Genomic DNA, 129,288 nt, shown 5'->3' with positions numbered 1-129,288 from the left:
AAATAAAACAACTTTCCGAACCGAGGAATTTTCTTAAATTTTAACACAACAGAGCAGACACATGTCTTAACTCAAATCCACTTTCATTTTTATGCAGCGCTTCAGGTATTTTCAACGAAATGGGTTTTCGTAGAACACTCGTTTAACTGCCATATACGGCCTATTGTGATTTGGCGAAGCGTATATTGGCGAGAAAGCAACGCAAAATAAAACAACTTTCCGAACCGAGAAATTTTCTTAAATTTTAACACAACAGAGCAGACACGTGTCTTAACTCTAATCCACTTTCATTTTTATGCAGCGCTTCAGGTATTTTCAACGAAATGGGTTTTTGTAGAAAACTCGTTTTACTGCCTGATACGGCCTATTGTGATAGGCGAAGCGTACATTGGCGAGAAAGTAACGCAAAATAAAACAACTTTCCGAACCGAGGAATTTTCTTAAATTTTAACACAACAGAGCAGACACGTGTCTTAACTCAAATCCACTTTCATTTTTATGCAGCGCTTCAGGTATTTTCAACGAAATGGGTTTTTGTAGAACACTCGTTTTACTGCCTGATACGGCCTATTGTGATTGGCGAAGCGTACATTGGCGAGAAAGTAACGCAAAATAAAACAACTTTCCGAACCGAGGAATTTTCTTAAATTTTAACACAACAGAGCAGACACATGTCTTAACTCAAATCCACTTTCATTTTTATGCAGCGCTTCAGGTATTTTCAACGAAATGGGTTTTCGTAGAACACTCGTCTAACTGCCATATACGGCCTATTGTGTTTGGCGAAGCGTACATTGGCGAGAAAGTAACGCAAAATGAAACAACTTTCCGAACCGAGGAATTTTCTTAAATTTTAACACAACAGAGTAGACACGTGTCTTAACTCAAATCCACTTCCATTTTTATGCAGCGCTTCAGGTATTTTCAACGAAATGGGTTTTCGTAGAATATACGTTTTACTGCCATATACGGCCTATTGTGATTGGCGAAGCGTACATTGGCGAGAAAGTAACGCAAAATGAAACAACTTTCCGAACCGAGGAATTTTCTTAAATTTTAACACAACAGAGTAGACACGTGTCTTAACTCAAATCCACTTCCATTTTTATGCAGCGCTTCAGGTATTTTCAACGAAATGGGTTTTCGTAGAACACTCGTCTAACTGCCATATACGGCCTATTGTGTTTGGCGAAGCGTACATTGGCGAGAAAGTAACGCAAAATAAAACAACTTTCCGAACCGAGGAATTTTATTAAATTTTAACACAACAGAGCAGACACGTGTCTTAACTCTAAATCTCCAAATGTTGGGTGGCCAATTAAAACACGTCCAATCCACAAGTCATTATGTTGAAAAGAGAAAAAAATTGAAAAACACAAAAGCATTTTAAACCAAGCTGATTATTACGTCAAAATTAAAACAAAGTATCTAAGATTCAATTCACATTGACCCGCAAATTTTATGGGAATAAGTGTTTCACCAAAAATGCCTCCTCGTTTCGGAAAGTTGTGAAAAATTCCTCGGTTCGGAAAGTTGTTTTATTTGGCGTTACTTTCTCGCCAATATACGCTTCGCCAAATCACAATAGGCCGTATATTGCAGTAAAACGAGTGTTCTACTAAAACCCATTTCGTTGAAAATACCTGAAGCGCTGCATAAAAATGAAAGTGGATTTAAGTTAAGACACGTGTCTGCTCAGTTGTGTAAAAATTTAAGAAAATTCCTCGGTTCGGAAAGTTGTTTTATTTTTCGTTACTTTCTCGCCAATGTACGCTTCGCCAATCACAATAGGCCGCATATGGCAGTAAAACGAGTGTTCTACGAAAACCCATTTCGTTGAAAATACCTGAAGCGCTGCATAAAAATGAAAGTGGATTTGAGTTAAGACACGTGTCTGCTCTGTTGTGTTAAAATTTAAGAAAATTCCTCGGTTCGGAAGTTGTTTTACTTGGCGTTGCTTTCTCGCCAATATACGCTTCGCCAAATCACAATAGGCCGTATATGGCAGTTAGACGAGTGTTCTACGAAAACCCATTTCGTTGAAAATACCTGAAGCGCTGAATAAAAATGAAAGTGGATTTGAGTTAAGACATGTGTCTGCTCTGTTGTGTTAAAATTTAAGAAAATTCCTCGGTTCGGAAAGTTGTTTTATTTTGCGTTACTTTCTCGCCAATCACAATAGGCCGTATATGGCAGTAAAACGAGTGTTCTACGAAAACCCATTTCGTTGAAATTACCTGAAGCGCTGCATAAAATTGAAAGTGGATTTAATTTAAGACACGTGTCTGCTCTGTTGTGTTAAAATTTAAGAAAATTCCTCGGTTCGGAAAGTTGTTTTATTTTACGTTACTTTCTCGCCAATATACGCTTCGCCAATCACAATAGGCCGTATATGGCAGTAAAACGAGTGTTCTACGAAAACCCATTTCGTTGAAAATACCTGAAACGCTGCATAAAAATGAAAGTGGATTTAAGTTAAGACACGTGTCTGCTCTGTTGTGTTAAAATTTAAGAAAATTCCTCGGTTCGGAAAGTTGTTTTATTTGGAGTTGCTTTCTCGCCAATATACGCTTCGCCAAATCACAATAGGCCGTATATGGCAGTTAAACGAGTGTTCTACGAAAACCCATTTCGTTGGAAATACCTGAAGCGCTGCATGAAAATGAAAGTGGATTTAATTTAAGACACGTGTCTGCTCTGTTGTGTTAAAATTTAAGAAAATTCCTCGGTTCGGAAAGTTGTTTTATTTGGAGTTGCTTTCTCGCCAATGTGCGCTTCGCCAATCATAATAGGCCGTATATGGCAGTAAAACGAGTTTTCTACGAAAACCCATTTCGTTGAAAATACCTGAAGCGCTGCATAAAAATGAAAGCGGATTAATGTTAAGGTATGTCCCTGTTATATTGTGTTAGAATTTAGAAATATTTCTCGGTTCGGAAAGTTGTTTATTTTGCCTTTCTTTGGCGCTAATAAAGGCGAAAGAAAATTGTGGTAAACGTGTTTTTAAATATAAAAAAAAAATAACAAAAATTATTTCGCCGAAATGACAATGGTATTAATTATGCTCAAATATTGAGCTTTGCGCGGGTTAATTTAGCACCGAGTTCCGATAAAAACCTACTCGCTGTAGCGAAAACGAAGGATGCAGTTAACACCCGATCCATTAGAAATTAGTGCATTTCTGAGCAAAAAGGTTGTGGGGCGCAGCCATAATGAAAGAATGTTTATTGCAAATAAACAAACGACAAACAGTACTTACAGGTACTTGCGATATAGGTACAATAATTACCTCCAACGTACGCGATATGGACTCCACAATTGAACAGCAGGGACTGCTAAATTAACGATTTACAACATTCTTATATAGCCTACATCGGACAGATGTTAGTAGTTACAGAGGCGTAGCTAGGGGGGTGCGGTGGGGGTACATATGTTCCCGGGCGCCAGGGTAGAGGGGCGCCAAAATGAGGCTTACAAATGCCAAAATAAGACTGCTTCTCCTTTAAACACAATGTTCTATTAAATTTGAATTGTTTTTTCCGTATAAAGTAAGGTATATTATGTTAATGTAATAGAAAATGCGATTAAACATCGAGGAGGGGCGCCAATTTTATAGTTTGTCCCCGGGCGCAAAATAGACTGGCTAGGCCTACGCCTCTGAGTAGTTACTAATTTGTTAGAAACATGACACAATAGCACGACTTAGGAAATCGACAATTCGACGAACGAATTTATACAATACGCGACGGGAAATTAAAGCGACAGCATGAGCGATTCAGCCGGCAGGCTGTTCACAGAACGGACAGAGTTTACGGGGTCACAGTTCCAAAGTCCAAAACCTCTGCAAGGTCTACGACAATTAGGGCATCCAAAGGCAGAAAAGTCGATTTTAGACCTTGACTTTTAGACCTTGAGGTCGTAGCAATGCACTAATTGGACCTTTAGGTAGACTCCTGGCGTAGATAAATTAAAAATATTCGTTAAAAATTAAAAAAAGATGACAAAATATGTGAGATATGATTGCTAACACTTGACCCACCTGAACCCAAACGCTAACCCGAATCCTAACCCAAATAATGTGCGTTAATTTAATAATTATCCGAACGCTGGGGAAAAAGTCCAAAGTGGACATAAGATAGTTTATCGTCCATTGTATAAAGGATTGTTACGTCACAAATTGAGGTATTGGGACCTGAAGGGTTGTAATTATTAAATTAACGCACATTATTTGGGTTGGGGTTCTGTTAGCGTTTGGGTTCGGGTTGGTCAAGTATTATTAAACTTAATCTTGTTACCCACATTTGTTAAGTCAAATTAGTGCATTGTCCAAGACCTCAAAGTCCAAAAGTTGAACTTTTTGATCCTTTGAATGTACTAATTTCTGGTGAATTATTCTAGGTATCAGGGTTGCCAGATGGCCAAAATAAAAAAAGCCAAACTTATCTAAAAAACCAACATCTACTTCAAACTCTAACAAGCCTATGTTTTTCCTGAAATAAATAAAAAGTGCAATAAATGGTCATGCTGGTACATTGAATTTATCTTTTTGTGCCAATTCTCTAAAAAAAAAAATTCTTTTCGTAAATTCTTCTTTGCAATTTTTCTCTTGTCGTGACTACTTTTTAGCAAGTTTTTTTCTTTTTGTAAAAAAAATTCTGAACAATTCACGAAACACGATCACTCAATCAGCCATATGCTGTCAGTTTAACCAACGTCATAGAAGTTTTATATGTCGTTGGTTTAACGAATACATACAGGCTGGTGTCATGACGTCATAACCGGCCAGAATGAATGGGCGATCCAACCAGACAAGCTGTTCATCGAAATAATGGTGAACAATGTCCGGAGAAATTCATCCTGGTCTTCTTCCTCATGGATGTCAAACATTGTTCATGGGATGATCATGTCCTCCTTCTTGATCGGCTTTTTGTAGTAGAAGTCAAGAGTGGTGGTGGGCCTTTAAGACTTAGATGACTGTTTTCCGGCGATGAAAAGCTCGCTTCGTTCAAAGCGCGTTGGTAGTCAAAATCTGAGGCTGAATAGCTCCATCGAGAAATGGATGAGCAGTTCCCTTTTAAGAAGTTGAGGATCCCTCCGTTATCGAGCTGGTTCGTTGTATAGCTGAACGGTCTGTGTAAAAATACTTACACCGGCGTTTAACAACTTGCGAATACAAGAAATGTATTGCCTACAATGCAGAATTAGAACCGTACAAATCGTAATTTGATGTAAAAAGGCAGTACCGTCAGTCAAATGCCTAGAATCTATCGTTCTAGAATACCAAGACAAAAAAGTCCCTGAAACTCGAAAACAAACTTAACGCCTATCCATATTTAAAATAATCCCTAAAATGACCGACATTTTAACCTTGGCGTAAGGGTTAAACTAAAAAGTTACACTATGCAAGCTTGTAACTCAAATGGACATGCGACGGTATCTCAGCAGTGTTGTAATGACTTAAGTCAATGACTTAAGTGCACTTAAGTCACTGTTTTCAAACGACTTGACATGACTTAAGTCATTTGGAAAAAATGACTTGGGTTAAAATGAAGCGTTTTTACAAGTATTTTTTTATAAAATTGAGCTATTTATCCAAATTTTAGCACATAAAACAAATTGCTTGCTATATGTTGCGTTTTTTCTTATTTTTTAGTTCAGTTATTGCTCATAATCATACAAATTTAAATATTTTAATAGTTTCAAATTTTATTTTTTAACAAGGACATGACTTGAAGTTGACTTGCTCTAATTATGACTTGACTGGGACTTGACTCGTGCAAAAAGACTTGTTTACAACACTGTATCTCAGGTGTCAGTAAGGCAAAAAAAGGCATCACGTGGCCTTTAAATCATCGGGATAACTGCCCGAAATACAAACAAAACGATGGCATTGGAAATGATTTTCTGAAAACTTGTGATTAGAGAATGGAAAAACAAGTATAGAAAAAGGGCCTATTTTCCTGTGACGTATAGCTTAGAAATGGAAAAGTACGAATTAACTCCCTTTGGTACTTACGATATACGTACAATAATTTACCTCCGTAACGTATGCAATCTGACTCCACGATGAACAGTGAGACTGCTAATTTCAGCTAGCGGTAATTAAATTTCGTGATAACACGCTTCGGCACGAATAATGAAAAACAGGACATTTTGGACAATTGCCGAAACGCTTCCAGCAATTTGCTGACAGTTTTGTACAACACGCACAGACAGGCCTTGGTTGACGTCACACCGGCCAGACGGTTTTAATTGAATGACCGGGATGTGACCCGATCGTATGGACCGTAATCCGCTACAACTGCATGACAATTGAAGGTGTGGCATGCCTGTGACCGACTGTTGTGGTACTGCTCATAAATGCTACAAAATAAATTATCAAGAGTAAAATATTTATAATTTTTTTTTTTTTTTTGGGGGGGGGGGGGGGGGCTGACTACGCCTATGCCTAGAACAATGTTTGGAGCGAACATGTCTAAATTTTGTTTTAACTTTTAAACCAGTTATGTTAGACTTATGGTAAACGTCATTAAAAATATTTATAAAAAATTTAAAAAAATATTTCGCCGAAATTACAATGGTACAAATTTTATTTTCAATGATTTTTCTGTTGTATGATGCTTTTTAAATATCTCTTTCCAGCAATAGTCTGCCATCATGTGACAGTCCTATCATCCTTGGTAGCGCTCTTCCATTTTTTAATGTCCGGGTCATTCCATGTCAATCCACCAGAAAAATCGAAAAATGTAACCCACCATTTCAGATTTCAAAGAAACTTTCAGGTGATGTAGAATGACTCTTCATTAACTTAAAACTGAAAAAAATTCCGAAATTCGCCAAGTACTTTTTGAGATATGATCATTTAACTGAGGGTATGTTTTGTTATTTTTTTGTTGCAAAAATTATAGCAAAAACAGTGATTATTTTTAGTATCACTACTATTGAGTTTTTAAGGGAGTTTTAAATTACTTACAACGATTTTCAACAATAGGAATCCTTTCTTTTCAACTTACGAATAACAAACAATGCCAAAGTTTATGTTTTCGCATTGTTTGACCCACTTTTAATCACCCAATTGAAGAAGTCATTCATGCGGAACGCAAATTTCAAACGCCTTTTTCTCTAAAACCTTAATTTCGATTTTGCCTTAAAGTATCTCATTTTAAAGATACAGTTTTACTAAACATTATATGCAAAAATAAAAATGTACTTTTTTGTATATTCTTTTTAATTGAGGAATTAAAAATCATACCGATTTTTCGTTTATGTTACTAAGTTTTGGTTCATTTATTTACAAAATCAAGCCATACAATGATCTGTACGCTTTTATTGTAATAAGTAAAGAACTCCACAGCAAAAAAAAATAAGTAAAAATAAAATACTCATAGCAGAATATTTTTACACCCATAGTTTTATATAAATTTAGTGGTACAACATTGATTAGTTAACAGATGACCATTTTTCATAATTAAAATTGACATTTGCATATTTAGTTTGCATTTTTTAGAGTCAGTGAGATGTGGTCCAAGTGCTGAAATCACACATAGAATGTGGTCAAATGGTACCCAATAAACATCTTTATACTCTGGCCAATAAAAATGCTCTTTTTGGCCTTTTGGGTGCATGAAATCCACTAACAAATCTTCTTGATCAAAGCTAAACTCTAGTATGGTAACCAAATATCATAAATTGTCATAAATAATGGCTACCTAGAAACCAGGGTGTATGTTTGTACGATCTTTTTTTGCCAAAACACTGACCGTCATCCAGCTAGTCAGCTTGGTCGTAAGGCATGTTTGTGAAAAAGGAATGAATTTATGCAAGCTTCTAGTTCCTTAAACTGCAGAAACTTCCGAAAACCATTGTTTTAAATTTTCCCTTGCTTGAATATTTCATTAGATTTTAGAAATATAAACTTGATTACAGCAATGTTAGTTTGACAGTAATGAAACATTTCCTCTGGAGTTGTAATTTGGTTGTTTACAGGTCTTTGCAAACTGGCTTTGGATGTCAATCTATTTATTGTACCCCCAATTCCATCACATGCTCCTTTTCACTGACTTCTTGCAAAAAAGACCATTGAGCATAGATGCCAAAATCATCTTTATGTTTGCACAGATTGTAAAAGCTTTTACAGTTATTGTATTGTGCAGCACATCACAACCATTAGTGATATATTCTACAGTGGTAATATTTGGCAGTATTTCTTCTTTAGGGCCATACATTTTTTTTGAATTACATATACCATGGAAACATCATTTTCCATATCATAGCTACTGGATGAATTGTACAAGAGTGGTATGTCCAATGACATCCTTGTGCTTCATCTTGGATATAAAAAGAACAGTTTTAACTGAAAAGCGCCATTATCAGTGATTTGTTTTTTAGATTTTCCTTTTCAGATTGAGATATTTTGATTGTGATTCAATACGATTAGTTTGCTGATCAATAACTCAAAAAATTCTGCAATTAAAAGTGACTGTGGTATTAATACTGTTCTCAATACTAAAAGTTACTATTTGCCCTCAATTGCAAGGTTTTCCATGTATAAACAAGTTTAAACAAATAATTTTTTGCTAGATCATATATTTATCCCTGTCTTACAGCACACTATAAAATCTTATTGGTAAAAAAACATCCTAAAATGTCAATACTTGCACTTTAGATGCAAAAGTTTTTACAAAATTCAAAAACCCCTAAAAACGTTTAATACAAAAAAGTACACTCCAATTTTTTTCTGATATATAAAATGTACAAATATCTTTCAAACAAGATAATTTGCAGAAAAATCGAAATTAAAGGTTTCCAATAAAAGCTAACTAAAGTATAGTTCCGCTTGAATGATTTCGTAAACAATAGACAATAAACAATGAGAACAATTGGATAAACAAGAAATTTCGCAGTAACTTCAAAGTGGCATGCCTGATGGTTCTTTAAAACTTATTTGAACCTTCTACAAAGTTGCATAACTGAGAAAATGCAAGAAACCAACACGCCTTCACATTTTAGGTTTTCAGTTACGCTTTAATGAACACAAAAGTGACCATACAAAAAAGGCCATATCTCCCGATATAGAAATAATCTGAGTGAAATAAGTATATTATTTTTCTTAGCAACGAATGCGCTACCAAGTTCAATAAAAAAATTCAAGATTCTGAATCCATGGGTTACATGGCACGTTCCTCCTACTCCGCACCGACGCTGCCAAAGTTTTCGGGTAATGTGTGGAAGATGAATAAAAACAGGAAATGGAACTTGATCACTATGAGCAATAGGTCGCAAGATACCATATCCATAGGTATTTTGAATGGTAGCTGCGCCCTTTTCCCTTCGATCAAACATCTTCAATTCGAATGCAAGAAACCGTATGACCTAATGCTAATAAAACAACTCATTTGGAATTAATGGGATTGCTCTAATCTGGCTTAATAGGTTGCTCTAAACTGGCGAAATTTCGTTCTATTTATTTTCTAAAACAAAAATGTCGAGCATTTAGAGAGCTCAAACACATACTATTAAGTCAAACCATTGAAGCATGCGGGTTTAATTGCAAGTCTCATTAAACTATAATTTGCCTCGACCAATCAACCACATTATACTTCAAGGTATTTGCTGTAGTCTGATTACAAATCCACACAGTTTTTGTTGGATGGTGTTGAGCTGGCCAGCCAGAAGCCGGCAAGCAACACAACCGCTTACTGTATTAACTAGACAAGACTGGTATATATTGATATAACGCGCTGCTTATAAAAGGTGATAATTTGCATGAACAAAAACAAAGGCGACACAGAAAAGCGGAAATGTTTCATATCCCGAAGCCTTTTTGTCAGCCGGGAACTGTTACAATAACGCGTTCACACAGGTGACATACTTTTATCTATAACGGAAATATGTGTCACGATATACATTATTCATGTGTGAAACAGCCGAATGCTTTGTTCTCAGAATGACAGCGAGTGTTTGGTAAAAGGCGTGAAAAAGTGACAAATCATAAATCGTAACATATTTGATAAATACATAATACAATAAATTCCAAATTATCCACTAATTATTATTTATAACGCTTCAGACACTCCAGCACAAAAGGAATTGCCGTCGTGAATATAACACGGCGGCTGCTTCGGAATTAAATTCTATTGATTTTTAACATTGAGAAACATCTCCTTATAAATTTGCATTTTTTTTTAGTTTGCACAATTCGTTCAATGGAAGTTTTAAAATAACGACGCATCACAAGAAAATACGCTTTGAAGTTGTTGCTTATTCACTATTGCTTTCAACAAAAGGCAGGAAATGGGTTGTTCCTAAAGTTGTGATTTGAAAACTAATGTTTCGCGTGTGGATAAATCATTATGCTTTTTGATACGAGGTATTTAAACTCGTGTGTAAACGCGGCTGCGTGATGAGAGAAAAACAGACAAAAACCCAAAACGTACCAAATGTTTAAAAGAATTCGGAAATTTAACACGAAACTATTTCGTGCACAACAAAATTAAGTCGTGATTCACAAGTTTAACGCGTTGATTTCAAACTATTGAGCTCCAAGAACAAAAATTAAGCTCGTTTAAAATTTATTAAAAGATCGTGCGATCGACGTTTAAGCTTAGACTTCATAGATATAGACTATATATAATTTGCGAAATGCGATACTTAATGGTTTAACAAAAAGTCACATAAAAGCAACTTACAGACCTTTCGGTCTATATTTTTACTTATTATATGTATATATATATATATTTTCAAAAGTATAATAGCTTTTCACCTGATAAACTAGGCAGAATCAGTTATTGGGAAATCCATAATTTCGTTTCGTTTTCCATGATTCTAAACGGTGGTGATGTCTTTATCGGCAACGCTTTTTTGTATTTCGTGTTTCGAATTCCAAGCAAATGCTTTGCTGACGCTATGGAGCGTCTTGCGACGTATCTTTCGACGAGATCAAATTCTTCCAACAGCTAGCTTCTTGCAGGTGCCAAACACAATAGATTTCAGGCGATCGTTTGTAGGTGGTCCGTACAGATTAAGGCACATCTTCTCTTGAGCTTCGTTCGTCACTCGGAGGGCATCATTTGACGCAGGCGGGGCTAATTCAAGTCTCATTAGTGTCTTTAGTCTCAATGATTCACTTCACTTGTTCGTGGTAAAGTCTTATTCAAATTGAATTGTTCATCTCCTGCTTCATACTTCTAATATGCTTCGTATTAAATCCTAGCTCAGAAAACAATCACTCGACCTTGCAGCAGCAACCATTCTGTTTATTAACTGGACAAGACTGGTCTGGTATATATTGATATAACGCGCTGCTTATAAAAGGTGATAATTTGCATGAACAAAAACATAGGCGACACAGAAAAGCGGAAATGTTTCATATCCCGAAACCTTTTTGTCAGCCGGGAACTGTTACAATAACGCGTTCACATAGGTGAAATACTTTTATCTATAACGGAAATATGTGTCACGATATAACATCATTCATGTGTGAAACAGCCGAATGCTTTGTTCTCAGAATGACAGCGAGTGTTTGGTAAAAGGCGTGAAAAAGTGACAAATCATAAATCGTAACATATTTGATAAATACACAATGCAATAAATTCCAAATTATCCACTAATTATTACTTATAACGCTACACCATAATGTTCACTTGTAAAATTAATAGTGTTTATTACTAAAAAAACTGACGTGACAGAGCAAATCTGAGTTTTTTCACTCACCCAAAATTGATTAACCGACCCAAAATTAGTTAGAATCAGTTAACAAAACCGGACGAAAAAAATATTGCAGACCAAAGGCAAGCAAGACAGGCTATAAAAACAAACAGCCTGCGCTGAGGTATGAACTATCGAACTCTGTTTATTACAAGACCGTCGCTCTATCAACTGAGCTACACAGGATCAGCGGGTTGCAAGTCGAGAAACAACCATAACACAATTGTTGCTGCAAGCTGTTGGTACAAACAACTCAACTTCATTCATCAAAACATCTCCTTTAGCAATTCTGTTATTTGGTTTGAAGTCGCCTTCTTAAAGGCTGGTTCACACGAGACGCGTTATCGCCAGCGTTAACGTCTGGCGTCCAACGCTAGTGTCGTCCAGTTCACAAATAACGGGTTGCCAGCGTTAACGGCAAATTTATTCGCTTCTCACCGAGAGCGTTTTTTAAAATCCTTTTACGTGGACGCTAGAGGCGTCTAGTGTTAACCAGCCTTAAGGGTGAATGACATCGAACGCTCGTGCAAACTTCCGAGCGATATTCGGCTTCAAAAAGAGGAAGTATGACAAAACACAAAAGTAAATGGTCGTTAGCTGCTTGAGAGCTTCACTATTTTGATTTGTTTTTCTTGTTCGTTTTTTTCGCTATCTATTTTATTAATAAAAAAAAAAAAAAAAAAAAAAAAGACATCGAACGCTCGTCGTCATTCCAAGTCTGGCGCTCGTGGAGTGCGGAGCGAAAAATGGCAAGCAGAGCAAGTTACGCTCAGGCAGTGAATAAAAATGCGGCCAGCTTTAAGAGGCCGAATTGCTTAAGTATGAGGACAGTTAATTTATTGAAAAGAGACGAAATTCTGAATCTTATAAAAAGTATGGATTATCCGCTGAAGAAATTAGTTGGGATTGCAGAAATGCGAGGCCAAAACGTCGACATAACTTGCACCAATAGACAAAATGTTTTGGAACTTTACACAAAGCTATGCGCAGCAGAATCAGTAAAATTTGTTAAACTATACGAAAATGACAAGATTAACATCGCAGTTGGCTGGGTGCCTATCCCTTTCCCCAGTGAACTCATAGCAGAGGAAATATAGGCAAAATATGGAAAAGTTGAAAAGGTGACACACAGGAAGGACAAGATTGGGTTGCTAACCGGAATGAGAATCTTGACAATGAATTCAACGGACGTGGAAGAAAACCCTTTCCCAAGTTATATTAGGATGGCGGACTGTGAATTTTACGTAACATATCATGGGCAAGTGTTCACTTGCAAGTATTGTGACGAGAAAGGTCACAAACAAGCAAACTGTCCCAAACGTCAAAAAGATTTTCCTCGGCTAGGAAAAAGACAAGAAGAGCACTAGCAGGCCAAAGCACACCGAGAGACAAACGATAACGCAGTTGCCCCCAACTTTAGCGCTGGCGTCAACAATGCTGATAATAATCCACACTCTACAACAGCCGTAAGCAGCATTCTAAACGATGCTGATAAGAACTCCCCGGACTTCAACTCTGAAAACAACGCCAACATGAAGTCAAGCACACCGAAGCTGTGGTTTCGGCTCAGTCAAAAACTTTCGTTTGCTGGAGTTGTTCCAACAAGTATTCCGTAGCAATGAAGTGCTGCACGGACGAGTTATTTCTGGTCGAAGAGGGTAAAGAAACATGTCAATGTCCTTCATGCGAAGGGACATTGAGACGTATGCCGTGCTGCGATGAGCTCCAGCCAGAATACAAGACGAAGGAAGATGTGCTTGAGTGCATACAGTGCGAAAGGTACTCTGTTGTCTGTAATTGTTTTACTGTTAACTCGCTACCTAAGGTTACCATGTGTAAAGCGTGTAGTAATACCCATAGCAAGTATAAGATAGTCAACTGTAGTTGCGGGAAAAAGCATTCCTGTCTTATGGGTCCCAATAAAGCGTTTAGATGTGATTGTGGCATGGAGTACGAGTGGGACATTGATATTGGTGTCGAACGCGTTTAAATACTATTTTTATGTCTTTAAATATTATTTCACACAACGTTCGAGGTTTAAACATTGCTATGAAAAGAAAATCGATTTTTAATTTTTTACGTCGTAAAAAGTGTCACGTTGCCCTTTTGCAGGAAACCCATGGTAGTGCTAAGCACGAAAAGTTATGGGGTATGGAATGGGGAGGGGAAGCGTTTTGGGCGCACGGCACCTCAAGCAGTAGAGGGGTGGCAATACTAATCGACAAAAACTTATCCTATTCCGTCTCAGGCATACGGGTAGACCAAGAAGGTCGATAGCCTACTTAATGGTTGAAATGACAATAAATGCAACCCCAATAGTAATTGGTAATGTTTACGCGCCGAATAAGGACGATCCAGAATTTTTCATCAATTTATTCGCCGTACTTGACAGCTTTTCCGATGCCCCAATAATCATGGGAGGGGACTTTAATCTAGTTCTGGACAATGTCCTAGATCAAAATGGAAGTAAAAAACATCGTAACCGAAGAGCAAGAGAAAGTCTTTTGCAATATATGACACATTACAAACTAACAGATATTTTTCGCCACAAATTTCCAACCGTTAAAAAGTTCTCAAGGCTTCAGAAACTACCAGCGGCATCATCGCGTTTAGATTTCTTTTTAATTGACGGATCTCTCGTCGAAAACGTTAAAAATGTAGACATTGTCCCCGGTATTATGTCCGACCATAATATGGCAACTCTAGGGGCTGACATTAACCCAGCACCACGCGGTAGAGGCTACTGGAAATTTAATACATCACTATTAAATGACCAGCGTTACAAGGATAAAATAAGAAAGGTAATCACTTATTATAAAGCAGAAAAACATATAGGCGAACAAATCGTGAAAACTGTCACAAACCCATGGAACAAAGTGGTCTTCCATGGCCATCAGGTACTATCAAATACTTAGGCGTTGAAATTCCCACTAGCTCGAGTAACGACGCCGAGCTAATTGAAAAAAATTTCACACCACTTCTGAAAAAAATTAAAATAGTAGCAAATATTTGGTCCGCGAGGGGTCTCTCTCTTCTCGGAAAAATAACAGTTATCAAGACCCTCATGATTCCAATCTTAACCTTAAAAATGAGTGTTGTCCCGGTTAATATACCCAAATGCTTTATCTCAAAAGTTAAACGAATCCTCTTTACATTCTTATGGGGGTCCAAATGGGAGAGGGTGAAAAGAGAGACTTTGAGTGCGAGTATTGCAAATGGGGGGGCAGGAATGATCAATATAGATAATTACTTGTTAGCCTTACATACGAAATGGATCTCTAAACTACTTGACGAAAACGCGGAAGCTGATTGGAAACAAATCGAAGGCCCCTTTATCCAAGGTAACAGATTAGAAGCGCTTCTTAATGGGAACATGGGAACAAAAAATGCAATCACAAGGCGTATACTTCCTATGCGAACGTTACGTTGCGCAATAACGGCGTGCAAACAACTCTTGGAAATTGTAGATCCAAAGTCAAACAGCCGTCCGCTTTGGCTAAACAAAAAAGTAAAATTCTGCTCAAATGTTTTTTTTATGCCATCACTTATAGATTCCAATATAATTTTTCACCAGGATTTATTGAATAGAAACGGCGAGTATCTACAATATGACACATTAGTAAATAAATTTAACTTTACACCTAACAACACAGATTTTGTCCAATTCATAAAATTAATATCGAGTCTCCCAGAAGAATGGGATTCGGGTAGCGCAACAACGTCCCATTCGTATAGAACCCCAACATTAAAATTATTTATCCAGCAGTATAACTCCACCAAACCGGTTTACGAAAAAATACAAACAACAATTCTCTTTCCTCCAAAAGCTCAATTAAAATGGCACTGGACCTTAAATTGCGGGAGGGCACGTTTGCCATGGGTGAAAATTTACCGCAACCTCTACAATTCAACAATCGAAAACAAACTAAGAAGCTTTCAGATAAAGTTTAACTTGGGCGCAATTGTTACAAATGACTCCCTTTATTCGTTTGGTAAAACCAAATCTAACCAATGTACTTTTTGCAAAAAGGCCACGGAAACCCTGTACCACTTGTTTTATTTGTGTCCTGTTACGTGTCTATACTGGGAAAACGTGAGTGCGTGGTTAAGTACTGAACTACGGATATCGTGTATTTTTTCCCGCGATCAATTACTTTTTGGAGTGCACAAAAACGAACCGTGCAAAACATTTGTGAATTGTGTCCTTTTATGCGCGCGATATGCTATTTATCAATTTAAATATGCCGACACTGTCCCGACCATGTTACGCTTTTTACTGTTGCTATCTTCTGTGCAAACTTCCGAGCGATATTCGGCTTTAAAAGAGGAAGTATGACAAAACACAAAAGTAAATGGTCGTTAGCTGCTTGAGAGCTTCACTATTTTGATTTGTTTTTCTTGTTCATTTTTTTCGCTATCTATTTTATTAATAAATAAAAAAAAACAAAAAAAACATCGAACGCTCGTACAAACTCAACTTCATATTGAGGCTGTGAGTTCGAAACTCACCGCAAGCTATTGTTTTTTCTAGCCTGCACTGCTTGCATAATTGATCGACTAATTCAGTTAGTCGATTGGAAGATCCCCGTTTAGTACTGATACTTAAGCCGTTATCGTTGATCAAAAAACGAATTCAGAAGGGCTAGTTGAAACTTTTTCTACAATCTACACGTATGAAAATAAATATAAATATATAAACAAGGGCGTAACTTAAGGAGACAAATGCGGAACCGACGAAGCAGACCACGGTATCGTGCACGCAAAGCAGACATTCGGACAAGGACAAGAAAATGCTAACAAAATGTAGGCCTACCTCCCCATTGAACACGTCTTAGCCAAAAAACGTTTTATTTTGTTGTAGGGCTGGAAATCACGTGTTCGGGTTAAACTTGACCCCTTTAAAACTTCTAAAGACGTCTTTAAAAATGGCAGAAAATTAATAATATTGCTTGGTGTCGAGAAGATGTCTACAAGTTGTATAATAGTCGTATATCTATAACCCGTTATTACGAAAAACGGTAAAGAATGAGTAGGCTACCTGTAGGCCTAATTGTAACCACAATAAAGAGGTTTCCATATTGCATGAAAAAAGGTTCAAATAGTTTGTAAAACAACTTCTCTTAAACGTTTTGTTTAGAACACTTCTAAAACGTATTTTTTCAATGGACATTGAGATGTATTGTCTTTTGCATTTAAAAAAATGTTGTTTTGTCGTTGTAAACACCAAGATTTCAAAAAGTCCAAGTCAATTCATAAGTATATCAAGTCAATTCCAAGTCAAGTCCTATTATTGTCATAGTAAATGAAATGTTAAATTAGTAAAATTGGTGAACTCGGCCGATTGCAAGCAATAATTCTACTAAAAAACACCAAATCCTAAAATTTAGCAAGAAAATTGTTTTATGTGTACAAAAACAAGATAAATTACCTAATTTTATAAAAAAAATGATTTAAAAACATTTATTTCAACCAAAGTCGATTGTTCTAAGGACTTAAAAGACAAGTTCAGTTATTTAAACAAAGTGACTTAAGTGCACTCAAGTCAAGTCATTGAGATATTACAACACTGCGACAAATACAATTCAAGCTACCCACCCTTGTTTATTATGGTTGGCTTGCGAGTTAGACACGGAATATAAATACTTGGAGTCAGAAAACAAGCGTGTACTAGAACGCCGCATAACCGAACAAACAAATAGGCCTATCAAGTAGGCTACAGCGAATTAAATCGATCCCCATCAGTATCGGTGACGATCTGATACCAAATTGATATAGGGATATGTCATCCAAGGTTTTGTGATCTAAAACAGTGCTCCGCAAACACTGATGTGACGCGAGACCACGCCAGGTGTGCCGCGACGTCCCGGAATTGTGGTACTTTTTAGGGGTACTTTTAACAATCAGCCGAATTGACGCGAAAAATGTATATCTCATCAATATCTTCTATCACCATAAATCAAAATTTTTTAACTGACTCAAACTACCAGGAGTATAAACAATAAACATACAACAATTGTTTTCAAACTCTACACCAAAGTGGAAAGGGATATTAACCATATGCTTGAAACCCATGAAATATGATTGTAAATATATTATTGGCATTTTGTGATTGAATAAATAGTCTTGTCAGCTTTTTCGAATAATAAATTAAACAAAAAATACAAAGCATCGATGTCAGGTTTCATTTTTCGAATGCAATCAAAAGCCCTCTGTTCTCCAATCTGCTATTGAAAAGGGTTACAATTTTTAGGATTTGACCGGCTTCAGAAAATTTAGGAAATCTTCAAACCACAAAATCAGCAAATAAATAGATGTCATTTTTTTTGCTTTTCATGACAAATCGCTCCTTTTCTCTTTGGCTGCCTAGGATATTTGCTGATATGCTGTCTATTGTCGATCGACAAATATTTTAGCTCTGTTGGTGTGCCGCAAGTAGAAATAGGTTGCGGAGCACTGATCTAACACGAATAGGCTACTCTACCTTTAACAAGTAAATTTAAAAACAATTGTAGTTTAACAAAAAGGGTAGGCCTAACTAAACTTTGACGGTAAAGCAATTTTTGCCTTTACCTGGAGAAGAATAGGCCTACCTTTAAACTTTTTCAATTCATCTACTTTGCTTGTTTGAGCATAGTAATGATTAATAACGTCATTTGGTATCGGATCGGATCGCGATATATAAATTTGGGAACGGCCTTTTGCCCAGTTTGTCGAAGAGGTAACGAGTCGTTACCAAAAAATATATACGCCTCGTACGCGCTGGAAAAACAAACTTTCGGCGTATGCTGTAAATCAGTGGGCACGGTCGTTCAGGTTCGTCGTTCTCGGATCAGAAGACCCTAAACACAGGCTAACGACACCAGTTGAATTATCTCCAACGCTTGTACAGTTGAACCAGGCAAAATTGGTTACAAAAAAGAATAACAATAAAAGAGGCTATAAAAATAATTGTCAACACTTTGGGTGGTAAACGCTCTACTTTTTTTTAAAAAAAAATTAAATTTGTTTAAAAAAAATGCTGTGGTCGTTCGATGACCATAAGTTGTCTTCGTACTGAAGATTTTGGCATGCCCTTGGTGCGAGTGTTAAAGATTTTCGGTCTTATCAATGGCTAATTATTATGGGTTCAACTCTGGAGCCAACCCCCAGCAATTTGGGTATTATATGTTTTTTTTGTAAATCACATGTGTTAGCATTTTTTGTATTAAGCTTAGATAAGTTTTGGATTTGATGGGATATTCGTTTTCATGCATTATGAACAATCATGACAATAATGCAGCATTGTAAATTTAATAATTTGCCTGATGACTGATGTTACAATCAACCAGTCGTGCAGACCCAAAATGGTTATTAACAAGCCAAATTGTGGTGTATTAATTAGGCGTTGACAATGAGACAGTTATTTATTAGGGTTCCTCTCCGGAAATGTTTCGACGGTAAATTCCCTGGATTTTCCGCGAATTAACAATCCCGAATCCCGGGAATTTTTTTTTTAACCCCGTTATTGCTGACTTTTTTAGGAGAAGGTCTTGTAAGATTGAAGAAACAAGACTACAGAACATAAATGAGCTTAATTAAATGTTTGGAGCTAATATTTTAAAATAATTTTAACCGTCATAATGATGTAATTTCAGGTATAATTTTTTCGTCAGGAATCCCGGGATTTCCTGGAATTTTCATTTTTTAATCCCGTTTCCCGGGAGTCGGCTTGTCCGTTTACCGAACTTCGAAATACGCACCACTGTAACCGGACTTGCAAAGCTACAGTGCGATTTATTGCTGAAGCAGTTTTCAGTGGTGCAAATTCTGAAGTACTGTATACGCTTTTAGCAATAAATATTGTAATTTTCATATTTGGTTATAGTAAATGCGAACTTCAAAGTTAGGTAAACAGGTGGAAAAACTTTGGCACTGGTCTAGAATCCTACCACAACGAACATTATTTGGGTTAGGGTGAGATTAGCATTTGAGTTTAGGTAGGTCAAGCAAGTACTATTAAATAATCAGTATAATTTAACCTGGATATGCCACTGCCACATGCTATGTACTTGTTTAATTTGTTGTTGCAGTTGCATGGGCAATTTAATACAATAATTGACCCTTAGTTGTTGAAGTTAAACACAACTTGACGCAGTTAAAAAATGAAGACACCAGTAGTTTTGATAACAACCAATCATAGGCGCCAATCAGTAGGTGCCAACCGTATGAAGCAAATTGTTCAAATTTCAACCTTGATTGTAGTTACTCACCAATTTGCTTTTTAGACCCACCAAGTACGAATCACTAACTAAAAAATATGTCTGGAGGTAAAATTTGCTAAAAATGGGATTTTATTGTATTCATTTGTATTTCAGTCTGGGAAACCCAGCATCATACAACAGTTCTGCATACACCATGCAGCAGCAACAAACTGGAGCCAGCCAGTTTATGTCACCAGCTTCTCAACCTGTTCAGCAACAAACAGCGTATATGACATATGCACATGTAGGAGTAAGTGCTTACAAAGAAAAATAAAAAATATACCTGTAATTAGTATCTCAAGTAACCAACAGTTTTAAGCATTCTCATAATTTACCATGTCTAATATTTTCTAAGTCAAATAATATAACAAATATTTCAGTTACTCAGATATGCTTGTCAATATCAAAAAAACTCTGCTATACCCCACAACTTGACTTTCTAGTTATTTAAATGTGGTATATATTTAATTAGTTAGAAATGTAACATTAGATTAAATATGCCTGATAACTACAATAAAAAATTTTATTTGTAAATTGGGTTCATATTATTGGTTTGTCCCATTCTATTTTTTTTTCGCTACAGACCTTGGCAAAATTGGATCCAAGTCCAATTTGGATTCAAATCTTTAGCCCTAACATAAAAAAGGTTTACCAAATGGTTTCCCAATGCTGCCAGGAAAGTTTTGCTCACTTTTCTGTGCCAAAATTGTGTTGCTTATAAATGGCATCTATTGTGCTAATTTAAAGTTTTCTCAGAAGCAGATTTAGTACACTAATGGTGCATATGACTTTGTCGAATTCCAGGGCTTTAAACGCCCTCTAAAAAATCCAGGTTGTAGGAAATTAACATACACATTACACACCCACATTCGGTGCCTATATTCACCTGGTTCCGGTTAGATGCTGGTCATCCAGGTTAACTATGAATTTAACTACCCAATTTTAGAATCGTGCAGTTACTGCTGGCTCTTCTCAATCTTATCAAAGTTCTTACAGTTATGGAACAAGTGGACCTTCAACTCCGCAACAGGTAAACAAATGATTCTTAGGTTTTAGGTTCAGTTAAAAGATAGTATGTCAGACGTTTAAGCTGAATTCCTAGGTGATTTATTTATGGGTACGAGCAGGGGCGTATCCAGAAAATCCAATGGGCGAGGTCCCGGACTTTCAACTTAGTGAATTCCACTATTTTCCGTCTATCGTTAATGAATAATGACATAGTGATTTGTAATGACGTCATAAAAACTAATCAGACACAGCCAATTACCATCCAGTAAAACGAACATGTGCATCGAAACCGCTTAGTGTGCAATTGTAAACTTCAGGCAAAAAACTAAACTCTGACAGTAAGTATGTGTGATTGATTTTGGTAAAATAATGTTTAGACTATCAGTAGCGCATTTTCTTAAGTTCCATGTAAGGGACCATGCTAAATTGCAAGCACATCTCTCGCCACCTGCAATACTATACAAAGATCTGTTTTCCTGGGTGTTATTAAGCCACGATTAGCGCAACAGTGTGCCAAGTCAGAGCAGTGTGCCAAGTCAGCTAAAATACAAGCTGCGGTTCAGGGAAAATATTTTGTGTAAATTACACACTAAACATGCGGAATAGTTTGAGGGTAACAATCATTACATAAAAAAGGACACTTTAAAGGTCACAGTTAACCACCTTTTAAATTTTAAAAAGACTCTGCTTAAGTTAAAAAAATGGCGTTGTTACACCAACATCAAATATTAGCTCGAACAGAACTCAACGTTTTTAACAATAAAAAAAGCTTGACTTTGCATTGTCAATTGTCGAATACACCCTTGCTAATCAGCCAACCTAAACGAAATGGAAAAAATCTCCTCTGTTTAATGTTGACCAAACATGAGACAAAAACAGCGTTTGCGTTTGTATTCGGTTCTGCATTAGCTTAAGACGCGTGATCTATTTACATTAAAAACATTGACGCTTAGGAACCCTAACAAAACGAACAAAAAACGAAAAAATTACTGAAGAAAAGGGTCCGGACCCAAACCCCAGCTGGATACGCCACTAGGTACGAACATTAAAACTACCCTTTTTAGATTTATTGGTGTTTTGTTTCAATAAAACCATTATTGGAATTAAAATTTTTGAGGAGGTTGATTAATTACTAGCAAATTATGACATTTGTCACCTATTCAGTGGACATTTACAAGTTGATAAAATGTCATTAGACAAGCAACTGGTGTTTAAATGCAAAATTTGCAAGTTATAAGGCTGTGTTTGTAACTTTATCCCTAATGGTTTATGTCAGTACCATTCTGCTGAAAAATAACCTAAGCCACTATTTATTCCGTATGTTCATGATCAAACTATTTGGTATCCAAGCGCACATGTTAAAAATCCTTGGCTTAATATATGATTCATGATGTAAATTGCTCTTGGTTTATACTATTCACTATATGATTATCTAATTTTTGTGTACCTTTGTACGATGGCAGTGTTAGGATTATGTTCTCTACCTTTTTATATGCAAGTAAGATATGTTAACAATTTTCTTAAGTTAAAATATTACACCGGTCTACAAAATTTTTTGGCACAAATTGCTATGAGTTGTTAGGATATCTCTCAAGATTGTGGTGTCAAAAGACTGGGAGGTCAAATTCGACTGAATGTCACACAAAGCAAAATACAGTCTCCGGGGGAAAAGGTGCCGCCAATTGGGCCAATACGTAATGGTAATGGCCAGTCTTAGGTAAAACCTGCCCATCACATCACAACCCCAACATAAACGAATTGAAAAACTAAATTTGTGACAGAATCTTAGTAAGTTTCAAGAATGAACTGTTTGGTATAAAAGAAAAAATAATTAAGAACCCAAAATTTCCAACAAAAAAGTGCCTAAATTGGATTGCAGAAGACCTTTTTGTAGACCTCCACTTTTTTTAGTCTGTTAAAATCCGCACTTTTTCGCCGAATTTACCCAACTTGCAAGTCCTACTTCCGTTTTTAGTAGCTCTTGAATATAATCTATATAAATATTTTTGCCTTGGTTTGTCCCTCGGACGAATGTTTTCGTTGCACTCAAGAGGCGGAGCAATATGCGCAGAAGAGCACAAGAGGCGAAGAAATAACTTTGATTAATTTCTCCCAAACAAGAAAATGGGACTCTGTGTTTGGAGAAATCCGATTGCTTGAGATGCGATTTTGCTTGGTAGTTTGTGTGGCAGACTTAGTCAAGCGTAGCGGGATTTAATCGCCCAATGGTCAAGCATTGGCATGTGTATTGCAGCGCTTTTAGCAGTAAGCATTGTTAACTTTTAAACAGGTTACTCATTTTTCTTATGTTGATAACTTTGATTAAAATAAGATTTCTTCTTTGCGTCTTTCCTGTTTATAATGACATAAATTCAAGCTACTCCTTTAGTTGAAACAACACGCAACATTGCTTTTTGGGGGTATATTATAATTTTTTATTGTACACTTGTTTTGTCAAAACAATGAGCCTAAAATTTTTATCTTTGGAAAGTCTTAACCTTTTAAGCATTATAAAACAGCATGAAACATTATTTTTCGCAAATAAAATCATATCGCAGATAATTGCATAACTTTGTTTGAATAAAACAAGTGCTTTCCTATAACACAAAACATACAGTGCTAAATACAGATACTTTGAGCTAAAATATATTTCCAAATTACGACAAAAGAAAGTTGTAAAACAAAAGATTCGCGCGTATCGAAAAAAAATTCGTGTACTTAGAACCATGGCCTGGTGTCTAACCTCTATGCACAACTTATATCCCGTCACCTGTACTACCTTGTTCAGACAAACTAAGCCCAAATGTGTCGTAAAAGATGCAAATATGAGTGAAATGAGCCTATAGACACTGAGAACTAATCAAAATTAGTAGCTTAAAAACTTGCAAATAACAAAATCACAAACCAAATTCAGCAGTTCCTAAACTACCACCCCTTCCTTCAGAAATTAGTGCAGTTCTAAGCTAAAAGTTCTACAGCAATTAGGTCATCCAACGGATTGAAAAGTCTGACTTTTAGACTTTGAAGTCTTTGACAATGCCTAATTTGTCTCAACAAATCTGTTTTAAGAAGATTAAATTTTAAAATACTTGACCCACCTGAACCCAAATGCTAACCAGCACCCTAATCTAAATAATGTGCGTTAATTTAATAATTACATAAGCGCTTTGGGCCCTAATAAACCAATGTGTGACGTAACAATCCTATATAACCTGGACAAGAAATTATCTTATGCCCACCCTAGTTTGGGCTTTTTCCCAGCGTTCAAATAATTATTATAAATCAACGCATTTTTTTGCAAGTGCCAAAAATTTTGCGCAAATGTGCAAAAAAATGCGCTTAGCGGGACCACTGATAACAACATCAAGTAAGAAGAGCTTCAAGGTCATCCAGATGTGCATGCAGGGTTTAGTTGAAAATAGTGTAAAATTTTTACTTTTTAGACTGCGCTTTGATTCTAAGCTTTTGCTTTCCAACACATCAATGTGCATAATTTACCAAAATAGTTTACCGATCTTCCTTTGGCATGAAGCTGGAAAATCAAGATACGTTCTGGGCCCCTTATAAAGTAGATAAATGTTCCAGTGATACCCTTTGTTTATGGATTCAAGGTAACTCACAAGCAATAAAGTTTAAAGTGTTCATGGTGTGAAGAGAGCCCCTGAGAAATACCCATGATGATGGCTGCTTCCACATGGTCCTCATAACAGAAGGAATTATCCAGACAACCAGGGGGACCAATGCATCTTTGCGCAGAAGTTGCCATTTCAGTTTTTTTTGCCAAATGTCATTTCAAGTTACTATTATAATATGTCTGCTGCAACTGTAAGTTTTAGTAAAGCCAGTTTGGTCAAAGCAAGCAGCTGAAGTCCTGGCTTCTCTGCTTGGTGAACATGGCATTGTTACTGAGAAGTTACAAGGTGTTTGTTTATTGATAATTACAAACAAAGTTTAAAGTGTGTCATGCTTTTAGGGATGTTCAAAGTAGAATTCCAAGGTATTCTAGAATAGTAGGTTTTGAATCAAGAATAACGAATCCAAAATATTGATTCCTTATGTAATATGTTTAGCAATTTTTACTATTTATGAATATTTAGCATTTGTATGACAACACAACAATTAAAAGAAAAATTTTTATTTGAAATAATTTAATATTATTGAAAAAGAAAAATAAAGAAAAAAACACCAGCAAAAACTTAACATAATAAACATAATACAAAAATATAAACAAAATCAAAATAGTATAAAATTCATTTAGAAAAATAATGCAATCTACAATAAAAATTGTTGCAATGCAAATCATTTAGTTCTTCTAAATGCTTTCCAGTAAGCCTTTTATGTAATCCTTTGACAATGGGAACCACACTGGCAATGGAGGCATACTTCTCTTTCTTCTTCGTCAAAATTATGTCTATGCTTCTCAACCGCAATTACAACAATGCGATACAAAATTCCTTAGCACCAATATCTGTCATACTGGTTAATCAACACTAAATAACTGTTTGTTTGCTTGCATTTCAAATTATCTATATCAAACAACCTTTTCATCTCTGAAAAACGTACCTGGGCTTACTTACTATGCCTATGTAATTTACAATGTGATTTTTATGTATTTGCAGTTGAAAAACTTAAAATATCTCCAAAATATAGCTAATTCAAACAAACTAAGTGCATTTTCTAAATCGTGTAAGAGGCCCTGAAATCAGGTAAACAACTCTTATATCTTGTCCCTTAAAAAAAATAAAAATGTTGACCAGTGATATTTATAAGAAGTTGAACTGTACTGAAAACATGTTATGCTATCAAATTTTCTGTAAAGTTAGGAATCGCAAAACACATTTTATCAGTGCTTGACATATACTGACAGTAAGCAATGGGGATCTGGTAATGAATCTCATTAAAACATCTATTTACATACTAAATTAACACATTCCATTTGTAATGTTTAATAGGAAAGCTTTGTTGTGAAAGTGGCAAGCTTAAGTATTTTTTTACTATATTTTTCTTTCAGACAAGTTTTGCAAAACCAGCCACCCAACCTCAGCAATATTTTCCAGCTGGCAATAGTGGATGGGCATCATCATCATCAAGTATGTTGACACTTTACTATTGCTAAATTCTTATGTAGTGCCTTTTTATATACAGTCTTGTGTTTCTCTTAATTTTTTGGGGTGGTGCTGAATTCTCTTTTGGTATTTCAAAAATGTGCAAACATAAGTGGATACATTGTATATCTCGGGTCAATTAACTCTACTAGTAATCACTGTAAAATAGTTCTACAATATTTCATCTGACTTGGGTGTTGCAGAAATCATGTTTTTTCGGGTGTTATTATGGAATGATTACTGATTAGCGCAACATCTGCGCCGAGCAGTGTGCCATGTCAGATAAAATACAAGCTGCGGTTGAGAGAAAATAATTTATGTCAATTGCACACTAAAAACTTGGTCTTAGGATATGCTTCTAGAGAATAATTTTAGGTAACATTACATAAAAAGGGGATTTTAACAGTCACATTAGACCACCTTGTAAGAGAATCTGTTTTAGTTAAAAAAATTTGTCCATTACTCCCTTGCTCAGCCAACTGAACGAATAACAAAAGGCGAAAGAGAAAAAATATCCTGCATATACATTCGACCAAACAAGAGACGCGTTTGATTTTGGTTTCACAGTAGCTTAACACATGTGACCCAATTATATTAATAACATTCCCGCTTCGGGCGGTCATGTAATCCTTTGGCAAAGGGGAACCACACTTGCATTGGAGACATACTTCTCTTTCTTCTTTGTCAAAATTATGTCTATGATTCTCAACTGCACTAACAACCATGCGATACAGAATTCCTTAGCACCAACGCGAAACGATACAAATTCAGCGTTTTTTTTAAACTACCATGAGTCCAAAGTCCAACCGCGCGATCAGTCCAAATACATTTCACACGGCCTTCTGAAAAACGCACTTAGGAATGACATTTATGTAGCACCAATGCAAAGCAAAGCGTTAAATTGCAAAGTCAGCGTATTTTACACTAGTGTGAGTCAAGTCCAGCCGCGCGGTTAGTCCGAATACGTCTCACACAAGTCCTTCTGAAAAGCGCTCTTTGAAATAAAATTTATATCGGTTCCAATTACCCAATATAAACAAAATTGGATTTGAATCCAAGAACATCCCTACTGTTTGAAAATGTTTCCAGGCACAAAACACACTGAGGAATTCAAGACCATCCTGAATGAGATATGTTAATCCAAAATTTAAATTTCAAAATGTGTATTAAACCTTTTTATCGTTACTAATTAGTAAAGCACCGAAAAACCGCTATCGCTAAACTTTCTAGGACTAAACTGCACAAGAGTTAAACTTAACACACACTGTCTGCTGGCAGACACGTTGCCTAAATCTATGCTGTAACTGCCGAAAAAGCTGATGAATTCATACAACAAATGAACTAGCATTGAAGTAACTAAGAGATAAGGATGTTGCCAATAAACTAAAAAAAGTATCAATTAGCGAAGCATTATGTTACAAACACTAGATGATAAAAAATCGTAAAGCTACTAGGATAAGCAGTTAGGGAGGTAGGCTACCAATACCTACAGCTTGCACAATTCTTCTATCCAGACAACTGATGTGGATGTTTTGATTAATAGATAATGATTTATTCACTAAAACTTGGAAATTTACCCCGTTGGGTAAATTTATCTCCGGCTAAGAAAAGGTGGTATAGAGACTCCAATAGTTAGGAGGTCGTGGTGTTTTTTGGTAATACCAGAACGAATAAAATGTCCTCATGAATATCATCTTCATGAAGAAATCAAAGAATTGCTTGCAGCACAGCTTTGTTTTCAATATCTGCGGACTCACCAACTAAATCGCCGATCAGGGTGACTTTATATTTTGCTCTTATGATTGAGCTTGATTGTCCTCTGCTATATCCTCAATTTGTCTTGCAACAGTGCAAGCCGAAAGAGGAACCTACCATATCTTTACAGCTGCTGATTTTCCTAAGACTTTATGGCAAATATCAGTACACGCAGGTAGGACCAAATTTTTTAGGTGATGGGCCCTTCCTCCTTAACATCAGATTCTTCAGATAGGGTTCACAACCCATCATACGGTGTTGACATCCCCCCAACATTTTTTAGATCTGTAATATTTTATCAAGTTTCAGCAATGACAATTCACAACTTATCAATTCAATCGACACACTGGTTAGTTCCCAATTACTTTTCTTAAGAAAGCATTCATCTTAAAGACGACCTGGGTAACCTTTATCGTTCGAGGGGTTACACAGACACGCCCGCTAAACAATTTAACCCAGCACATAACTTTGTCAAAAAGGATATAATTTGTATATATATTTCAGATAAACAAACTCCTCAGAAACATCTAAATCTCACTAAAAACAAACAATAACTTGGCTAAAGTAAAGGTTACCAGACACTTATATTAACAGATTGATGATCAAAATATTGTGTGTTTTAAAATTACATAAAGAGACAACACATATAGTTTGAGCATACAAAAATTTAAAATGATGACAATATGAAAAAGTACCAACCACAGACTGACGCCTAAAAAAGTCTTAAGTCTATACTATAGACACCTGTATAAGGCTTGCCTGGTTGTTTTATACCAAATTGTAAAAAGCTGATCTTTTTCGACATAGCTGACGATGTGCCTATTTTTTTCACCATTTCCAAAATTACTAATCAGAAGTTATGATTGTAAATTTTTCAATTTCTCTGTTTACTGTTGCAGTAAATTTGCTTGCTTAAGGTAAGTGTTTATTGATTTTAGAAATAAAAAACTAAGCCAATGGGGATTTGCTGGGTGATAAATACAAACAAATATACTTTGATTATTTTTCTTACAGTTTTTATCACCTGAAGAATTTATGCATTACTTTGCCAATAAGGGTCATATTGAGTATTTTTCATAATGGTCTAGTTAACAATAACTGTTACATATAAGTGTAGTACCTGGATGTAAAAAAACTAATAAATAGCCGACTTGTAATATTGAAAATCATAGTTTAGTTGCTTTTTATTTCACAAATACTTGACCGTTTTGTTTTTAAGATACTGTCAATATTAAAACCCAACAGCAAGCTCAGCAGCCACGGACAACTTTATATGCCAACAATGGATCATCAGGTTACAATCAAGCCGTGGGAAATGTTGTGACTCCTCAGGTAGAAAAGTCTTATAATTTTATTTGTCCCCTAATTATTTATTTACCAAAAACGTTTTCTAGGTCATTTTGGTCACAAAATCTGAAAATCTTGTTTTTTTAAATTAGTTTCAGTTACAGGTGCGTAGCGTGGCTGTTTCAAAGGGGGTTGTCCCGAATTTTCAACTTAGGGAATTTCCCTATTTTCCATCTGATGTAAATGAATAATGATGACATAAAATAGTAATTGTAATGACGTCCTAAAAAACTAATCAGAAAGAACTAACGTCCAGCAAATGCGAACATGTGTGTAGCAAATGCGAACATGTGCGAAAATCCGTTAACCAATATCGAATGTTAGAGCAGACAGCGAACAGCAAGGAACATTAGCTGCGTCTAAGTTCAGCGTTTTAGCAAAACAAAAGAAAGACGGTTTGTCTTAGCGTTGTTAATTGTTGAATTCGCACTTAATAATATACTCAGCCAACCTCAACAAATACCGAAAGAGAAAAAATATACTGCATTTTACGGTCGACCCAAAAAAGACAAAAACGGAGTTTTGCGTTAGATTTTGGTTACGCATTAGCTTAAGACTTGTGACCCAGTTACATTAAAAACATTGCCGCTTTGGACAGTTTGCTAAACCCTGACCAAAACACAATAAAATCACTCACAAAAAGGGGGGTCACAAACCCCAGTCCCACTGGATACACCACTGTGTCACATGATCAGTAACCCAAATCACCTAGGGGGTCTGGGGTGGGAACAACCCCTAGCAGATACGGACGGAGATAAAAACAGCGATTATTAGGAGCTTACAGCTATTTAAAGTCGTCTACTTGACGTTAGAAAAATAATTGCAAAACCTCTTATTCAAGTCCGATTGTCAAGTGATTTCAATTGCGCGTGAAACGCTATGGAATTGCGGTGTGAGATGACTGTAACGTATCAATCACAAATTGTTGCACTTTGTTGTCAGCAAAATTAACGATGCTTATCAACAAATTTGGTGATATTTGTAAATTTTGCCGATGGCATGAAGCATGGTTCAAAATCGCCCTTTTTGAACTCTGTACAATTACTAAATTATTCAGCTGAAACTCTGCAAGAAAAACACAAACATGCCTTATTATTGAAGTTAAGACGGCCATTTATTATCAGTTTAGCGGGAAGCTTTAGTTTGCCGATGTTTTAATCTATGTTTGAAAATGTGACAATCAAGCGCTCCTTTTTTAGATTGATGGTAATAAAAACTAGAGCGACCTGCGGTAAAGACGTTTGCTGTAGCTTACACGCCTGTTTTCTACGTGGTTGAGAATGTTCTTTTCAACAGTAAAATATATTTTTGTGTTCAGGCGTGTTTGAGATTACTTAAGTCCCTGACAGGCGACTGCTAAATGAAACAACGATAACGAGCGGTGATTAGGCGTTGGCGGCGTTAAGCACCGAAGTGTTTACAATGCCAGGTGCAATGTTACCGATGTTACATTGCAGCAATCACGGTTTTAGTTTTGTGATAATTGTTTACTGAGATTTCAAAGGGGGGTGTCAAGACTCCTAGACACACACTACGCCCCCCCACACTACGCCCCTGGAGTACACCGAAAAGCCATGCATAGCTCAGTTGGTAGAGCGACGGTCCCGGCTTGACCGGAGGTCGTGAGTTCGAACCTCACTGCAGGCCAGTTGTTTTTCTGGCTTGATCTGCTTGCATCATAGATTGACAGATTCGGCGAGTCTGCGGTGGCTTTTTGGTGTACTATAGATACGGAAGCCGTAATCGTTGGTCATAAAGCAGCTTCCGAGGGGCTAGATTACAGTTGTTATTAAACACATATGTGTGTGTGTCTTTCATTGATTGATACGGACTGATGATCCCCCAATGTGAAGTTGCTTGTACTAACAGAATGTGCAAGTATTGGCGTACGTTGTTTCTCAACTCGCTCCTCTCTGAGCCTGCATAGCTCAGTTGGTAGAGCGACGGTCCCGGCTTGACCGGAGGTCGTGAGTTCGAAACCTCACTGCAGGCCAGTTGTTTTTCTGGCTTGCTCTGCTTGCATCATAGACCGACAGATTCGGCGAGTCTGCGATGGCTTTTCGGTGTGCTATTGATACAGAAGCCGTAATCGTTGGTCATAAAGAAGCTTCCGAGGGGCTAGATCACAGTTGTTATTAAACACATATGTGTGTGTGTCTTTCATCTGTTTGAGGAGGTCATAATGGTAGTAGGTGCCAGTGTTCCCTCTAATTTTTTACCATGTGCGCAGGTGCCCAAAATTTTGCACAAAAGCTGAAAATAAGTGCCTAAGGTGGCCAAATTTTCCAACAAAAAAGTGCCCAAATTGGATACGAGGAAGACTTTTTTGGTCTTCACTATTTTGAGTCTGTTAATATCCGTCGCTTTTTCACGGAACTTGTAAGTCCAAATAATAGTTAGTTCAGAACTTCCATTTTATTAGCTCTTAAATATACTCTATATTATATACTTTTATTTTTGCTTTCTTTGTCCATCGGGCGGATGTTTTCGTTGCAATGGAGAGACGGAGATAGGCATCGCAATAATCTTAATTAATTTCTACCAGACATAAAAATAAGTCTTTTTATTCGGAGAATTGTGCTCACTTCAGACGCGATTTCGCTTGGTAGTTTGTGTCGCGGCTTAGTCAAGCGTAGCGCGGTATAACCGCTTAATGGTCAAGGTAATTATTGCACGTAGTGCAGCGGTTTTAGCAGTAAGCATTTTTAACTTTTAAATGAGTTACGCTTGTTGACAACTTCAATTAAAAAAAAGTTTGTCTTCTCTTCTTTCCTGTTTATATTGACATAAATGTAACCTGCTCCTTTAGTTGACAACACGCAACTTTGCTTTTTTGGGTATATTATAATTTGCATTGTACACTGTTTTACCAAAACAAAGAGCCTAAAAGGTTTTTTTTGTAAATAAAAGCATATCACAGATAATTGTAATAAATTAGTTTGAAAAAGTTTAAAGCTATTACGATGAGAGGTTTTTGTTATATATAGCAAGTACTTTCCTATAAAACAAAACATACAGTGCTAAACACAGACACCTTGAGCTAAAATATATCTCCAAATTAGGACAAAATAAAGTTGTAAAACAATAGATTCGCGCATATTGCAAAAAAATTCCAGATACTGAGAACCATGGCCTGGTGTTTAACCTCTATGCAAAAATTAGATCCTTGTCAACTGCACTACCTTGTTCAGACAAACTAAACCCGAATCCTTCGTAAAAGATTTAAATACGAGTTAAACTAGCCTATAGACACTGAGAACTAATCAAAATTAGTTCACAAAATCACAAACCAAATTTCGCAGTTACTAAACTACCATGCGATCTGTCAGAAGTTAGGGCAGTTCTAAGCAAAATAGTCCTTGACAATTAGGGCATCCAAAGAATGGAAAAGTCTTGACTTTTAGACTTTGAAGTTTTGGACAATGCACTGATTTGACTTTTTTTTCGGTTCTAATATATCGATGTGTGACATAACAATCCTATATAACTATATAACCTGGACAAGAAATTATCTTATGCCCACCTGAGTTTGGACTTTTTTCTAGCGTTTAAATAATTATTAAATTAACATACATTATTTGAATTAGGGTGCTGGTTATCGTTGGGTTCGGGTGGGTCAAGTATTACGCCGTTCCGCCAAATAAATTACAATCTTAAATCTCAACGACAAAATGCAAGATGCTGAATGCTTGTCCATGAGATTTAGAACTTCGCCAGCTTCGTAATTTGCAACATTGTGACGTAACATAGAGTTAATGGTCTACTTTGGACTTTATCGTACAACACAATGCAAGTGTTGTGACCAACTATTTAAAATTAGGCTACTGATCGTTTAAGTCTTAAATTTTAGGACCAGTTGTATGTGAAAAACTTTAATAGAATCACATATAACATGTATGATATCAAACACACAGCAGGAAATTGCTCAGTGAATTTAAGTTTCTATTCTTTGCTTTTAAGTTGCATACTTTTGTCATATTTGCATTTTGGGTTGATTTTGATTGCAAAGCATTTCTTGCTTTGATTCGTAAAAAGGTCCACCGGTCCGCAAAATTTGTTTTGAAATTTTGCCGGTCCGTAAGATAAAAAAGGTTGAGAACCACTGGTTTAAAAGTCAGACTCTCCTGCCCTTGGATGCCCTAATTGTTGTAGACAGACCTTTTTGCTTAGAACTGCACTAATTTCTGACGGATCAGGTGAAACTACACATGCGTGTCATTTCAAAGTAAAGCATAAGACACCGAATATAGACTGAAATCACACCAGGCGTAACATGTAACCATAAAAATTGCTCCACAAAATATAAAATACTTATAGCAGTACTTGCAACGCCCTAAGAATTTGCCGGCGCTAATTTTGGGCATTTTTTGATTTGAGCATTTTTTGTTCCGTGCTTAGCTCAAACAAAACTAATTTGGGCACTTTTTGGGTCGTACGTAGCTCAAAAAAAAAAACTGATTTGGGCACTTTTTGTTCCGTACAAAGGTTAAATAAAACTGATTTGAGCACTTTTTCAAAACTTTCGTGAAGTAAAAATGGGGTAAATAAGGTATGATATGTAATAATCTTTGCAAAATAGTAATAATGTGGACTTCAGGGGACGACTGGAGGTTGAATTTTAGTAAAAATGCAACTTTTAAGTTTTTTTTTGTTTGCCCACTTCAGTGAAAAAAAGTGACCAAGTGCCCAAAAAAATGCGCTTACCTGGAACACTGGTATGTGCTCTCAGCGACGTAGAAACAACAGCTGACACAGCTTCGTAGTAGCTTTGCTAAAAAAGAGAGCAATGAGTTTGAGTTAGTTGTGGCCGTATCCGTCATGGGCATTAGTGGACTCTAAATCTATTGACTTGGTAGCTTGTTGCAGTGAGGTCAAAACATTCCAAAGTGTTACTGCCTTGTTTCCCGAAGGCCCAAATAAACAGGAATTTTGTCACATTTTTACCCAGTTGGTAAAGATAGCTGAAATGTACAAAATTTATAATATAATAACCTTCATGAAGGGTAGCAAGGTCTGCAAGTGACAGCGTTGAAAATATGTTTGAAAATATTTTAGCCATTCAAGATACATTAAAACAGGAGATGAGTGATTTTATGCAGGACATCAAGTTATCAAAAAAAGTAGCAGAAATTTGGCATCATGACTTAGGCAAAAACTGTCTTGGGACAGGAGCTGCCATAACAATTTTTTTCGGGCACCAACCCCTTTAAAAAAATGTCAAGCTTACGAACCATTAATGTAGAACTAACCATACCAAACCGTTTAACTGTTGTCAGGTTTTCGGTAAAGCTACGCGCAAATTATGTTAATCGTTCAGATCATTTCTGTCTCTTAACTTTTACATTTAATTCAATGTGTAAAACTTAAATCAATAACTTCTTTGAAAGGATATTTTGTTAGGTTTAAGTCGATTGAAAAATGATTCTGAATCCATACTTCATGCTCAAAGCTATCCAAATTAAAATATCCAAGCTAGCAAGTTAAGCCTTTCAAAGACAACCGTGGAATATCTCATACAAAGAAATTCGTTTTTCATGGAAAAATGCCAAAGGGGAAATGTTTTCCTGTTAATTAGCGTTTAGGTCTTTGTTTAATTTTAGTGACTTCATGCTACTATTAGTGCTACAGTAAATCCCTTTAAAATGTATTCTTAATTATAGTTTTGTTTTTTACCTTCCATTACATTTGGTCCTTCTGCTAAAGGTAAAGTCTGATTCGTTGCTATTGCGTTGCATTAAGATAGGATTTATTGTGACATCATAATAAAGACTTAAGGTTCAACAAGTAATCTGAGTTATGGTAAACATGGCAATCAGCAAAAAAGTAAGCATTCACAATATGTACCAAATATAGTTCATACAATTTGCGGTTCTTTTTTATTTTAGTGCCCATCAAGTTATTGTCACATATTTAAAAAGCTCTGTCAGTTTTCAGTGTATTCGCTGCCCCCTTGGAACCTTTTCACTGACCCCTAGTTGGGTACCACTACAATAACATTAAAACGTTATTACAGAAACTGGATTATAACTCATTAATGTTAATCTGTGTAGACTTGAAAATGGTATTTTTTTGCTTTGCCAGCGATGCAGCTATACTAAAAATATGCATGTTTCATCTGCTTGTGGAACAGCCAAGCCTGTAGTGATCACTAGGTTAAAACAAGGTTGCCACCTAGAAACTTCATAAAGGGTGAAGCTAATATTATCAATGAAGCTGTAGTTGCCAGAAAGAGAATCTTCATTCCACTACTTCTGCTTTATATTTGCAAAGCATTTCTTGCTTTGATTCGTAAAAAGCTTAAAAACAATGAAACTCTAAAATTAGAGCTAAATCGTAAAAACCAAGGTCATTTTTTATTCAGCGGTATCAAAATAAAAACTTTCTTGGTAGTTGGCACCAAAATATATGTTGACCAGTGTTATGAAATAATAATTAATTATAAAACTGAAGCTGTTTTCCATTTTATAGACGTAAATTAGTTTTTAATAATTTGAACTTTTTATTTTTATTTAAGCAACAAGTTACAATGTCTGCAACGTCTGCCCAGGGTCTCCAGGATGCACCTGCCATTGCATATGTGCAAGGAAAACCAGCAGTATGTTTTATATAAAGTTTATTTGTTAAATATTGAAAGTATGGTAAATTAGGGGTGTTTGAAGTATCATATTAAATCCTTTACAGATTGGTTCAAATGGAATGTATATTTTCGTTCAAGATGTATATATTTTTGTTTATAATACATTTTGATATGTTTGTATTTATAAGAATGACATGTTTTTGTGTTGTTCTTTAAATTATCCCTGCATGGTGCTGTACTTGTAGTAAACTCTCGGAAATCCTAAAACCACCATTACAGTAAAATCCCAGTTAAGTTTGCAACATAAACCGGAATAGTTTGTGCGAACTTATGTGGTAGGTGCAAACCTAATGATTCTGCCTTATAAATACAGTTTAATGTATATCATTAGAAAATCCAAGCAAAAAAACAAACCAGTTGTTCCCCTCAAGGGACCAGTGGTTCCCCCAATCCACAAGTGCACTGTAAACTGACAGAACGTTTTAAATGTTTTCATTGCAACAGGGAGATAGAGCAATTGAGACGATGTTGCGGTCTTGCAACATCTTTAGCCATTAGTAATTACTTAAGGAATACTAAATTAACACATTCAGTATCCCAATGGGTTTTAAACATTCGTGCATTTCATAGGCGCCGGTTACTAGGGATGCTCAAAGTAGAATCCCAAGGTATTCTAGAATAATAGGTTTAGAATCTAGAATAACGAATCCAGAATAGCGAATCCTAGTATATTTTTATTAAATTATTTAACCTCGATTTTGTTTGGGGTAGGGATTAATCGTAATCTACCCTACAGGGCCCACAATCACAGCAATAAATCGCCCAAACAATTTGCTAACATGTGTACATTATAATAAAAAAAACTCCCATATGTTTAACATTCTGAACAAAGTTGTGTCATTTGAAGCAGTTGTGTAAACTGTAATATGTCAACTGTCCAGGTTGTTGCCTAAACTTATATTTTTGCCAATAGTGAGTACAATGCAACACTGCACACAGAAGTCTTAAGCAATTCGGTCCTGTTTTTTTAAGCATTGTTGGGTCTTGGGGCTTATTTTTTACTAACGTGATCTGTTATGCAGTCAAATAATGCACTGCAAAGAATACAAAGTTACTATTGACTTAACCAATTAAACTGCGCATAACTGCATAACCTCGCTGAATATTGTCCTAAAGTTGACCTTAAGTAACCCTATAGCGCATTTTGTGGACGGCCAGCACGTTTTGCAACGTAATGTTACTTTTGCAACTTAACGCATTTAGGGAAATTGCGAACTCCGCACCAGACATTACTCGTTAGTCGCTCGCCCAATAACGCTTGATTGACACTTAATTATTACACGAACGTTATCGCGAGACGCGGTAATTGGTCGCCCGAAAAAACGCTGACACTGCACTACCAGGTTACATTTAAAGCAAGCACTGTAAATTGGTCGCCGCAGCGAGAGGCCAACTTACCGCACGCGTTTGTTCAATTAGGCGCAACAATTGGCGGTAAAACATTAAATTATATCGGTTCCAATTACCCGAAATAAACGGCAGAATTGGATTCGAATCCCATCTGGATTCGAATCCAAGGATTCGATATTCTACTTTGAACATCCCTACCGGTTACCACGCTATTAACCTCGCCACTCTGCGTATGACTAGCATGTGATATCACTCGTTTATTGTGTAGATAATGTTGGATCATTAGGATGGCATATTTGTCGCTATGTATTGCTGCCGTTTTGAAGATATATTCTATGATAAGGGAAAATGTTATGTAAAAGTCTTTGATTATAGTTGTTGATTGTTAGTCCATAATGTATGTAATTTATTGTAATGCGCAAGCTCGTTTTTGTTGTCAATAATTAATAATGGTATTTACGTTTCTTGGTATTTTTGAGAATCAGGCAGATGGTCTTACTGCGGCAGAACATTAGCGCTAAGATATAAATAATCAGAACTCACGCTAAATTGTTATTTACGGTATATAAGGTCGTAAAATTGGTACCCGAGTATCGTAAAAGACGAAGCATATCAAGAGAGGCGTTGCAATAATTTTAAGTGCAAGTGAAGTGCGCCTCCTAAAGAGCCATTACAATTTTCTTACATGGAACTCCGTTAGGTGCCAGGATTCTGTGTTTAGGCATTATGGAACTTTAAAAGAATAATTTGATAGTGCCTTAGGCCATAGCTTGTTTAACCGTACAAAATTTAGGCAGAGTTTGGTAAGCAATTTTTTAATTTTTTATTTCAAGCGTGTTTTTTTTTTCGTTGGACGCAGGATTACTTGTTATCTTCTTGAATATCATGCATGGTAATTAGTCTGCAATGCTGGGACAATGCAATAAAATTCATTCAGGCACTTTTTTGTCCATGTATATGTTGTATTTTTTATTGTTGTATTTGTTTTTCATTGAAGGCTGCTTCTGGAAACAACAAAGCAAACTACAGTCAACAACCACCTATTCAAGCGCAAAGTGTGTCCAACTATGAAAAAGCTCTTATTAGTGCTGCCAACTCGATTTACTCTCAGCAACACAAAGGGGGTGGTGGTGGTGGACAGCAAAGCATTAAAAATCTTCCTTATTGGAAGCAAAAGAGGATTGAAGCACAGCAAAATCGTGATCCAAATAAACCAATTGTAGTATGTATACTGATTTGTTGAATATTGTAACACTGTTTAGATCAGGGGTGGGCAATTATTTTTAACCGCGGGCCACATGAGAAACTTAAAATGTTGTGGCGGGCCGGGTCAAAAAAGAGGATCTCAAATTCACGTAATATGACGTCATACTCTGACGCTAAAAAGACAAATAAGCTAACGAAGTTGTTATTACGTTAGGAGTTGTGCGTAAATTTGAGATTAACGTCGAATTTCACAGAAAGAAAAAAATGCGACTATATGACCTTATTAGAAAATGCAACTATACAGTATAACCTTATTACTGACTCGCAAATTGTTTCAAAATGCAAATTTAAAAAATTTAGACATAGAGGGGGACGTCCAGCACAAAATTGTACATTGCTTGATATATTGGCGTTTATCAAGTTGTGGGACAAGTTGAAATTAAGGTTAAATAGGCTACGTACAAATTTCTTACAAAATCTTACAATGTTTTTTTCGGCTTTTGAGGCTTTAAGTTACCGATGTGTTACTTGTAGTAAAATGGCCATTCTGCAAAGACGGTATTGTAAAAACGTGATTCTGTATGTTTCAGATTTTATAAAACCAGCGGTATTTTGTTCATATTTTAAAGAGGAATACATTCGACCGCAGCGCAAAAATATGTATATCCTAAGGTTAAGTTTGTTAAACTTTGGTTGGAGAGAGTGCCACAGTGCAGAGGACGCTTTTCGTCTGTAAAGATGCCCAAAATTAAAAAAATTAAAAAAAGATTCGCAAAAGCGCGAAAAAAAATTTCATTTTAGTCTTTGAAACAAAAATAGTGTTCACGATACAACGAAACATGTAGAAATTCCCCCTTGTTTTCTCTCGGCTTATGTATTCTAAGAAAACTAAGCCGCGGGCTGTATGTTGCCCAGGTCTGGTTTAGATGCTCATATGTTGTTTGTTAGGCTTCTGAAGTGAAAGCGTATTTGTATGCTTGGCTGGCGAAAGAACGAACAAGACCAGAATATAACATCACAGCACATGGAGTATCACCTTACCGACAAACATACGTTTGTGAAATCGTTGCTCCTGGCTACAGTTATGTTGGCAAGGGGTCTGCAGGCAATAAAAAAGATTCTCAAACGAGAGCTGCATGGGATTTCTGTGACTTCTTAGTTCGTGAAGGAAAAATGAAAGAATCTGACTTACCAATGAGGGAGGTAGATTATTTTGCTTTGTGTGGTGTTAATCTACAAATATTTCATTTTTCTTGATTTTGACCACCACCTTTTTTAAAGTCCAAGTTCCAAGCATCAAACAACAAGTTACCAGCTGGATATAAAAAGCGCTCTGATTCGGAGATCTTATCAGCAGCCACAAAGAAAAAAGTAACTTCGAACAAGATCAACTTTGTTGGTTGGTGTCAGTTTTATTTCTGTTTTTAAACTTTATTGGTGTTTGACAACTTTTGTGCCTGTTTTTCTTTTGGTTATAAGACGTTTTGCTCTAGGTTTGGCACAGACACTAACTTTTGGTATTTAAAACTTTCATTCTTTAAAAAATGTGAATCAAAAACTCAAAAGTTGCAGAATTCCCTTTCTAGGTTTGATCAGTTTTGTTTAAAAGTACTAGTCTAGATATGATATCATTGTAAATTTTCGTAATATGTAATCCAATACATTTAAAGATACTATTTTGTTTGCGTGGTAGGTATGTTGTTGTATTGCCAAGTCAAAGTTTGAAAAAAAACGAGGATAATAGTATTTGACCTAATTAGTATGGATGTAGAGTGTGTGTTTTAGCAATTTTCAACACAGCTTCTGCCATTTACATGCGAAAAAACTGATGTGTATTACCTTGAAGATAAAGTGACAAACACTTTCAACAGATCTGTTATTTACGTTATATAAGCTATGTTTATTTAAACCAGATTTTAGCTATTTAAAGACAATTTTATATGTTTTGCTGACTCAATTTTCTAAGGATGATAAATGTCATTCACCCTTAAAACAAAAACTACAACATTAAGTGGCCTCTTAAAACATAGGTGATTTACAAAATATTCCGCAATGTAACATGCAACTAAATTGCAGTGCTTTGTTTTTTTCTGAAATGATACGACTAAATACACGGCTATAGCACAAATCACTAAGCATAAAACCTTTTTACAGCAGAAATTTTAGCAGAATTTTTTGTCTTGCATGATATTCAACTCATAACATTATCCCATTTTAAACAGTTTTTTGGTTTATTTTAGCCCTATAACACATATGTTATGCTTTCTGTAACAGTACTACAGTACGTAATATACACTAGTGATAAAGGTGAATTCTTACGTTTTGTTTAAGCACTCCAAATTAAGGTAAATTTCCGTTTTTGGAGGTTATTGCAGCAATAATTACATTAGTCATTTACCAGTTAAAATTAAACTGGTTACTACTTTATGGTATTTAGTCTAGTATTATATAAATTTTGTTTGATTAACTTCAACTTTAAGAGCACTTTGATCACAGAGCACTTTGATCACAAAAAACATCTGATTTGTTTTAAGTATTAAACCTCCATATTGTAGAAGAGTATGTATATAACTTGAAGAGCAAAGGCTAAATATAGATTCCAGGTATACTGTTAGTTTACTAATTTGAAAAATTCAAACATATATTAAATTACAAAATATTTGTTATCATGTTTATGGGATAATAACAATGAATGTCATTTCATTAAAATTCCAAACAAGAGTGATTTCAATATTTAACTACCAGCAATCATGACAAACTGATCAAAAATAATGAAAAATAGAATGTGTTGCAAATTACTCTTCTAATAGTACCTTCTAATACAATAAACCAAGATTTTTTTGTTAGTACTGTTTTGTCAAGAAGTAAATTGTACTTAGTTTTAAACAAGTGTGTTTGTTATACGCAATGACGGCTGCTACTACTCCGCTATCATTGCTGTACGTAGTATTTGTAACCACGCTGGATATTGGAGTAAGGTTGTTGACTTTATCCTAAGAGTACATTTCTCTATGGCACACATATTGTAGATTTTTTTGTCACCCAGTGATTGTTTGCAATTCAAATTTATTCACAAACTATTCTTTACAGACCTCTTTGGCATAATTATATTGTTTTACAGATTTTGTTTCTAAAATGCATATTGTTTAAAAAATACTGTTTTTATAGGTGGCTCAACTCTTCATTTGTCTGACTCAACTGAATGTAATGTTGAAATAGGTCCTGTTGCGTACCCTCAACTCACTACAACAGTAAACGAAAAGCCAGTAGCAGTAGTTGTAGATTTGAAACCCGACAAGCAGGTTTCAGTGAAAACTTTACCAGTGTCACAAGCTGATGGTGGAGAAGCTGCTGCTTTAAAAAACGGTTGGTTTTATTTGGAATTAGTTGATTAAAATACGGCATTTGTAATGATTGCTACACGGAATAATGGTACAACTTAATCGTGAAGCGTAAAAAGTTTAAGAACACCTGTTTTAAAATAACCAGCATCTTGAAAGGGGCATTTTAAGAAGTTTTACATAAGCTTTTTAAGATTTTTTAAGTATTGAGATATACTACTATCTTGTAACACAAAGTATAGTAATGGCAACTACAACATCAAGGCACCATGTCCTGAGTTATCTTGGACCTTGAGCTATTAAATCCTTATTCAATTAAATAAGTTGTTATACACTGGGACTCAAATCCAAAACGTTTTGCCTAATTTATTGCAAAATTGAGAAGAGCACACCTGATTGCCTTTTCGGTTTCTAACTGACCTATATTTTTTTGACAAAGAACAACAAAACTAAAAATAGGTTTATCTTGTGTATCCAAAATTTAAGACAAGCCTGCTCTTTATATTATGTTTACTAATACTCCACAGTATGACAGCTCATTATAATCGGTAGGAAACCATTTTTTAAACAGCTTTTGCCTACTATTTTAAATCTGAAGTACCTTTATATAGTTATATTACTACCTTCCTTGGTTTTTAAAAGTATTTTTTTCTTGTTTAGAGCCCATTGGTGAGGATTATGTTGACCAAGTGTGGACAGATGGTAGAGTTATTCGATATCGATGCAAGCTGTGCGAATGTGAGTTTAATGATCCAAGTGCTCGAGAACTTCATATCCGTGGACGCCGACACAAACTATCTTACAAGGTTTGTTTGTCTTTATTCCTTCGAAATGAAGCGTCCAGAGAACAGGAAAAACAAATGGCCTGCTTACTCCTAAAGAGTTAAAACAGAATAATTCATCCCAGACCAACGGAAGAAGGACAAAATAGCCATCTCCCTTAGCAGTATTTGTTGCATACTTATCATGCTATAGCCAAGTATTTAGGCGATCCATCAGACACAATTACAAAACATTACCTCATGGTTAAATGTTAAACGAGAATCATTTTATTTTTTAAATCATCAACTGTAACACAAGGCTTCAATAAACCTACACGGAAAGGGTACAACAATTATTATTTTTTTTGAACTTGACGTTTTTTATTATTTTTTGTCAGGGTTTAAGTTATTGTCCGGGGCGGCCATGTTTTTAATGTGATTGGGTTGAGCATCTTAAAGTTACAAGTGTCTTCCGTTAATGCAGGATGTTTTTTTGTTTTTCGCCTTTTGTTCAGGTTGGCTGATTAGCAAGTGTATATTCGACAATTGACAACACTTAGTCAAGTCTTCTTTCTTTTTTTGCTTGAACGTCAAGTTAGGTGCAGCTAATGTTTCTCACTGTTCGCTTTCTGCGCTAATGTTGATAACAACGACATTTTTTTAACTGAAGAAGATTTTTATGTAATGATATAGTTACCGCAAAATTATTCTTTATATTCTAAGAACACATGCTTAGTGTTCAATTGACGCAACTGCAACTGGTATTTTAGCTGATTTGGCATACCGCTCGGAGCAGATGTTGCTCTAATCGTGGTATAATAACACCCAGGAAAAACAATTTTTAGTATTGCAGGTGGCGAAAGACTTGCTTGTAATTTAGCATAGCCGCGTACATGGAAATTAGGAATATGCGTGGCTGATAGTCGAACATGATTGAAAAATTAATCAACAAAGTTTTGCCTGATGTTAACGATAACACACTAAGCAGTTTCGCAGCTGGCACTATTTTTATGTCATTGTTCATTACAGTCAGACAAAAATAGTGGAATTTTCTAAGTGGAAAATCCAGACCCCCTCTTTTTTAATTTCTACATATGCCCCTGGCTATATGTAAAATGATTGCAATCATTTTGTTAAATCATAGGCTTTACCAAGTAGTTAAGCATCGTCTGACAAGCTTTAAATAAATGTATTTCCTCTCTCTTTCTTTCCAAATTTGTAAAAAATATACCACAATTGATAATCGAGGAAGTTCTGCATTACATATTATGTTGTATCATTCCTGTGCAGTGTCCCCAATATTTTATGCAAGTGCTGATCACTGTGCTTAAAGCCCAAATTATCAGATATAAAAGTACCCAAATGGACATTGTAGGAATTGACCTAACTTGCAAATTCTAAAAAAGTTGCCAAACACAAAAATATAGTAAAATAAAGTTATTTCTCAGTTGAATACACTGTGTTGCTTTAACTTGGGAGTGATAAAAAAATGCTTGGACTAGTTGTTGTCCAAAGTAATTTAAAGTAATTCTCATTACATTACCTCTAAATTGTCATATCTACCTGATCTTTGCAAGGTTAAAGAGACAATTGAACTGCTAAAGCATTAACACAATAAAATGACATAAGAAATGGGTCTTCGGGCCTCAGACTTTAGCCACCCCTGACGTACAAGCATACACAGATTATTATATAACTTTATTGGTTACTTCTGCTTGGTGAACTTAAACTGAATCTGTAGCCTAAGTTTTAATATAATTTGTTTTGTAATATAATGAAATTCTGAAAACTTCTGTACTTGGCTCCCCCAATCGAATCGATGCCCTTGCAACTCACCAATGCCCACAGGGGGCCAGTACCGCCCTAAAAAAACACTGGCTTAAAGGCTAAAAACATTTTTGCCAATAAATAGTTTTTTTGACAAACACATTATGTTTACAAAAAAATATATTTAAATTAACCAACATACAAGAGTTATACAATGTACTATTTAAAGGAATTTCACACAATCACATACAGTACATTATTATTCTACAGTCATTATACTTAAGTTTTAAAGAAACAATTAGCTTTATGCCAACTGTTAATAATGCTCCAATCTGTATTACTCTATACCAGCGCTTCTCAACCGGTGCGGCGCACTGGTGCGTCATGGAAGGCTGTCAGGTGCGCCGCGAGCAAAATAAAAAATAATTTAATATATATAAACATGTATTTTTTACTTTCCTATTAAGTTTAGCCCATCAATTCCACAGTACTTTCAAGTGGAAAACACAATAAGACCTACAAAGCAACAATCAACAGCGACCTAATACCGCCAAATTTCCATGACAGACTAAAATATAAAATAGTCTAGAATCTAGATAAAGCCTATACATGTCGTGACTACACTGGACAAAATAAGCCCTAGACCAGTGGTTCCCAAACTATGGTATGCGTACCACCGGTGGTACGCGAGAGTCTTTCAGGTGGTACGCGACTACGTATAAATTTTGCGAAAACTTTTTAAAGTATACCTATAAACTTGCGAAAACTTTCAACTTTTAAAACTTTCAGATTGGGTAATCTGCAATGTTGCGGTTTAATTACCTTCAATTTGAGGTTTCGCATGTTTATGACGTAACACTTATCTTGTTGAAGATAATAAAACGTTAATTGTTAGCTGGTTTAATATGTAAGTAGTAATAAACTGAATAGCAGCAGTGTAGTATTGCCATATGTATAATGATATTTCAGTCATATTAAACTACTGCAATTTCTTTTAAAATAGAGGAATAGTGTGAGAACAAAATTTTGTTTAATTTAACTATACTAGGAACATGTCTAAACGAAAGTACAGCCAGGCTTACATAAACTACGGGTTTATAGCTATTGAACACAATAAAGAAGCTCTTCCGCAATATGTCGTTTGTATGAAGGCGCTTGCTAATTCAGCTATGAAACCAAGCTTACTCCGACGACATCTCAACCAGCTGGTGGAGGAAAAACAACTACATCCATTGCATTAAAACTATTTGCTGTGTTTTGTTTAATTTATGGCTTTTATGTCTTCATGGAATAACATTAGTTAAACTTTAATACAGCTACATGCTCATTTTCTTATATATATATGCTAAAATAGTTATTGGTTGAGATATTCTAGTCAGATGTAGGCCTAACGTAGGTGGTACATGAACACTGTACAAAAGCTCAAAATGGTACGTGAGAAAAAAAGTTTGGGAATCACTGCCCTAGACTGTAGGGAAAGAGTATGGGTTGATTGGGGACGCCTGTCTGGCATTGGCCGTTTGCTGTCGACATTTGGGCGCCGCTGTTTTGGCCCTGGATTTTTTTGCCCCTGTTTGGGCTAATGGGCGGGTAGATTAGGTTTGAAAATATTTGGGGAGTTAGTGATAGTTATAGGTGGGGTTTTTGGTAAGATATGCAACTATAAAGCCTATATAACAAAAATTTGCCAGAAATTTAAAAGAAATACATGTAAACCTAAAAAAATTCGCGCTCGCTTCGCTCACAACTGCGCCGTCACTTTTTCAAATATCTGTAGGTGCCCAGGTAAAAAAGGTTGAGAAACACTGCTCTATACACTATCAGACACAGTTTTTTTCCAGCTGCTATCTCATAATAGGCACCCAAAAGAGTAATCCTATTCAAAGTTACTGAAACAAACACTTCAATAGTTATTGCTAAAAGTAACTACTGAATAATTATATGAGCAGTATTAACCTTTGCTTAAACAGGTTGTAGAATGTAGATATTATATTTAACAATTTTTATATTGACAAATTTGTACAGTTTATGCATATTTTTATGTTTTTGATTTAGTATATATACTAAAACCGGTTGTTTTTTTACTGAAAAAAAAAATATTTTTTTACTGACTGTTTACACTTCAGAAAAAAGTGGATCCTAGTCTTGAGGTTGATGTTAAGTTAAATCCAAAGCAAAAAAACATGATGATGATGAAACTACGACAAGAGGCTAGAAAGTATGTCAAACCATTTTTTTCTATTTTAAATATTATTTTAATTGGATAAAAAGTTTTTGTATTGTACTTTGTAAGATGTGACAAAGTCTTACAAAAGCATTTTGTTGTGTTACGCTGAAGTAATTTTTCCACAAAAAATTAATGATAACTAGGGAGGCAGCACGTGAACAGCGGCGAAAGCAACAACAATGGAAGCTGGAAATGCAGAAACAAGAAGTAGAACAAATGAGGTAAAACTGGCACATATTTTTGTTATATACAATGGACAATTTTCAAGGGGATGTTACCCAATTACAACTTTCATGATATGTTAGCCGAGGACAAAACAATTAAGGTTTTTACTTAGCAGAATTTCTTCTGTGTGTGAATGGCTACTTTAGGCCAATGTTTATTTGTTTTCTTAGATTTTACATTTTACCTGTTCTTAAGTCTAAAAAAAGTATAAGGTGAATTTAACTAAAGAATAATACATTTCTATTAATTGGCTTTGGTGGTTGTTTAGATCAGTGATTTTAGAACTGCTCCCCCCAAGGCGTTAGCATGCTCTATTGCAATATTTACCTTATATTAAAAATTCTAGTGATTTTATTGGTTATTTTTTATAGTTACTCGGTTTTTGGATTCTATTTGCTACTATTTAGGACCGATTTGGGCTATGTTTATAGAACAATATGTTATCATTTTGGAGATGTAAGTTGTACACAGGGGTTGAGAATCATGCCATTCACCTGCACAAACTGTGTTTTTGTTACAAAGTTTCTGTAAACTGTTCCATGTTTTCTGCAAGGCTTGGGGAGCCGCAGTTAAACAGCATTGGCTCCAGCTCTAAGAAACACTTAACCAATTGCCCAGGCTTCAGCTCTGTAGCCACCAAACACATATCTCCGGTTTTAAGTCTGGCTTCTTAGCGGCCAGACTGAAAACTTTTAATATTGCACTGTAGAGGCGATTTTGCAGCTTAAAATTGTGTGGCTGTAATAACGTTATTTCTTAAATTTGTATAGCTGAAAATGAAGTACTATCCAGAAATCCGTGTAATAAAAATCTCAAGACCTAACTTTCCAACCTGGCATAGTGTTAATTTTTTTAAAAAGTTGCTTCAACACAGGCTAAATTAATTTACATTTGTCATAGTAAACTGTTTAGTAGTTTTCATTGAGCACTTTTTTCGAGCTATAATAGATAAAAATATAGCTTCAGCTCTCAAAATTTAAAAATGGCTCCAGCTCCTGATCTGGCTTTCCATCCCTGGTTTTCTGTCTATTAAAATATGCATACTTCCATTTTTGCCAACTTTCCAACAAAAAAAAAAAGTCACGCGAGCACAAAATCAAGCAAAGCTTAACCTATAATAGTATACTTATTGTTTTACATTCTTTGAAACTTTTGAAGCGGACAGGCAGCAAATTTGTAATAATTAAAATCATTGTTGCCTCATTTGATCATATAATACAGTGTTTCTCAACCGGAGTGAACGCTCAAGAGATGTGTTAAATTGTTTAGTATTCTAATTTTTGCTCTATTAGTAAGCTTTTTAATACAATTTTTTGTGTACAATAAAAGTGCCAAAAATTAAAAAGGTTTTGACACCCTTGTTGCACAGTTAATCTGCTGTTTCAATCACATTTATTGCAATGTTACAGTTTACCACTCGTGCCGCGAACTATTTATGATTTCTGTAGGGTGCCGCAAGCCAAAAAAGGTTGCGAAGCACTGATATAATATGTCAATTGTCAAGTGAAGGTGCTTTGCTAGTAAATTAAGCGTACTACATTGATTGACCCAGGCAACCCTAGTAAGTGGTAATAATTTAAATTTGTTCAAAATCAAATAAAAAAATGTTAAGTTTATAACTCTTATTTGCTTCCAACCTTTGGATGATGCTGAGCGTCATTAACCAAATTATTAATACTATTAACACAAACCCAGGTAATTTTCACATCAAAGAGTAGAAAATTTGTTTACCATTATTTATATATATGTCTATCTCTAAAGGGTCCTATAGTGGTATGTCACAGTATTTGTTGTCTTAATAATTCTTGAATGCATTATAGTTATATACTATTATTAGACTACATGAAGAAGAGTTGTATTACAAATATCAAGAAGAAATGATTCAGTTTGAGGAAACTTTTGAGTTCCACCGTAGAAGAAATCTACCGTTGCCACAGCATATAAGACCTCCTATTAGACCACTTTTACATTTGTTTAGGCCTGCCACTTTGCCTCAGTTTCAGGTGGGAAAAAATCTTTTCTGCACTTTTATTCTACGTACTACTTAGTTAATTTTTTTAATCTACATTATGTTAAGTATTATATTTTCGTGTGATAATCTGAACCAATTTGGTGTAGCATAACACAACTGTACTGGTTGACCGCGGATTGTGTCTAGTGGTTTAACCAAATTCTTTCTCGACTGGCGTGGTTTAAATTTTGCTGAAGCCGCATGTGCATGTTACAGCCGACGGTTTAAAAAATAATGTTACAATTTGAGATGCAACCAAAGTGCAGCGTTGTGTGTTGGTTCTGTAATGGTACGACAAAATACTTAAATAGCATACAACTTTTACGTGACAAAAACCCGTGACGTTTTACAGTCCAGATTTACTAATAAATGTAAAACTTTAAGTTGTAACAGCAATTGTTTATTTAAGCAAATAATCCCGACACCAAACTGCGTCATACGTAAGAAAAACCCTTTGAAAATAAGAATTGCTTTTTCGTAACCCGTTTGCGACGGCACTCTCTTGAGGTGCGCGACTGATAGAAATAAACTATTTTTTTCACATGACTGTCTTTCTATCGCTCGGCTTCTCGCATGAAAAGGAGCAGTATGAGCGACGTTGCTCTGTTGGTCTCTTATCACATGTCAGCAACCGATCGGCGAACATATAGCGACAACAATAGACCGGCGACAGTGGGCATTTAATCGGATGGCGTGTTATGAAGTATTGCTTTTATCTGCATGACTATGAATGTGTGTTTATTTGAAATTGTTTAAAATGCGTCCAGTAAATACTTTCTCACAATTAAAGTAGGATGCGGCCCCTGTGAAAGCGGCAACAATATTAGGTCCTACATATTGTCAAAATCGCTGTGTCCATAACAAATACGTATTCCACGGACCAAATCATTGTCGAGTATAGGTTCAACAAAATGTAGGATTCCATCAAGCTGTGGCCACGTATGACTATTACATATTATGTTGTACCCTGCGTCGTTTGCTTAAGCCGCGTGTTATTGCCGATGATTTAAAAAAGGCCGTGTCACTAAACGTAATGTTATGGATAGCAGAATGTCCTGGCTAGAGTGCTAAATAGTGCGAAAATAATGTGTAAAGTGGTAATACATTTTAATTTTTCTAATCGTTGCACTACGTTGAGCTACACGTTCGGTAAAATAAATTTCATATTATGTTTTTTTTGCAGCAATGGCACTGACAACTGATCGTCCTTATGCTTTTAGCCGCTGATTGTGTGTGAAGTGAAAAATGTTTTCCCACAATACCAGTAAAACCTTATACGGAAACAGCCTGTGTGAAACCGGCAAATAATCGATTGGCATCATATTTAAAGCAAATATGTAATCCCGGTGCCAAATGGTTGTCGGGTGGCCATCAATTTGTTCCCGTTGATCGCCATTACATATTATGTTGGCCCATAACGTGTCAGGGGGCTGGTGTATCTCGCTCTATAACCGATGATTAAAAAATTACTTGTGGCCATTTCGCATGTAACTGAAAGGTAATGTTCCGTAGTGTGTCTAAAAATAGGTCGTCGAAATACACATTTAAAATAAAACGTTTTAAGGATACAGCCAGCGTTGTAGTTGCAACACCATTACAATTTAGCGAAATCGATAGTCGGCCCTAACAAATACGCATTAACCTAACCGGTTCCAACGTAACGAAATTTCGTGATATGTTTACCGATCGGGAATCACTAACAAACCTAAACCATTTTTTTACTTATGCCGAAACGTTGCCGATAATGTAAAATATGTAGCCTTAATTGTTATACGGCATCTGTGTTGGTCGTCTCTTGACTATGTTTTGCTGATTGTCTAACGAAATGCTTCCCACAATTGTAGTCACACCTTTTAACTTGTGTGGAAGAGATCTTAATCGAATGGCATGTTAATCTGAATCCCGGTACCACAATTTGAAATCGAAAATTGGTTACCATTAAAACATCCATATTAAATGTCAAATTAAAAAAAAATAAAAATTTAAAAAAAATTTTGCGCGGCCCGTGGAGAGGCGAGCGCACTTTAACGTCGCCGTTCCTTTAGTTATGCGATGATGACGTTGCCTGCCATCGACCGACCGAACATATGGCATCCGATAATCCGACAATCGTCAGGCGAACAAACTTTGTCATTTATATTAATAGATGGTCCTTAAAGTGGAATACTATGACAAGTTTGGTATCCATCCTGAGTGTATATTAAGGAATTTATTTAAAGGCTACAATAGAAATAGGTAGTACAATTAATGCCAACTTTTATACAAAATCTAATATATTGTTTTACAGCAGCGTAAATCTTGTGATGATCAGCATGTCATGACAAAACACTCTCAAATCTATCCCACTGAAGAGGAACTTAATAGTGTTCAATCAGCTGTACAAACTGTTGAAGGCACTTTAAAGGAGATATCAAATACCATTCACGAACAGGAGATGAAAGTCTTCACTGCTTCTAATCTTAAGTATGTATGGAACAGTTCTTCTTTTATTTATTAACGAATTGTTTTGTTTTTTTCGTGCTATAATCACCCAACTTATTCATTGAAATATCCAGATTAAAACTCAAATTAAATAAAATACACCCAAATAATTTTTAACATTATAAGTTGTAGTGGCCCTAATTTTTAATTTGTTTCCTGCCCATAAAATGTTCACATAAAGTGTTCAATTGTTTACTTTTGAACTCAGTGATACCAGAGGAGGTGTTACTCAGTGTAAACCAATTGTAACTGTGTTTTAGCTCCTACTCAGTGACACGAATATATTTATTGCATTGTATCTGCGGTTAGCCATCTCAAATTTTATTTATTTTTTTTATTCTTTTCTATATGTGTTTTTTGTAGTGGCAAGCGCCCGCAACCAGAGCGTCTTCTTAAAGCAGTTTTAAGGATTGGCGATTTAGCAAAAGGGCTCTTACTACATGGTCACCTTAAAGCAGAGTTGATATTGATGTGCAATCAAAAGCCCTCCAAAACACTACTAAACAGAGTTACAGACAATATGCCGAAACGCCTGGTGGTATGCTTTGTATATATGTTTATTACCATTTTAGCTGTAAAATGAAAAAAAATATAGTTAATTAAAGTTTGCAAAACCATGTTATAGGATCAAACTAGATTCATACGAAAAGGGAAAAAAGTTAAACGTTTTAGATTTGAAACGCTAATTTGTATGTAGCCTATATGTTGTCAAAGACGCTTATTTAGGTTACTTGATGGTAATAATAGTGTTACCTAATTTTTTGGCATGCTAAACAACTCTGTTAATTTTTTTTTTCTGTTTGGTCAACACTGTGAATCAGAAGGTTAAAAAGGCCAGGTCTCCCGACAAGTGTTGTTAGATTTGCCGTGATGTCACCAGATTATGCCAACCTTAGTGTTTTAAAATAACTAACGAGTCAACAAATTATTTGATTGTCACAGATTACTTTTAATGTTTATCTATTCATATTATCAGTTTTCAACCTCTCTTTATCAAGGTATCACAATATTCAAGTGTAGTTTTAATAAGAACAAGACAACTTAAATAAATGTTTTAGTTACCATTTTACGGGAGACAATTGATCTGGAAAAGGGTATGATACAACTATCGTTATTTGTTGAAAAGCGTCGCTACCTATCTTCACTGTTGTTTGGCCAAGTTATTTAGCCGTAATGTTACTGCATCCCTATTTTCATTTTAGGATGGTTTGATAATAAAAGTAATGAAGTCAAAAGTACAAAATTAGATTTTAAACCCGGTCCCCGATTACCAGTCTTAACTGTTCTCCGGCCCTAGTTTGGTGACCTCTGCCTTTTGTTCCCAGTCCAAACCTGTGCACAAATCTGCAAATGAAATCGAGTCCCAACTACATTCAGGGAGTCGAGGCGTTCGCGCCGATCGAATTTAGTTTGACAAGAAGTAGTGAACTTTTTTACCCAATAGCTGATTTCGTTGTTAATTATGACTAAACACCAGCCTCTTTAGATTACCCCAAAGCGATAAAAAATTACAAGAAGCGCAAATTGTAGTATCGAGAGAGTTTGAGTTCACGCCTCTAGCCTGTGATCACATTGGAAACGTGTGTAGTAAAAACTTTCGTAAACGTAATACCTTTTGGGATCAGGCTCCCCTTGACACTATTTATGAAAACTCGCGTCCCCCTCTCCGAATAATGCTTCGTAGCCACAACGCCCTTATGGCATATGCTTTAAACCTTTTACTATTACTTTTAATGTGGAATAATCTGCTTTATACGGGCAGTGTTCTTGGAATAATAGAAAAATCACAAAGACAGTACTAAGAAACTGTAGTATTAAGAGTTTCTTAAAATGTAAAACTGGCAAATATCAGTTTGTCAACATCATTATGTAAATCAACATCTATAACATAATAATGCTGTTTATTATGTCACAATCTCTAATTGTATCAAAATGAGTTGGTCGACTACTTAGTACTTATGTAGCTGACCGTCCTTAACTTGCCCAATTTTGTGGTTATCCAGTGATACTTTGCTGCCATGTTTTCGCCTTTGTAGCAACAAATAATCAGTTTAGCTTGGGCTTTAGTTGATTTACAATAAAATTCCATCTGCCTGCTACCGTAATTCTAACCTTAGAGCTAAAATGGAATCCAAGACACGCTTTATCAATTGCATATAGGCCTTTCGAAAAAGTTCAAACGACGATTAAGGGGCCCCAAGGTTCGAGGAAATTGCTGTGATTAACACATGGGATGGAAATAAAGATGTAGTTCAATTGAAAACAAATAGACCAGGGGTTGATCCGGTATTTTTATTTGAGGCATGACATTTTTCTGAAATTACGTCCTACAATAGAAAAAAAAATGCGCGCGAAGTGCGAAAAATTTTTGCATTTAAGTAATAAAGTTAGCATAAGATATTTTGAAGGACACGATCTTGTGTCATTCCCCCGGACGACACTTACAGTGTGTTTATCCTGCCACATTCAGGTCACTGTTACTGAAGATAAGGACAGGCAAAACAAAATTAATCATACGTTAAAAGAATAGGTTTAGTTGGCGTAAAATAAATGTGCTGTGGTAAGGAAATGCTTCCAGATATTATTATTCGCTTTCGTGCGCATTAAACTCATTAATACAAAACTGTACCAGTTGATTGTCAGTCAAAATTTTGTCAAAATCGATCATAAAATGCACAAAAATCGTATACAAAATTGACAAAAATTGTATTGAGCTTTTTTAAATTGTTGCATCCAACAACACTTTAACTGTCATGTGTCGTCATAGGAGCAATAGTAGAGGTATACGCAAGTCGGCAGAATTCACCACGCATGCGTGGTTTATCGCATTAGGTTCAGATCGAATTGTTTTTTTTTGTATATAGTTCGGTATGCCTGTTTTAGATAAGGATAAATGTATTACATAGTATTTGCTGTGTCTTCTTTCTGTGGTGGTTTGCAATTATCCCATTTCCTATTTTAAAAATATGTTAGCTATTCTTGTTTTTCTTTGGCATTTAAATAGTTGTTGGCCTTTTGAGCATTTTCAAGATTTTTCGTAAACCCGAAAAAATAGCTGATCTGTGTTCCACCGGTCGTCAATAAAACATAAAAAAACAAGTGACTAACGAAAACCGAAACCGAACCATCAATGCGTTTAAATTAATGTATTCCTAATAGGTCAAAAAAATAATTGCCCAAGTTCAAGGAAATCCTATCCTAGTTACAGCGAGGTATAGGCCAGTAACAGCATAATATCTAACCAGTGTTTCTCAAAATTTATTTTTTCCTTATGACAAGCCCAAACACTGTCAGTTTCTCTCCAGCGAAAAACACGAAGAGTTCTACTTTTTTTTTTCAATAGGCCGTATACAAAGATTACTTTTTTTATAAATTACTTTAAAGGAACCTAGGGGAAAAGACTCGAAAAAATTAAAACAAAATATGTAAAACTACAATAGACCCATCTGCGTCAAAATTTAAGACTTTCGAAGCGCAATTCGTTTAAAAGTAGAGTTTGTTTGGACATATGACGTATGTGTTAACTCTATACTTATGTAAAAATACCTGCATTTGGTTATGTTTCTTAAATAGCTGTAACTGTTCAATGAAACATTGTCGATCAATGATACAACGTGCGTATGGTTGTTTCTGAACTAGCTCCTCTTTGAGCCTGTATAGCTCAGATGGTAGAGCGACGGGAGGTCGTGAGTTCGAACCTCACTGCAGGCTAGTTGTTTTTCTAGCCTGCCCTGCTTACATCATTGATCGACAGATTCGGTGAGCCTGCGATAGCTGTAACTGTAAAGTAACAATATACTTGGATTATTTTGGGCCTACAATAGACTCTATTGCATATAACCGATAAAAAAACTTCTTTTTTCTATCCATTTTCCCCCTAATTCGTCTCTGGGACAAATTTCCTTCCTACTTTGAGAACCACTAATCTAACCTATATAATAAATGAAATTGTTAGGTCGCTGGTATTTCTTATTTAATCTAATTTTAGGAACTAAAAAGCTTTGATTTTATTTCTAATCTACTTAAAATGCTGTCTTTCTGCAAAGGCGCTTATCACTCCATTGTAAGAATTAAAAATAAATATAACTGGGCAGCCTAAACTTTACCATATTGTTAAAAACAGGGAAGGTGCAAGCGAGTATACAACGGCGATAGTTTTAAATATTAGGTTCTGCATACCATATACTTTTAAAATGAAGCTCAGAAGTGCGCCAGAAATACAAATTGACTTCAAAAATAATTTTATTTTTTTGCTAGGATGGTAGCGAAATGAAAATGAGGATATGTGTTGAAGATTGTGGTTTTGTTCTAGCAACTACATCACAACCTCAAGTTACTATTCCTGTGATTCTTACAGCAACACAGATGAGACCCATTGAAGCAAGTAGGTTTTGTGTTGCAGGCTTTTTGAAAAAAAAAGCTTCGGTTACTAAGACAAATTAAGAACTATTAGCCTCAAGACACTTAATTTTTGTTGTTTTAACAAATGTCAGTAATATTATATAAGTAGTGTATAAAAACAGGAAGCAAGCCGGACAAATCAGTTTCTGTGTGTTCCAGCTTAAAAGTCTCGGTCCTTAGCACGAGCAGAGGGTTGGGAAATGCAAGGGAAAGTTAACATGAAATGTTTATTTCAAAATTTTGTATTGGGATTTAAAAATTTGAAAAAAATATATAAATTTTATGTTTCTATGTTACACAAGTAAAGCTAACAAAAGACATTGTTTTCTGCATGCTTTTGACCAAACTTGTACATTACCCTCTGCTGTCTGTCATTTGTCACCAAATTGTGACATGGTCCGGTTGCCCTGACTTTACTGAAGCCGGTGCAACAAAGGGCTCTTCGAAGCCAGACCCTCCTGACATTTTGGATCGGGAAAAATGCTGCATGGCTTTAGCAGCACTACGACATTCAAAGTGGTTTCAGGTTTGGCTTCACTATACCGGGTTCCCTTTCTATATAGCACTTATTTGATAGATTTTTTTCACAAGTAAGTTTCAGCCGAAATTGACCAGCTTGTAACTGTATGTTCTGCAAATTGTTAACTTGTGTTCACCAATTGGTAAATCTACAGGTTTAAAATGTAATTTTCGACATAAGGATGTTGCAAACTTTTGGTACAGATAAAACATTTTGTAAGTTAGTTTTTAGCATGCTCGGTCAAGCCTTTATTGATTTAAATCTTAAAAAATAATATATATTTTACTAGGCTAAGGCTACTGGTTTGCAGTCCTGCGTCTTAGTAACACGCATTATGAAGGACCTCTGTGTACGTGTTCCTACCTGGAGTCCTCTCTCAAATTGGGTAGGCACCAAACAATAAGTGTAATTTTTGTAAGGAACTTTTTATTCCAATAAATACAAAAACTTCGTCGATACAGGCGGTTGAGCTTTTGGTCGAAAGAGTAATTGCCAGTGCAAAGATAGCCTTATCACCAAGTGTTGCCCTTCTGAGAGTGTTTGAGGCACTTGCTTGCGGCGTGCTGTTGCCTGGTGGACCTGGTATTCTTGATCCATGTGAGCGCCAACCGACAGATGCTGCGGTTGCACTAACTAAACAAGAACGAGAAGATATCACTGCCTCCGCTCAGGTATGTCATTCTTGTTATAACGTAGGCCAACTTTTGTAACGAAAGCGTTTTATTAACAGCATGCGCTGAGACTTTTAAGCTTCAAGAAAATACATAAAGTGCTAAGCATGGAAGCTCTTTCGGAGAATCAAGTTTCACTAAAGAGGCAACAGGATGTAGATGACCAGGGTTTTTGTGTACAAACCAAGAAGATAAAGGCTGAATAGAAAATGTTGTAAACGACTTTAACGTTTCCATCAATTTCCTTGCAGTTAACCAACCGACGTTTTTTGTTGAAATAAAACGTTTGTGAATAAAAGTTACAAACATAAACACAACTATATTGCACACTAACACTAAAAAGGGTGAATAAACAGTGCACTAACAGATTTAACTAAATCAGTACAATCATTTTCTTAATGTTGTCGATATCTCTCCCAACTTCATCTTTGACTAGCTTGATCTTTCCATCGACTAAATGGTTTGTTGTCGCAATGCTCTCCTTGACAGATTCGAAACCTTGTCTGTATTCAGATTTGAATCGAAGAAAGTCTGATTCCATTTTGTTGCTGATGCGGTCGATTCTAAAAATATTAACAAATAGGCCCACTGTTATCCCGACCGAAACGCAAAAAGAAAGGACAATTTCCGTTTCAGTCAAATTAATAGATTACGTCGATATACGTACTAGTAGTATTATTATCATCCATCACATTTGAATCAACGTCTTCCTTCAGAATTAACTTTGACGTTTCATTTGTTCGCTTTACCCGTTTCGAAAAAAGTTACCAACACACATGCCGGTTTAACAAGAACCGTTTTGCCGGGAAGTCTGGGGCTTTATCTATTGTTTTACAAATAAATTCCTACAATCACTCCATAGCTGGGGTTAGAATAAAGATGTATTTCATTGCCAGTCAATTTCTCGCACGAATTTGCGATAAAAAAGGACTAAATGTATTCACAATGTTTACGACGAATTCTGACAAGCTGGGCCCAGCCCAGAGATAAATGAGCAACTTGTGATTAATCAAGCCGAAAAATTGACCTAATGAATTTCTGTTTAAATGAATTTCATCTTTAAGCTATTTTTCGAAATAGTTGCCAGGATTTAAAACGATCACAAAATCCATACATTGACAATAATATTTCATAGGATTATTGAGCATGGATACACACCTTTTTAATTATGGTATGAACTTTGGTAGCATATAGGTTTTGAAAGTTTTAAATATTAAAAAAAGTTGATCAAGTTAATGCTTAACAGCAAAATGCCTGCAAACGTACTCTAATGCACAAACAATCAAACCCGGAACATTTAACAAAAGGGATGCAAGACCGGGCTACAAACAAACTAGCCTGCGGTTAGGTTTGAATTCATTACCTTTTTTTATTTACCAAACCTGGGGACCCTCGGTCTATCGACTGAGCTACACGTAGGCTCAGTGGGAGCCAATCAAGCACTGTATCCTAATTATGCCGACCGATTTTGGTTAGCCTTTCCGAAGGTATCCGGTACATAATTAATGTTAGTTATCGTTGGTCAGTACGAATCCAGAATGACTTGATCATACAAATGCACGCTTCAGTCACATCAGGAATATTTCGCCTTTCTGAAAGCTATACGTAAATTCCTTTTTTATAACGTAATATAATTAGGACAGAACTTATTATATACCGTCAATATTGCAATAATAGCTTTCATTTAAGGTCCGTAGGCTTGCAGTATTTTAGGGAAACTTTAAAATCTAAACGTATGTTATTCAGTGTTGTAAACAAGTCATTTTATAAGTCCAAGTCAAGTCTTTTCAAATAAATAACAAGTCATAATTAGAGCAAGTCATGTTTTTGTCATAAAAATAAAACGTTGAACTATTAGAATTTTTAAACTCGTATGATTATGAACAATAACTGAACTAAAAATTAAGGAAAACGGAACATATAGCAAGCAATTTGTTTTTTGTGCAAAAAATTGGACAAATTACTCAATTTTATAAAAAAAATATTCAATTACAACACCAAGTTGCAGTTACCCCGACTATTGTCACTGCAAACGTCCGGGAGATGCAACGACATGTTAACGCCTTAAATGTGCAATGGATTTACTTGTTAAATAGTGTTTTAAATCCTTTCTACTAATACCTTTGAGACAATTCTGATTGATCAACCTTATCTTTTAATTGGAGTGTGCATCTCTTGTATTCTTCCCGGCATTCTTCGACCGATCGCTGGAGAGAATCAAATCTTTCTAATACCTTTGTTTCAAAAGTTTCCTATGACAACATCAAGAGTGTTAAGTGATGTTGCCAGATTAACCCATTCTATATAGTATATCGGATGCCAACCCATAAAGGGCCAAACCATCACAGACTAAAAATCAACAATTTCAACGAAAAAATGTGATTACACAAAATCCGCAAAAAAATCGTAAAACGCAATCGACTATTGTAGGCGAGTCCCTAAAAAGTCCCCTTTTTGACATTTTTATTAAGAAGACACTATGATGTTCTTTAATTCGTAGAAATTATTAGGACCTTTAGCAAGAGTTAATTAAACGTTGACAACCTATGTAACATATCCGTTTTACTTTGATATACGTAAGATGTATGAAGAAAATTAGTTTAATCAACAAGTAGCCTGTTTGCCCAGTGTTTTGATCGCTAAACTGGTATGTTTGACAATAATGCTCTGTTGTTTGTAGATAATTAATTAAATAGAAAACGGTGTTTAAAAACAGAGATTAAAGATGTCATTTTAATCAAAACGGTTTTGCAGACAGATGAAATACTTTTCTAAAAAATTACTAAAACGTTTTGAAAAAAAGTCTTATATCGACAGGTATTTGATAATTGGTTCAATTTTAAAACAGTTATTCTGCAGAAGAAAATTCAAACAATGCAAAACACATTTATTACCAGTTTTTGGCAATAAGAACTATCATAGGCAGTCAAGTTACAAAAACATCAACAGAAGAGTGACTTAAAACACCCTGTGTTTCGAGTTGGTGTAAAACTTACTTATTTTTTGGACTGTTTTCTTTATTTATTCCAAGTTTGATAAATAAAGTGTTAAGCAATTATCGTGAAGAGGGAGTCAGAGTGAACTTTTACCAGGGATCTGATTCGGTGTTTCGGCGCTGAAAATTTGTGTAACCCAAAGACAAGCAATGAAGTATCACTTCGGATTAAATAAGTTGGACGATTGTACTTAAGCTGTTCGATTTAGCAAGGAGACCTACCTCCACTTAATGCCTCAATGCGTGTTTCACTTCCTTCTCATGGAAGTCTTGAATTCATGGGCGCTCCCCTGGAATTTTAAATTGCGGTCGACCAAACAAGAGACAAAAAAAACATCGTTTGCGTTTGATTTGGTTTCGCATTAGCTCAAGACGCGTGACGTAATTACATTAAAAACAGTGCTAAGTGAAATATTAAAAACATTGCTAAAGTGAAATTTTGTTAACCAGTGATAAAAACGGTTAGTGAGTGGTCTTTGACTAAAACCGTTGCGTTTTTCGTATTCCGCGGTGATCGTGTAGCCGAAATTGTAGAAAAGCAAAGGCACTGGTCGTCCCTGTTTTGCGTGGTTTAACACGCGCCACTTACAAACAGGGTGGCATTCGACTGCGACAAATATATATATATATATGGTTCAACATCAATGCAAAGTACATGTTTTATCTTGAACATGTCTTCAAATAGTTTCCCCTAATGACGTTGCAACAACACGCAGAGATTCATTCAGTTGAATTATATTTATTATAAAGAAACTCGCAGGAAATTCAATGTGGTTTATTTAGGAGAAACTTATTCCCACACAAAAATCTGTTCGTTTCAACAGTTCCGAAATGTGTTTTCAAAATTATATCAACATTAAGCATAATCGCATATAGGCGAAGCTTTATCTATAATTTAGTAGTGCACTTTAGGGAGATCATAGCAGCTAGACCTTGAATATTTTTGTGGAAGGCAATGAACGGTTAGTTTGTTACAAAAAAGGATAAAATAACAAAATAACCATCAAATATTTATTTTGTTTGTAAAATTATAAAAAAAATTGCATAGTCTTTATCAGAAGACTGTCACTGAAAAAGTATTCCTTGCAATAGGTGAACACGGCAAACTTTTGACCCTTCAACAAACCAAAAACTGTAATATATAATGTTAAAAAATAACCTGGTAAAAAAACTATTTATAATACCACTTAAACTAACATTCCACAAATACAAATTAGCCCTACAAATACCCCTTGACAAAATATATAACAAGCGAAACCCCGTCTAGTTATATGGGCAGAAAATTTATTTTCGGGACATATCTTGTTTTTGTCCGAAGCTTTATAGAAAAAACATACATCGTAGAACCTTCAAATTTTCAGACATGGCGTAGAGTGGTATGTAGGTGCTTTGTAGAATTTTATGAGGCTGCACCCCCAGGGGCCTTTGCTTGGGGGGCAAAAACCCGAAATATTGCGTTTTAGCTCTTTGTAGCTAACGACTGCCATCTAACAGCAGAAAAACTTTCATACAGAATTCGTTCATATTCGCTTGCTTTGTCCAGCTTGTGAAGTGACGATGCGACTTGACGCCTGCTACGCTTTATTGTCCCGCGCGTGAGACTTTCATTGTGCGAAGTGGCTCATCTAAAACTGGGCACGTGCGACTTGCATTTTAAAAAGAGGCTTCTCTTTAGTAAAATTACTTAATGCTTTTAAGAAACAACATATTTTACCGCCGCAAATTTAAATGCGAAATCTGGTGGCAACTCCAATCCAACATATCAACACCAGGCCTACACAACTTAAAATTGTGTGTTGATATGTTGCATTGGAGTAACATACGAAACAGGTGCAAATAGCAAATATTCTCCAAATCGTATTTCATCGTACTGTCGCGGTAATACACAAAGAGGTAAGGCCGTGGCGAGTAGGAATGTTCAAAGCAGAATATCGGCGACTCATTTATAATGCTTGCTTTAAATGCGGTGTCAGCGTTTTTTTCGGGCGACCAATTACTTCGCGATAAGCTTCGCCTAATAATCGAGTGTCAATAGGGTGTATTTACCGCCGCAAATTTAAATGCGAAATCTTGAGGCAGTGTACGCCTCTCTGTTAGCACCTGTAGTGCACGTTGGTCCAACCAACATACCAATATCAGGCCTAAACAACTAGCAAAACTTCGATTTAATAGTTTGCGTATTAGGCACATAATAGTGTTTTTCATATTGTTTGAAACTAAGCCTGTTTTAACAGTGATTGCTCGGACCAAGCCATGGTAAACATTTACCGAGTAAAAGTTTACAAAAGTATAGCAAACCAAAGGCGTTAAACCATTTTAAGTCTTTAAGAAAATGATAATATTTTATTTTCAAACACGTAAGCTGGTCAAAATGTAATAAAATGGTCATACGCATTATCTATGTTTCGATCATTCCCCAAAATCTACGCCATATTTGAACCCCTTTCGCATCAAAGGCATACGTTAAGTGGGGATATTTTCGGCCCATATCTGTTTTTGCTTGCAAAAACAAGTTAAGGAAAAAAATATAATAGAAAATAAAAAATAAAAAAAAATTTGTAAATTGAAAATTAAAAAAAAACACAAAGCCCTGAAAATATACCCCCTGACAAAATATACAACAACCGCACCCCCGTCTAGTCTTTTTTGGTTTCCTATGGTATGTTTCAGACCGATTTTTGTCCGAAGCATTACAGAAAAAGTATACATCGTAGAACTTTCAAATTTCAGACATGACGTAGAGTGGTATGTAGGTGCTATGAAGAGGTTTATGAGGCTGTACCCCTAGGTGCCTTTGACTGGGGGGCACAAAACCTATATACAAAAATAAATCTTAAGAACACTTTGTTTATTTGGTTTAAATTGGCAAAATTTTCCATTTAAAAGGTGGCTTATTGGGCTCAAAGAGTTTTGCATATTGCTCGAACAACAGATTTAAAGTCTATTTGAACAGTGATTGTGCGGACCAAGCCATGGTAAAAAATCACCGAGTAAAATTGGCAAAAGCATAGCAAACACTACGCGGCAAACCATTTAAAAAAAATATTATATTCTCTTCTTAAACATGTTAGCTTGCCAAAATTTAATAACATGGCCGTACGCATTATCTACGTAAATTATTTTTTCGATCATTCCCCAAATACCTCGCCGTATTTTAATTTATTGTCGCGGTAATACATGAAGAGGCAAGGCCAGCATGTAATAAAGTTTTCACACATCGTATAAAGCAGAAAAGCATTGCTAGAAGCTTCATTTATATGACGTTCGTGAACTATGTCGCCAGATTGCACCATAAGTCGAAAAAGCTCAAAAGTTTTCTTGAAGGTAAAGCTTTCAGGCGTCAAGTGCCAGTTTGTCACAGTCTCTGGGAATGGGATTTTTGTTTTAAAGCACCAAAAATATAAATTAATCAATTTTAATTGCAGAACGATTCTAAAATTGATTTTGCATAGTCTCTACCAAACTAACGTATAATAAAATGAAACCCTGGCAACTACCCCTTTCGCATATTAGACATAAGAAGACTGGGCCCTTTAATTGGGGGGGCAAAACACCTAAAATAGTGTGACGTTATCGTTTTAGCTCTCTGTAGTTATCGACACCCATCTAGCGGTTGAAAAACGTCACTACAGAATTTGTTCATATTTGCTTGGTGTGTTCAGTTTGCGAAGCGACGAAGCGACAGACACCATGCTGCGCCTTTTATTGTCACTGGTAAAGTAACTCGCGCGTGCGACTAGCCATTAAGAAAGAGGCTTCATTTGGAAAATAACTTATTGCTGCTACAAAACAACATATTTTACCGCTGTAAATTTAAATGCGAAATTTGGTGGTAACGTAGACCTCTCTGTTAGCACCTGTTGTGCATGTTGCCTTAACCAACATACCAATACCAGGCCTAAACAACTAGCAAAACTTTCGATTTAATAGGTTGCGTGTTAGGCAGATAAAAGTGTTTTGCATATAGCTCGAAACTACAGATTTAAATCCTGTTTTAACAGTGATTATACGGACCAAGCCATGGTAAAAGTTTACCGAGTAAAAGTGGGCAAAAGTATGGCAAACCATAAGCGTTAAACCATTTTAAGAGAATGATAATATTTTCTTTTTAAACATGTTAGCTGGCCAAAATGTAATGACATGGCCGTACGCATTATATACGTAAATTATATTTATCTAATATATGTTTCGATCATTCCCCATATACTACGCCATATTTAAACCCGTTTCGCATCAAAGCCATATGTTAAGTGGGAAGTTTTCGGCCCATATCTGTTTTTGCTTGCAGAAACAAGTTAAGGAAAATAAAAAGATAAAACATAAAATAGACAATACAAAATATAACATATTAAAAAGAATATAAAATTAAATCAATTAACAATACTAAAAATATTAAAAATTAACAAAAATTAAAAAAAACACTAAGCCCTAAAAATATACAACAACCGCACCCCCGTCTAGTTTTAATATAGATTTGGCAAGATTTGTAGATCCGTCGGTCGATCGGCTGGTTGTTCTAAATAGCAAGAAACTAATAACAGGAGAAGCGGAAGAAGGCGCCCCTTCTCTCAAGCGTCGCGAAACTCTTAAAAAGAAAGAAACTCATTTTTATCCCAGTGAGAAAAAAGAGCCTCTTTCTATGCGAGAGAGACGGAGCAATGAGCGCGTGTCTCAATCGAGCGTCGTATTTTTCAAAATGGTCAAAGCAATTTTCATTGTTAAACGGTCACGGGTTTAAGCTTAATTGCTTCTTACAGCATGTTTAACCACCCAAAAGTTAGGCGGATTTCGAAAAATATCGCGTAAAATCGGCGGTTTTACAGTATTTCAGACTTGTACACTTATTGTGGGAAGTATTTAGTTAGCCCATTTACGACAAATCAGCAACAAATAGTAAAATAACGACCAGCGCATTTGCTTACTGTCACGCAAATCATTGCGATAATTTTTTTGTTGTTGTTTTTTGTTGACCAAGAATTTTGCAAACTACACTATTTTAACAAAACTGTGAGCTTAAATGTTGAACTTCGCAAAACCCCAACTTTTTAAGCTTGGCAATGCAGCGTCAAACGGTGAAGCAAGACTTTGTTAACAAAAATAGCCATGTCCCCATTTTGTTTTCCACTTTGCGTCTGGCATGGATTAACGAAAATTAAATGCTTCCTCAGCCCGTGGAAAGCGGCGGGAAAGCGACATTTGATTGAATAGCGTGTTGATAATTATCACATTTATCTGGGTGACGGTATAAAATCTAATTCTTCGCCTTCTTAAACTATAATTCCAATAAATTTTAGCATTTTTTTAGCATTTTAACAGCATAGAATAAAACAATAACATAGAACAGAAAACGCACCATTTGGTATGTGTTGCTTCTCTAATGCAGTGGTTCTATCTACCCCTTTGGAACGCTCTCGAACACTTAAATTATTTTTAAAAATGGACAACCCTAGTGATGGGATTTACCGTGACGGTATAAAATCTAATTCTTCGCCTTCTTAAACTATAATTCCAATAAATTTTAGCATTTTTTTAGCATTTTAACAGCATAGAATAAAACAATAACATAGAACAGAAAACGCACCATTTGGTATGTGTTGCTTCTCTAATGCAGTGGTTCTATCTACCCCTTTGGAACGTTCTCGAACACTTAAATTATTTTTAAAAATGGACAACCCTAGTGATGGGATTTACCGTGACGGTATAAAATCTAATTCTTCGCCTTCCTAAACTATAATTCCAATAAATTTTAGCATTTTTTTAGCATTTTAACAGCATAGAATAAAACAATAACATAGAACAGAAAACGCACCATTTGGTATGTGTTGCTTCTCTAATGCAGTGGTTCTATCTACCCCTTTGGAACGCTCTCGAACACTTAAATTATTTTTAAAAATGGACAACCCTAGTGATGGGATTTACCGTGCTACGTGTTTAAGGATGGAAATTAACATGTTTTAATTTTATTTTCCGAAAAATGGATTCTTTAAGAATAGCATATTAGGTATAATATATTTTTTCCTTTTTTTCAGAGTTTTCTGATTTAGGCTACCTATTTAGCATAAAGTTAAAAAAGAATTTTAAGATATGCTGAGAATAATGATGTGAATTAATTAAAGTTGCCTTAACATCAAACAAATTTCACGGAAAAGTAATTTTGTAACTATCGCTATTCACGCCGTTTTTTGCCGAAAGGCAACAATGGCTTCCCGCAGAGTCAACTTCGCGAATTCCCTTCCCCGCTGTCATCGCAATTTATTATATTCTTTTTCGAACGGCGCGCATAATTTTAAACTCCAGGCGTCCGATTGGGCGATATCACAATCGAGTTTGAACGTTTAGTATCAGAACATTGACAAAAGTTCTTATTCGTTTACGTAAGAAGGAAAAAATAAATTTATGTAATACACTGAATTTTAGCGTGCACTAAATTTTGACTTAACGTAGAAAAAGGCTTCATTTATATGACGTTCGTGAACTGTGTCGCCAGATTGGAGCATAAGCCAAAGTAAGCTCGGAAGTTTTCTTTAAGGTAAAGCTTTTAGGCGTCAAGTGCCAGTTTGTCATTGTCTCTGGAAATGATATGGGCCGAAAATTTATTTTCGGGACATATCTTGTTTTTGCCGCTATTCTTTTTTGGTTTGTATGGTTTTTATGGTTTGCTTGGTATGTTTCAGACCGATTTTTGTCCAGAGCATTATAGAAAAAGTGAACATTGTAGAACTTTCAAATTTTCAGACATGGCATAGAGTGGTATGAAGGTGCTATGTAGAGGTTTATGAGGCTGCACCCCTAGGCACCTCCAATTGGGGGACAAAATACAAAAGTGTTACGTCATCGTTTTAGTTCATAACAGCTATCTACTACTATCTAGCGGCAGAAAAACTTCAATTCAGAATGCTTTCATATCACTTGCTTTATTCAGTTGGAGTCGCGACGAGGCGGCTGCTGGCATCCCTGCTGTGCCTCATTGTCCTGCGCGTGCAACGTTTTTGTTCAAAGTGGCTTGCCTTTCATAAAGAGGCCTCTCTAAGTAAAAAAACCTACTGCTCTTACAACACAAAATATTTTACCACCACAAATTTAAATGCGAATCCTTGAGGCAGTGGACACATCTTTGTTAGCACCTGTTGTAATTGTTGTACCATTCAAACATATCAACACCAGGCCTAAACAAATATAATTATACAAGGGCCGCAACAACAAAAAGCTTAAGTTTAACGCATTCTCAACGACGACGTTACAAAGCTACGTCATAACATGGTGTCATAAATAAATAAATAAATATTGCGTTTATTGGATTTAAATTGGCAAAACTTTCAATATAAAAGGTGGCTTATTATGCACATAAACGTGTTTGCATATTGCTCATAACTACAGATTTAAACTCTGTTTCAACAGTGATTGCTCAGACCAACGCATGGTAAAAATTTACCCAGTAAAAGTTGGAAAAAGTATAGCAAACCATAGACGTTAAATCATTTAGAGAGAATGAAAATATTTGCTTTTTAAACTACGCAAATTTGTATTGATCAAATATATGTTTCGATAATTTCCCAAAATCTACGCCATATTTGAACCCCTTTCGCTTCAAAGCCATAAGTTATTATATTGTTATACACAACTTATAATTGTGTGTTGATATGTTGGATTGGACAGAACAGGTGCAAATAGCAAATATTCTCCAAATACGATTTTTTCAAATATTCTCCAAATCGTATTTCATCGTACTGTCGCGGTAATGCACAAAGAGGTAAGGCGGTGAATAAAGTTTCACCCACCGTACAACTAACGGAGGGAAGCATTGCGAGTAGAGATATTCAAAGCAGAATATCGGCGACTTATTTATAACGCTTGCTTTTAATGCGGCGTCAGCTTTTTTTTCGGGCGACCAATTACTTCGCGATAAGCTTTGCCTAACAATCAAGTGTCAGTAGGGTGTATTTACCGCCGCAAATTTAAATGCGAAATCTTGAGGCAGTCTACGCCTCTCTGTTAGCACCTGTTGTGCATCTTGCTCCAACCAGCATTCCAACATCAGGCTTAACATCTAGCAAAACTTTCGATTTAATAGTTTGCGTATTGAGCACATTATAGTGTTATTCATATTGTTGGAAACTACAGATTTAAATCCTGTTTTAACAGTGATTGCTCGGACCAAGCCATGGTAAAAAATTACCGAGTAAAAGTTTGCAAAACTATAGCAAACCATAGGCGTTAAACCATTTTAGTCTTCAAGAGAATGATAATATTTGATTTTCAAACACGTAAGCTGGTCAAAATGTAATGAAATGGCCATACGCATTATCTACGTAAATTCTATTTATCAAATATATGTTTCGATCATTCCCCAAATTCTACGCTATATTTGAACCCCTTTCGCATCAAAGGCATATTTTAAGTGGGGAAGTTTTCGGCCCATATCTGTTTTTGCTTGCAGAAACAAGTTAAGGAAAATGAAAAACAGAATATTTAATATAAAGTACACAATACAAATAATTAAAAAAAAATTGAAAAAAAAACAAAAAATTAAAATAAAGTAAAAATTGAAAATAAACACTAAAAAAATAAACAAGCCCTGAAAATATACCCCCTGACAAAATATACAACAACCGCACCCCCGTCTAGTATTTCTTTGATTTGAAGCGGCGCAAATAAAAATGAATAAATAAATAAAATACTTTTATTGCAAAATAATTACAAACATAGTTTTGCATAGTGTTTACCAAACTACCGTATGAGAACATGGACACTGGCAACTACCCCTTTCGCGACAAGCCATAAATTAAGGCGGAAATTTTTTGACCCAATATCTGTTTTTGCTTGCAGAAACAAGTGAAGGAAACTATAGAACATGCGACGTATACTAAACCTCGAACCAAAGTGAAATTAATAATATTTAAAAATAACCCTGTTAAGTAACGCTATATTTAACGGTTCACTTACACAACATAATACAAAAAAAGTTAAAAATAAAATAATCAATAAACACTAAACCTTGAAAACCTACCCCCACCCCCCGGCCAAACATAAAACAACCGCACCCCCGGCTAGTTTCTTTTAATTTAGCTACGTACGGAAATTAGTTTTATCCGAGCTATACGTACGACCAAAAAAGTGCCCAAATTTGTTTTATTTGAGCTATACGTACGACCAAAAAAGTACCCAAATTAGCTCATCGAAGATACGTACGAAACAAAACGCCACACAACAAACTACCAAGCGAATTCGCGGCTTAAGCGAGCGCAATACTGCAAATCAATAGACTCAATTTATGTCTGGGAGAAAATTATTAAATGAAACATATGTACACTCATATCTGCGTTAACAACTGAGATCTAGCCCTTCTGAAGTTGCTTTTTGACCGACGATTACGGCTTACGTATCATTAGTACACCGAAAGCCATTGCAGACTCACCGAATTTGTTTATCAATGATGCAAGCCGAGCAGGCAAGAAAAACAACTAGCCTGCAGTGAGGTTCGAACTCATGACCTCCGATCAAGCCGGGACCGTCGTTGTACCAACTGAGCTATGCAGGCTCAGAGAGGAGCGAGTCGAGAAACAACCATACGCCAATGCTTGCTTAATCTTTTAGTACAAGCAACTTCATATTGAAGAGGGTCCACAGTACCATATTATTTAATCAATGAAACATATTTTTTTTAGCCTGTTCTGCTTCAGATTCAGTGAGTCTGCAATGACTTTCGGTGCACTGGGAGAAATTAATGACGATTATTGCGACGCCTTTCGTGCTTTCCCGCGCATATTGCATCTCCAATGCAACGAAAACATGGACCAAGCAAACCAAATATAATTACAGATTATATTTACGAGCAAATAAAAACGGAAGTTGTAAACTGACTATTATTTGTTTGCGGTATTGCAACAACTTTTCATAGAAAGTTCGGTGAAAAAAGCGCGAATTTTAATAGACTTAAAAAAGGTTTTCCGCGTATCAAATTTGGGCACTTTGTGCCCTTATTTTTAGGCACCGGCGCACATGGTAAAAAAATAGAGGGAACACTACTGAAGACGCATGTTATAGCCGATGATTCAAAAAATATTGTGTAAGTTTAACATGTTACCAAATTGCAATGTTAGTGTTTATTTGAAATGACTAGTTATACACAACACTTGGCTAAGCACGTCACACATCTCGGGGAATCAGTAACAAACGATCGGGAATCAGTAACAAACGTACAACCTCAGTGATATTTTGCGAACTCTGCCTAATTTTTTCGTAGCTAACAGACTATAGGGAGCCATTAGGCTTTGGCCTAAATACCTCAATTTTTTCTCGGGTGGGGTTGTTGTCCGATGTCTGTCTAAATGACCTGGTGCCTATTGAAAGTAAGGATATTGACCGTGTGGTGAAATTAATTGCACTGATGTTTTACAAAAAAACAATTAATTTAACATCTTAAAATAACAACAAATATACCTATTCAAATTAGCAGAACTTATGTTAAATAGTAGTTTGATATGTTTAGTCTTTTTCATTTAGTAGACAAGATCAATTGACATATGTTCACGCTAACTATTGTAACAATGAGCAGTGCAATTAATTTATAAAAAAATAATACGTTTTTGTGATGTTCTGCAAACTGTTTGTATCACTCCACCCCCTTTTATGTCATCTTTAATAAGAATAAATTTCAACTAAGAAAAGCAATGTTTTAAATTAAGGGTTCAAGAAAGATGGCATTGTGTTTGCCATGAAACAATAGTGACACTATTATAACTTAAAAGTAAACCTACACTAATTTTTAATTCTTCGTGTCAAAGTCAAGTGACTAGTTTTCTAAGCGTTTTTCCTCATATTTACTTAATCCACATATTTATGAATAATGCCCGCTACAATTTTAATATAACTTTTCTAAGACATACAATCCCAGGATAGGATTGATTTTGGTTAAACTATGCAATATTTTACTTGCAAATACAGTCATGCATCAATGCAAACTTCTGACAAGCCTCAATTGAAAAAATATATCACGGGGTGGTGCCTTTAGTTATGTTAAATAATTGATGATAACCACCAAACTCTTGTTTTGCTTTGCTCTTTTGATAAAGCTTTAATTGGACAACTTAAATATATGTATGTTGTTTTTTAACTAAATTTTGTTTTATGGATATATATAATAAACTGGTTAAGTCAACAACCTCTGTTGAATGTTACAATACATAAATTTCAAGTCATCTTTTTAGGTATATTATAATTTTTTTATCCAAATTTAGTAACACCAGGACATCCCCTAATGGTCAAAGTACATTTAAAATTCAACTTTTTGTTTTGTCAATTTGGCTCCAACGGCCTAAAAAATGCTATATGAACCACTGTAAAACATAGTGCTAGAGCAGTGGTTCTTAATCTTTTTGCTACTGCATGCCCCTTAGATTTAAAATAATTATCATACCAAAAGCAATTACAAACCTTAATTCAAATTAAGAAATACTGGCGATGCCTTTGCTGGCGAAAAATATTATATATATATATATATATATATTTTAAGATATTTTAATTGTGTCTGACCTGAAGCGCTAGAGCAGGGGTCGGCAACCTACGGCCCGCAGGCTGGATCCGGCCCACCGACTCTTTGACAAACTAGACATGAGTCTATTTCACATACCTTTTGACTATTTTAACTACGTAATTGCGAAAAAATTTCGCGCTTTGCTAATGATCTTCTATGTATACAGGTTATTTAGGTTTTGATGCCGTCATTTCAACTAGATTAGCGATTCTTTACTGTTGCGCCGTGGAAGGCTGCTGTTAAATGTTTATCAACACAGCACAAAATGGGAAAAAGTCTTAATCAATATTGGATATATATTTTTTTAACATTTTTCTATTTTCGGAAATGTAATAAGAACTTGCCAAAAAAAAGAAATACCAGTATACCAAAAAATATTGAGCTCGCTTCGCTTGCCAGGTGCGCCTTGATTCCAACTATTAACAAACACTTAGCTAGATTAACTTTAAATGTTATCGTGCTTCTTCAAAGTAATTTTACTTTTCATTTGTTTTGACTCAACACTTAACTGTCTCCTTAAATGTAATTAAGCACGTTCTTAAGTGAAAAAAAATATCCGAGACCTGCCTGATTCATGGTTGTTCTAACATTTTAATAACACACTTCTTATTTATCATTTTGTGTGGCCCGCAGAGGCCTTTCAAGTTTGGTTTTGGCCCGCGATTAGAAAAAGGTTGCCGACCCCTGCGCTAGAGTATTTCTGTTGATACCAAAAGCAATTTGGTATTTTTGATTTTACCTATCAGTAAGACAACATGAAAATACAAAAATCAACCCTCAATTGCATGAAGCGCGAAAAAAATTGTGTTTATTTTTTTGAATAGAGTAAACTTTAATATAGCAGACCTGACAAGTTGGGTACACAAAAAAAATCATGAACTATTTTTCTTCGGTTACTTATTTACACATGGGTAAATTTGATGTAAAGTATGGGACAGCATTCAAGCAGAAATAACAACAAACAAACACAACAAGAAACCAATATAAAACTTAAATGTAGCGTCACCTCGATTGAGAACCACTGGCCTAGAGGCTTTTAGAATGCCTATTGCCTATATAATTATTGGATTAGATAGAAGATATTTTTTACATTTTGTGCAATAAATCCCTAACTGTACATCTTATTACCATTTATACAGCGTTCCATAGAATGTATTTATCAATGATATAATTAATGTTTCATTATGATGTTTTTTAGTGTAATACATTGGACCCATCTATGTTAGTGACAGCTAGGTATTTCATAGTGTAAATCCTTGGTTCCCAACCTTTTTGTTGTCACGGACACCTTTAGACAGGTTATTAGTTCTGTGGACCCCTACCTAAATTTTGCCTGTAACTCAATTAACATACTATTGACTATTGTAGGCCTAATAATTATGCTACTCAACCACTGTACTGTGTCAAATTGTTGCTGTTGTTGTTGAAGAAAGAAAGAAAGAACAACAGAACAAACGAACAAAAGTTGAATACACCATTGGCATAAAAGTTAAACAATAAACAATTTGACATAATACTAAAATAATGAAACTAGAAAACAGTGGGGAAAAATGTAGAAAGAGATAGGCTGACAACCAACCCGCTACATCTGCACAGCAGGGAAATAGGGCCAGAGGTTTTTAGCGGGAGTTGACCTTGCCATTATAGGACTTAGTCGCCCTTCGCCAATTGGTTCTCCTTGGGGATATAAATTAAAAAAAGAGTGACCCAAAAGGGTGGTTGTTGCCTTTCGTGAACTAAACGATTAAACTGTGGAGTTTTAGACAATGCAACAAGCATGTCATCTTCAACATCCTCTGCCTTATTCCTCATATATATTTCACTACACCCTGGTGCTTTCATTTAAATATTGACTATGACTATGCTTACCAGTACATACCTACTGGCCTACCAGTACAACATAGTCTCCAACTGCAAGCAGTGGTGACGTTCCCGCCACTATGAGGTCAACTTCGGTTGCACCGCATGCTTTCTATTACGTAATAGACGAGCCAATCCTGATTTGACTGTAATCGACATGCATCATGGTATATATAGTATTGTAGTGTAAGGTCAACGTACACACCGTAGGCACCAGCATGGAATTATTTTAATGCATACCGGTACAGTTTATTCTCACGGGTTTGAGCTTGACACATGTGCATTTAAAGAGAGAAATGAAAGTAAAAAGATCGCCTTTTCGTTTTTTCCCCAAAATTCATTAAGGTAATCACGGACCCCCTAGGGGTCTGTGGACCCCAGGTTGGGAACCACTGGTTTAAATCAAGCATGTAATATAATAACTGGTTTGATGTGGTCTACTTGGCTAACACTACATACTTGTCTGCTATGAGCGGAGTTTGCATTCAACTCTACAATCTGCATCAACTGTTGTTCAATCCGCAAGCGTTCCATTTCAGCCCATTTCTTGTTCCTCTCAATATTTATTCGAATATCTTCAATGATGCGCTAAACAATTAAAACTATATGTAATATATTTGTGTATTTATATTAAATCAAGCACAAAACCATGAATGCACCTTCAATCTTAAGTCAATGTCTTCCATCTGCTTGTTACTTGTACCTTTAATAGAATGAAGTTTGCCGTCCTGGTCGCTTAACAGTTTGTCCAAGCGACTTGTCATTGCAGCCATCTAAAGTAATTTCAAATAGAAAACATGTCATTTAGATATGTTCATATGTTTATCTATCACTAATTATACTATGTAAATCACGCTAGAGCTACAGCTTTTTAATTCACAAAGCCTACAAATATTATTATAAAATGTACTGCTTAAGCTTGTATTTTGTGGTAGCCAACTAGAAAGACACTAATTGTGTTGCCTCCTCCTTAACGTACTTAACTGTCCAAGAGTCACACATAACAAATTGACAACGACTTAGGCAAATTTTACTGTGTAGTGACCACTATTGACTACATAAAAAGCAGCATATGACTCGTGACCCATGGTTATTTTAACCAGTAGCTCTGCACAATATCGCTTTATGAACACGCAAAATTGCTTACTGCAGCTTACTACTTTCACAAGCCGTTGTTATTATGTAAAATATAAGGCATTGAGTTTTTTAATCTGGGTCAAAGAACTTGAATAAATATGAATAAACGAAGTTTCTCACTCCTTTGTCAAAGTGAAATAATTAATAAGCACACAACTCTGAAATAAGCATGTTTCTTAGAAAAAAACATGTCAGTGTTTTCTAAGACACTGCACCCAAAAATAAGCACGGTATGGCAACCCTAGTTTTGCAGTCAAATAATGTACTGCAAAGACTACAATGTTACTATGGCCATAAACAATACTTGACCATCTACTGTGCATAACCTCACTGAATATTGGCCTAAAGTTGACCTTAAGTAGCGCATTTTGTCCAAGGCCAGCATGTTTTACTGCAAATGTGACATTTGCAAATTTTATACAGTTAAGGAAATTGAGCTCCGCAATTGGCATTGCACTTTAGGAGCTCGCCCAATAACACTTGATTGACACTTAACTATTAGGCGAAGGAGACATGAACTAATTGGTCGAAAAATTGCTTGACACTTCACTTAAAGCAAGCATGTAAGTATGTCACTATAGTGACATGTGTTTTCTAAAACTTGCCACTCACTCACGTTTAAACAATTAGGTGCAACCACTGGCAAAAAACATCAAATTATATCGGTTTCAATTACCTGAAATATACTGCAGAATTAATGCAAGGATTCAATATTCTACTTTGAACATCCATACATATGATTTAAAAAAAACAATGAATTTGCACCATTTATTAATAACCATTTGGGTACTAGTCCACTTGTATGAGAAAAAAAGTTTTTATCTAAAAATATACTTAGTAATGTTTTATTGAGAAACATTGACTTAGACACCAATAGAGTAGCAACTGTTAAGGTGAGAGCCATAGGTGGAATACAATTAACTGTAAGTTATAAAAAATTCAAAATTAAATAACTAATTTGAAAATATTTATTGTTAGTTTAGTACATCTTTCTCCATTTGTTCAGTTTTGCTTTTGTTGGTGTCTGCTGATTGTTGAATGCGATTCGCTTCAATTTGTGCATTGCTTGAAACTAGTCTTATATCTTGAGCAAGACGGGCTATTGAGCTGTCGCATCTGAAGGAAAACTCAATTTAACCATGGATATAAATGTTTCAAAAAAAGGATAAAAGGTAATATTACCTTACAACCCTGCCCCGAAGGTCAGAAACACCAGCTTGTGCAAAGTGCTCAACATTTCTTGTTTGGATATTGAAATCACAAACATTTGCATCCCTTGTTTGGAGCTATAGATATATAAAAACATGTTTAGCAGTCTAGAGAAGCCTAGGCCAGGAATGGCAAGCCACTTAATAGAATAATTTAATAGTTTAAATTAGTCAAAGCAGAAGAAAAAAAAATCTTCTTCATACACTAATAAAACTAAAGCTTCTCCGAACAAATTAGAAACTGTGAAGAAAAATTAAAGTTAGACAGTTTGGAGATAACCCTTTAAGTTAAAACAGGGTTTTTTGCAGGGGTGAATAGGGTGAAGTCAAAAATGGATGATAGCTTGCGAAACAACATAAGTTATTTTGTGCTGTTATATACAGAAGAGATATATTGTTTTCATATCATGAGACAAGGGTGAATGAAATCTGGAAATAGATGCTAGGGGTGAACAAAACTAAAAAAGTTTAAGAAGCACTGTTCTGATTTCTATTCTTTTTAAGATCATCTGGCATGTCTGGAAAGAAAGTTAAGTCACTCTTTTTAAAATGAATGTGTGCTTATCGCACAAAAGACCTAACAATGGCAATATCGCTAGATTAAATCAAGCACAAGTCTCACAAAAATCAGCTCTTATAAATGGATAAAAAGAAAAGTTATACTAATTCTTATTAATAGATTGCTTCTTTCAGACTAAATTTATGTTTGCTTGGTGGTAAATGGTAAAATAGTTTTTAAAATTGAGATCTATTTTTTTAACCAAAGGTTGAAAGATGTGTTTTTATAATTTGAAATAACCACAATATCGAAGGCTCGTAGAGCATATTTTAGAGATATATAATACAACTATGAGGCCTACAGTATGTTACAAAACCTTGCTAGCAATAAGAGACAAATAATGGTATACGAAAAAATAATCTACTCATTCTGGTTGAGGTGCGCCGCCCTGTTATAAGAGATCTCTAAGTGAGTCATTAATTTGATATTTTTATCAACTTTATTATTATTTTTTATTTGTGTGTCATGTAGTACAGGTTCCACCTATCCCAAGGAAAGAAAAAGAAACAAACAGATAAACACTTTGGGTATGACTTTTTACCACATAAGAGATTTACGCAATAGTTGGCCTGTGGTGTTTAAAATAGTAAGTAGTCTGATAATTTAACAACCAACTTTTGCTGGAAGCATATGTCAGTTGGCTGTCAATCAGCACTTACCCAGAGCATACTGCACTGCATTGGCAAGTGAGAAAGTGCAAAATCTCAGCCCGAGAGATACATTGGCTAAAAAACGCTAAATCAATTTATTTGCAAGGAGCAATTTATAGCTCTGTTAACCAGTCCATTAGGTCAGAACTGCCCCATTTTGTAAGGCATAATATCCTTTTTTGTTTGATTTTTTGTCAGAGTTTATTTTCAAAAATGCTATTTTGAACAGTTGTTTTCTCTGTAGAGCACCTTTCTCAGCTAGTTCAGGTTATTTATAAACTTAGGTGCATTTAACACACCCATTAGTGCAATAGTTTATTCCCTATGCCTAGAAACAAGAGCCATGTACACAATTCACAACACTGAAGTATTTTTTCTCACACAAAAGGTTAACAATATTTTGATTTACAGAGTTAGGCACTGTTGATGTTCCTGGCTGTTGCTGTCTGTGCTAATACCCGGTCTTGGTGTAACAACAGCCTCTTCAACTGAAGCAGATTCTACAAAAAGTGGCCGAAATATGACGGTCATGTTTTGGGGCCTTATTTTTATGAAATTATATGTACCGCTAATTTTTTTTTCTATAAGCATATTCTAATAATAAATAATTTGCAGGCAATGACAGGATTGTTTTTCTCTCAACCACAGGTTGGATATTAGGTGACTTTATCCATGTGGTGCACATTTTGGGAAAATTGTGACATGAGAATATCCGGGAAAAATAACCTTCGTTTTGTATTGCACAAAATGTGTATATAATTCCCAACAGTCTCGTGCATGAAACTTAGCTACTGATAGTGTAATTGTGGATGTACCGAAATCACTCAAACATTGGCAGACTTTTTTACGATTTGTACACTAGGGTTTAGCAACTGGCACCCAGCCACCCGAGTGTCAGTGACACACAAGTTTGTTTCCCATCTAAAGGTTAGCTTTTAAATCAATTACATAATCAGAACAACCCAAAAGGCTGTAAGTAATAGCACCATGCAACAGCATTATCAAATTTCATTTAATTTTATCAATTAAATCTTCTAAATATACTATTTAGTCAAAACATCACCAGGCATTTTGTCTTGCATGCATAAATTGTGTTAAAATACTTTTACTAATTTATTAGTGTTAAAGGATTATTTTATAATTTTGCTCTAATGCAACAAATCCCATTAATAAAAATAACTTTTGAATTATAAACCTACAAATGTACTTTTATCTCACCTGCAACTTTATAGCTTCAATGTCACGACTGAGTTTTTCCACAGTAGTGTTAATTGTGCGGATATGCTCATGCCAAAGTTTTTGCAAAGCAATATCCATTGTTTAATCCTTACTTTTTTTAGGATTTAATTGGTCTAAAAATAATTGTATGCATTTTAAGTAAATACAATAAGAAATTGACCATGCAGGGTTAATATTGACTTAAAATTTTACTTGCCAAGCTGCACTCACCAGAGGAAATAATGCTTGCCAAAAATTGGCATGCCGTCTGCGAATTTCTTTCCTACTGTTTTAACCAATGCTTTAACCTGTCTTGTATTTTGGTGCGCCTACATAGTTCCCTTTACCAAGTGTGATACGCTAGTTCAAATCGTTCTTGTACTTTCGCAATGTAGTAAATCTGATAACAACGTTCAATTTTTTTCGTTAGGCACTTGCTAGTTTGGTGAGTGGGTGTTAATAAGCACTTGCCCAGAGCAAATTGCACTCATATTGGTAGGTGTAAAATTTCAACCGCAAATTTTAGGGCTTTATTTTTTTTTTAATATGACTTGTCTACCAATCAGCACTTGCCTGAACAAAACAACACTTGCTAAAAATGTCATTAGGTCTGCGAATTACGGGTAAGGTCTTTCTGTTTCGGGACATAAACAGTTCATACATGGCCGGCCTTGGTTGTTTTCCATTGTATAGTATGTGTTGGACTTTTTTGGCTGTTTGCAAGTTGTTCATGAAATAATTGGATTTGTGTCCTTGGCGTTTAACATAATTTGTTGCATATCAATAAATAGGTTTTATAGCAACAAATTTTTGCTGTAAGCACTCATTGTGGGTGTCATTCAGTTCCCTGAGGCAAATCGATTAAAATTCAGCCTAGATTCGCACCTAAAAACTTTTTCGTTACAAAAAATTTATGCCTGTATTTTGGGATCACTAGGACAACTGCAGTGGAATGAATTAAACCGGCAGGTCGGATTTGACTTGCGGGTTGTAGTTAGGTAACCCCTACTCTATACCAGGGGTTCTCAAACTGTGGTAGAAAAGAAAATAAATGCATAAGAGTTTATTTTACTCAAACTGTGATGATTTTTCTCAACAGTGATTTAAAAAAAGATTTGCTGGCATTAACGTGACTAGCGAGCAAAAACTGTAAACTTACCGAGTGCAGGGTTTAAGATAAAACCACCATGCTGCTCTTGCTAATGACTTGCTACTAGACATCAAGTCATTAGCATGTAAACATCACTGTTATTGGAATGCATATGTAAGTAGCAAATCTTTAATTTTTGCAACCATAACCAACATTTGCTAACGGGTCATTCCATTGCTACTGGTACAGTGGTGGCACCATATGTCATAGATTTTTTTTAAATTTTATTTGTAGAATCTCCCTGCAATTCTATGAAAAGTGATACCAATTTTACCGAAATTGGTCAAGTACTTTTTGAGATATCAGCGACTGAAAATTGGCTCTTTTTAGGCTTTTTCGTGATCGCTCATGCATAAAATTTAACTGAAAATTTTGTTTGACCTATTACGAAGGTGTTTTAAATGGTAACTTAAAAATTCCAATGCATATCAGTTCTCCGAAGTAGGCAGATTCTAAAAAGATATATTGTTGTTTGTTTTTGTATCACTACAGGCCACCAAGTGGCAAGTTTCACACATGATTATTTGTGAGCAGTCATGCATGACAAAACTTTGATCGGTTGTAGCGAAAAATACTCTACTTCGATTTTTCTGCAACTTAGCTTAAATGAAAGGTAATTTTGTTGGCTTTCTACCCTCCAAATATGAAGTGGGATATTTGAGTAGAAATTACAAAATTTCATTGCTTTGTAATAGATTACGAAAAAGCTTTATGACGCACTATTATAATGTATAATTATGAAATGTGATTGTCTGGTGATTCCAGGAAGTCAAAAAAACTTATAGAAGTCTGCTGGTACAGCAATGCACACTAGAAGCCAATACATAGACCAATAATTTCAATCAATGTATGGCGAAAATTGCCAATAATTTTAATGATTTGCGACTGAAAACTTTATGCACAATCAGCGCACAATACTACTTATACTAAGAGAGGAGGATTCTATACGATGACAAAGAGAAATATACTATACAATTTTAAGTACAAGTATATATGTATATTGGAAGACACCTCATATTCAAGTAACATATTACCAAGAGCTTAAATCTTTCGCAATGTTATTGCAAAGCACCGTCCTTCCTTCAGTTACACAATAATAACTGCACCATATGTTCCAAGTAACCCTTATTACTAAGTAATTACTAATAATACATCTAAAGATCTATCACTTAATAAGGTTGAAAATTTGATGGAAATAAACTTTGGTTTGATTATAAATCATGACTGAAACTAGCTGCAATTCACTCTGCTTCAAGTTACAAAAACTTATAAAGATGTGTGAGACCAGTCACACCACTTTTCAAAAAACAGGCTTCCATCAGACTTGGAGATTTGGTATTGTCCTCTTGATGTTAACAAAACATGACATGCAATCTGGCACAAAACATGGTCCAATGGAAAAAATATTGGTCTTGCCTTTGAGGCCAGTAATATGATTGAGCAGGTCTTTTTGGATGCATGCAGTAACAACTTGACATTTATACCATCATCTTTAGCAATAGAGACTATGCAGCCCATGTACCAGTCATGCTCATATATAAACTTGTGAAACATAAGCAACAGGAGAAAGCATTGGCATTTAAGGTGGTGTAGTTCTTTTACAAATTTTAGATTGCGCAGCAAATTCAAGGTCACAACTTGTCCTTATGTCGTATAAATCCTTCATTCAGTGGTTCAAATAGTGGAGTATAGTACCTTTTAAAGTCGGTCCAGACTAAAACCTATCTTGCAAATGGGAAGAAACTGATTTCATGTCCTTCGGAATCACTTCAAAACTAATAGTTGAAAAAGTTTGGCAACAAAAACACATATTACTGGCCTCAAAAGCAGGACCAATACTTTTTTCCATTTGATCATGTTTTGTGCCACATTGCATGTCATGTTTTGTTAACATTAATAGGACAATACCACATCTCCAAGTCTGATGGAAGCCTGATTTTAAAAAAGTGGTGTGACTGGTGCCACACATCTTTATAAGTTTTTGTAACTTGAGGCAGTATGAATTGCAGCTAGTTTCAGTCCTGATTTGAAATCACACCGAAGCTTATTTCCACCAACTTTCAACCTTAATGAGTGTTAGATCTTTAGATGTATTATTAATTAGTACTTAGTAATAATGGCTGTTTAGAACATACTGTACAGTTAATATTGTGAACTCAGGGGTCGGGAACCTGAGTTATGTATGGTTCTTTTGGTAAGGCCATATGGCTCTTTTGATAAAAGAATCTTGCTTGCAGATAAATGTAAGCTATCATTTCTCAGCATGATCTGAATAAAATTGCAAGCGGCCACAACCGCTTTCCTAACTCTATATTTTCTTTTTATTACTCATAGTACCAAATTTTTTTCCTTCTTCTAGCGAATCTCTTTATATTCGAAAGGCCCAATTCTTTTAACCGAACTCCGTAATCAAATTTGTGCAAACCTAACTAACTAAATTTAATGCACATTATGTTCTATCCTTTAAATGAGAACAAAATAAATGGCCTTGCACAATTTACTAGTTTTTGCCAACATAAAGCTAGATGTTTGTGGCTCTCATGAAAACACAAAAGAATATTTGACTATTATGGCTCCCTTAGTTAAAAAGGTTCCTGCCTCTGGTGTAACTGAATGAGGGGCAGTGCTTTGCAATAACATTGCTAAAGATTTAAGCTCTTGGTAGTCTGTTACTTGAATATGAGATGTCTTCCAATATACATATATACTTGTACTTAACATCGTATAATATCTTTCTCTTTGTCATCGTATAGAATCCTCCTCTGTGTTAGTATAAGTAGTATTGTGCGCTGACTGTGCATAAAGTTTTCAGTCGCAAAACATTACAATTAATAGCAATTTTGCCATACATTGATTAAAATTATTGGTCTATGTATTGGCTTCTAGTGTGCATTGCTGTACCAGCAGATTTCTATAAGTTTTTTTGACTTCCTGGAAGCACCAGACAATCACATTTCATAGTTATACATTATAATAGTGCGTCATAAAGCTTTTTCGCAATCTATTACAAAGCAATGAAATTTTGTAATTTCTACTCAAATATCCCACTTCATATTTGGAGGGTAGAAAGCCAACAAAATTACCTTTCATTTAAGCTAAGTTGCAGAAAAATCGAAGTAGAGTATTTTTCGCTATAACCAATCAAAGTTTTGTCATGCATGACTGATCACAAATAGTCATGTGTGAAACTAGCCACTTGGTGGCCTGTAGTGATACATAAACAAACAACAATATATCTTTTTAGAATCTGCTTACTTTGAAAAACTGATATGCATTGGAATTTTTTAGTTACCATTTAAAACACTTTCATAATAGGTCAAACAAAATTTGCAGTTAAATTTTACGCATGAGCGATCACGAAAAAGCCTCAAAAGGGCCATTTTTCAGTCGCTGATATCTCAAAAAGTACTTGACCAATTTCGGTAAAATTGGTATCACTTTTCATAGAATTGCAGGGAGATTCTACAAGTAAAATTAAAAAAAAATCTATGACATTGGGTGCCACCACTGTGCCAGTAGCAATGGAATGACCCTAACACTAATAAGCTAAAAATTGTTTTGGCTAAAGTCTATACTTTTATTGCAGATAGACAAAAGTTGGGTGTTTTAAACCTTAAAAACGAGCTTTTTGATATAAAGCCATAAAACTTGATTTTTTTCATTCCAAGGAAACATAGACACTATAACTTGAAAATAATTAATATCACATATGGTAGACAAACAGACCCAGATAGATACATAAGGCTGTACAGCAGTGTTTCCCAACCTTTTTTATACTAGTGCCCCCCTTGGGCTCTGTATTATTTCATATCGAAATATTTTTTCCTTACTGTTTTATAGTACAATTAGACCAAATAAGGTAAACAAAAAATTTGTAATTGGCATAGATATCTAATCTTTACAGTCTATGGCTGCCAGTCCTAAGAGTTATCCAGTCTTTTAATATCACTCAGGTGCAAAAAATAGTGGTGACTGGAGAACTTTTTACTTATCTAAATTTTGTGATGCACCTTGTACATTTAAGACAGCGATTTTCTACTGATGCTCAGTGGAACACTTAGTGATACATAAGAGATCATCTGGTGATCCGCTAGAACAGGGATGTCCAACCTTTTAACAGAATGGGCCGCAAATTGACTCTTTAAAATTTCCGATGGGCCGCAAAGCCCATTAAATGAAAGGGGTGACATCATAAAAGAACTTAATTTACAAACATTCGCTCTTTAAGAGTGAACTCGTGTGCAAATATGCAAGTGAAAGTCAAGAAATTAAGTTTACATGCCGTATTATGCCATGGTAGGACACATTTGGGCTGATATATTTCCTTAAAACGGTCCGCAAAAACACACACCTTGCTTAACAATGATGGCTACATTAGCGTTTGATGGCCGTTAAATGCAGCATTATACTCAATTATAGTCTCAGAAAAAATATGAGATTATGCTTTTCACAAATACTGAGCGTTCTACACGTTTTGATGATAGTCGAAACAATTGTTGTAAATAAAGGATATTAAGAGTGAAAATAAGTGGTGGGCCGCACGTAAGTATCAGGCGGGCCGCAATGTGGCCCGCGGGTTGGACATCCCTGCGCTAGAAATTTCTTAATTTGATATGGAACTCCAAAAATCACATGGAAAGAAGTGTATCATTATCACCAGGTTTAAATGTTTTATTGTGCTTGATCTAGTGTTGTGAAAACAAGACACAGTGTCAGTGGGTACACATAATAGGATTGTAAATGCATGGGCATGTTGCTGGTTAAGTAGAATAACAACCCAACTTTATCTTTTCACATCAGTGATAAAATATAGGGAGGAATTTTTAATGCCCTAATATTAATGAATGGTTCCGGGGCCCAATAAGGTTGAAAAGACTGATTAAGGGGTACACAATGTCGATTACATTGGAAAATTTGCTTAATACCTTTTTGATAAATCACCTGCACAAGTCAAACTTTCTAATCTGGTGGACAGTCTTGCATTCCCATATTAATCCAGACACCTTAGGCCACTGTGAAAAGTATGGCAAGTGCACCCGCAAGTTTTTTTTAACCTTTTAAAAGTGCACCCTGAAAAAAATCTCACCTGTACCCCAAATATGTAAAACGCTTGTGTGACATACGTTAACAGTGCATTTTTTGCAATACCTAACTACACACCCTCGATTCGCTAAAATTACAAAAAATATGTTGTTGTGTCGCGTTTGATTATGTAAGAAGATTTTTAATAAACATGATACGTTCATTATCGAAAAATCCGCAACTCAGTGGTTGCTACCTGCTGGGCCTAAACGCAGCTGTTACTATTTTTGTTATTACCGACATCAAGTGGCAGGTAAAACCTTGACTAAAAACCATTGCTAAAAACTAAGTGATCCCAAATGAGAAGTGTCGAAAAGATTTAGCAGCCTGCAGTGTCCTAATCCAAAGCGAAGACCACGCCACCCGATCCGTTAGAAATTAGTGCATTTCTAAGCAAAAAGGTCTACGATAATTAGGGCATCCAATGGCAGAAAAGTCTAGACTTTTAGACCTTGAGGTCCTGGCAATGCACTAATTTGGACCTTTAGGTAAACTCCCGGCGTAGATAAATTGAAAATATTCGCTGAACATTCACAAAAGATTACAAAAAGTAAAAAAGCCCAAACTCGGGTGGGCATAAGATAGTTTCTCGTCTATGGTACCATAGGATTGTTACGTCACAAATTGAGGTATTGGAGCCTAAAACGTTTATGTTATTATGTAATTATTAATTCAATGCATATTATTTGGGTTATGGTGCTGGTTAGCGTTTGGGTTTAGGTAGGTCAAGTATTATTAAACTTAATCTTTTGAAGCCCATTGTTAAGTCAAATTAGTGCATTGTCCGAGACCTCAAAATCTAAAAGTCGGACTTTTTGATCCTTTGGATGCACTAATTGTCGTATACCTTTTTGCTTAGAAATGCACTAGGCACTAATTTCTAACAGATCGGGTGACCACGCAGTAGTCCTTCGTGTCTATGATAATATTACGAAATTAATATTCACCGCAATCTGGTAGGTGTTATTTAAGCGCTGAATGTTATTACAAATACTAGCAGTCACATAGGCTGCTGATCACTGGTGGAGTCGGTTGCGCACGTTTTACGGAGTTGAAATTAATATTATCGTAAGTAAAACTGTAAGCAAAGCTGTAATTTACCGCTTGTTAAATATTTCTCAAAATTAAATCCATGTTAAATTAGACTGTAAATGCCGTTAGGCTATATGTAAAACTATTTTATGTGCTGCCCTTACGTCATGAATCCTTTTATTTCAAGTTTTGTCAATTTTAAACAAATAAACTCAGTTTACGCACGATTAGACTTACTGTATGCGTATTTGCGCACGAGTTTGCTCGAAAACACCACGTGTTTTTAAGATTAATTGTTTTACGACATTACGTTATAAACTTCATGTCGAAACGTCTTTATCAAGATGATGTCGATTTACTCGACCTCTTTGGCTTTAAAATTCATTATCCAGCTGCAAATCCGGAAAAAAATCAGGCATTTAAAATATTTTAGCTACAGAACTTAATTCGAAAACACACATTCTAAAAAGCAACAATACCTAAAGCAGAAAAATCTATATAGGCCTACTATTAAGACCAACGACATAAAACAGCCAAATACGCAGCAATATCCAGTACAGCCAAATACGCAGTAATATCCAGTACAGCAAAATAACACCCGAACCTGCCGGTAGAGGGAATGAGACGATCGGGGGCCATCGGTTGTTCTGGTGACTACGTTTGAACGCCCCTAGTAGTCTGACCGGCGCCGTTGGTTTGGCACCGGATTTTTGGTCCTGTTTGGGGTTATTGGTGGGGTTAGAAATGGGTTAGAGTTGAAATTCTTCGGGAAGTTGGAATGTACTTAGGGATGGGGTTTGGTGTTGTTTAGGCCAGATTCTGACCTTTTAGGTATTATTATCACGGACCTAGGACTTATTCCGATTTAGACGCTACTAATACCATTGAGTACGGTATTAGTCCTAGTTTGGCCTTATGCCGAATTGTGTTTTATTCTGACGTTGGTGTTGTTATCTCGGTCTTATGGCTGGAGTCCCTAAATTTTTCAACCTTGACAAAGAAACCTATATTTTGTGGAATAACTCCACGAAGAATAAAGAAGCAGCGTCCAAGGTTACAAATAATTCTTAGTTTCTAATGTTACAAACAATTACAATAAATTTTAATTACAATCAATATGAGGCAAATAATAGTCCAGTCTTTTTGGATTAAGAATTTCAGCAAATATATTGCACCGATCCTAATATAAAATTTAGTAGAATATAAACAATCAAACTTGTGAGCTCTTTTTAAGTGTGAGCTGTATCACATGACACGGAGAACATGATCAAAAGCTTATGCAAATGCAAACATATTTGAATCTTGCATTAAAGCATTTCCAAATTTCTGTGGCCTATAAAAAAGGTGAAAATTATTTTTATAAATGACAATGATCATTTGTTCAAATAACTTAAATATCAACTTTCATAGTGAAGAAATAGTTAAAGATATTCAAGACACCAGTTTAACAACTGAGCATATTTGGCGCTAGTCTAGATTCCTAAAGTATTATTATTAAATAACGAATATAATAAATACTTCACCCAGCACCCTAACCCAAATATTGTTGATTTTGATTTAATAATTGCGGTAGGATTCCAGAACAACGCCGCGTATATACTGTTATTTAATTAATTTTTTTTGCCAAATTGAACACTGACAAAGCTTCACACAAATTAAAAAGGTACTTGTCTGCTTGACTTGTGTTACAGCATCAGTGTAGTCAGTTCGGTATAGAGCAGTGGTTCTTAAACTTAAAAAAAAAATGACGCAACGGTCCCCAGCAATTTTTTTAATTGCTAACGGTCCCTTAAAGATATAAAAAAAATATATACGTTGTTTTTTTGGTATCAATGGAACAGGTGCACTTGCTTTTTTGTGCTCGGCTATGTTAACCTCTAACGAATCACTTTATTTGAGTGAAGCAATCACAAACAGTTTTAAAACCGTGAACGTACAGCCCACAGCGCAGCAAATCTGTAAAAACGTAATCGCATTAACACAACGCAACACCATGACGTCACGATGGACAATTCAGCTCAAAGCTACAATGACGTGAATGAACCAGGGTTGCCAGATTGGCTTTTTTGACGCCAAATTATACAAATTTGGCTCTTTTTAAACAGGGTTGGCGTCAGAAAATTCGGTTATCTTTTTGGCTTTTTTGCAAAAGCTTACTAAAACTAGTCAAATGGCATAGGTCTATACGTTTTTCTTCTAAAACATTCGTTTTAAGATCTGTATATAGGCCCTATCTTGCCTGATTTTTTAAATAATAAAATCGCTACTGTAGGTGTCTCCACTCTCCAAGCCGCAGTGTTTCTTAGCCCAACCCGTTGGATTTGATTGGTTCGCGTTTAGATTTTTTTAGATTGGCATTGGTTCTAAACTTCTAAGCAAAATATTTTACACGCTTGGGAAATTGAAAGCAATACAAATAAAATGCTCATACTTAAAAATTAAATTTTTACGTAAAGCATTGGTCGCTTAAACAGTTCAGTGAAGTGGATTAAAAAGCCCCGCTTTATTACTTTTGGCAGGCATCTCAAAAAGGTTTAGAAACCTGCTCTTTAGGGTGAGCTCATCAAACCAAGTATTTTTCAATAGAAAGCTTGACGAAAATATTGCATTTTCAGCCTAAAGATCGTAGGATAACTGAGCTTTTGAAAAGATAAAAATTTTCATTTTGGTTGGTATTGTTATGAACATTTATGTTTGTCATGTTGCCATACCACACAAGTTTGAACCTAAGCGGTTATTTATTTTAATACAAATCAATTTAAATTATTATTTAATAGCCTTTTATGGGTTTTGAACTTATTTAATTAACGTTTGGCTTTTTCTGGCTTTTTTTCATTCACGGTTTGGCTTTTTTTCAAAATTTTTATCTGGCAACCCTGGAATGAACAACTAATGAGCTTGGTTTAGAAAAGTAAGTTGCCTGAAAATTTTTGTTCTATGCAAGCGTTGTGTTGATTTTTTGTTAGGTGCTTCGCGGTGCCAGAAAATGGTCTCGCGGACCCCAGTTTGAGAACCACTAGTATAGGATTAGTATTGAGATTAATATAATCCGTAAAATCCCAACGAGGCAGAGATTGGATATTAGGTGTAATATCAACATTAGAAGTGTAAGAATTTTACACCATATTCACATCAATTTCGGAAAATTAAAAAAAAAAATTATTGAAATTAAATAATTAAAACGTATTTAAAATGTGCAGTCAATTAAATGCACCAGAACAGCACTAACCAGCTTAACCTAAATCATGCCATAGTTACCTCAACCAACTTCCTTGTGATTAATTTTTTTAATGTGGTAAGAAAAATTGTAAAGTTGCAGAACAATTTAGTTTACAAGCATTTATTGAAAAGACTGAAAAAACAATAAGAATCACCTAAAAATGATGTACGAATGACTACTGCGATAAGCTTTAGACTTATACTGACAACGGGTTTACTGAATTAAATATATAAGGCTTATAATTCACAGACCAACAAAAAATTAAAAAAAAAAAAAAAAAGGCATGATATATTAGTATGAAAATGCCAATACTTTTGCTGAGTTGGCTCTAGTTTTTGAGATATTGCTTTTTCTTACATACCATGAAAAATGTATGCTAGTGGGTATGAGTTAATAAAAGCTGAAGCCATGTGAAGCAGCTATTTAATTTTGCCTTAATGTTGAGATGTCTGGTACAAATATCTCGCTTTGGAGGTTAAACAGGCCTTAGATTACTTTCTCTCTACCATAAAGCAGTAACAAAAGTGAGCTTAAGAATCACCATGATGGTTGATATTTTTGCATGAATGACATGTCAGGTTGGAACCAGGGCTGGGGAGCCGGAGATGGAGCCCGGAGCTAAGCATTTTCTCTGGAGCCAGAGCCGGAGCCATTGTTATTATTTTTGTGGAGCTGGAGCCATTTTTATTATTTTTGTGGAGCCGGAGCCCTTTTTATTATTTTGTGGAGCTGGAGCCATTTTACAATTTGTGGTGCTAAAGCTAAGAAATTATATTTTGTTCCATCTCCAACGTTATTTAGCCAAAAGCAATTTTTGAAACTTGCCATTGAATAAGTGACTGGTGGCACCGGAGCTGGAATCATTGGGTGTGTGTTTGATGGCTCCGGAGCTGGAGCCAAAGGATATGAGTTTTACGACTCCGGAGCTGGAGCCGGAGCCATTTAATAATTGCCTGATGGCTCCGGAGCTAATGCTATTTTACGGTGGCTCCCCAGCCCTGGTTGGAACCGAAACAAGAAGAAGTCATGCCACTACCCCAACATTGACTCTGCTTTACGGCCAGTTGCACACTGCCCTGAAATTCCTGTTCCCGTTTTTACGTCCCTGCCAGATTTGATTTCGGATAAAGCTGCGATGTTGGATGTAATGGAAGACGAAGATGGCAATACTAGCAACTGCAATGGCACCGACTCTTCAACATCTTCAAAAAGGCGAAGTAAACCGAAGCCCTTTACTTACGATCAGCTAAACGACCTAGTTCGTGATTTAGGTTTATCTAAAGAAGCGTCTGAAGTCTTTTCTGTACTGTAATAACATCGAAGGACTTCCGTTTATCTATGGGTCTACTTGAATATAAACCAGAAGAATGAAGGTTATTCATTGACAGCTCCTGCAAGATGTTTGACATGTGTGCTACTTCACAACGGAAATAAGTTTGCATGTTCCAATTGGCCACTTAGCCTAATCATTTTAAAGGAGCACTACCATTCTACCAAAGTGTAAAGATGCTCCTGGAGAATTTCTTATAGTGTGCATAACTGAAAGATGTGCGTTGATTTGAAAATGGTCAACTTTCTCTTAGGGCACTAAGGCGACTACATCAAGTATTCCTGCTTAATTTGTTACTGGGATAGTCGGGTCACTGCTCAACATTGGATTTGTTAAATATTTGGAAAAAAATAGATTTATGTAGCACTTCTTCATCTAGCTAATCACATTGGGTCTTTTATCTTTTGCTCATTCTTGTAATAAAACTAAATCTAGCTTTTTTAAATTGGTCTGTGGCCCACCTCAAATGTTCTGGCTCACCAGTGAGCCATGGCCCACTGGTTGAGAACCGCTGGACTAATCTAATTGATTTGGTCCAATGAATTTTTTGCTACCCTCATGAAGCGTGTCACTCCATTGCGCCACTTTCACTATTTCTCGTTCAACGAACAGAATCTCGTGACTCATTTTAACATTGCCACAAGCAATTTAGATTGATGTGTTTAATATTATTTATCGAATAATAAAGACATTGCTCATTAAGAGTGGGACCATGTTAATCGTTGTACATGATCTGTTTTTTTCTTGGTTGTTTTTATGAATCCAAGGTGTTGCAACTCAGAGACTGCACGAACAAACCGAGCTCTACAAAAAAATACAACATTAGCAGTATCCAATGCTTAGGTGAAACTTGAATTGAAGTAATATTACGACAATTAAACTAACTGTATGCAAATACACTTTAGGCTTTACTTATAATATTTTTTTTATTTTGTATGTCCAAAATATGTATCCGAGTTATTAGATGACTTAAAAATTAAAATTTCGCTAAACGTTGTTTTATCTTAATTTTCTTGGTTTTTTGTCCAAATTTTTTTTAGGGGATTTACATTTTATTTTTTTTTTATTTTTGTTACACCAAATATTCGCTTTGCTAAGCAACAAAAGTGTGACCTTGAAATCATTGAATGCAACGTCTTAAATACAAAATGAATTGTAAGGCAGCCCCCTAAACATCATAAAGAAGTTAATAGATATCAATAAATGTAATGAACGAAAGTACATGTTGTCACTAGGTCAAAAGTGATTAGTCGATGTTGAATGCTTATAACAAAAAAAAATTCGAACGATTTTTTCTTACATAAAGTTTAAAGATAACATAAAGAGTTACTTTTTAAACGTTTTTAACATATAATATTCAGTTGCCGACTACTATCTAATAACAGTCAACTTAAAATTTAGTAAAAAAACTTAAATATAACATCTAATTACCGAAAAATAAAAACAATTTAAATGCGTGTTGTTCGGATTTAAAACTAAATTTAGCGCGATGTATTAATTTTATGACAAAATATGAATTCTGGCTTTTTAAACGTTTTTAACACATACTATTCAGTTACCGACTACTATTTAATGACAGTTAACTTAAAATTTAGTAAAAAAACTTAAATATAAGATCTAATAACCGAAAAATGAAAACAATTTAAATGCGCGTTGTTCTGATTTAAAACTAAATTTAGCGCGGATGTGTATTTTATGACAAAATATGAACTCTGGACTTGCAGTTGTCAAAAATAAATTACTACTGTTGTGTAGACATACTGTGTGATTTCATCGATCTCCTCGGAAAGGTTGTTGCTGTTAGTTTCATTGTTTGACTTTCCATTACTAGAATTAACAATAACATGGAAAGCAGACATCCAATCATAAAGGTTGATAATGCTTCCGCATTCATTGTGAAGCTTGTAAATTATACATATGTCCAGGGTGTTAGCTGACATTATAATAGGTAAGTTGCTTTTCAAAGAATTGACCTGAAATCAAATAGGAAGGGTAGGCAAAATATGCTGGTATTAGGTATTAACTGAAATCATTATAAAAGAAAATGTTGAAGTGCAATTGTGCAATGGTAGCGAACTGTCATGTGAAGGTTGTATTATTATTAAATAGAACTACCTGTAAGTATTGTCTTGGGGATGAAAGGGCAGTTTGAATGGCCAGACGTGGTGCAGCCACTAGATGGTGTTTCAAAGCTGATATTGAGTCAAAGTAAAATGCTTCGTAAAATGGCATAAATTGAACACGTTGCAAGTGCAGTCTTGTAAAGAAAAGTAGTAACATCAAAAAGCTTTAAATAGCTAAATTGCCAAAATCATCCTTACTCAAAAAATGCTTTTAAAAATGCCAAAGAACTTTCTCTTATTTTTTCAAATTTCGTCATTTTTTGTTTCCTTTTCTCATTTGCTCGCCTACGTAACCTCTGCATTAAAAGTCAATCAACTGAGTTACACATATTTGGTAATGTAAAATCATGTTACACAAACAAGATTAATGATAATGTTAAAAAAAATAACCATAAATTAACCTCTTGCAGTTGATAGGCATATTTTACAGTTTCTACTTGTTCTTTCCGCAAGTCTCTTTGAGGTTCTTCATTTTCTGACTGTTTATCTATTAAGAATAATTTATTTTCTTATGCTTATACATAACCACAATTTTGTCTAAATATAAACACAAAGCCAATACCACTATAAGAAATACTAGTGTTATTAAAAATACCTGTTTCATCCATATCTGAGAGACAAGTAACAATTGATTGTAACCTTTGACTAACATTAAGAGGATGGTATTGCTCTTCAAAATTAGCATCATAGTTGTAAGAAAAAGATTGAAGCAAAGCAGCACATTTGCCAAATCTTTCGATAAGTTGGCGCCGAGAAGAAACCTAATAATTAGTGTGATTATTTTTTCACCCGAAAAACTGAAAATTATTTTTTGTATATGTTTTATTAAAAAATCAAACTAAAGACAATATTATAGAGCTCACTACAGGTTTTGTAAATAAATATTTATAATTTCTTTTTAAGCTTAAAATGTTTTACAACAAAAAAATCTTTCCCCCCAACAGCCTGCGTAATGCAATAAAAGTTCTAAAATTGTTAGTAGCTTGAGAAGCGCACCGCTGTGAACAAAAATCGGCAAGCAAGGTGTTATAACTTTTAATACAAAATACGCATTTCTCCAAGTATAAGTTTTTCTAATACAAAAAAATAGTAAAATATTTCCAAAACAAACATCATATTTAAAATACTAAAAATGTAAAATAAAATGCATCAAAAACCAACATGTTCCATTTTTGATATATTTATCTATTTTACATTTTAAATAATTTTTTCCTAATTATTTGTATAAAAAAACTGATGATGCCATTTACTTGAATGCAGATTTTATATTATAAATTTTAACACCTTTGTAGCTAATTGTTGTTCGAAGTGCTGCGCTTCTCAAGCTGTTTTCTTTTTATTTATATTTCCAGATGCAACATTATATATCTGGCCTGCAATAGTTCCTATAGTTATTGTTCCATGATTATTAGGCCTTCCGCCATGATTAATGAGAACATACATGTCAATACAACCTATAAGAGTGAAACCTTAAGGATAATTTTTGAAAAACCTAGCTGGGAAAATCCTACCTAAGCCTAAAAAAGTGCAAACCACTTTTTTACTTTTTTCATGTTTTAAAATTGACCTTTTTTGACTGGACTGTATAACTGTTAGGTCAAACCTTAAGGCCTATAAAAATCAGAAATATTTTACAATTAAAAAAAATGTTATTAAAGGCAGTTAAGATGACCAGCTTGGGTATTAAGACATTTATATAATTGTTATTTAAGGGCATTTCAAGGGTTAAGACATTTATTCTTGTTCATCTAAAAAACTAAGAGATTTTAACGTTACACTCATGTAGCCTATTCTAAAACAAAAATATTTAATTATCCTGCTTAAATAGATACACTTCACTGTTGGCTGACCACGATCATTCACACTTTTTGAAACTAATATGGTATTTTTGTAAATATTTTACTGTTCAGTGTGTGCATATTATAAAAAACAATTTTCAAGTTTCAAGTTTAAACAGGTATTGAAAGCATTGCTTTTTATAAAATCAATTATTCTGACAAGGTCATGAAGCAACATTTTTAAGCTCAGCTGGCATTTTGATGCAAGTGCCTTTCTGTAGATCATGCAATAAGTAAGAGTGAATCATTTATATGTTCTATCACTAATGCAACAAATCAAGTATGCTTGTCAATCATTGCCCCTGAACAAGAAGTTCTAAAACTGTATGTTGCGATGGCCTGGTGCTTCAGTTTAATCTTCTAAGAACAGAAACAATGATCCGATTTCAAAACTCAACTGTGGGAATAAAATGTTTCTAGATATTATTATATTATAACGTGAACATTTAAATTTTGAAGGCATCCTTAGAAAACTGTATTAGTTGATTATGGTTGAACAATCATTTTTCTCAATTCTGATGCAATTCAGCTCGCAAGAAATAAGGTAGAAGTATATTTGTGTGCAGAGAATAAGGGTCAGTAAGTTATATCAGTGCCTTTATACTGAAGACACTTGCTATAATTTACACTGGTGGTCCCCCCCTCCGTTTCGTAAGTAGTGATATTATCAATATGAAAAAACGAACAAAAACATAGTAGTGATATGTTTTTGTTCGTTTTTTTGGGTTCTTAAGCTAATGCGAAAAACGAAAAATAAACACGTAAAACGCCCTTTTTCATTTCTTGTTTGGCGAACCGTAAACGCTGGATATTTTTTCTCTTTTGCCTTTCGTTATTCAGTCAGGTTGGCTGATAAACAAGTGTGTATTTGACAATTAACAACGCTAAGTCAGGCCTTCTTCCTTTATTTCTTGCTAAAAATGTTGACTAAGGGGCAGTAAATGTTCCTCGCTGTTCGCTGTCAGCGCAAATATCCAATGCAATGGTATTTTTTTTAACTAAAGCAGATTCCCTTAAGACTTAAATGGTGGTCTAACTGTGACTGTCAGGTGGATTTTAAAGTCACCATTTATTTGTAATGATAGTTATCGCAAATTATTTTATAAGCATATTCTAAGACCATGTAGCTTGTATTTTAGCTGACCTGGCACACAGTCTGTGCAGATGTTGCACTAATCATGGAATAGTTTCACCTGGGAAAAACGATCTTACACTTGTAATTTAGTGCCTAGTTTTGTACATGGAACTTAGTAAAATTAAGATTCTACTAAAATAAATCACACCATATTTCACTGTCTTGGTTTAGTTTTTCGCCTCAAGTTAACGATTGCACACTAAGCAGTTTCGCAGCTGGCTCCTGGTAGGAGTGTTGACGACGCATGTGTTCGCTTTGGGATCAAAGGCTCACAGCTGCTACCAGGGGCGTATCCCGAAATCCAATGGGCCAGTAGTGAAATAAAAACAAAATTATTGGACTGGGAGCTAGCTTTGCCACAATTTGCATGTTCTCCTTTTTAATTGTGCTGATGTGAGTGCGGTTAACCGCGCTGATGTAAACCACTGACCTGCAGGTCAAACAGTTACTCATGTTACTCACTTCAAAACATAACCAAATTATAAAAAAATTAAATGTTTAATCAAATATTTGTAGTAAGGCACTAATGTAAAAACTAGGGCTAAAAGCAAAATAATTTTCTTCCTGGAATGGAGGAAAAAATATTTTTTTATGTCACTTTTTTTATGTCAAGTAACATCTTAACATGGCTAAAGTTACCTTCGGAAACCTGAGGTTATCATTTGATAAAGTGCACAAATATGCAACTGAAATCTTAGTTTTAATATATTCAAGGAGATAGTGGGACAGCCTGGTGAAAACAGGACATGGTCTAAAAAATGTTTTACCTATTCGTTGTAGCGGCAAAACATATTTTACTGAAACGCATTCCCGGACTGTTCAGGTTTAATTTCACCACTGGTTGAACAATGTTAAACTAGATGGGGTTGCAGTTGTATATTTTGTCAGGGCGTATTTTTCAGGGCCCTATTTACAAGGGTGGTTTGTCAAAGTACATGGGTGATTGTAAATGGAGTTATTTACCAAGTTAATTCTTGTAATATTATATATTACACTTTGGCTTTGGTTGTTTTTAGGATATATATTAAATTCTAGTTTCTCTTGACTTGTTTCTGTAAGCAAAAACAGATATGTGCCGAAAAATTCTGGTCTTCACCTATGACCAACAGATAAAAAGAGGGTACTTAACCAAGGGATACATTTTCTGTAATTGTTTCAAGGTTCCCTAAAAATATATCCCAACATCCAAAGCAAAAATATTTTGTCTTAAAAACATTATTTTTGTGCCGTCAAAAAAATACTAAAACAATTTTACCCCTCTCAAAAATTTTTTTTTTTCAAATACTATCTATTTAAGTTTTGTTTAACCTTCACAAACAATAGAAACTAAAGACCAGCAACTCTACCTCTCAGAAAAATTGCTCTTAACACCTGCTGGAAAATTAATCTAAGTTACAAAAAGTTGTTTGACAACCCTTAAAACCAAAAAAGTAAAAAGTATTACTAGCAGCCCCCATCCCTTCAAAAAAATAATAAAATAATTAAAATCGTGAAAGCATTAATTGGTGCGCATGGGAAGGGGTGTGGGAGACCCGAAAGTCCTGAAGCACTATGTGGGGGTGCGAGCGAATGTGGGTGGGCTACTAATGAAGGCAATCGGTGCCAAGCAGTGGCCGATAAATAATGTGCTAGAGATATAATATTACATAATTTAGATGATTGATTGGTAAATAAACAATTAACAGCAACATTGATTGATGCTAATATTATGACTAAAAAGATGAAGTTAAGTGACTTGACTATTAATTAAAAACATTGCTAACCTTAAAATATTTGGATACTTACCTTCAAAAAAGTAAAAGCTTTGTTGTATCCGTCATGTTTACAGATGTCTGATCGGTAGCAGATGCAATATATTTCACGAAACTGTACACAAATTAAATATATAGTAATTAGTTTAGGAAATTTAGGCAAATTTGGCATAATTGGCATTCAGTCTATGGCGTTTAACATACAGTATTGCAGATCAACAAATTGAGACTAGTAGTTCTGTTATTGCTACCAGTAGGTCTCATACCAACACACAATTTTTGCTTAGGGCACTTGCTTGTAGTTAACTGTATTTTGGAGCGTGTGAGTGAAAAATCCTAACCCTGTTTGTAGTGCTTTTTATAATATTACATTTAATGCACTACTTTTTCTTTATATAAACCATGTTGAGTACTCTTCAATAAACTACTACTTTCCAAACTACATTTAAAAAATCATTTTCATATTGCTTAACTGCTCTGCTATTCTCAGATTACATTAAGGTTTAATACTATTTCTATGGTTAAATGAAATACAAAAAAGTTCAATACCTTTTTTCCTAACGGGTGTTGAGGTAATGTGGAAGCTAGACAAAACAAGCATTGTAGTGTAGGAAAATAAAATGAGTGAAACGTATAAATTCTTTGAAGACATTTGGTAGACTCTATCTATAATAACATGTTGTTATTGAAAGAAGTTCTGTATTTATGAATGCTAAACTAAGTTTATTATTTAAAATCATTTACATTGGTGGTCAATTTCAAACCAATATTCAAGGATAACTTGCTGTTTGTTGAATTAAAAACTACAAACACAAAGTGTCCAAACTAGAGAATTTTTACTAATGCGATGATCGCATTTATTCAAACAAGTGGTCAACAATACATTTATTTATGAGTAAAATTAATTCATGGACAAACTATTTTTAGAGTTTCAGTTTTATCTATTGCGGGGAGGTCAAATCCCAGACCTGTTGATTATGCGCATTTGCAATAATATTATCCCGGCTTACCAATTGTTTAGTTTTTCTACTGTGTTTTAACGTAAACTTTTCAAGTTTTTTTTCTTTCTAAGACTAGATATAAGGATAAGCCCTGTGTGGAAGCTGCATTAAATTGACTGGCATAGTATAAATTATTATAGCTATTATCTGTCTATCTGTAAAAAAAAAAAATCAATTCTTTGTATTTCACTCTTTGTAAACTGTAAGTAAAAAGCAATGTGACAAATGTGCTGTTGAATGCAAAGTTACTATTGCCAGTAGGGCGCAACCAATACTTGGCATTACACGCTAGGGCAGCGGTTCTTAACCTATGGGAATTTACCCACATGTGGGTAATTTCGGGATAGCAGGTGGGTCAGCTGAACCAGAATATTTAGAATTATGGTTGTAACAAACAATGTCACAGCTGTAAGTGGTAAGTTGCTTTATTACTTACACTCTTTTTTGATGTTTTGAGTCCTTTTAGAACATTGGTCGGCAACCTTTTTCTAGTTGCGGGCCAAAACCAAACTCAGAAAGATCTCTGCGGGCCGCACAAAATGATAACTAAGAATTGTGGTATTTTCATGTTGCATCGGATCATTTTTGTACCTCAAAACATGTTTAATTACGCGGAGGCAGTAAAGTGTTGGCGCCAAATCGCAAAAAAAGCATTTGTTTTGTTTAAAATTCACACGCCGTCATCCATACTACTAACAAAAAGTGTAATAAAACTACTTTGAGGAAACGCGATAACATTTAAAGTTAATCTAGCTCAGTGTATGTTAACCTTTTTAATTCAAGGCAGACCTAGCGAGCGAAGGGAGCGTGTTTTTTTGGGGGGAAATACTTATCTTTATAAAAGAATACTTATCGTTTCAAATTACCAGAAATAAATGGCACAGTTCGGTATGAATCCAATTAAGATTTGAATCTAAGGATTCCACATTCTACTTTAAACATCACTAATGGCAAAACATGTATTTATATGTATAAATATATTTGGCCACGTTTTTTCAACCTGCCGCTGGTCAAATGTACGCTGAGTGTGCGACACAGAGCTTAAGCGAGAGGCAAAATAAGCAGAAAAAATGAATTATATTTTTAGTATTACTGCTTCTACTTTTGCAAAAATGTATGATTAATATATAAATTTGGACATTTTTCATGTATTCATTGTCATAAAAACAGAATTAATTTATTTTTTATATACACAAATTTAGATTTTTTGGAACACATTTTTTCCGGAAACAATTATTTTGTTTTAAGGTAACAATTTTTCGGACAAACTACAGGTAAATATTTTAATTTAGATTTTGTATTTGTGGTTTGTTAGTATCCACATGTATTTAATGATAGGGACGCCCTGGAATTTGACCATGTTACATGCAAGAAAACTATAAAGATAATTTAAACTACGCCCTAAGGATAATGTAAAATAAGTAAGCCGATTCCACTTAGTAAAGAACAATTTGTCCTGGCAAAATTACAGGAGACACAGCACATTTGTTTGATAAAACATGCGGAAGCCCAAAAATGGTTTAAAAGAGCTGATACGCTTCGCTGGTGATGAAGCAGTTTGTTTTAGTTGAAAAAAAAACGACCTGGAATTTTGAAAGTTCAGCGCCTATGGTTACACCAAGTATATTCTTCAAAATGAGACCAATCTTAAGTGTCTATCGGTATTTTGTCGCAGTAAAGAATACTGATTGCTTATATCATAGCTGATTGCGTTTCATGACTATAGTCAAACTATTTTGTGCATTTACATTTCTTGGTGAAACTGTTAGTTTTTAGTATAAAATCCATAAGGGATTTATATATTAAATTGCTGTTTGCCTAATACAACAATGATTAAAATAGAATTTTGATAGCTGAAACACAATTGTGGTTAGTTTTTATAATTGCATATAACTGACAATGGGTGGAGAGAAGGTTTAAGTTTCTGCGGTATGTGTTAGAACAGTGGTCTCCAACCTTTTTAATAAGCGACCCCAATTTAAATAAAATGAAATCAAAATTTACATTGCGACCCTATTTATTTTCAAGCAGAAATAAAAATATTTTAAATAAAGCTGAAACTAAGTAACACAAGCGAATATGCATAATTACACATTTCCAGAGAACTTTACATATGTGCACAAAAATGATTTCACAAAAAATTCCAATTTGTTTCAACAGTAAATTGCATTCAGTGTGATGTTTGCGCCTGGATAATGTTCACTAGTTTCTGCATACGCGGCTCCACTTTGCATAAGCATAACCGCATGTCATGCTTTACTTATAGGCGATTTACGATGCTTTGTTTTTAATATGAGCATTGCGCTGGACTTTGTTCACAAAGCCATGTGTTTAAAAATGGGAAGAGTAGTTAACTCACAAAAGTGGACATAGTCGGGAAGTTAATTGCACCAAAGTCCAAAAGTAAATATTTATTTGCTGAAATCTTTGTAACCTGTAGAACAGACCTGGGCAACATACGGCCTGCGGACCGGATCCGGCCCGCCAAGCAGTTTAATCCGGCCCGCGGCTTATTTTCAATAAAATACATAGGCTAAGCGAAAACCAGGGCAGGGCAAGTTGACAGATCTTGTCAAGACCCCGCCAAATTCGATTTTTAGCCTGTTTAAATGCTAAAACGGAAATTGTTTTCGCGCTCCGCACAAATTTCTTCTGTCTTTGTTGTATGTTACACACTATTTTTTGGCAACTTCACAGTCAAATAGCGTCCTCTGCTCAGTGGCACTCTCTCCAACGAAAGTTTAGCAAACTTAGCCTAATATTTAAAATATATATAAATATTAGGCTAACTTTGTTAAACTTTGTAACACATCGGTAACTTAAAGTTTTAAAAAAGAAGAAAAAACATAAAGGTGAGTTTTTCGTACGAAATTTTCAGGTATTTTAATCTTAAGTTTTGGGTCAACGCGCTCCACAACTTAATAAATGTTAATATATCAACCAATGTACATTTTTAGTCGGTGCTCAATCCTTCACGTACCATCTAAATCTAAATTAAAGTTTGCATTTTCAAACACATAGTCGCAATTTTTTCGCGCTTCGCGCAACGTTTTGTGACCTTCTTTAAATCCGACTTAAATTGCACATTTTCGCACAACTCTAAACGTAATAACAAATTGGTTGATTATTTGTTTTACACCGTCAGAGTATGAATTCATATTATATGTATTTTAGATCCTATATTTGACCCGGCCCGCCACAATATTTTAGGTTTCTCATGCGGCCCGCGGCTAAAAATAATTGCCCACCCCTGCTATAGAAGGTCTAATCTAAGAGCTAAAACACCGATTTTAAGTAAAATAAATAAAAGCTAATCTTTACTATGTATTAGTTCGTTGATTATGGTGACGTCATTGTAAAAATAAAAATACATGAATTGTAGTAAAACAGCTGAAATATGATGAGTGGTGGCGACCCCAGAAAAAAATTGGTGACCCCAATGGGGGTCGCGACTCACAGGTTGGAGACCACTGTGTTAGAATACTACTGGTGTCTGAAAGCAGAATGAACTCCATACATATTTTTCGTTGTTTGACAGTGCGCTTTTTTGATGTATTAACGAGCAACTGCTTGCACGGCTGGTTTAGGAGATTTTGCTACTGCTAGATAGAACTATAGAGCTAAAATCTATTAAACGATAAGGTCATATTTTGTTTACATTTTCAACTACCAGCTAAAGGCCCTTAGATGAACAGACCCCTACAAAAACAAGATATGCCCCAAAAATAATTACACTTATTTGTCTTTAACCCACATAATTATTTGTCTTTAGTTTGCTTACCCTAAAGCAGTGCTTCCCAACCTTTTTCAGTTCGCGATCCACTTTTAATGCAAGTTTTATTGTGCGACCCACTGGTAGGAAAGCACTGCACTAAAGGAAAGCTGTAAAAAATAGGTTTAAATGTTTAACTTACTTTGAACTCCTTGTCACTTAAAACAGTTGTTTGTACGTCACTACTATTTGAAGCAATGTACCTGTAAGTAAAATAAAAAATTGAAAAAAGCAGTTCATACTTCATACAATAAAAGCCTGTTTATTGAGACAATGGCTTGGAATTTAACAATACACAAACTTTATGCATGTGTAAAAATTTAAATTAATACATTGCCTCTACAGTTGCGCTTTTACAGTGCTTAAATTGAACTTTTTCATATTTCTATCTTAGGTGTTAAAAAGCTAGTTCACCAACTATTTATTAGGTTATAAGAGGCTACCAAATTTTTATGGCAGTGCTCGCAACCAGTGTGGCATGAGACCATGTCAGGCGTGCGGCTTTCTTTTCCGAGGTTTTATACTTTGTTCTTCTGTCTAATAATTAGGAATGTTTAGAGTAAAATCCCAGTATAACGAATCCGGAATATCGAATCAAATTATAGATTTCTCCTAATTATTTACGTTATATATATTTTTAGGGGATGGGCGAGGGATTTATCATAATATACCCTAAACTGACAGCGATTAATCCTATCATATGTATATTGTAATAAAAATAAATATTAAAATATTTACCATTCTAAGCAACTGTTTTTAGGCAGTTGTGTAAACTGCAATGTATAACTACATAACAAAAAACATAACATGATAGAAAAAAACAGGTTGTTGTCAAAACTTAACATTCTGCTCATATAATGAGTATAATGCAACACAATGAATTTTTCAGCAATTCAGTCTGTCTGAAAAAACATCCTTGTGTTTACTCTTTACTTTAGTACAAACGTGGTCTGTTGTGCAGTCAAACATTGTGCTGCAAAGATACATAGTTACTACTGCCAGTTATGCATACCCAATACATGACCTTTACGCTGTATGTAACCCCAACTCAATATTGTCCTAAATTTGACCATCCACAGCACCTAGCATTACATGTTAGTGACTCCACCCAAAACACTTGATTGAGTCCAAATGATTCGGCAAGGGTTATCAGCAAGCAATTAGTCAACTGAAAAATTAATGGCTGCATTGAAAGCAAGCACTATAAAAATGACGCCATAGCAACAGGCGTTTATCCAAACTTGCCACTAAATTATATCGGTTCTAAATACCCGATTTAATTGGCAGAAATGAATCCAATTTGGATTCGAATCCAAGGATCCGATATTCTACTTTGAACATCCCTACTACTAATAAGTTGAATTGACATGAACATGTATTTTTAGCATACTTGTTTGTAACTTTATAAACTTTCCTTTGTTTAAAACTTTCTAATCATATGTTTAACTGAGTGGTTGTACGCCAGCTAATTTTCAGAGGACTGAAGCTTTATTACAATATTTAACTTGTTGTGTAGTATCTTTAATGGTTTCATAGTCACTTAGTAGTTCTTCCAATTTTTTTATGCTGCTCCATTCTTTACCTCAAAAATTACACATGAGTAGTTGAGTACCTGAAAAATGTAGTTGAGTACCTGGAAATGCCAAACTATATATTAGAGTTTGAACATTTGTCTTAGAAAATGTTGGGACCTTCAGTTTACCACTCTGAAATCTGTCCTTCAAGAATTTTTACAAAGTTTCTTGATTTGTGTACCTCGCAATCCCACATAAAAGAAATCAAAGAAAAACCCTATGTGACAAGTAATCTACTTAAATTAAAAAAATCTAGTCATTTTACAAAAAATAAAAAAATTGACCCCGCTACATAAATTGGTAAAACATCCAAATGTGTCATAAGCGATTACAAGATGCATTGGGCAAATATATGTTCACATAAGAGTAATAATACTTCGGTAAATGTTACAGAAAACACACAAATACGCAAATTAATTTAGTGTTTTTTTCAAGTTTTAAAGGCAGATTTTTAGCAGAAACAATTTAATCTGCAATTATTGCCACAGCGTGCTTAAAAACAGTTTGTGGCCAACATTGGCTTCAAAATTATCTGGGTAACCTAGATGTTCATTTTTTTAAGCACAACATTTGACTTTGTACATGATTGTGCAACAATGTTTAACAATCATGTTGAACTGTTTCTTTTAAGCAGTGGCCACCACTGCATCAACATTTTTCCCAAAAAGATGAATCTCCTGAGAATGTGCTGTTTGTACAGAATTTGACATATGCAGATAAACATAAGAGTATTGACAAGCTACACTCACATGTACGTATGCTTCAATTAAAAATCTGCAGAGTTGTTTTCATTTTAGACCTTAAAATAGCAGTTTTTGCTTTACAACTCTAAAACGTAATGTGATAGGAAAAAAAACAATGACAAATTTGGAATCAGTGACCAAAAGTACACTAGAATCAGTTGGAAAACCTGATGCAAGTAAAATGGTGTTGACCAGTGTTATTAGTATTGGTAACTTGGTTTATTTATTCTATTTAAATAGGGAACTATTTTGTTGTAACCATCATTGTGTTTATTGACTGCTTAATGATAAAGACTTATCAATATCAACAGGGGATAAAAGGTCGCATTTCAGCAACTAAGTGTAGTCTTGTCTTATCTGCACTACAACCCTGATTTGGCGAACTGATTTTATTAGCTTTTATTAGGTATTAGCTTTTCCGAAGCCATCCTGTATGTTATTATAAATGCCGTAATCATTGGTCGTCACTACTTAAGCAGGGCTGGATTAAAATATATACCCACATGAATTTAGTTCCATGGCTTAGTTACAACAACAAATTCATATTCGTTAAAAACAAAAACTCAGTAATCTGAACAGAACTTGGGATATTTGAAGTAAAATACAAAACTACAAATTAAGTGTATACCTAAACAACATAATTTTGAATGAAAATGTATTTGCTCCTGTTGTTCGTTATAATTGGAGATAATACAAATCCCTATGATTTAATATTTTACTTTTTTTTCAATTTATTGAGAAAACATATATTACTTCTTAAATGATTCCACAGATTTCAATGTCCGAACTTCATTTTTTGTTAGGTTTGATATAATGTGTAAACTTTTCTCAAGTGAATTTCTGCATAAGATGCTGGCAGGCTAAAACCGAAAACATTGTAACATAACTTACACCAATTGTAACAAAGCAAATTACAAATACACAAACTTAACATTAATTAAAGCCAACTATTTATACCAAAACAATAAATTGAGGTAAATCTCTAGTAACGTGGGTTTGTTTGACGGTAACATTGTTACGACTTACGCTTTAAAATGGACAAAGATATCAAAGAAAAATTAAAGTTGATAAAAAAATTACATTATTATTTTATTGTTTATATTGTGATCTAAGCCTGTTCCGAAACTTTTATTTGTTGATCTAGACCAGCGGTTCTTAACCAGGGGGCGCCAAGCAATTCTTAGGGGGGGCGCGAGTCCTTCTTTAATGTTTCAATTTTTTGCAGTGATATTATTGGTTTCGTTTGGGTTGGGCACCACTCCTACATTTGTACAAACTCTGTTTTTTGTTACCTTTAACATTAAAACTGCGAAAAATTTTCGCGGTCCGCGCTAATCTTCTACTTTTTACTTTTGTGGGCTTTTAGCACAAAGTCTCTTTGAGTGCCATTGCATGTTTTCTGCATAATATTAATATATGTGTCATCGACGGTAGAAGGTATAACAGCCCTATTGAACGATAACACAATGTTTAATTTGCGCTTGACATTTTTTTAGCGCTCGACATCACAGCCTTAACTGTAGAGTCAATGCCCACACAACAAAATCAGCTTGTGTCAAGCACGAGCAATTTGTTGTGTGCCCAATGCGAAAAGTCTCCTGAATTAACTACAGTTTAGCCAATTCAACCAAATAAAACTCTTAAATATTTTTTTCGCGCTTGGCAGGGCCAACAGTACACTTCACTATTTTCATTTTGTCTCAGTGATATTTAATTGAAAAATGCCGATTTGCTTTTGTGCAAGGCATAGGAAAATTACCAAAGGGGGGTGTGGCTGAAAAAGGTTAAGAACCACTAATCTAGATCAGAAGATCCAAACAGAACCATAAAGGTTATAAAATTGATCTAAAACAACTTTATTCAAAAAGAGCAAAATCATATAGCTACGCAAATTGCATATCAGTTCTGCCTAAAATCTTATTTTGAATGACTGTTTGCATCTAAAATTTAAGTTTTTGTAGGTAAAAGTTTTTCTGATATGGCAATAGGCTACGATTAACTAAATAACTAAAATTATTACAAAAATAAAATATACCTGTTCATAAAAATGTTCAAATATACAAAACTTTAGGGCATGCATAAAGTTGTTAATGGAAAAGTCGTGACAAAGAAATATGTCCAACACCAACTGTAAGCATTTTCCACTTATCTTGAATGGATGCTCTGTTGTAAGAAGAATCTGCAAAAATTAAACTTTACTTGCATAAACGTTTTTTTGTTTCATCCTCATTTACAAGTTCTTAGTTGTAATTTTATTTTGCTGGAAATCAATAAAACAGTATTTGAATATATAGCGATATACAACTCTTTGTGACCTTTTTGTTTCACAATAGAACGCCACCAATAAATGAACATATATTTTGACCTAATAAGCCATGCTTCTACAGACAAAATAACATTAATTGTAGTGCGTAAATGTCCCAATCTCGATACAAACCGGTGCTGATCTGATATCAAACTAAGAAACATTAATTTTGGCTTAACCACACCCAAAAATTATCTTTGCATGTTTCCCTTTTATCGAAAGGTGGTTGTAGAACAATAAAGTGGTATGAGAACACAAAAAGTTTTTAAAATCTCACATATAAACTAATTGTTACACTGTTTTGTGTGCATAGGCGCCGAACTAGATGTGTTCAGAACCCTCTTTTCATAAGTGATATTATCGTTTTTGTCAGGGTTTAACTCACTGTCCAAAGCAACAATGTTTTTAATGTAATTGCGTCATGTGTCCTAAGTTAATGCGAAACCAAAATCAAAACGGCATTTTTCTCCTCTTGTTTGGTCGACCATAAACGCAGGATATTTTTTCTCTTTCGCCTTTCATTCAGGTTGGCTGATTAGCAAGGGCGTATTCAGCAAATGCTTTTTTATTTCTCACTAAAAACGTCGAGTTAGATGCTGCTAACGTTTCTCGCTGTTCGCAATCTACGCTGATATCCATGTTGGTGTAACAAATTTTTGTAACAAATGCAGATTCTCAAGGTGGTCTAACTGTGACTGTTCAAAGTCGCCTTTTTTGTGTAATGATAGTTACCGCAAAAATTATTCTCCATAACAGGTGTTGGCAACCTACGACCTGTGTAATTTATCCGGCCCGCCAGTAAACACGTTTTAAGTGCAAAAAAAGATCCGAGGCCCGCCTGATTCACAGTTCATTTTCTCTCAAACAAATGTAGTATTTTAGCTGACTTGGCACACTGCTCGGCGCAGATGTTGTGCTAATCGTGGCATAATAACACCCGAAAAAACAATTTTTGTTTAGTATTGCTGGTTGCGAATGGCGTGCTTGTAGTTTAGCATACTTAGGTAACTGTGATGGTGCTAGTCTAAACATAAATCTACCAAATGAATCACACATATCACATATTTTACTGTCTTGGTTTAGATTTTAACGATTGCACACTAAGCGGTTTCGATGCACAGGTTCGCTTTTTGCTGGACGTGTTTGATTATTTTTTTATGACAGAATTACAATCACTATTTAATGACGTCATTATTCATTAACGTCTGACGGAAAATAGGGGAATTCCCAAGTTGAAATTTCGGGACCCTCCCCTTTTTGATTTTCTGGTACCACCTGCTCTCACCATGTATATCCAAGGGTTGGTTTTTGCCCAGCAGTAACATGGAAGACATGTGGTTACAAGTAAAATTTGGTATTATTGTGCCAAAATGAAAAAATAAAATGACTGTGTATATGGAGATACTGATTTATTGATTTACCAGACGAAATACCTGGCGTTGCCCAGGTTAAATAGAATATTTACCAGTTATTTTAACTGGTTAATAATCACCATAATGTACTAAGTCCACCTGAATTTTGGCTGGTTAAACAAAATGAAGCAATCCAACATATTGTGGGCTCTTTATCACTATTGCACGTTACATTGTTACATGTTAAACTGCTGGCCACATGCTATAGCTCATAATTACGGAAGATTAATGTGGGAATGAGAATATACCCCAAAATTAATGTTACGGATAGCAAAGAACTTCGAGGCATAAATAATGCAAACATATTTTTGTAATGTCAAAACAAATTTGCTTATGCTTCAACGTTTGCACTGCCTGTCATTAAATAGAAATTTCAAATCGTGTGATGTGTTTCAAATCATGTCACATCGTGTGTCTAAAAAAAAGTTAACCTAATGCTGCCCCACAATCAGAGTAACACCCCACAGCCTGTGTGAAAGCGGCATTGGTGGAATGGCTTGTTTAATTATATGACTTATTTGCGTGGCTCCAAAGATCTAATTCTTGGTCTCGGTAAATTACCATTACTGTTTGCATTTGGTTAAAACAGTGTAAAAATGAAAACATTAACGTATAAAAAGCAGTTTTGTATCTGAAATAGGTCACTAAAGGAAAGACGCGAATGCAATCTGACTATTTAATCACTAATTACGTGTTACCAGTATTGTTTAACCTTCCTGAAGGCGCATGTTATAGCCGATAATTTAACAAAATATTTAACATTAAACCAAATTGTAACGTTGTGTGTTTTTTAAAATGGAGTTACTAAACACACACCTTGGCTAAAACATCTCACATATTTTACGTAACGAAAACCTGTGATGTCGATCAAAAATTACTAACAAACGTAAAAAAATCGTAGCACCAATTGTTTAAATTGTGCGAAATTCAAGCAAATACGTAATCCCGGTAGGTACCCTACTGCATCCAACAAAAAAAAATCCCGTTTGAAATGTCATTTTGCTTAGTGTTTAAACCCCTGCAATAAACACAATATTTTGCAAACTCAGTCCAAATGTTGTGTTTATACTCTGTTAGGGTTGCTGTACGTTGTCTGTCTAAATTTTTTAACACCTCATGAAAGAATGATAAGGAAAACGCAGCAATAAATGCAATATTTTGTGTATATATATATTTTTTTTTCAAAATGATCGACTATATCACACGTCACACATCATATAAGTAACCAAACTCCGTAACATTTGCCAATTGGGAATAACTCTCAGACGTAAAACTTTAGGTTGTTGCAGCAATTGTTTAGATCTGCTTAATAGCGTGAAATTTACACAAATACGTAATCCCGGTGCTACACTGCGTCAAACGTAAGAAAATCCCCATTGGTACAAATTTTCAAGCGGGGGGTCCGGACACCCAAAACCACACCCCCCTTGGATACGCCACTGCTTACAATGTTTTAATTGACTTGTTTCTTTTTATAATTTTTTCTATTTCAAATATTTAAAAACATAAATGTTTAGTCAAAATTATGTGACTCCGTATACTTGAACAGCTATGGTATTAGAATTATTTGCCTCTAATTAGTTTACCTTGTTTTGGTAATCGTATTTAATAATATATTCACCATAAGAACTACTTTACAGGCGGCCATGATCCCTAAAAACTATTTTTTGGCCAACTCGAACTAAATCTGAAAAATATTTTCCCTTTATGCAAATTTAGGTTGAATTTTTGGAAGCATATGTTTTAGTTTGCTTTAATTTATCAAATGCATTTCATAAAGCTTTCGCTTAAAAGGTAAAATGGTTGTCAATGCCTTTTTTTCGTATATTTTAAAGTTGTTATGCCAACCACAACTAAGCATCCTAAATTTGTTCCGAGGTGTGTTTTAACAAGTGAAGCATGGAATAGTTACGAGAATCTGCCTAAGGGGGCACTTTGAACAGCTATGGTATTAGAATTATTTGCCTCTAATTAGTTTACCTTGTTTTGGTAATCGTATTTAATAATATATTCACCATAAGAACTACTTTACAGGCGGCCATGATCCCTAAAAACTATTTTTTGGCCAACTCGAACTAAATCTGAAAAATATTTTCCCTTTATGCAAATTTAGGTTGAATTTTTGGAAGCATATGTTTTAGTTTGCTTTAATTTATCAAATGCATTTCATAAAGCTTTCGCTTAAAAGGTAAAATGGTTGTCAATGCCTTTTTTTCGTATATTTTAAAGTTGTTATGCCAACCACAACTAAGCATCCTAAATTTGTTCCGAGGTGTGTTTTAACAAGTGAAGCATGGAATAGTTACGAGAATCTGCCTAAGGGGGCACTAATACAAAAAAGTTGTGAATTCAGCCCTACTAATACACCGAAAAACCATTGCAGACTCCAAATCTGTTGATCTATGATGCAAGCAAAGCAAGCCAGAAAAACAACTAGCCTGCAGTGAGGTTCGAACTCATGACCTCCGGTCACACCGGGACCATCGCTCTACCAACTGAGCTATACAGGCTCAGAGAGGAGTGAGTCAAGAAACAACCAAACAACACATATGTGTGTGTGTCTTTCATTCAGTCCCACTATTCATTCCTATCTTTAGGAAAAAAATTGTAGTCAGGGTAAATTGCACCAGGCCGTTTCTCCAAACTATAATTGTTTCATATTTACTTTATAAATACCATTTTCGTATTTTAGTACTTTTTTACCTTTTGAAAGCCCGTTTTCAGTCCAAAGGCACCATGCACACTATCTCATAGACTCTGCCAAAATGAAACCATATTTTCTATTAAGGCATTGAATTTCCCCTAGCAATCTACAACTCAGCTTCATACAATTTGCAATTATGACATAATAAATAAACTTATGTGGTATAGATTCTGACTTACATAATTACACTTCTAACAACATGTATCAAACCAATTTCACATAATTTGCAGGTTTTACATTTAAGCGCCTCTTTGCACTACCTGTGCGATTTTCCTATTTATCAGAAAACACTACCTAATCATTGTGGCATAGGGGAAGGGGCGGGTGGTAGGCAAGTTTCTATATATTGTGTCAAGAGGGCATGCCCAAAAAGTCTAGGAATTCCTTCTCTAAATATAACAGGGTCCGAAATTATTTTGGCTTTCTATATACTATTTATTTATATAATCCACACTTCCACATCTTTTTAGGTGGCAAAATTCCCTTAAAATAATATAAAGTTATGCCACCTAAAAAACAATTAATTTTTTACCGTGTCTACTAAAAGTGCAAGATGTTCTGTTGCAGTTGGAGCTTGAAATCTTTCAACAGATAGGTTTAGGATGGCAGAATGTGTGAGGCGTTGAAACACATCAGACCATGATGTAGCAATTCCAAAAATAAATAACAGTGGTAAAGTTGCAGCATGAAAACTGAAAAGTAGAATAATATTGATAAAAAAAAGAGATATACTCTTTATATCAAAATGGAAAGCGAATATGGGAAAGTTTATCATGTAGTAACAATACTTGCCTGCACATAAGTATAAAATCATGCAAGATTGTATGAGAAAATGATTCAAAATCCACACACATGATAACAATCGGCTTCCTGTTTGTCTTTTCCTGTACCAGACAGTTTAATGAGATATACAATCTCAAAAACCTTTGGATTAATGTTGAAATTATTTATTCGACAAACATTATTCTCCTAAAATATAAGGATTTTTTATAGGCAACCAGATAAATATACTGGTTGGGTATGACCAGTTTTGATACAATTCTAAATCTCAACCAGAAGTACTGTAAGCAGGCATAGTGACAAAAAATCATTTGTAAAGAGCATCAACTAAATGTATTACACAATTTAGCTGTCCGCCTATTGTTGAGTTTGCTTTCATTCTCTTAAAATACTTAATAAAATCTGCATGTGTCCTCACATCGCCGTTAAATAACAAAAATATCCCTGTTGTAATTAATAATAGGGATTGCCAGTAGTTCTCTGTTTGGCATGTAAAATGATGCATGGTTTTCGGTTTTTGCCACCTTTATGACTATTTTTTTCAAGTCTGCAATTTTGAAATATTTTGCCAATTTTTGCAAGCTATTTGGACAGATTTTAATAAAACATTCTAGCTTTTACTACTTATGCTATGCAGTCTAAGAAGAAATCTCACTTTACAATCCTGGTTAAGCACAGTTCTTAACCTTTTTCCAAGGATCATATCAAAATCAATTTGGTTTAAATTAATGATTACATGTTCATCAGTTCCAAAAAAAAAATCTGGGGGCAGGTGGAGGGGTGAAAAAACACAAGTAAATATAGTAAGAATATCAATATTACAGAAATAGGTTACATCTCCTGTTGAAAATGAATAAAGAGATATTCTAAACATTTAAAATGTACCTACTTCTGTATTGGCTGTGTTATTCTTACTATGTCATACTACAACCTATAACCATTATGCTCAACAAGTATACCTAATGTTCCCAAGGAATGTTGTGTGCAAATATGCAACAAAACTGGAGTTAATTGTGAAAAAAAACTGTATTTAAATCAAAAAATTAGAAAGTGGGATAACTTGTATTGAATATATAAATTAGCATTCTAATTTAAATAGGTTGATATATTTAAAAAAATGATTAAAATCTTATGCATAGACACATTGACCTAAAATATGTCGTCCAAATAGAAAAAAACAAAAAAATGAAAATGAAAGATTTTCAAAATGCATGAAAAAAAATTAGCAATTATATATATTTAGATGTAAATCATAGCATGGCATAAAAGCAGACTTAACAGCAAGTGGAATGTGTGGGACCAATAAAACAGACCACTGTGGTAAGGTAACAAACAATTTTTTCTGAATTCACAGCATAGCTCACATGTATTTTAAATAAAAACAGATTTGCAATGGGTCATTTACTATTATACAAAAAAGGAGCAATCTATAGCAAACAACTGCAAAATATTCAGTTGATAAGCCAAACTTGGTGAGCACCTCATTATACCACTTTTTTATCAAACTGAGTGTAACAATTGTAGATTTCTTGTTATAGTTACTGCCATCATTCAAACTGTTACGCATTTCTTTTTCTTGGTTAAATCTCCCAGTAAATAGTTGATTGGCAAAGATACGCAACATTGATTTGATATCTATAAAACAATTGTTAAAATGCATAATAACATAATAACAGTGAATTGTACAATAAATAAACAATAGTGCTTCAAACGATTGTTTATCTATTATTCTTTGTCATATATCTTTTGCAATATAGGTATTTTGGGGCTACAGTGGATCTTATCCCTCTACCCTGAAAATGTTTTTGAGGGGCTACAAAAAAACTAAAACTGAAAAGAATTTTCTACAGTTAAATTGTTGTGTTTTATTTTTTAGTCAATCTAATAGATTTTCTTAATTTCCTCAGTATATCTTGTCATAAATTTATATTGAGATGCTCAGTAGGCTGTAACACAGATGCTTCCATTATTCAAAGCAGGCCTACACAATGTAACCATTTTAACATGTTACAAACAAATGTGCCATGCAATAGATATATAGCACAGTCAGAGAAAAGTGGTAGCAACTGCTTAAAAACATACATTTAAAGAAGTGCACTATTAATATGTTAGTGTTTAGTTACACAATACATAAGCAAGTTCCTACTTAATTAAAGTTAAAGAAATAAACCAAACGAAGGTAATCTATGATTTAAAATAAATTTTAAGTTAAACGTATTACATAAATAGAAAATTAAAGTTTGTTACAAGAATATTTTATGTTTTACTTGGACAGTCCTTTGAATGCAGTAGAACTGCTCTATGTGCAATATTTTTATCAATTTTTTCCTTTAGTTGTTCAAATAAAGCAGAGTGGTCTGGCATATTCACACCTAAAAGAAATTTCTAATAATAAACATTTGTTACAAAAAAGACATATGTTTAAAAAAATAATAAGGGTGATTTTGTTTGTTCATAAAAAATAAATAAACATACAGTGTTTAACCATGTGTTCAACATTTAAAATGGTGTAAATTAAATTTCATAACCATTTCTTACAAGACTCAAAAAACGAATCAAAGAATACTTTCTCGAGAAAGTATAATTCTAGTTAAAGGTAAATCCCTGTAATTAATTAATGTAATCTATATATTTAAAAAATTTGTAGAGATAAAAAACCTAAAAAAAACTTTTGTTTTATAAAACTTTGTGTTTTATACTTGTCAAACAAGTCTGTCAAAATTTATGCGTTAGGTCAAAATTTATTGAAATTAGGTAAAGTTTTAAAATGTACATCAATCGTTTACAAAATAAAACAATACTATAGTCAGCTTTTTCAAATTGTCGTTCAGTTAAAATTTACACAACACAAAAATAACCAGCGTCTGTTTTTTCTTTAGCATTTCTATAGGTGTTGGCCTTTTTGAGATTACAAAAATTCAACTAAGCATTTGAGTTTTGCATAAACCCAAAAACTGATTTGTGTTCGACATCAAAAACATGTGGTTGACAACGCCAAGACACATCATTCAGTACTTCAAACAACAATCTGCTGTTTAATTCAATGTTTTTTTGTCTTATTTAAAGTCAAAATTTTGTCAAAAAAATATATTTTTAGGTCAAAATTTCTTATTTTTAGGTCAAAAAATAATCAACCTATTAATAACATAAGGGGCAAAACATTTTTTGAATTACATAAGAAAAAAAAAATCCTTTGAAAGATATGGACTTACTATATTTTCATTTTTATGGTATATAAGACAAAGGTCAAAACTAATGTAGCTTTAAAACAAATGTATTTTAAGTGGAACAAAACTTTGGACACAAAATACCTTAAAAAGATATAATCTGATTTTCTTATGTGAGGGTGTCTACAGAAAGCCCACATTAGGAAATTTTATTTAACCCTGTATCGTTTGCTTATCAACCATATTATTATATTATGATCGCTGTAAGATTGGTATCCAAGTTTTCCAAATAGCATCATTTTTTTGATCTGTAAACAAATTTTGACAATCAAGTTGTGTCTTTAAAAAGTTTATGCCAAGTTCCGTTCTTGCTTTGGGCTTAGTGCAGATTCAATCAGATATTGAAAGATTTCCTACTGTGCAAACATTATTTTTTTTAGATAAAATTTTGATAATTTTTCTTAGGTCAAGAGGGCAGAGCAAAACTGATAAGTTAAACTTTTCCAGAGTATAAATGTTTGTTCACAATTCCATTTTTAATTTAGTCCAAAAGCATGTCAAAAATATTTGTTTATTGCTTGTTTACAGCTATCATTATTTCCTTGTATTTTTTTTTTTTTTTTTTTATATTATGACATATGTAAAACTTCAAATGCAGTTAAAAACCTCTTTGCTAAACTCTTTGAATTCAAAATGTTTGAAAAGGCTAATATATTTTAAACAAACTTTGGTTCAATCACAACTTCAAATATATTGCAAAGTTATGTTGAATTGCACAGTTCAGTGACCACAAAAACCCTAAAATTGAAAAAAAACATGCCACAAATTTAAATCTGTTTAACCAATTTTTACAAAACAAATTTTAGTGTGGCCAGGTTAAAAAATTTTGGAACACTTAAATAAAACTATATTCAGGTAACATTTTAAAACATTTATTTGTTTTAACAAGTAATGACCTTAGGAGAACCATTGACAAGGGCTTGAAAGTAAATTGTGAATCACAGCGTACTGTATTTTGTTCCAACCTGTAATCACTGCTGCGGTGGGAATTTCAGTATGTTTTTCCCAATGTTGCTTGTTACTAGTGAAGGATTTTTCAATAAATGAGATTAGATCACTGAAAATGACTTTCTGAAGTGATTTGTTCACATTCTGAATATAAAGTGAATTACAAAACAGGAATTGACAAAATAAATTTAAATGCAAAATTCTTACTAAAACTGCTGATTGAATTTCCATCCAAATGTCTTGTCCACTTTTCCAGCAGTCCATTGACCTTAAAGTGCTTTTTAGAAATTTGGTGGGATCAACGTTTTCTCTTTTTCTGACAGTTTTAAAGGTGAAGCAGCCCTTAAAATAGTAAGGAAACATGAAAACAAACAAGATATATTAGACAAAACAATTGTACCATAAATATATATATATATGTACTGTTATAAATAGGGCGATTATTCTTTAGAATGTCAAATTTGACTTTTTTTGACAAAATATTGGCATATTAGGTATTGATTTAAACAAGGCATTGTTGCATTAGTGTCTATGCATAGAGCTTTTTAGGTGTTTGGCTGACGGCCAGTGGAATGCAATTTAGTTTTGTTGTGAAATTTTTGGCAAACAAAAAGGAACAAATAGCTATAAAAAATCTATTTTAAGAAAAAAAGGCCAGCTATCCTAATTACTGAGAAACAGTTTAGGTTAAATCCATGAAAAAACGAATGGCAAAAATGAACACAGACCTAGCGTATTTTGAAATAGGATATGGGCCAATTGCCAATTACCATTGAAAAAGGACACAGCAAAACGTATTCAACATATTTGCCCAAATTAAAGATATAGGACTTTAGACAAACACAAAGCAGAGCTAAACCTAACGCGATACGCAAGTGGTCATCAAACTACCGCTTGCAGGGCTATGATTCAGCTTGCAAATATTGCATTTTTTTAATATAAAATACAGCTAAAAAGTTGTGGGATGTATGTCCAAAATAAATTTAAAGAAACTCTAAACTAACAACAGTTTTTGTTAAAATTCATTTAGCGAAAAGAAAGTTCCTAAAGTTTGACACAAAATATATATCTGGCCATTGATCATAAACAGTGGCCTATCCAGGGGGGGGGGGGGGGGTTTGGGGGTTCGGACCCCCCCCCCCCTTTTCGGAAGTGACATTAACGTTTATTGTTCTTTTTTGTCAGGGTTTACCTCACCGTCCGAAGCTGCATGTTTTTTTCTGTGTAATTGGGTCACTCGTCTTGCTAATGCGAAACCAAAATCAAAGGCAAAACGACTTTTTCGTTTCTTGTTTGGTCGACCGTAAACGCAGGATATTTTTTTGTCTTCCGCCTGTCGTTATTCATTCGGGTTGGCTGATGAACAAGTGGGTGTTCGACAATTAATAACAGTCAATCAAGCGGTCGCTGTAATTAATCGGGCCAGCTGCCTCTTTAACAAACTATACACGAGTCCATTTTAAATACTTTTTGAGTATTTTAACTACGTAAGTGCGAAAAATTTTCGCGCTTTGCGCGAATGTTCTTTATACGTCCGGTTTTTACGTTTTGATGCTGTCTATTCAACTAGATTAGCGCTTCTCTACCGTTGCGCCGTGGAAGGCTGCCAAGTGCCTCGCGAGTCGCGACCAAACGGAAAACGTATTCAAAAATATTGGACATATTTTTTTCAACATTTCTTTTATTTTTATTTTCGGCAATGTAATAAAAACTTGCAAGAAATTTTAAACAATGCCATTTTCCTCCCCAAAAAAATCGCGCTCGCTTCGCTCGCCAGGTGTGTACTCAGTTATAAAGGTTAAAAACATTTAACTAGATTAACTATTCAAGTGGCGTTTTTGCAGATGTTGCGCTAATGAAATAACACCGGGGAAAAGCGATTATAACGTCATTACAATCGCTGTTTTATGACGTCATATCTGTCAATATTTTATGACGTCATTTACGTCAGACGGAAAAACGGGGAATTCCCGAAGTTAAAAATTCGGGACCCCCCCCCCTTTTTGGATTTCTGGATACGCCCCTGATCATAAATCCCTTTATTGAAAAACGTTTGGGACCCCTGGGAAAAACTATAAACTGGTTAGCATATGTGGCAAACCAACCTTTGGTGCAGCTCTAAAGTGTATTTTGTAAGGTTTTAAACACTAATCTCACTGCAAGCTTTTTTATTAGCCATGTCCTGGAGATGTATAATAACATGATGTTAGTAGACCACAAAACTTGTACTATTAGCATATAATAATAAAGCTATTACATTACTTCCTTTTTTTGCAAAAAATTATATTGTGTGTACATTTGTCAAACATAGACAATATATTTATAAAAATATCGAATAATTCCTTTCTAAAGACCCCATTTTGTTAAAATTGCTTTGTTTCCTGGTAGTTGTATGTTGGATTGGCTTTAATGGTGTATTTTCTTGACAGAGGCTCATTAGGTTGGCTAGATTTAATTTTATTAGTTTAGCCTCAAAAAGGATGAAAAACATATAGGTTAAATTGAACCTTGACCCAATCAAATACTTGTCTTAGTTTAAAGCAGTGGTTGAACCTGTTTACTTTTGTGCCCTCATTATCTCAACGAGTGTTCCAGCTAATCAATTTTTTTGGGCAAAATGCTTTAAATCTAGAGCACTTGCACACTTTTTTCACATATATTACGCAAAAAATTATTATTTGCGTTGCGTGCAGACAAAAAAGAGCCACAATAAGTTTCATTTAAGGCGAATAAAAAGTGGCTAAATTAACATTTTTCAGCTACCTTTAAACAAAAAAAGTTCCTAAATTTTATTTATTTAATTTACATTTCTAAAGTGCACCAATTAATTTATTTGAGTGTTGGGCAAATAAAAATGTCAAATTTTCTTTAATTGGACCTGTAGTGTATGTGCTTTAAATTTGGCATGCTAAAAAATAATTGGCAAGTTAGTGAATTTCTATTTAAGAAAATACATATGCCATGTCTGAACAGTTATTAAAAGGCATGGCTAAAATGCAGTAAAGCTACATGATTTGCCGCTGACTTGATATTGCTTTGATTAGGCTGGAAGTCAAAACCAAAAAAGTCAATTTGACTCACAACTTAAGCACTTTTAAGAAATAGCCATGAACATGATATTTATATTATTCCCTGTTAATAAAAAAGGCACTAATGCATAAAATACAAGGCCGCCAAACTCTGTAAAAAATACTAACTTATTTAATGTCAAGGGTATGAAACCAAAATACAATTCACTTTGTGCAACTTGACAATAAAAAAAAGAAGTAAAAATAGCACATGTATAGCGACACAACCCTAAGCTCATAAGATCAAGCTGCCCATAACCAGAATGCAAATGCTATCAAGAGTATGGGATGTTCAAAGTAGAATACAGTGGTATTCTTGAATAGTAAGTTTGGAATCTAGAATAGCAATTGCTGAACATAAAAAAATATAATATTTTATCGAACTAATTAATGACTATTTTTAAGCGAGTTAAAAAATATAGCCTTTTGCAACAAAATGTCAATGAATCGCAAAGAAATTTCCTAGCATATGGGTATGGGGTATGGTGATAAAAACATATAAAAATTATAATTCAAAAGCTTATTGAGAAATTGTAATGCATACCTACATAAAATACAATGAAAAGATAGAATGTTGCTCACTATAAATTGCAAATTGTGATCTAATAATCTAATTTGAGTAACCCTAATATAAGGCACCAATTATATTATATAACTTTATTTAATATTCTATTAATTCTGTCATATCAGAACAAGAATTGCCAGTAAACTATTTGGTTAAGAACCTTTGCTTAGTGCTTTGAAATAAGCCATTTTTTAACAAATTTCTTAAAAAATTATTAGCATTTGCAAACGACCATGCAAGGCATGATTTGTAATCACATAGCAAATTTTGTACAGATCACCAAAATAACTCCCTAGATACTATTGTGTTAATTCTTATGATTTGATCCAAAGTTTTCTACATGAATCCTGCCATTTATATTGAGTAATTGGGACTGTTAAAATTTCTTTAAAAATGTAACAGTTTAACATGGAATGTTAATTTTGCAACTTAACGCAGTAAAGGAAGGAAAAGTTTTGGGGTATATATTTGTGTAAACATAAAGAAAACATATCACTGGGCTAACTATCCTATTTGCATCGCTACAAAGGCATAGGTGTAGGCAGGTTTTTTTCGGCCCATATCTGTTTTTCTTGAAGAAACAAGTCAAGGGAAAGTACAACCTAATATATACCGAAAACCAACAAACCAAAGTGTAATACATAATATTACAAGAATTAACCTGATAAATAACCCTATTTACAATGACTCAATTACTTTGACAAACCACAATTGAAAACAAGGCCCTGAAAAATACCCTTCAAAAAAAAAAGATAGCCACTGACAAACAACCCCCTAAATACTTAATTTCAACAAACCATGCAATACCCACAAACCAAGAACTATACTAGAACAGCATTTCGTCAATGAAACTTTGAAAGCACTCAAAATTATTGAATCATGTCACTTCATAAAGACAGTTATTTTTAAAAACAAAACCAACTGCATCATTATGGGACATTCCCTAAAATATGGTTGCAATGTTTTTTTCACATTATCGAGGAAATCAATGTCTATGACTGTGGTATAGCTGTTGAAATTATTACAAAATCGATTATGTGGCTATTTCAGCCATGACTTACAGTCGAAAACTGCATCCTCTTAAACTATGTTTTTATAAAATAAAATGTTTCCCTTGAAGTTAACAAAACTTCTCCCAAGAGATAAACAATAGTATGGCTTAACAATCACTAAAGTACATTTAGCCTAAAATATCAGGCATTAGTTCTAAAATTTGGAAATATAGGTTCTGTTAAAAAATATTTCTAATATTGAATAAATTAAACACATCAAAGCGATTGCTGCAGCATGAAAATTTATTTCAGAAAGCTATATATACATAATGTAGGAGGTTTTACAGCTGTGCTAAAATCAATCAGGGAAATATACAATGTTTAACAAATTTGGTTGTATTTGCAATTTGACTACTTTAATTATTTGGAGTGTAGATTAGGAGCGAAGAGCGTGAATAAACCTTTTATAGTTTTTGCATGCTACAAGTGTCTCCAACAATGTCCTATTGTTAAGTGACTTCAAATACGCTTTGTAACACTGTGAAATTGCGACAAATACAATGGTTGTGGCAATAACATTTTTTACTAGCGAAGATAGTTTATTTGAAAGCATGTCTGTAAAAGAAAGAGTTTATGAGAAATGCCACACCAGTCGTTGGGGGTATTAGGATCATTAAGAACTCTTTGAGCAGCAAACGGGAAAGAACATTTAACACAACCTAGCAAGACAAGGCAGCTTTTTCCAGGAAGAGAGCAATGTGTAAGTTTTTTGTGGGCATATCCGTTGTGAGCATCCCCAGCAGGCTCACTTTAAGTTGGATATATAGATCATTTACCAACAACATTTCAGGAATGTTTCGCTCATGAAGAAGAAATATTTTTTGCTAAACTTGCGTAGACTGATCAGAGTAAGTTGATTCACTGTTTTGTCTTTAAACTTGCTGATTAATGTTTCATATCGCAAATTACAACGACATTGCCTGCTACAGTGTGACGGTCAAACATTACTTTCATTAAAATTAAAACTGTTCAACAGAGCCACCTTGGGCGAAGGCACTTTAACTGGCTTGACAATATGAATGTGTACTACAATTTTGTCTTTTATTTCTTATGAGATTGTTCAGGAGTTTATGTCAGAAAAGACTTTAAAATCTGCATTGCCATAGCTTAAGTCCTTTTTCTCTGTTGTTGGCAATCCGTTTGTTTTAGAGATTGTCTTTCCATTTTACATACAATTTTTTCCATTACCATGTTTGTTTGAAATAACTTGGCTTGGCGTTACATAAACTCCTAAAGGAAACAACAATAACAAGCAGTAATCAGGCAGTAACAGCGATAAGGACAGGGTTTTTTGGTGTAATATTGCATAAATCGTTTGGGGACGAAATGTTTTGCGAAAAGCCTCCTGATTTTGCAGTTTAGCACCAATTCAACCAATTAAATCCAATTTCGACCGACAACAAACTACACTATTTTTTTAAGTTGTCTCAGTGATATTTAATTAAAAATTATTTTTTTCGTAGGGGTGCAAGGTGCCGCTGCTGAAAAAAGTTGTGGATATGGCACGTTTTTCTCAAACGTAACAATTCTATTTTCGTTTTACTTGCAGGCAAAAAATGTCCTCTTTTTCGGTGCTAAAAATATGATAGTCCTAGTATAAGTACAACAATTTGGTGACTTTGTTTTGTGCTTTTTTAGCTTTATATTGCTGGACTCGAGAAATTGTAGATTTACAATGGTAAAACTTAGCTTGAGTTGATTTTAACAAAAATCGAAATAACCTAAGTCATTTTGTGCTGTTATATATAGATAGTTTTATCATATTATGAGACAAGGGTGAATGAAATCTAGAGATAGATGCTAGGGGTGAACAAAACTAAAAAAGTTTAAGAAGCACTGGCTTAAGCTACACATAGCGTTCAATAATGCTAGTTGTAAGGTAAAAATAGATAAACATATGATTCGATTAAATTAGTTGTTCTGCAAGAGGTGGTACGCGTGACACTACAGCGTCCAAGTGGTACGAGATCGTAAAAAGGTTGGGAATCCCTGGTGTACAAAGTAATAAATTGAATTAAAGAGAGTTGTAGTTTGTCAGAGTACACTTTTTATAAAACCAACAATACTGATCACTATGCTCTACACCAGTGGTTCTCAAAACTGGGGTCTGCAGTCCATTTGGGGTCCGCGAGACAATTTTCTGGGACCGTGATGCACCTAACAAAAATCAACCAGACCTCCTGAAGGAGAACATTTTAATTTCAACGTGTTTGCGCTCGTCATCAAAAGCTACGATTAGTTGTTCATTAACGTGATTGCATGCTTTGAGCTGAGTTGTGCATTGTGACGTCATAATGATGCGTTGTGCTAATAAGAATTACGTTTCTACAGCTTGTTGCGCTGCCACTGTGGGCTGTACGGTTGCGGTTTTAAAACTTATCGTGATTGCTTCACTCAAATAAAGTGATTTTGTTAGCGTTACAATACTAAATACGGCATCAATGAGCCTATCTAAGATTGTAAGTGCTCCAGTCTCATCCAAACAGGTTTTATGTTTATTTGTGTGTATTTTTAAGGGGACCGCGAGCAATCGAAAAAATTGCTAGGTGTCCGTTGCGTAAACCTTACATTGCATGTTAGCTGCTCACCCAACAACATTGATTGACACTTAATATTCAATAACCCAAGGCTTTCGTTTCCTGTTTGGCCAATCGTAAACGCAGGATACTTTTTCTCTTCCACCTTCCGTTATTCGTTCAGGTTGGCTGATTAGCAAAGGTGTATTCAGCAATTGATAACACGTAAAGCCTTCTTACTTATTTTATTAAAAACATCGAGTTTGGCGCAGCTAATGTCCCTTGCTGTTCGCACTAATATCCATGTTGGTGTAAGAACGGCGTTTTTTTTATGTAATGATTGTTACCGCAAAATTATTCTCTATAAGCATATCCTAAGATCATGTGTTTAGTGTGTAATTGACGCAACATATTTGCCCTCGAACGCAGCTTGCATTTTAGCTGATTCGGCACCAGCTCGGGGCAGATGTTGCGCTTATAATGGCATAACACCTGGGAAAAACGATCATCGTTTAGTATATTGTAGGTGGCGAGAGACGTGCTGTTGGCTTGTTAGCGTAGTCCCGGATATGGAACCAAATCAATCACACATACTTCACCGTCTTGGTTTAGTTTTTCGCCTGAAGTTAACGATTGCTCACTTAAGTTCTCTTTTGCTGGATGTTAATTGGTTGTATCTGATTATTTTTATGACCTCATTACAAATTACTATTTTATGACGTCCTACCCGTCACTGGTTTATGACGTCATTATTCATTAACGATAGATGGAAAACAGGGGAATTCCCTAAGTTAAAAATTCGGAACCCCTTTTGGATTTCCCGGATACGCCCCTGGTCAGGTGGGTGGCATGACGTTTTCAAAGGGGGATGTCACAGGATCACCAACCCAATACTGCTAGTGGGCCTGAATTTTTAATTAAAATATATATGTTTGTAAATAGTCTTGTGATTAATTGCTGTTTTGTCACCAAAGGGTTTGATTAATCCTCCCAAAAAATAGAAGGTGAGTAACTGGAATATACTACAATATAAAACTCTGGATTTCTTGGGAAAAATTCAAAACCTGTTATTCTAATACCTTGGGATTCCACCTTGAACATCCCTAAATATGTGTGGATTGTGGTCTGCAGAGCTGCTAAAAGGATAGATCAAAATATACACATGCATAAATAATAGTTTAAAACTGAACACAGTTTATCAAACAAGTATTATTTTAGTACCTTGGATACTGAAGTTGTAGAAAGTCCATCCATGATGCTAGAAGTTACAACTGCTAAAAACTTCCAAAAAAAGTATTATTTTTTAACTAAGCTTTCTTTGACAAAAAACAAAGGGAATTTAACAATAATAATTTTTGCAATATCTTTATACCAGTAAAACTTTGCTGGGTCTTGGACATCACCAGAAATGTTTTAATTTCACTACACAGCATTGCAGCGAATAGAGTTATCTAATACAAATGTAGCAAGTGGACTAATTATGGTCTCTTATAAGTGTAATGAGCCTCTCTTGTAAGGTAATTATGTAGTGACTTGTGCCTTAAAAGAACAATTTCTGGAAGTAAATAGCAATTTCTGGACATTTAATATTTTAAAACTTAATTGAGATAAGCTGTATGACAAACAGTAATGAATTTTTAAATGAATATTAAATACAGAAAAAATAGACTTGAAGCTTCTTTTTGACAAGTCCCCCCCTGTAGTTTAATTTTATACATACAAGCTATACCACTTACAGATATCCATGGGTAAATAAACTGAACATTAACTTTTTGTCAAATTTGATGTTTTACAAACATTTGTAAGAACGTGATATTGCAGGCCAAGACAAATAATTGTGAAATTTTCAGCTTAGTTGTGGCAACACTTTTGGGAGTTACACTCTAAAATTTAGCCTGCTTTTTCTGCGCTGCAGTAAAACCAACCACTCGGAACCAAAATCTTTGATTAAGTTGCATACCTTTTGATTCCTATTGGCTTCCTCACTGACCTTTTATATATTGTTTTGTAAGTGGCTATTTGACCAGGTCTTTCTTTTATGCATGCACCAATACATGAATATTTATTGATTGGGGTTAAGGCTGAGGTTAGCATTTGGATGGTGGTGTTATTAGATTTAATTTTCAGAGTTTTCAATAATTTTAATGAGTTTTTTGGAAATCGATTGAAAATACTACGTTAGCCGGGTAAATAGCCTCAGGAGGTGGCCGGATTGCTCTTTTACTTTTACAATGATAGTAATATGTCAATTTAGACTGTTAGTGATTAGTATGTTGAACTACTTTATTGTCCGGATGAATAGCTTCTTTCTATTGTTGTTCACATTTCTCTACACCAGGGGTGTAAATTGTTATATAGTCAATTGACATTGTTTATACACAATATAAAACAATCGCGTTAATAACGACAACTAACAATTACTTCTGATATTATAACAATTACTGTAGTGGAGGCTAGCATCCACATAATTATATGGCTTGGTGTAAAGAAACAAAAAGCCAAAGTCAGCATAACGACAGATACTTATATGCTTATACGCATTGCTACTAGACAGCTTAAGGCCAATCTTCCTAGTTTGGCTTTAAACAAACTTTTACAAAGAAGCAGTTTTGGTCAATTATGAATGTTTTTTTGATTAAACAAAGAATTTTTTATAATCTACGTTCAAGGCTTACTGGATAGCATTTAGAAGAACTAAATGTTTTGCATGGCAACAAAAAGATTGCATTCTTTTTCCTCAATGCATTTTATACTTTTTTTATTTTTGTATTATGTTTATTATGTTATGTTTTTGTTGGTATTTTTTCATTTTTATATTTTTATTTTTGAATGATATTTAATTATTTCAAATAAAATGTTGTCCTTTAAATTGTTGTGTTATCATACAAATGCCAAATATTCATAAATAGTAAAAATTCCTTAACTTATAACATAAGGATTCGTTATTCTAGATTTGAAACCTACTATTCTAGAATACCTTGGGATTCTACTTTAAACATCTCTCCTTATAAACAACAATGTTTTCAAAAATAAAAAGGGGCGCCATTCCCTGTCCATAGAGTAATCCCTTTTCTAAACAAAATTGAGGTTAAATTAGGGCTACCATATTTGCAGCACCCAAAAAGAGGACATTTTTTGCCGTAAATTTAAACAAAAGTAGAATTGTTACGTTTAAGTTTAACGATGTTTTATGCTGATCTTCAGGATGTTTGGTTGTTTTGGGATTCTCAGATTAATTTTCTATAGGAAAATCAGTGCTGCTGACCGACTTGAGCGCAAGTATTGATCTATTTGTTGCGAGCGCGATGGTTTTGCTGTTGGCAGCTACGAAAGGAGTTATATAGCCCACGTTCTAAAGCGAAGATCACACACCCTTGCTTTATTAATGGGCCTTTTTACATGTGAGGTTCAGTTGCAAAAATTGCAATAACAATCAAGAAGGTAGGGCTGGTAGGAAAATTTGTTGGAAAACCTTTTTTAAACTAGTAATTCAGTATTAATACAGTAACTTTTTGGAATTAAATACAACATCCAGCCTGAAAGTCTTGTTGAAAGTATAAGCAACTAACACGAAAATGCGAAAAAAAGAGGACATTTGGGCATTTTTGAGCGTCCTCGGGAGGACCATTCACTTTTCTTGAGAAAAGAGGCAAAAATCTCCCTAAAAGAGCACATATAGTAGGCCTAGGTTAAATAATTTAATTGAAACGTACCAGGATACGATATTCTGGATTTGTTAGTCTAGATTTGAAACCTAAAGTTTTAGCATACCCTGGGATATTACTTTGAACATCCCTAGTTGTCGCACTGATATGTAATAGCGGAATACCTATTTTAATTTAGCATGATACTTATGTGATATTTAAGGGGGGCGCAAGGCACACAACCAAATCACCAAACGGCAAGATTTCGGCGTGCAGGGCCATGAAATGCCTACCGTGATAAAGATCTGACTGCATTCCACTGCCTTCCCGCCAGCGAAATGCTTAGCCAAAATCACGCCAGTGACGTCATTTGGCGTGGAATGTCGCCGGCCTAGTGAATTAATTCAAAAAAATTGTCGTTGCGTAAATTGGCGTAAGTCTTTGGCGGCCACAAATTATGGAATGCAGTAAATAAATTAGTAATTTGCCGATTAAACGTTAGATTTTAATTTTCACGTAATCACGTGCAGTCAAAACACCTTTGTCAATTCGGCGAAATATTTTTTTGGAATTTTTTATAATTATTTTAATGCCGTTTGCCATAGCAATTTTTCTAAAATAAAATTTTAAATGTGTAGAGAAACGACGCATGTCTGTTTGTGCTTGTAATTATAGCGTGTTCGCCAGGTAAAGTGTTAAATATTTCACCTAGATACTCATTTCCTTTCGTGGCCGTTCTGGCAAATCTAGCCCACATTCGACTCAGCTAATCTCCATCACAGTCGCTCTTGTGCTATATAGTGTCACGCTGCTGTTGGATTAAACTCTACAGTCACCTGATGCATGCCTTACTTGCGAGACCCATTTTTACTGCGCTGTAAGCTCTTTTATTGAAAGCGAGCTATGCTAAATTATGTGAATGTACAATAAATCTATAAGCGACCTGACAGTATGCACTTTGAAATGCTATGACAGTTTGCTTAGTTTCGATTTAGTGGAGTTCAGATAGCACGGTGGTCATGACTCACCTGTAGAAATATACATTGGTGACCCCGACGTGATATGAACATGCAAATAAATCCTTCTGAATGAAATTTTATGCATACTGTCAGGTTGCATAGAATGTATGAATTATTTTGGTTTGCTAGCGCAGTATTCTCATTTGTAAGTATTTTTTTAAGTTACGCCGATCAGTTATGATTTGTTGAAACGTTTGTTGACAAGTTTTTGCCAGCGTTATTGCTTGTTAATTTGATGTTTGATTAGATGTAATGCAAAGAAAAATCGTTTGATGCTTTAAATTGTTCGTTACGCAAGACTGTCATAGTTATTGTTGCAAAATTATGGCCTTTTTGGTAAAGTTTTCAAAGGTGAAAGTATTACGATCGAGGTTGGATACTTCTCGTGATATCTAATCTCGAAACCAATAAACGGATAGATGCTATCTCAACCAGCACTTACAGAAGTGGTTACTTCTAAAGTGTCAAAGCCACTGCGGCTACTGTCTCTGGTCACGTGTTATGGTGATTGATGTTTTATATCTCACCCAAAATAACCTGATCACTTTGTCTGAAATTCCTGCGTCACTTAACCGTTATGATTTATAAGAAGGAAAACAGAGCAGAAGGAGAAGGCCAAACCTTGTTGCCAATTCCCAACATAACGCGAGATTTATCTCATTTGTGACTGCAAGCGAGCATGCTCTGGGTATTATAAACCCATGATTTGTAAGGCCTTTGATGCCTCACTACTTTTCAGACGGTGTGAGATAACCGTCATGTAGCCCACATGAAGTTACTAGCATGCAGAGAGTAAGTTTCTAGAATAACCTTTTGCGCCAAGGTTATTATGTCTGCTTTAGGGAACCCATCTAATGTGGACTAGGCGATGTAATTTGTTTTCGCGTTTTTGAGATTAGCACCTTACCCCCTTTTAATTGGTATTCTAGAGCAAAAGACTCTAAGCAACTAACTTCAGTTTTGCGATTTAAAATTCGAACTGCGTTTTAAGACGATAATTTTCTGCATTATAGGCTATTCAAAAGTGTTTTGCATTGTTGTTTATTGTGCCTTTTAAGTACCATTTCAGACTTGCATCGTGTCGTACGATCAGCTACCCCTGGAATTGTCCGTTTGCCGCCAAGACAAGGAATTCATGAACATTTTTCGCTCTATTGAACACCACGATTTCCAATACGTGCTGGATCGATATTGCACAAATGTCAAAGATTCTGCGTTTGCTGGTCGACTCGTGATCGGATCCTGGGAAGAAGAAGCGCGGCCCAACGAACTGCTCGAGACCTTTTTCGTTTTCCAGGGGGAAGGAAATGATGTAGAGAAACGACGCATGTCTGTTTGTGCTTGTAATTATAGCGTGTTCGCCTGGTAAAGTGTTAAATATTTCACCTAGATACTCATTTCCTTTCGTGGCCGTTCTGGCAAATCTAGCCCACATTCGACTCTGCTAATTTCCATCGCAGTCGCTCTTGTTCTATATAGTGTCACGCTGCTGTTGGATTAAACACTACAGTCAACTGATGCATGCCTTACTTGCGAGACCCATTTTTACTGCGCTGTAAGCTCTTTTATTGAAAGCGAGCTATGCTAAATTATGTGAATGTACAATAAATCTATAAGCGACCTGACAGTATGCACTTTGAAATGCTTTGACAGTTTGTTTAGTATCGATATAGTGGAGTCAGATAGCACGGTGGTCATGTCTCACCTGTAGAAATATACAACAGTAATAGCGGAACTAGCAGAAGTCCTGTGTTTTCGGTCAGGGAGGGTTACTTTCAAAAGTAATGGCTTGCTGTCAATATTGCTTCGTTTTTTCGTCGATATCCTAAGCTATTCAGTCAAGGATGTTTTTTGTCCTTTTATTGATTTTTTTACGCTTTCGATGCTAACGTTTTAACGCGTCTAGATTAAAAATCTGTCAGCATCGAAAGGCTGAAATAAAAAAAAACATTTTTGGCTGACACCTTTAAGATGTGGACGAAAAAATGTCTATCCCAGTCAGCTAAGCAAGATAGACAACAACAAAAACCATGTTCGAATTGCGATGCGAAAGGATTATACAACCCCATATACTTCTACTGAAGCTACATACTTGACTTCAATGTATAGTAGCCTGCTGCTCGGAAAAAAGTCTTCCTAGAGTAGGCCTACGACAGCCGAGCGAGCTGTAATTCGTCGACAAGGACAATCTTAAGAATGTAGGATTCCAACAACGATCCATAATTATGCCAATGCGACAATGAAAACGCCATCCCGAAAGTAACAATGTGTGTTGCGTGCTCCAAAACAAATGTATATTATATAGAATTTATTAACGGCAGCTGCAACAAAAAGATTGCAAAATTAATTGAACCAAACAACTTTTTTAGTGTAAGTAT

At 34.9% G+C, this 129,288-nt stretch overlaps 4 protein-coding genes and 1 non-coding gene across 11 annotated transcripts; 2 read left to right on the top strand and 3 right to left on the bottom strand.

Moving 5' to 3' along the window:
- Window positions 1-12,452: 12,452 nt before the first annotated feature.
- On the top strand, window positions 12,453-13,073 carry LOC146168259 (uncharacterized). Its single transcript, XM_083386241.1, has 2 exons — window positions 12,453-12,704; window positions 12,804-13,073. Exons 1-2 carry the CDS (start codon window positions 12,453-12,455, stop codon window positions 13,071-13,073), a joined length of 522 nt encoding a protein of 173 aa, XP_083242367.1.
- A 5,659-nt stretch (window positions 13,074-18,732) lies between these two features.
- On the top strand, window positions 18,733-57,512 carry LOC146168258 (zinc finger RNA-binding protein-like). Of its 4 annotated transcripts, none has more exons than XM_083389109.1 (21): window positions 18,733-18,863; window positions 20,061-20,196; window positions 20,893-20,976; window positions 25,966-26,044; window positions 29,034-29,146; window positions 35,676-35,756; window positions 38,146-38,370; window positions 39,303-39,557; window positions 39,636-39,753; window positions 41,523-41,720; window positions 42,356-42,501; window positions 46,350-46,441; window positions 46,594-46,671; window positions 48,513-48,678; window positions 50,977-51,149; window positions 51,531-51,705; window positions 55,425-55,551; window positions 55,991-56,094; window positions 56,378-56,473; window positions 56,550-56,759; window positions 56,819-57,512. In XM_083389109.1, exons 1-21 carry the CDS (start codon window positions 18,814-18,816, stop codon window positions 56,963-56,965), a joined length of 2,853 nt encoding a protein of 950 aa, XP_083245235.1. In that variant the 5' UTR covers window positions 18,733-18,813; the 3' UTR covers window positions 56,966-57,512. The 4 variants fall into 4 exon arrangements, 3 of the variants coding, with proteins under 3 accessions (XP_083245235.1, XP_083245234.1, XP_083245236.1); XM_083389108.1 differs by having other exon boundaries at window positions 50,974-51,149; XM_083389110.1 differs by lacking the exon at window positions 35,676-35,756 and having other exon boundaries at window positions 50,974-51,149.
- LOC146168257 (protein FAM81A-like) lies at window positions 56,447-79,179 on the bottom strand. The gene is made up of 7 exons (XM_083389111.1): window positions 77,920-79,179; window positions 75,467-75,570; window positions 75,271-75,400; window positions 73,807-73,920; window positions 73,607-73,735; window positions 58,881-59,011; window positions 56,447-57,322 (listed from the first exon to the last, which is right to left on the bottom strand). The coding sequence occupies exons 1-7, from the start codon at window positions 78,016-78,018 to the stop codon at window positions 57,133-57,135; spliced, it is 897 nt and encodes a 298-aa protein (XP_083245237.1). The 5' UTR covers window positions 78,019-79,179; the 3' UTR covers window positions 56,447-57,132.
- Window positions 79,180-90,386: 11,207 nt separating this feature from the next.
- Window positions 90,387-125,674, bottom strand: LOC146168255 (origin recognition complex subunit 3-like). Of its 4 annotated transcripts, none has more exons than XM_083391195.1 (18): window positions 123,469-125,674; window positions 115,254-115,388; window positions 115,064-115,190; window positions 113,139-113,243; window positions 112,352-112,506; window positions 110,884-110,975; window positions 110,624-110,783; window positions 105,706-105,849; window positions 104,424-104,530; window positions 101,496-101,556; window positions 97,130-97,246; window positions 96,615-96,695; window positions 92,452-92,617; window positions 92,258-92,343; window positions 92,055-92,152; window positions 91,849-91,990; window positions 91,495-91,706; window positions 90,387-90,537 (listed from the first exon to the last, which is right to left on the bottom strand). In XM_083391195.1, the coding sequence occupies exons 1-18, from the start codon at window positions 123,499-123,501 to the stop codon at window positions 90,432-90,434; spliced, it is 2,127 nt and encodes a 708-aa protein (XP_083247321.1). In that variant the 5' UTR covers window positions 123,502-125,674; the 3' UTR covers window positions 90,387-90,431. The 4 variants fall into 4 exon arrangements, with proteins under 4 accessions (XP_083247321.1, XP_083247346.1, XP_083247338.1 ...); XM_083391204.1 differs by lacking the exon at window positions 90,387-90,537 and adding an exon at window positions 90,557-90,901; XM_083391220.1 differs by lacking the exons at window positions 115,064-115,190; window positions 123,469-125,674.
- On the bottom strand, window positions 109,823-109,897 carry Trnat-ggu (transfer RNA threonine (anticodon GGU)). The gene has a single exon. It is a non-coding gene; the product is annotated as a tRNA-Thr (tRNA).
- Window positions 125,675-129,288: the final 3,614 nt, after the last annotated feature.

Source organism: Ascidiella aspersa, chromosome 1, assembly GCF_963924565.1.
Source record: "Ascidiella aspersa chromosome 1, kaAscAspe10.2, whole genome shotgun sequence".
Classification (NCBI taxonomy): Eukaryota; Metazoa; Chordata; class Ascidiacea; order Phlebobranchia; family Ascidiidae; genus Ascidiella; species Ascidiella aspersa.
Note: the sequence above shows the minus strand (reverse complement) of the source record. Positions and strands in the feature narration are given on the sequence as shown.

Coding starts and splice junctions, on each gene's coding strand:
- LOC146168259 (XM_083386241.1), top strand. CDS start 12,453: ATGGCAAGCAGAGCAAGTTACGCTCAGGCAGTGAATAAAAATGCGGCC. Junction 12,705..12,803: donor AGCTATGCGCAGCAGAATCA/GTAAAATTTGTT, acceptor GAGGAAATATAG/GCAAAATATGGAAAAGTTGA.
- LOC146168258 (XM_083389108.1), top strand. CDS start 18,814: ATGGCTAATTATTATGGGTTCAACTCTGGAGCCAACCCCCAGCAATTT. Junction 35,757..38,145: donor ATGTGCAAGGAAAACCAGCA/GTATGTTTTATA, acceptor TTTTCATTGAAG/GCTGCTTCTGGAAACAACAA. Junction 48,679..50,973: donor CCACTTTGCCTCAGTTTCAG/GTGGGAAAAAAT, acceptor ATTGTTTTACAG/CAGCGTAAATCTTGTGATGA.
- LOC146168257 (XM_083389111.1), bottom strand. CDS start 78,018: ATGGATATTGCTTTGCAAAAACTTTGGCATGAGCATATCCGCACAATT. Junction 75,571..77,919: donor TTGAAGCTATAAAGTTGCAG/GTGAGATAAAAG, acceptor ATATATCTATAG/CTCCAAACAAGGGATGCAAA. Junction 59,012..73,606: donor ACTCCGCTCATAGCAGACAA/GTATGTAGTGTT, acceptor ATGTTGTCATAG/GAAACTTTTGAAACAAAGGT.
- LOC146168255 (XM_083391195.1), bottom strand. CDS start 123,501: ATGGATGGACTTTCTACAACTTCAGTATCCAAG. Junction 112,507..113,138: donor GCATTCAAAGGACTGTCCAA/GTAAAACATAAA, acceptor ATTGTTTTATAG/ATATCAAATCAATGTTGCGT. Junction 110,976..112,351: donor TAAAAAAGTGGTATAATGAG/GTGCTCACCAAG, acceptor TGTCTGGTACAG/GAAAAGACAAACAGGAAGCC.